The sequence below is a fragment of the Toxotes jaculatrix genome, chromosome 4, assembly GCF_017976425.1.
Source record: "Toxotes jaculatrix isolate fToxJac2 chromosome 4, fToxJac2.pri, whole genome shotgun sequence".
NCBI lineage: Eukaryota > Metazoa > Chordata > Actinopteri > Toxotidae > Toxotes > Toxotes jaculatrix.
Window position 1 is genome coordinate 21,322,148 of NC_054397.1, and position 144,179 is coordinate 21,466,326.

General features: G+C 41.8%; 6 protein-coding genes across 7 annotated transcripts; 2 read left to right on the top strand and 4 right to left on the bottom strand.

Moving 5' to 3' along the window:
* Positions 1–18,112: 18,112 nt before the first annotated feature.
* wfikkn1 (WAP, follistatin/kazal, immunoglobulin, kunitz and netrin domain containing 1) lies at positions 18,113–19,999 on the top strand. Its single transcript, XM_041035317.1, has 2 exons — positions 18,113–18,379; positions 18,485–19,999. Exons 1-2 carry the CDS (start codon positions 18,113–18,115, stop codon positions 19,997–19,999), a joined length of 1,782 nt encoding a protein of 593 aa, XP_040891251.1.
* Positions 20,000–20,026: 27 nt separating this feature from the next.
* mettl26 (methyltransferase like 26) lies at positions 20,027–22,828 on the bottom strand. Its single transcript, XM_041036242.1, has 6 exons — positions 22,502–22,828; positions 22,054–22,216; positions 21,655–21,714; positions 21,458–21,525; positions 21,103–21,181; positions 20,027–20,973 (listed from the first exon to the last, which is right to left on the bottom strand). The coding sequence occupies exons 1-6, from the start codon at positions 22,693–22,695 to the stop codon at positions 20,917–20,919; spliced, it is 621 nt and encodes a 206-aa protein (XP_040892176.1). The 5' UTR covers positions 22,696–22,828; the 3' UTR covers positions 20,027–20,916.
* A 764-nt stretch (positions 22,829–23,592) lies between these two features.
* Positions 23,593–40,998, bottom strand: LOC121180628 (girdin-like). Its single transcript, XM_041036212.1, has 29 exons — positions 40,936–40,998; positions 40,762–40,853; positions 39,093–39,198; positions 37,485–37,554; positions 36,895–36,953; positions 36,628–36,711; positions 36,296–36,436; positions 35,811–35,989; positions 34,381–34,462; positions 33,403–33,561; positions 33,031–33,177; positions 32,658–32,802; positions 31,377–32,063; positions 31,075–31,280; positions 30,786–30,980; positions 30,166–30,296; positions 29,930–30,071; positions 29,658–29,831; positions 29,307–29,468; positions 28,865–29,142; positions 28,613–28,756; positions 28,272–28,458; positions 28,001–28,146; positions 27,666–27,758; positions 26,956–27,167; positions 26,031–26,111; positions 25,209–25,445; positions 24,961–25,026; positions 23,593–24,662 (listed from the first exon to the last, which is right to left on the bottom strand). Exons 1-29 carry the CDS (start codon positions 40,996–40,998, stop codon positions 23,593–23,595), a joined length of 5,538 nt encoding a protein of 1,845 aa, XP_040892146.1.
* Positions 40,999–43,513: 2,515 nt separating this feature from the next.
* On the bottom strand, positions 43,514–56,693 carry pld5 (phospholipase D family, member 5). 2 transcript variants are annotated; one of them, XM_041036545.1, is made up of 11 exons: positions 56,671–56,693; positions 56,230–56,412; positions 49,262–49,398; positions 48,449–48,632; positions 48,100–48,208; positions 47,453–47,580; positions 46,002–46,199; positions 45,096–45,247; positions 44,723–44,888; positions 44,499–44,589; positions 43,514–44,224 (listed from the first exon to the last, which is right to left on the bottom strand). In XM_041036545.1, exons 2-11 carry the CDS (start codon positions 56,386–56,388, stop codon positions 43,962–43,964), a joined length of 1,587 nt encoding a protein of 528 aa, XP_040892479.1. In that variant the 5' UTR covers positions 56,389–56,412; positions 56,671–56,693; the 3' UTR covers positions 43,514–43,961. The 2 variants fall into 2 exon arrangements, with proteins under 2 accessions (XP_040892479.1, XP_040892480.1); XM_041036546.1 differs by lacking the exons at positions 56,230–56,412; positions 56,671–56,693 and adding an exon at positions 51,766–51,798.
* A 4,365-nt stretch (positions 56,694–61,058) lies between these two features.
* cep170ab (centrosomal protein 170Ab) lies at positions 61,059–71,753 on the bottom strand. Its single transcript, XM_041035318.1, has 18 exons — positions 71,649–71,753; positions 71,434–71,523; positions 70,591–70,669; positions 70,328–70,386; positions 69,740–69,902; positions 69,087–69,224; positions 68,400–68,852; positions 67,899–68,269; positions 67,653–67,781; positions 67,333–67,465; positions 65,010–66,485; positions 64,579–64,822; positions 64,342–64,449; positions 64,040–64,202; positions 63,509–63,597; positions 63,020–63,113; positions 61,478–61,529; positions 61,059–61,336 (listed from the first exon to the last, which is right to left on the bottom strand). The coding sequence occupies exons 1-18, from the start codon at positions 71,751–71,753 to the stop codon at positions 61,059–61,061; spliced, it is 4,224 nt and encodes a 1,407-aa protein (XP_040891252.1).
* Positions 71,754–76,358: 4,605 nt separating this feature from the next.
* On the top strand, positions 76,359–110,506 carry LOC121181408 (B-cell lymphoma/leukemia 11A-like). The gene is made up of 3 exons (XM_041037363.1): positions 76,359–76,573; positions 79,368–79,760; positions 107,242–110,506. The coding sequence occupies exons 1-3, from the start codon at positions 76,519–76,521 to the stop codon at positions 109,221–109,223; spliced, it is 2,430 nt and encodes an 809-aa protein (XP_040893297.1). The 5' UTR covers positions 76,359–76,518; the 3' UTR covers positions 109,224–110,506.
* The last annotated feature ends 33,673 nt before the right edge of the window (positions 110,507–144,179 follow it).

Sequence of the window (144,179 nt, forward strand, 5' to 3'; positions counted from 1 at the left end):
ATTTTGAGGTCCAAAAAAATTGTGACTTTTTTTGGCCGACTTTGACGCCTTACTATACTATGATGTTTTTTATGACATTTTGAGGTCCGAAAAAATTTTGACTTTTTTTGGCCGATTTTGACGCCTTACTATACTAAGACGTTTTTTATGACATTTTGAGGTCCAAAAAAATTTTGACTTTTTTTGGCCGATTTTGACGCCTTACTATACTATGACGTTTTTTATGACATTTTAAGGTCAAAAAAAATGTTGACTTTTTTTGGCCCGAAAAAAACGCCTTACTATACTATGACGTTTTTTATGACATTTTGAGGTCAAAAACAATTTTGACTTTTTTTGGCTGAAAAAAACGCCTTACTATACTATGACGTTTTTTATGACATTTTGAGGTAAAAAAAAATTGTGACTTTTTTTGGCCGAGTTTGACGCCTTACTATACTATGACGTTTTTTATGACATTTTGAGGTCAAAAACAATTTTGACTTTTTTTGGCCGAAAAAAACGCCTTACTATACTATGACGTTTTTTATGACATTTTGAGGTCAAAAAATTTTTTGACTTTTTTTGGCCAATTTTGACGTCTTACTATACTATGATGTTTTTTATGACATTTTGAGGTAAAAAAAAATTGTGACTTTTTTTGGCCGAGTTTGACGCCTTACTATACTATGACGTTTTTTATGACATTTTGAGGTCAAAAAAATTTTTTACTTTTTTTGGCCGAAAAAAACGCCTTACTATACTATGACGTTTTTTATGACATTTTGAGGTCAAAAAAATTTTTTACTTTTTTTGGCCGAAAAAAACGCCTTACTATACTATGACGTTTTTTATGACATTTTGAGGTCCAAAAAAATTTGGACTTTTTTTGGCCGATTTTGACGCCTTACTATACTATGACGTTTTTTATGACATTTTGAGGTCAAAAAAATTTTTGACTTTTTTTGGCCGAAAAAAACGCCTTACTATACTATGACGTTTTTTATGACATTTTGAGGTCAAAAAATTTTTTGACTTTTTTTGGCCGATTTTGACGCCTTACTATACTATGACGTTTTTTATGACATTTTGAGGTCAAAAAAATGTTTGACTTTTTTTGGCCGAAAAAAACGCCTTACTATACTATGACGTTTTTTATGACATTTTGAGGTCAAAAAAAATTTGGACTTTTTTTGGCCGATTTTAAAGCCTTACTATACTATGACGTTTTTTATGACATTTTGAGGTCAAAAAAAATTTTGACTTTTTTTGGCCGAAAAAAACGCCTTACTATACTATGACGTTTTTTATGACATTTTGAGGTCCAAAAATTTTTTGACTTTTTTTGGCCGATTTTGACGCCTTACTATACTATGACGTTTTTTATGACATTTTGAGGTCAAAAATTTTTTTGACTTTTTTTGGCCGAAAAAAACGCCTTGCTATACTATGACGTTTTTTATGACATTTTGAGGTCAAAAAAATTTTTGACTTTTTTTGGCCGAAAAAAACGCCTTACTATACTATGACGTTTTTTATGACATTTTGAGGTCAAAAAAATTTTTGACTTTTTTTGGCCAATTTTGACGTCTTACTATACTATGATGTTTTTTATGACATTTTGAGGTCAAAAAAATTTTTGACTTTTTTTGGCCAATTTTGACGTCTTACTATACTATGACGTTTTTTATGACATTTTGAGGTAAAAAAAAATTGTGACTTTTTTTGGCCGAGTTTGACGCCTTACTATACTATGACGTTTTTTATGACATTTTGAGGTCCAAAAAAACTTGGACTTTTTTTGGCCGATTTTAAAGCCTTACTATACTATGACGTTTTTTATGACATTTTGAGGTCAAAAAAAATTTTGACTTTTTTTGGCCAATTTTGACGTCTTACTATACTATGACGTTTTTTATGACATTTTGAGGTCAAAAAATTTTTTGACTTTTTTTGGCCGATTTTGACGCCTTACTAAACTATGACGTTTTTTATGACATTTTGAGGTCAAAAAAATTTTTGACTTTTTTTGGCCGAAAAAAAACGCCTTACTATACTATGACGTTTTTTATGACATTTTGAGGTCAAAAAAATTTTTGACTTTTTTTGGCCGATTTTGACGCCTTACTATACTATGACGTTTTTTATGACATTTTGAGGTCAAAAAAAATTTTGACTTTTTTTGGCCGATTTTAAAGCCTTACTATACTATGACGTTTTTTATGACATTTTGAGGTCCAAAAAAATTTGGACTTTTTTTGGCCGATTTTGACGCCTTACTATACTATGACGTTTTTTATGACATTTTGAGGTCAAAAACAATTGTGGCTTTTTTTGGCCGAGTTTGACGCCTTACTATACTATGACGTTTTTTATGACATTTTGAGGTCAAAAAAATTTTTGACTTTTTTTGGCCGATTTTGACGCCTTACTATACTATGACGTTTTTTATGACATTTTGAGGTCCAAAAAAATTGTGACTTTTTTTGGCCGACTTTGACGCCTTACTATACTATGATGTTTTTTATGACATTTTGAGGTCCGAAAAAATTTTGACTTTTTTTGGCCGATTTTGACGCCTTACTATACTAAGACGTTTTTTATGACATTTTGAGGTCCAAAAAAATTTTGACTTTTTTTGGCCGATTTTGACGCCTTACTATACTATGACGTTTTTTATGACATTTTAAGGTCAAAAAAAATGTTGACTTTTTTTGGCCCGAAAAAAACGCCTTACTATACTATGACGTTTTTTATGACATTTTGAGGTCAAAAACAATTTTGACTTTTTTTGGCTGAAAAAAACGCCTTACTATACTATGACGTTTTTTATGACATTTTGAGGTAAAAAAAAATTGTGACTTTTTTTGGCCGAGTTTGACGCCTTACTATACTATGACGTTTTTTATGACATTTTGAGGTCAAAAACAATTTTGACTTTTTTTGGCCGAAAAAAACGCCTTACTATACTATGACGTTTTTTATGACATTTTGAGGTCAAAAAATTTTTTGACTTTTTTTGGCCAATTTTGACGTCTTACTATACTATGATGTTTTTTATGACATTTTGAGGTAAAAAAAAATTGTGACTTTTTTTGGCCGAGTTTGACGCCTTACTATACTATGACGTTTTTTATGACATTTTGAGGTCAAAAAAATTTTTTACTTTTTTTGGCCGAAAAAAACGCCTTACTATACTATGACGTTTTTTATGACATTTTGAGGTCAAAAAAATTTTTTACTTTTTTTGGCCGAAAAAAACGCCTTACTATACTATGACGTTTTTTATGACATTTTGAGGTCCAAAAAAATTTGGACTTTTTTTGGCCGATTTTGACGCCTTACTATACTATGACGTTTTTTATGACATTTTGAGGTCAAAAAAATTTTTGACTTTTTTTGGCCGAAAAAAACGCCTTACTATACTATGACGTTTTTTATGACATTTTGAGGTCAAAAAATTTTTTGACTTTTTTTGGCCGATTTTGACGCCTTACTATACTATGACGTTTTTTATGACATTTTGAGGTCAAAAAAATGTTTGACTTTTTTTGGCCGAAAAAAACGCCTTACTATACTATGACGTTTTTTATGACATTTTGAGGTCAAAAAAAATTTGGACTTTTTTTGGCCGATTTTAAAGCCTTACTATACTATGACGTTTTTTATGACATTTTGAGGTCAAAAAAAATTTTGACTTTTTTTGGCCGAAAAAAACGCCTTACTATACTATGACGTTTTTTATGACATTTTGAGGTCCAAAAATTTTTTGACTTTTTTTGGCCGATTTTGACGCCTTACTATACTATGACGTTTTTTATGACATTTTGAGGTCAAAAATTTTTTTGACTTTTTTTGGCCGAAAAAAACGCCTTGCTATACTATGACGTTTTTTATGACATTTTGAGGTCAAAAAAATTTTTGACTTTTTTTGGCCGAAAAAAACGCCTTACTATACTATGACGTTTTTTATGACATTTTGAGGTCAAAAAAATTTTTGACTTTTTTTGGCCAATTTTGACGTCTTACTATACTATGATGTTTTTTATGACATTTTGAGGTCAAAAAAATTTTTGACTTTTTTTGGCCAATTTTGACGTCTTACTATACTATGACGTTTTTTATGACATTTTGAGGTCAAAAAAAATTGTGACTTTTTTTGGCCGAGTTTGACGCCTTACTATACTATGACGTTTTTTATGACATTTTGAGGTCCAAAAAAACTTGGACTTTTTTTGGCCGATTTTAAAGCCTTACTATACTATGACGTTTTTTATGACATTTTGAGGTCAAAAAAAATTTTGACTTTTTTTGGCCAATTTTGACGTCTTACTATACTATGACGTTTTTTATGACATTTTGAGGTCAAAAAATTTTTTGACTTTTTTTGGCCGATTTTGACGCCTTACTAAACTATGACGTTTTTTATGACATTTTGAGGTCAAAAAAATTTTTGACTTTTTTTGGCCGAAAAAAACGCCTTACTATACTATGACGTTTTTTATGACATTTTGAGGTCAAAAAAATTTTTGACTTTTTTTGGCCGATTTTGACGCCTTACTATACTATGACGTTTTTTATGACATTTTGAGGTCAAAAAAAATTTTGACTTTTTTTGGCCGAAAAAAACGCCTTACTATACTATGACGTTTTTTATGACATTTTGAGGTCAAAAAAATTGTGACTTTTTTTGGCCGAAAAAAACGCCTTACTATACTATGACATTTTTTATGACATTTTGAGGTCCGAAAAAATTTTGACTTTTTTTGGCCGATTTTGACGCCTTACTATACTATGACGTGTTTTATGACATTTTGAGGTCAAAAAAAATTTGGACTTTTTTTGGCCGATTTTGACGCCTTACTATACTATGACGTTTTTTATGACATTTTGAGGTCCAAAAAAATTTTGACTTTTTTTGGCCGAAAAAAACGCCTTACTATACTATGACGTTTTTTATGACATTTTGAGGTTAAAAAAAATTGTGACTTTTTTTGGCCGATTTTGACGCCTTACTATACTATGACGTGTTTTATGACATTTTGAGGTCAAAAAAAATTTGGACTTTTTTTGGCCGAAAAAAACGCCTTACTATACTATGACGTTTTTTATGACATTTTGAGGTCAAAAACAATTTTGACTTTTTTTGGCCGAAAAAAACGCCTTACTATACTATGACGTTTTTTATGACATTTTGAGATCAAAAAAATTTTTGACTTTTTTTGGCCGAAAAAAACGCCTTACTATACTATGAGGTTTTTTATGACATTTTGAGGTCAAAAAAATTTTTGACTTTTTTTGGCCGAAAAAAACGCCTTACTATACTATGACGTTTTTTATGACATTTTGAGGTCAAAAACAATTTTGACTTTTTTTGGCCGAAAAAAAACGCCTTACTATACTATGACGTTTTTTATGACATTTTGAGATCAAAAAATTTTTTGACTTTTTTTGGCCGAAAAAAACGCCTTACTATACTATGAGGTTTTTTATGACATTTTGAGGTCAAAAAATTTTTTGACTTTTTTTGGCCGAAAAAAACGCCTTACTATACTATGACGTTTTTTATGACATTTTGAGGTCAAAAAAATTTTTGACTTTTTTTGGCCGAAAAAAACGCCTTACTATACTATGACGTTTTTTATGACATTTTGAGGTCCAAAAAAATTTTGACTTTTTTTGGCCGATTTTGACGCCTTACTATACTATGACGTTTTTTATGACATTTTGAGGTCAAAAAAATTTTTGACTTTTTTTGGCCGAAAAAAACGCCTTACTATACTATGACGTTTTTTATGACATTTTGAGGTCAAAAAATTTTTTGACTTTTTTTGGCCGATTTTGACGCCTTACTATACTATGACGTTTTTTATGACATTTTAAGGTCAAAAAAAATGTTGACTTTTTTTGGCCGAAAAAAACGCCTTACTATACTATGACGTTTTTTATGACATTTTGAGGTCAAAAAAAATTTGGACTTTTTTTGGCCGATTTTGACGCCTTACTATACTATGACGTTTTTTATGACATTTTGAGGTCAAAAAAATTTTTGACTTTTTTTGGCCGAAAAAAACGCCTTACTATACTATGACGTTTTTTATGACATTTTGAGGTCAAAAAAATTTTTGACTTTTTTTGGCCGAAAAAAACGCCTTACTATACTATGACGTTTTTTATGACATTTTGAGGTCCAAAAAAATTTGGACTTTTTTTGGCCGATTTTGAAGCCTTACTATACTATGACGTTTTTTATGACATTTTGAGGTCAAAAAAATTTTTGACTTTTTTTGGCCAATTTTGACGTCTTACTATACTATGACGTTTTTTATGACATTTTGAGGTCAAAAAATTTTTTGACTTTTTTTGGCCGATTTTGACGCCTTACTATACTATGACGTTTTTTATGACATTTTGAGGTCAAAAAAAATTTTGACTTTTTTTGGCCGATTTTAAAGCCTTACTATACTATGACGTTTTTTATGACATTTTGAGGTCCAAAAAAATTTGGACTTTTTTTGGCCGATTTTGACGCCTTACTATACTATGACGTTTTTTATGACATTTTGAGGTCAAAAACAATTGTGGCTTTTTTTGGCCGAGTTTGACGCCTTACTATACTATGATGTTTTTTATGACATTTTGAGGTCAAAAAAATTTTTGACTTTTTTTGGCCGATTTTGACGCCTTACTATACTATGACGTTTTTTATGACATTTTGAGTTCCAAAAAAATTGTGACTTTTTTTGGCCGACTTTGACGCCTTACTATACTATGATGTTTTTTATGACATTTTGAGGTCCGAAAAAATTTTGACTTTTTTTGGCCGATTTTGACGCCTTACTATACTAAGACGTTTTTTATGACATTTTGAGGTCCAAAAAAATTTTGACTTTTTTTGGCCGATTTTGACGCCTTACTATACTATGACGTTTTTTATGACATTTTAAGGTCAAAAAAAATGTTGACTTTTTTTGGCCCGAAAAAAACGCCTTACTATACTATGACGTTTTTTATGACATTTTGAGGTCAAAAACAATTTTGACTTTTTTTGGCTGAAAAAAACGCCTTACTATACTATGACGTTTTTTATGACATTTTGAGGTAAAAAAAAATTGTGACTTTTTTTGGCCGAGTTTAACGCCTTACTATACTATGACGTTTTTTATGACATTTTGAGGTCAAAAACAATTTTGACTTTTTTTGGCCGAAAAAAACGCCTTACTATACTATGACGTTTTTTATGACATTTTGAGGTCAAAAAATTTTTTGACTTTTTTTGGCCAATTTTGACGTCTTACTATACTATGATGTTTTTTATGACATTTTGAGGTAAAAAAAAATTGTGACTTTTTTTGGCCGAGTTTGACGCCTTACTATACTATGACGTTTTTTATGACATTTTGAGGTCAAAAAATTTTTTTACTTTTTTTGGCCGAAAAAAACGCCTTACTATACTATGACGTTTTTTATGACATTTTGAGGTCAAAAAAATTTTTTACTTTTTTTGGCCGAAAAAAACGCCTTACTATACTATGACGTTTTTTATGACATTTTGAGGTCCAAAAAAATTTGGACTTTTTTTGGCCGATTTTGACGCCTTACTATACTATGACGTTTTTTATGACATTTTGAGGTCAAAAAAATTTTTGACTTTTTTTGGCCGAAAAAAACGCCTTACTATACTATGACGTTTTTTATGACATTTTGAGGTCAAAAAATTTTTTGACTTTTTTTGGCCGATTTTGACGCCTTACTATACTATGACGTTTTTTATGACATTTTGAGGTCAAAAAAATGTTTGACTTTTTTTGGCCGAAAAAAACGCCTTACTATACTATGACGTTTTTTATGACATTTTGAGGTCAAAAAAAATTTGGACTTTTTTTGGCCGATTTTAAAGCCTTACTATACTATGACGTTTTTTATGACATTTTGAGGTCAAAAAAAATTTTGACTTTTTTTGGCCGAAAAAAACGCCTTACTATACTATGACGTTTTTTATGACATTTTGAGGTCCAAAAATTTTTTGACTTTTTTTGGCCGATTTTGACGCCTTACTATACTATGACGTTTTTTATGACATTTTGAGGTCAAAAATTTTTTTGACTTTTTTTGGCCGAAAAAAACGCCTTGCTATACTATGACGTTTTTTTATGACATTTTGAGGTCAAAAAAAATTTTGACTTTTTTTGGCCGAAAAAAACGCCTTACTATACTATGACGTTTTTTATGACATTTTGAGGTCCAAAAATTTTTTGACTTTTTTTGGCCGATTTTGACGCCTTACTATACTATGACGTTTTTTATGACATTTTGAGGTCAAAAAAAATTTTGACTTTTTTTGGCCGAAAAAAACGCCTTACTATACTATGACGTTTTTTATGACATTTTGAGGTCAAAAAAAATTTTGACTTTTTTTGGCCGATTTTAAAGCCTTACTATACTATGACGTTTTTTATGACATTTTGAGGTCAAAAAAAATTTGGACTTTTTTTGGCCGAAAAAAACGCCTTACTATACTATGACGTTTTTTATGAAATTTTGAGGTCAAAAAAATTTTTGACTTTTTTTGGCCAATTTTGACGTCTTACTATACTATGACGTTTTTTATGACATTTTGAGGTCAAAAAAAATTGTGACTTTTTTTGGCCGATTTTGACGCCTTACTATACTATGACGTTTTTTATGACATTTTGAGGTCCAAAAAAATTGTGACTTTTTTTGGCCGAAAAAAACGCCTTACTATACTATGACGTTTTTTATGACATTTTGAGGTCAAAAAATTTTTTGACTTTTTTTGGCCGATAAAAACGCCTTACTATACTATGACGTTTTTTATGACATTTTGAGGTCAAAAAATTTTTTGACTTTTTTTGGCCGAAAAAAACGCCTTACTATACTATGACGTTTTTTATGACATTTTGAGGTCAAAAAAAATTTTGACTTTTTTTGGCCGATTTTAAAGCCTTACTATACTATGACGTTTTTTATGACATTTTGAGGTCAAAAAAATGTTTGACTTTTTTTGGCCGAAAAAAACGCCTTACTATACTATGACGTTTTTTATGACATTTTGAGGTCAAAAAATTTTTTGACTTTTTTTGGCCGAAAAAAACGCCTTACTATACTATGACGTTTTTTATGACATTTTGAGGTCAAAAAATTTTTGACTTTTTTTGGCCGATTTTGACGCCTTACTATACTATGACGTTTTTTATGACATTTTGAGGTCCAAAAAAATTGTGACTTTTTTTGGCCGATTTTGACGCCTTACTATACTATGACGTTTTTTATGACATTTTGAGGTCCAAAAAAATTGTGACTTTTTTTGGCCGAAAAAAACGCCTTACTATACTATGACGTTTTTTATGACATTTTGAGGTCAAAAAAATTTTTGACTTTTTTTGGCCAATTTTGACGTCTTACTATACTATGACGTTTTTTATGACATTTTGAGGTCAAAAAATTTTTTGACTTTTTTTGGCCGATTTTGACGCCTTACTATACTATGACGTTTTTTATGACATTTTGAGGTCAAAAAAAATTTTGACTTTTTTTGGCCGATTTTAAAGCCTTACTATACTATGACGTTTTTTATGACATTTTGAGGTCCAAAAAAATTTGGACTTTTTTTGGCCGATTTTGACGCCTTACTATACTATGACGTTTTTTATGACATTTTGAGGTCAAAAACAATTGTGGCTTTTTTTGGCCGAGTTTGACGCCTTACTATACTATGACGTTTTTTATGACATTTTGAGGTCAAAAAAATTTTTGACTTTTTTTGGCCGATTTTGACGCCTTACTATACTATGACGTTTTTTATGACATTTTGAGGTCCAAAAAAATTGTGACTTTTTTTGGCCGACTTTGACGCCTTACTATACTATGATGTTTTTTATGACATTTTGAGGTCCGAAAAAATTTTGACTTTTTTTGGCCGATTTTGACGCCTTACTATACTAAGACGTTTTTTATGACATTTTGAGGTCCAAAAAAATTTTGACTTTTTTTGGCCGATTTTGACGCCTTACTATACTATGACGTTTTTTATGACATTTTAAGGTCAAAAAAAATGTTGACTTTTTTTGGCCCGAAAAAAACGCCTTACTATACTATGACGTTTTTTATGACATTTTGAGGTCAAAAACAATTTTGACTTTTTTTGGCTGAAAAAAACGCCTTACTATACTATGACGTTTTTTATGACATTTTGAGGTAAAAAAAAATTGTGACTTTTTTTGGCCGAGTTTGACGCCTTACTATACTATGACGTTTTTTATGACATTTTGAGGTCAAAAACAATTTTGACTTTTTTTGGCCGAAAAAAACGCCTTACTATACTATGACGTTTTTTATGACATTTTGAGGTCAAAAATTTTTTTGACTTTTTTTGGCCAATTTTGACGTCTTACTATACTATGATGTTTTTTATGACATTTTGAGGTAAAAAAAAATTGTGACTTTTTTTGGCCGAGTTTGACGCCTTACTATACTATGACGTTTTTTATGACATTTTGAGGTCAAAAAAATTTTTTACTTTTTTTGGCCGAAAAAAACGCCTTACTATACTATGACGTTTTTTATGACATTTTGAGGTCAAAAAATTTTTTGACTTTTTTTGGCCGAAAAAAACGCCTTACTATACTATGACGTTTTTTATGACATTTTGAGGTCCAAAAAAATTTGGACTTTTTTTGGCCGATTTTGACGCCTTACTATACTATGACGTTTTTTATGACATTTTGAGGTCAAAAATTTTTTTGACTTTTTTTGGCCGAAAAAAACGCCTTGCTATACTATGACGTTTTTTATGACATTTTGAGGTCAAAAAAATTTTTGACTTTTTTTGGCCGAAAAAAACGCCTTACTATACTATGACGTTTTTTATGACATTTTGAGGTCAAAAAAATTTTTGACTTTTTTTGGCCGAAAAAAAACGCCTTACTATACTATCACGTTTTTTATGACATTTTGAGGTCAAAAAAAATTGTGACTTTTTTTGGCCGAGTTTGACGCCTTACTATACTATGACGTTTTTTATGACATTTTGAGGTCAAAAAAAATTGTGACTTTTTTTGGCCGATTTTAAAGCCTTACTATACTATGACGTTTTTTATGACATTTTGAGGTCAAAAAAAATTTGGACTTTTTTTGGCCAATTTTAAAGCCTTACTATACTATGACGTTTTTTATGACATTTTGAGGTCAAAAAAATTTTTGACTTTTTTTGGCCAATTTTGACGTCTTACTATACTATGACGTTTTTTATGACATTTTGAGGTCAAAAAAATTTTTGACTTTTTTTGGCCAATTTTGACGTCTTACTATACTATGACGTTTTTTATGACATTTTGAGGTCAAAAAAAATTGTGACTTTTTTTGGCCGAGTTTGACGCCTTACTATACTATGACGTTTTTTATGACATTTTGAGGTCCAAAAAAACTTGGACTTTTTTTGGCCGATTTTAAAGCCTTACTATACTATGACGTTTTTTATGACATTTTGAGGTCAAAAAAAATTTTGACTTTTTTTGGCCAATTTTGACGTCTTACTATACTATGACGTTTTTTATGACATTTTGAGGTCAAAAAATTTTTTGACTTTTTTTGGCCGATTTTGACGCCTTACTAAACTATGACGTTTTTTATGACATTTTGAGGTCAAAAAAATTTTTGACTTTTTTTGGCCGAAAAAAACGCCTTACTATACTATGACGTTTTTTATGACATTTTGAGGTCAAAAAAATTTTTGACTTTTTTTGGCCGATTTTGACGCCTTACTATACTATGACGTTTTTTATGACATTTTGAGGTCAAAAAAAATTTTGACTTTTTTTGGCCGAAAAAAAACGCCTTACTATACTATGACGTTTTTTATGACATTTTGAGGTCAAAAAAATTGTGACTTTTTTTGGCCGAAAAAAACGCCTTACTATACTATGACGTTTTTTATGACATTTTGAGGTCCGAAAAAATTTTGACTTTTTTTGGCCGATTTTGACGCCTTACTATACTATGACGTGTTTTATGACATTTTGAGGTCAAAAAAAATTTGGACTTTTTTTGGCCGATTTTGACGCCTTACTATACTATGACGTTTTTTATGACATTTTGAGGTCCAAAAAAATTTTGACTTTTTTTGGCCGAAAAAAACGCCTTACTATACTATGACGTTTTTTATGACATTTTGAGGTTAAAAAAAATTGTGACTTTTTTTGGCCGATTTTGACGCCTTACTATACTATGACGTTTTTTATGACATTTTGAGGTCAAAAAATTTTTTGACTTTTTTTGGCCGATTTTGACGCCTTACTATACTATGACGTTTTTTATGACATTTTGAGGTCAAAAAAAATTTTGACTTTTTTTGGCCGATTTTAAAGCCTTACTATACTATGACGTTTTTTATGACATTTTGAGGTCCAAAAAAATTTGGACTTTTTTTGGCCGATTTTGACGCCTTACTATACTATGACGTTTTTTATGACATTTTGAGGTCAAAAAAATGTTTGACTTTTTTTGGCCGAAAAAAACGCCTTACTATACTATGACGTTTTTTATGACATTTTGAGGTCAAAAAATTTTTTGACTTTTTTTGGCCGATTTTGACGCCTTACTATACTATGACGTTTTTTATGACATTTTGAGGTCAAAAAAAATTTTGACTTTTTTTGGCCGAAAAAAACGCCTTACTATACTATGACGTTTTTTATGACATTTTGAGGTCCAAAAAAATTTGGACTTTTTTTGGCCGATTTTGACGCCTTACTATACTATGACGTTTTTTATGACATTTTGAGGTCCAAAAAAATTTGGACTTTTTTTGGCCGATTTTGACGCCTTACTATACTATGACGTTTTTTATGACATTTTGAGGTCAAAAACAATTTTGACTTTTTTTGGCCGAAAAAAACGCCTTACTATACTATGACGTTTTTTATGACATTTTGAGGTCAAAAAATTTTTTGACTTTTTTTGGCCGAGTTTGACGCCTTACTATACTATGACGTTTTTTATGAAATTTTGAGGTCCAAAAAAATTGTGACTTTTTTTGGCCGATTTTGACGCCTTACTATACTATGACGTTTTTTATGACATTTTGAGGTCAAAAAAAATTTTGACTTTTTTTGGCCGATTTTGACGCCTTACTATACTTTGACGTTTTTTTATGACATTTTGAGGTCCAAAAAAATGTTGACTTTTTTTGGCCGATTTTGATGCCTTACTATACTATGACGTGTTTTATGACATTTTGAGGTCAAAAAAATTTTTGACTTTTTTTGGCCGATTTTGACGCCTTACTATACTATGACGTGTTTTATGACATTTTGAGGTCAAAAAAAATTTTGACTTTTTTTGGCCGATTTTGACGCCTTACTATACTATGACGTTTTTTATGACATTTTGAGGTCCAAAAAAATTTTGCCTTTTTTTGGCCGAAAAAAACGCCTTACTATACTATGACGTTTTTATGACATTTTGAGGTAAAAAAAAATGTTGACTTTTTTTGGCCGATTTTGACGCCTTACTATACTATGACGTTTTTTATGACATTTTGAGGTCCAAAAAAATTGTGACTTTTTTTGCCCGAAAAAAATGCCTTACTATACTATGACGTTTTTTATGACATTTTGAGGTCCAAAAAAATTGTGACTTTTTTTGGCCGATTTTGACGCCTTACTATACTATGACGTTTTTTATGACATTTTGAGTTCCAAAAAAATTTTTACTTTTTTTGGCCGAAAAAAACGCCTTACTATACTATGACGTTTTTTATGACATTTTGAGGTCCAAAAAAATTGTGACTTTTTTTGGCCGATTTTGACGCCTTACTATACTATGACGTTTTTTATGACATTTTGAGGTCAAAAAATTTTTTGACTTTTTTTGGCCGATTTTGACGCCTTACTATACTATGACGTTTTTTATGACATTTTGAGGTCAAAAAAAATTTTGACTTTTTTTGGCCGATTTTGACACCTTACTATACTATGACGTGTTTTATGACATTTTGAGGTCAAAAAAATTTTGACTTTTTTTGGCCGAAAAAAACGCCTTACTATACTATGACGTGTTTTATGACATTTTGAGGTCAAAAAAAATTTGGACTTTTTTTGGCCGATTTTGACGCCTTACTATACTATGACGTTTTTATGACATTTTGAGGTCCAAAAAAATTGTGACTTTTTTTGGCCGATTTTGACGCCTTACTATACTATGACGTTTTTTATGACATTTTGAGGTCAAAAATTTTTTTGACTTTTTTTGGCCGATTTTGACGCCTTACTATACTATGACGTTTTTTATGACATTTTGAGGTCAAAAAAAATTTTGACTTTTTTTGGCCGATTTTGACACCTTACTATACTATGACGTGTTTTATGACATTTTGAGGTCAAAAAAATTTTGACTTTTTTTGGCCGAAAAAAACGCCTTACTATACTATGACGTGTTTTATGACATTTTGAGGTCAAAAAAAATTTTGACTTTTTTTGGCCGAGTTTGACGCCTTACTATACTATGACGTTTTTTATGACATTTTGAGGTCCAAAAAAATTGTGACTTTTTTTGCCCGAAAAAAATGCCTTACTATACTATGACGTTTTTTATGACATTTTGAGGTCCAAAAAAATTGTGACTTTTTTTGGCCGATTTTGACGCCTTACTATACTATGACGTTTTTTATGACATTTTGAGTTCCAAAAAAATTTTGACTTTTTTTGGCCGAAAAAAACGCCTTACTATACTATGACGTTTTTTATGACATTTTGAGGTCAAAAACAATTTTGACTTTTTTTGGCCGATTTTGACGCCTTACTATACTATGACGTTTTTTATGACATTTTGAGGTCAAAAACAATTTTGACTTTTTTTGGCCGAAAAAAACGCCTTACTATACTATGACGTTTTTTATGACATTTTGAGGTCCAAAAAAATTGTGACTTTTTTTGCCCGAAAAAAACGCCTTACTATACTATGACGTTTTTTATGACATTTTGAGGTCAAAAAATTTTTTGACTTTTTTTGGCCGATTTTGACGCCTTACTATACTATGACGTTTTTTATGACATTTTGAGGTCCAAAAAAATGTTGACTTTTTTTGGCCGATTTTGACGCCTTACTATACTATGACGTTTTTTATGATATTTTGAGGTCAAAAAAAATTTTGACTTTTTTTGGCCGATTTTGACGCCTTACTATACTATGACGTGTTTTATGACATTTTGAGGTCAAAAAAAATTTTGACTTTTTTTGGCCGAAAAAAACGCCTTACTATACTATGACGTTTTTTATGACATTTTGAGGTCCAAAAATTTTTTGACTTTTTTTGGCCGATTTTGACGCCTTACTATACTTTGACGTTTTTTTATGACATTTTGAGGTCCAAAAAAATGTTGACTTTTTTTGGCCGATTTTGACGCCTTAATATACTATGACGTTTTTTATGACATTTTGAGGTCCAAAAAAATTTGGACTTTTTTTGGCCGATTTTGACGCCTTACTATACTATGACGTTTTTTATGACATTTTAAGGTCAAAAAAAATGTTGACTTTTTTTGGCCCGAAAAAAACGCCTTACTATACTATGACGTGTTTTATGACATTTTGAGGTAAAAAAAAATTTGGACTTTTTTTGGCCGATTTTGACGCCTTACTATACTATGACGTTTTTTATGACATTTTGAGGTCAAAAAATTTTTTTGACTTTTTTGGGCATTTTTTGACGCCTTACTATACTATGACGTTTTTTATGACATTTTGAGGTCCAAAAAAATTGTGACTTTTTTTGGCCGAAAAAAACGGCTTACTATACTATGACATTTTTATGACATTTTGAGGTCCAAAAAAATTTTGACTTTTTTTGGCCGATTTTGACGCCTTACTATACTATGACGTGTTTTATGACATTTTGAGGTCAAAAAAAATTGTGACACTTTTTGGCCGATTTTGACGCCTTACTATACTATGACGTTTTTTATGACATTTTGAGGTCAAAAAATTTTTTGACTTTTTTTGGCCGATTTTGACGCCTTACCATACTATGTCGTTTTTTATGACATTTTGAGGTCAAAAAAATTTTGACTTTTTTTGGCCGATTTTGACGCCTTACTATACTATGACGTTTTTTATGACAATTTGAGGTCAAAAAATTTTTGACTTTTTTTGGCCGATTTTGACGTCTTACTATATTATGACGTTTTTTATGACATTTTGAGGTCCAAAAAAATTTTGACTTTTTTTGGCCAATTTTGACGCCTTACTATACTATGACGTTTTTTATGACATATTGAGGTCAAAATTTTTTTTTAACTTTTTTTGGCCGACTTTGACGCCTTACTATACTATGACGTTTTTTTATGATAATTTGAGGTCAAAAAAATTTTTGACTTTTTTTGGCCGATTTTGGCGCCTTACTATACTATGACCATTTTTATGACATTTTTAGGCTGTTCTGAAAAATGACTTTTTTTTAGCCGATTTTGACGCCTTACTATACTATGACCATTTTTATGACATTTTGAGGCCAAAAAAAATTTGACTTTTTTTGGCCGATTTTGATGCCTTACTATACTATGACTATTTTTATGACATTTTGAGGTCTTACTAAAATATGACTTTTTATGGCATATGTTGACGCCTTACTATACTATGACGTTTTTTATGACATTTTGAGGTCTTACTAAAATATGACTTTTTTGGCATATTTTGAAGCCTTACTAATACTGGCTCCCGCATGTCGCAAGGGGTACGAGGGCCCGCTCATCGCTGCTTGCAGCTTTAATTTTTTTCCCTTTGTCCAGTGCGGGACAGCGGGTGCCCAAGTGCAATAAAAGCCGTGGTGGTGTGGTGGGGTGGGAGTGGGGGTGAGGAGGGGTGAGGGGTGCTGAATTGATTAGCTGCTCTCTCGGTATTGGCCAGTTTTGGATAACCGGCGCATCGCTGCGGCGCCTGAATGCAACGCGGTCAAAAAGTCACCTAAAGGTTGCAAGGGTCACTTCCAATGAAAAGAGGGGGAGCTGCTTCTCATCGCCCCGGAGCTGCTCCGGGACAAAGATGAGTCCCACGCTATTGAAAAATGAGGCGCTTTTTTTTCTTTTACGTCTTCCCACCTGACCGTGGCATCTCTGAGCCCCGTGTGAATGAGGGACGGTGGTAAACTGACCCACGTCTAGACACGGAGGACGTAAACAACATGTTTTGCAAGACGTGATGCGACACGCCCCGTTTGGTTTTCACACTTTCCGCCTTGCTCCCCAGACGACACTTAAAAAACAAAAACAAAAAACTAATTGTTATGTGTTTGTTTTGCACGAAATCTAATATTTACGTTTGCATTGCGTAAAACATTTGGACACATCTAACCACAAGCGAAGGTGACATTACTGACCAACAACAACAACGAGAAAGCTTAGCGAGAAAAAATATATGTATATACATGTAATATATGTAATACATGTATATGTGAATGTCACCAAATTGCGTCTGGACACATTTAACATTGGATTTCTCACCGGAATGTTTGGCTCCGTGCGCACGGTTGTTAGGACAGCTTGCCACCGCGGCCCCGCGGTTTCTTTGATGTTTTTTTTTTTTTTTTTTTACAATGTTTGTCCAGTTGCTTAGCGCATGGTGCTGCTTCATAAAAGTTTCAGACACTGGACGACCATGGGGGCGGTCAGAGGGGCTGCCCTTTCCACCTCCATTCACGCTCTGAAAGGCTGATGTTGCGTCTTTCTCTCTCATTGTGCACTTTCGTTCGCTTATTTCGCTGTTCTGGGGAATCGACCTGAATGAGATTTCGTCCATTGTTGCAAGAGGTTTGTTTTAATTATCAATGCGAACATTTTATGCAGTCCACTTTCTTTTTTCTTTCATTCTTTTTTTTTCTTTTTTTTTTTTACTCTTTACCGGAATTTACTTTGTTGAGTAAATGTCCAGCGTATGGGAACTCGCTTTGAGTGGTGGGAATACAGCTACTTTTCTATCTCAGGACAGAAAACCGACTCTTAAGTTTACGCACAAAACGGACTACCTTTGAAACTCGATCATAGTCTTCCCCTTTTGAAGACCTAAAGTAGGAAAGTAGGAATGGAATTACTCGGTGGGCGACTCATCCAAAAGGGCAACAATGAGTAAAATCCCTCAACAGCTCTTGGAGAACAGACGTATAAGGGATACACAGTGGCATAACGCGCCCAGCTCAATTAAACTAGGATTAGGATGGATATGCGCGTATTTGCTGATGCTCCTGGTTTGCCAGATACCCGAACTTTCTTTGTGTGCAAGTGTGGCGGGATCCAAAGTTGAACACGAAGGACTTTGTCCTAACAAGCTCAACTCCAATCTCTGGGTTGATGCGCAAAGCACCTGCGAGAGGGAATGCAACGTCGATGAGGTGATTTCATTTATGTTAGAAAAGAATAACCAAACGTGTATATTATTATGTTACTTCTGTGTTTTGTTTATTTTAATCAGCTTCCATAACTGCTGCTTTTTTCAGGACTGTGCTGACTTTGAGAAATGCTGCACCAACGTGTGTGGCCTCAACAGCTGTGTGGCCGCACGTTTCTCTGATGGCACCCCAGCACAGCCTGATGGGCAGGGTGGAGGAAAAGGAGATGACGCCCCCACCTCCACAGCTACCTGTGAGGGCTTTATCTGCAGCCAGCAAGGGGCAACCTGTGACATTTGGGATGGGCAGCCCATCTGCAAGTGTCAGGACCGATGTGAGAAAGAGCCCAACTTCACCTGTGCTTCAGACGGCCTCACCTATTTCAACCGCTGCTACATGGATGCAGAGGCCTGCATCCGTGGGGTGAGTTTAACCGTGGTCACCTGTCGTTTCTACCTCGCCGGGCCCCACACCAGTCCACTGCCTCAGGACACTACGACTCATCCCACACCAACATCCTCCCAGGAGGACCCCATGCCCCCGACACTGTACTCCAACCCTCACCATCAGTCCATCTACGTAGGCGGTACGGTCAGCTTCCACTGTGACGTCACTGGAGTTCCCAGACCTGATGTAACATGGGAGAAACAGAGTGAACGGCGAGAACGGCTGGTCATGAGACCTGACCAGATGTATGGCAACGTGGTTATCACCAACATTGGACAGCTTGTTATTTACAACGCTCAGGTGTGGGATACAGGTATTTACACCTGCATCGCACGGAACGCTGCTGGAGTTCTCCGTGCAGACTACCCGCTGTCTGTCATCCGCCGGGCTGATGATGATTTCTTTGAGGATCCTGAGATGCCCATGGGGAGACCGTTCTCGCCAGCAGACTGCCTGGCTGAAGTAGACCTGAGAGTGTGCAGTGGAGAGCGTCATGTGGACTGGTATTATGATAGCAAGCTGGGCTCCTGCATGGCCTTCAGCAACGGTGGATGTGACGACAGTCGCAACCGATTTGAAACTTATGAGGAGTGCAAGGCCTCCTGTCAGAGAGAGGGAATGGGCATCTGCTCCCTGCCTGCTGTTCAAGGCCCCTGCAAATCTTGGGAGGCACGTTGGGCCTGGAATTCCCTCGTGAAGCAATGTCAAGCCTTCGTCTACGGTGGCTGCCATGGGAATGCTAACAGCTTCCGCACCAAAAAAGAGTGTGAAGCAAACTGCCCACAACCCAAAAGGAAACCTTGTAAAACCTGTAGGGTGAAGGGGAAAATGGTGCCCAGCTTATGCCGCAGTGACTTTGCCATTGTGGGGAGGCTGACAGAGCTGGTGGAGGATCTGGACTCTGGGTTAGCCCGCTTTAGTTTGGAAGAGGTCCTGAGAGATGAAAAGATGGGACTGACTTTCTTCAATACCAAACACCTGGAGGTGACTATCACCAAGATAGACTGGAGCTGCCCCTGCCCCAACATCACCATGGAGGAAAACCCTTTGCTGGTGATGGGTGTGGTGCAAGACGGCATGGCCATAATCCAATCAGACAGCTATGTCAGAGCCATAACTGAACGCAGACTCAAGAAGCTTCGAGAGGTTCTGGACAAAAAGACCTGCAAGGCATAATAAAACTCCCAAGACTGTAACTTGTTTGCCCACAGAGTGTCTGTGGTCACTTTTACTTTTAGCACTGAAGATAAACATCAGAATTGCAACAAGAAAAGCTGATATTTAATGACAACTCTTTAAATCAAAAGACAAAAATATGTTAATTGTTAATGAAGTTGTGAGATCATTTGTATGTACAATATATAGTTGTTACAACACAGGTTACACTACATTCCAGATGTGTTGTGAGCCCATTTATACCAATGCTGAGAAGCTCTTTTTAAATAAGTGTAAATACAGATATTTTCTTTTGCCATGTATTCTTTATGTCTGTGTTGCAAAAAATAAGACTCTAGCCAGGATACCATCCACACAAGCAGCCACAATTTGCAAAAAATGCCTAGCTTGTGATGCTAAAGAAACAGACACCTACAGTGTATGACCTCTATATTATGTTTTTCTGTTTTATTGTATTATGTTTACTTTGTATTGAGCTCTTTGTATTAGTAATCTAAATAGGTGTTTCACATAGATTCTCTTGTGTTATATGTACTTTCAAAATCTAATGTACAGCACATTCTGTTGCATCTCTCTGCAAAGCACTTCTGCTAACTTTGTTTTACTGACAGTCTGCAAACTGAATGAAGAAATTTAAAAAAGAGTAGCAGGCTGTCAACTTAAATGTCGTACACAAGCAACATATCTGTGAGCCTTATTCATTTTACTCATGTGTGCAATATAGTTTTTCATAGATTAGACTATAACAGTTCAGATTTAATTATTTCATCTAATGTCTATGTGTAATAGAATATGTGGAAACATGATTCATTTACAGTTCTGGAAAATTTGGCAATGTGTCTGAGCTTCAAGTTAAGGCGCTTTGACCATTCTGCTCTGAAACTGGTCCGCATCCAGTAAAGGAGCAACAGGATACTTCACACCAAACTCTCCTTCCTGAACAGAAGACACTTGTTGTTTGCTGGCATGTCCACCTTGGAAAGAAAACATGTAAATCACACATTACTAGACCAATAATCCCATAACTGCCTTGTTTATGCTCTCACTTTTCACACTTCAGAGAAGAGAATTGTGTCAGATGCTTAAATGAACTGTTTACTTACTATTTTCTCCAGGAATAAACCATTTCTTTGTGCTAAAGAGCTCAGGAGGGAGATATCCCTGAGTCCCCACTTTGGATTTCTGCAAGATACAAAGAAAAGATACAGCTTTTAAATAAATCACAGTCACATCTGCATTAATTATCATGTGGATGACATGAACCTTGATGATCAGTTACATAGTACCGCTCTCTCTTATACAAAGCAAACATGCTGCTGCATATTTGACCTCATAAGGAATTAACATCTGAACAAAAATATAAATTACTCATGTGACCACTTAATTCCATTCAAATGTCTTCATTAAACTTTATTAAATTTTTTTTTTGAAAGATTCATTCAACAAAGAGTACTTTACCTCTGCCGCAGGCTGTAGTCAAATTCAACGTTGCTTTGTGGGGTGATCTGACCATTCACTGCATAGGGCTGCGGGTACAGTTACAACAGAATACGTGACATAGTATACATTGTTATATGTTCGTGTTTACCTCTGATAGTAGCATGTGATGAATGTGCTAAGTGCATCTTTATGCCATGAAATGTTTTTTCACTCACCCCATATGTCATTAGAAGACCTTGCGGCTTCAACACTGCCCCGGCCCCTTTGAATAAACCCTAGAAGAAAACAGCAACATCTTCAGGCACTAGCTTCACATCATATGCAGTGGGGGCTGAGTGGCAGAAAGGGCAACTACTGAAGCCTTTTTATTCCTGGTCTCTTTCATAGATTGGAAGACCTGAGGCGGGTGCTGTAAACAGGCATTGCTTACAGTAATTATCTGAGGAGTTATGAGTCAAAATGGTTGTAGTGTATATACACCCTGGGAGACATAAACTACCGGATTTCTGCTTTATGCAAACATGTGCAATTTATCAAAATACCACAAATGAATAGGAGGATTCTTTGGTTAGATAAGACCAATCACAGCAGTGTGGGCATACAGGCAGTCCTACCTCTGTACAAGCTATTGGAGATATGTGCATCATGTTGATGTTGACTACCAGATCGAGGCTCTCTGGCTGGATCCCTCCCCAGTACTGATGGGGCAGAGAAGCATCCAGGTGAATGACAGGCTTCACATTGTTCAGCCGGTAGTGAGCTCTGTACGCTTCTATGCTGAGAATGGAAACAAAAGACATTATTGTTAATGCATGCAGCCTCCAACAAAACGCACACCAGCACAGTCTACCTGCATATGGTCTGCAACAGTGTTATTAATAATATTAGGCATTTAGCCGTCCTCCTTTAAATTATCTACCGTAATACGCGAGCTCAGTGGCTAATGTCAAGTTTATTACGCAGAAGTTAATTAATACCGTAAATACCCAAGTATGTAAGCAGTTCATTAGGTACACCAGAATTATAAACTGTTAACAACTGATACAAACAAACTACGTTCACCTTTCCAGAGACTGCTGGTCATACTCTGAAGGCTGCCAAGTTATATTCCGCAGGGCCTGGGCGAAGTGTATGACATGCTGCCCGGTACCGGAGGAGATCTCCAGAGCCTGCAGGGGTCTCCCGGTGTTCACGGTCTCCCGGAGCACCGCCAGGATGGGCTCCTTGTTCCTCTCCGCGGCGGCGGCGCTCAGCATCGTGCCAAACCCCGGGTATAACTGCCGAGTTATACGGTACAGCTTATGAAACCACTGCAGCAGACCTGAGAAACGCTGGTCCAGATTGAGTAACTCAACACCACCCCCGAATGTTTTGTTTTTCTACCGAAAATGGTCCACTTCCGCATTTACTCACGTGACCGATCTCGCATCCAATAGGAACAGTGGGCAGGCACAAGTGCACACAGTTATAAAGGAACGGCAACGCAAAGGCATGTTTTACGCAGAGGGTTTCTTTATTTAAGGGAAAATAGCATTCAGGAACACATCCTATTTTTTTTTTTTTTTTTTACAAGATTTACACATTTGCTCACATATTAACATCACATTTCCCCCCTGGCTTAAATTCTAGATCTAAGGGACACAGAAAGAAACTTAAAATAAGTTAAAGGTTCTGTCTCTGAGTGACAGAGGGGCATAAATAGAAACAGAATACATGAACAAAAAGATTTGCAAACACAACTACACATAACACAGGATTGTCAGCATGGTAAAGTAAAGGTAAACAGGCTTGAGTCACAACACCAATCTAATTATGCATGGACAAAACAAGATACCTCTTATTTTAATATAATATGCAGAACCTGTGCCAAATCTGAACAGAAACACATACTGTGAATTGCTGAGTTGTCTTTTATTCAGGCAGACTGTATAGAAATTAAAAGCTGGTAATGCTGTGTGACAGAAATCTGAACCAAAAGCATCTAAACATCTTTTTATTCAACACAACTTTTAGGATAACAGTATACTCAGATGGTCAGTGGAATTCAGTTACAGACACCTAAATTATGTGCTTCAGTTGATGTGATAAAACAGGACCTAGCAGCCACCTGCTGTATTTGAATGACACAATATTAAATGATATGACACCTGCTTTCATGCAATTGTGAGAGACTTGTCCTTCTCTGCATGTTCTGCATTTTGACTCTGCTCACTATCCATGTTGACCAGTGTCTGTGGTGTGTTATGCGAGGACTCCTGGCTCTCAGCCTGACAGTTTTGCACCAGAGATGGATTCAGGCAGAGGAAGGCCTGGTTGTTGCCAAGAGCATCAAGACTAGTTGTGGTTGTGACCACAGAATCACTGAAGATCGTGTTTGAGAAGACAGAGTTGAAAGTGAAGGAGGAGCCAAAAAGTGACTCCTGCACAGGGGATTTGGGGCTGTCTGTGGGAACAACAACCGTTGGGTCTCTCGGAGGTTTAACTGGAGGAACTGGCTCATGCTCAGTGTTTTTAGTGTCTGGGGCTGATTGTTGATTTTGACTCTCTGTTTCCTCCTGATTATTGGTCTCTTCTGAAACCTGGGCTTGGAGAGGTTCAGTCTTGAGTGTTACCCTGCAGTCGCTGTTGACACTGGAGCGTCGTGATGAGCCCTCTGCTGTAGAAATTACACTGCTGGCACGGGGGAGACTTTTAGGGGACCCACGCCCTTTCAGTCGTCCCTCTTTCCCAAGAGGGGTGGAGAAGCAGTTTAGGCAGCCGGACATTGAGGATGATTTCCCCTGAACATACAGCACTGTGATCGGTGAACAAGCTGAGACTCGGGTGGTGTCAGCTTTGCTTGAGCTCGATTTAGGATTAATCCCACTGAGCCCTCGGTTCATTTTGACTGTGCCCCCTGAATCTGATGAGCGACGTGTCACTTTTCCTCTTGACCCCCTCCGGATACCCTTCGTGAGCCAGAAGTCCTGAGAGAACCCAAGATCTTTCTGTTTTGGTACAGACTGGAAATCTAATTTCTGACTGTTAGTAATGGGCATGGTAGAAGCTTTCTCCTTGTGTTGGGGGGTGGAGGTGTCACTGGGTGGCTGGTAGGAGGAGGAGGAACGGCGTGATGGTGGCTGCTGGACAGGGCTGCTGCCGTTTGACCACGGCTCATTCTCCAGGCTCAGACTGAACTCACCGCTGCTCTCACTTTGCGCTCGACTCTGGACGCCATTCAGAGCTGGAAACAGATTATAATGTTTTTGAAAGAGCTACAGTCCATCATATATACACATATACACACATTTTCACTCGTCATGAAAACATCTGTCAGCTGCATCAACATAATATTCTTAATGACCAGCAGGGGGCAGCAGATTGAAGTCTTGCTATAACAGTTGTTGGCCTCTGTGGTCAGTGTAGAGATTAATATGAAACAAGGTCATGATTGCGATTTGCTGGATTTACTCTAATTCCTGAGCTGGTAATACATCTGTATGCTTGCTGAATCCTCTAAATGAGTATCCACAGGGCTGTACCGTGATTTTGCAGCTCATCATTGTCCTCAAATCCAAATGGCACAGCGGTTTCATTTGGATCTTTGTCTGTGGGGCATAAAATGTGAAATCACTTAACGGTTCCAAGTGATTGACACTTTTCAACACCAGCTTCTAAGCTTAAAACAAGAAAAGTGTGTTGCATTTGCTCTCCTCTCCTCTACACTTTATACTAACATCTAACTAATGAAGAGGACATGAACAAAACAATGGGTCGTGGATGCCTCTACCTGTCACCCACAGCTCAGAAACATCTGGAACAGCGTCTGTGGTGTCAGTGGCGGCAGTGTGGAGATGGTCAGATGGTAGAGTGGCAGGATGATGAAGATGGAGAATGGACAAGATGGACGTGGTGAGAGATGAGGTCAGTGCGTCCTTCCTGTCCTCCTCCACATCAGCCTCTGACCCTTCCAGCTGTTCTGAGCTGTCTGCCCACCGGGCCAAGGGAGAGGCCAAGCTGCTCAGGGCTGCATTGTTGGAGTGAGGAATGGAAAAAGTGGGAGGTGGATGAGGGAGGTGGTAGACAGGTGAACTGGTAATGGATGTTATGAGGTATGCCTTTTTTCGGGTTGACGACGTGGAGACGTGGGTGTCTTGTTTTCTCCACCGATCATCCAATAATCTAAAATTCTCATTTTAGACTGTCTCTATAGTGCAGCTGGCTCCTGATGGGGCTGAGCTCATGCAGCACCACTGTCCTCCTGCAATGCAGTATTTCTTTGACCTCCGTTGTTCTAATAAAATAACCCAGACTGTCTTCAAATAGAGTTACACTGCTAGAGAGTTACTGCTGTGATATTTAAATCTGTGATATAATAAAAAATATCTTAAGTTAATGTGGTGAAATGAGGTTGGCATGGATGGACACATTACTAACATACGAGCAGTGATTTTAAACCCTGCTGACAATACATCCTACTTGAGCCAGTGTGACATTAGCTTTATGGCATGTGATAGATGATAAAAAATAACAATAAAGAATAGACACTCCAGTATAATCAAGTTAGGAGTTAAATAAAAGGCTACAGACACTGGACCACAGTCCTTCTTACACATGGAACGACGAAAGATGGACTTGACTTTGTCTCTGTCCTTCAGCCTGTTCCTCATACAGGGAAACATTTTCAGTGTGGCTTTTTCACAGCAAGTAGGGCCACATGAGAGGCAGACAGAGGAGATGGGAGGGAGGTGATGGGTACAAGCAGAGGGGGAGGAAAGTAAAGGAGGATGAGGATAGGAAGGGGAGGGAAAGACAAGGGAAGGAAGGAATCAGGAGGTATGGAGGGCATGAAGAAATACATAAAGACAAGTGAAAGACAGGGAAGACATTAGGGACTGTTGAGGAAAGTTCACACACATCATGCATCACGAAGAATGACAGTTTGGACATGACTCAGAACATATGTTTGCACCGTGATTACAATGCAATACCTCCATTGTTGTATGCATAGTGTTTTGCAGACTGATTGGAGCTTCACTAGGGACATGCTAACCTTTGAATTATTTCGATCTTCTTTGTGTTCACGTTTTCACAGGTTGAATTAACAAAGAACCATTTTAAGGTGATTAATTTAATTGTTGTTAGACTGTGTAGAGGAAAAATATATTACAATGTATGACAACACTGCTGAAACATTTTTACAGTAAAATACATTTATTTGAGTTTTTTGTTCCTCCGTGAAAAACGCGGTGGCGGGGATAGTTTCGTCAAATTTTGGGAAGATGTCTGTCCTTCAAATGAAGTGACACATGTAAATGAAACTGCCATGGCTACTGGTTCACCCTTGTCTCTCTGTCTTCTGTCTGTGGGCTGGACCTTACACGAACACACTCCTTGAAAACCTTTGTGCCCTGCCTTGGATGACCTTACATCATGATCTATGGCTGAAGCAGTGAAGGGGGAACTTTGGTACCCTGATGAGGTCGGTTCTGCAAAGTCAGTAGGATGTGATCTGGTGAATTCAAGGTCATACTCACTGCTGTTACGCTGGGGTGAGATGGCATCACCTGCTGAGGTGGAGGCTGAGCCTCCAGAGCCATCTGAGCTGATGAAAGAGCTGTTGTCCTGACAGGACAGGTGTGGCTCAGTAATGCTGGAGTGTGTGGGAGTGGGGGGCCGCTCTGGTCCATGCTCACGGCTACTGGATTTCATCAGCTTCTTCAGTTTCAGAGTTATCCAGTTTCCACGTCTGTGGAAGAGCAGATACACAAGTGGACTGACAAACTATACTGACTGAGACACAAATAACACGTACAGCACAAGAGAAAAAGTTCTGGGGGACATTAGGCGATCAAGCATTACTACACAAATAACTGTGTCTGAATACAGAATTATCATCCAACAACAACAACAACAACAAAAAAAAGGTGATGTGGGTTAAAAAGGCAGTATGCTATTAGCATGTCCTGCTATACAAAGATGGAGAAGTTCAGAGCTCACTGCATTACTGTCCATGAATATTTCTTGAATTGTAGTGGAGCAATTGATATGAATTGTAATGTATGTGATCTGAAATGTTATTACTTGAGCATCAAGTAATTATAGTGCATAGTGATCAAAATGTAGAGACTGCTAAGTGTGAAAACAGCAAATTGACCTGCCACAGCCATTTGTGGTCCTGGTAAGTCATTACACAGTCATTAGTACTGGTAAAAAACTGTGGTTAACGCTATTAGAGGCAGCTTACCTGCGAGGAGGCGAGGGCTCATAAAATTTGTACTGGTCCATTATCTTTTCCTCCAGCTTCTCCTTCTGCCTCCTCAAATCATTAAGCTTGTCACTGAACAGAGACACAGAGAAAGAAAATAGATCCTCAATTATAATTTTCAGCCTGCTGTTGTGCAGTGGTATTTTTCGTGTCCTAAATAGTGTACATTTGTGCCACCAGCTTGTATCAAACACAGAGCCTTAATGCGTTAGCTCATTAAGAAAAAAGCATGACACGCTGTAAATGACAACAACAGATCAGACCCTATTTAATGCTACATTATCTTGTCATGGTGTTAGCAATATTTTCATTACATATACTGTCGCTCTTCAACATGAAACAGATCCTTGCTCTCCATGGTCTGCTCCAACAGTGTTCGATTCTGTAGCATCAAGGTCTCGATCTGGCTGAGCAGGTGGCGATTCTCTTCCTCCAGGTTACCCTTCAACTGGCTCAGCAACTAAACATCACAGAGACAAACGTGCATGAATTTAATATGCATACAAAACACAAATACTGCACTAAGGTTAAGAGATTATGAGGCCGTTTACCACACCAGCATAACCTGCCGCTACATGCCCATACCTCACACTGGTTGTTGAGTTTTGTGGAGGTGATGTCCAGCTGCTGAAACTCCTTCTTGAGCTTGGAGAAGTCGGCCTCCAGCCAGGTGTGCTCCAGCTTGGCTTCATTCAGCTGGCTCTTGAGCTGCTTATGATCTGCTGTCAGCAACTCGTTGTCGTTGAGAAGCTGGCGGTATGTCTGGTTCAGCCTTGAAAAAAGATGCACAGTGATGGAAGTATATGCATGTGCTTGTCATGGTGAAGGGGAGGATCAACAAATGTGACAGAGAAAGTATGTGTTTTGCCAAAAGACAATTGGGTGAGACGTCCATGAGCACGTTTGGGCTATGTGTGCGTCCTCACCAGTCCTTCTCATCACGGAGCCTGCAACATTCAGCGGCAGTTGTCTTGTGCTGTTCTTTCTCCAAAGCCATCCTCATCTGCTCCTCCCTCAGAGCTTTCTCCAGGTCTTCGAGCTTGGCCCGCTGCTGCAGCAGGCTATTGTATCTAAACATACAGACACAAAGATACACATGAAATGCAAGAATCTCACATCCCATGGGTTAACAACTGATTGATAGTGCCTAGGCTGTGGCTGTCTCTCCTCCTCCTCACCTGTCCTGCAGTGTGCGATGCTCCAGCTCCAGTGTCCGGTGGGCGTTTTTCAGGCAGCCATGTTTGCCCATCAGTGCCTCGTACTCCATGGCTTGCCGCTCATGCAGAGCTGCCAGCCGCTCGTGATCTCGTAATAGCTGCTCATGGACACCACGCAGCTCTTCGCGTTCCCTTATAGCGCTGTCCCGCTCACTTTCTGTTCCTGACTGCTGCTGATGCAACTGAGCATTCTGGGCCATGAGTGAGGCGCTCTGCGAGTTCAGCGTAGATTTCTCCACCTGGAGAAGAAGGAGGGGAGGATGATTAGCAGTTAATGTGCTATGTGTTTGTGTAAGCCTTTCAATGTAGAAGCTTAACAGAAAAACTTATAGGACAATATGAGAAATATTTGTGAGTTCAGGAGCTGTTCTGTTAAGTGCACAATGGAGAATAATAATGGAACCTGAAGGTTAGCGTTGTGTGTCTGCAGGGCTGTGTTGTTCTCCTGCAGTGAAGCAGCCTGCCTCTGCAGGGCGAGGATCTGAGCCTGCTGGCTGTCAGACTGACTCTCCAGCTGCTTAAGCTGGGCCTGCATAGCCTGGCGCTCTGCTTCCAGTGTTGCATTCTGTATAGGAGAGGAGAGGATACAGTGGAGGAGAGGAGTTGTGTTTGTTGTTTGGTCTATAATTAAAATTAAGCAAGTGTCAAAAGCAAATGTTAGAGTGTATAAAACCAACAGTATATTTTTATAAATCTGTGCTTCTACAGAGGCTATTCTTTGGATTATCTACGTTATTAGAGGCCTTTAACTTACATTCCTCTCCACTTCAATGAGACGATCTTTGAGTTTCAGCAGTTCTTTGGTGGCCTCCTGGCTTTCACGAAGCCATTCACTCATCGCTTTGCCGGCCTGTGTAGGAGGGGTGGAGCTTGACACTGTCCACTCCTCCTCCTGCCTCTGCTGCAAAGCCTCATAGCTCAGCTTCACCTGTGTGATAGATAGGGGTCACACTTGGATTTGCAACACATATAGGATAGATACATTTAGTTTAATCTATTTTTTTTTCGACAGGCCTGGTGACTTACAGTCTTGAGCTCCTGCCGTAGCTGCTGGTTCAGGGTGGAGGATTCCTGCAGACGAGCCTCCAGAGCGGCCATCTTGTCCTCTTTAATCTGCAGAGACTTTTTCAGAGACGACTCCAACTCTGACTCCAGCATCTTGAACCTGCTGCTCAGAGAAAAGAAGGATTTTGGCATTAAAACACTCCTCGTTTTCATATTCCCTTCCAAAGGTTACAGGGTGGAAAGCAGCATGTAAGCACCTGCTGTCTGGTGTCTCTTGTTCAGCCTGCTGTGTCCTCTCCTGGCTCAGGACCTTCATCTCCAGCTCATGGGCCAGCCTCTCCAGTTCGTTGTCTCTCTGCTGGGTCTTCAGCTTCTCGCTCACCAGCTCCTAAAGATGGACAGTACAACTTGCTATGAATAGGTTTTTATCATTTTTGAGATTTCATTTTCATTATAGCCATTTTTGGACTTTAAACATTCAGAACCAGTTTAATCTGATTGTTTAAGAGAATGATTTTTTTTTTCTCATGTTCATATTATGATATGAACTGAATGAAAGCCTGTAAAAAGAAAAATCCTTTCCATCTATATGGCAGTGATTAGGTGGAGCAAAAAAAAAAAATCCATTGTGTATGTTTCAACCTGCCTCTTATCTTTTGTCTATTTCTAAATAAATGTAGTAAGCTTGCAGTTAGTTAGTACACAGGTGAATGTGTTTGTATGTATCACAGCTAAGACCTCCAGTGATATACATGCACACTGCGGCTGTAAAAATTCCAGGGGAAACAGTGCATTAGCAGTGAAATGTCAGGCTCGGGTAAGACAGATTATTTATTCAGTCAGCGTTAGCTGGACAGCGCAGACATCCTCCCCTCACCTCTCTGAGGGTGGCCAGGGTTCTCTGGTCGATAGCAGCTTGCTTGGTCAGTTCTCTGTTGTCTCTCTCCAGGCCTTTGACCCTCTCAGCAGTCTCCCTTAACCCCTCCACCTCCTTGACTAGAGAACGCGTCTCTCTCTCCAGGCTGGCCATGCAGACATTACTGCTGTCTAAGTTGGCTTCCTGGATTTCAGCCTGAGACAGAGGAAGTAGTCAGTTTATTCAGAGGGAATGTTATTCTCCCAAACATCACTGTAACTTAGCAACATCTTGTTCCTAGTAAAACAACCTGCTGACGGAGTCGTCGATTCTCTTTCTCTAGCTGCCTCTTGTCTCTCTCTAGAGCTGTAGTTTCTTGCTCCAGGTTCTGCTTCTCTGTTTCCAGTTGCTCAAGGCGTCTTGCGGAGATCCGAAGTTCCTCTAAGGTGGCCTGCAGACCCTGATTCTCTGCCTCCAGCTCTTGAACCTCTGCCTCGAGACGCTGAAGTTTCCGGTCTACAGATTTGGAGGGTGGTAGAAGACATAAATGAATTAGTAATTGTTTAATCAAATGAATGAATCTTTAATTTTTATTTCAACTACAGATCATACCAGTGTTGTCAAGAGAAGTCTGTAGATGCTGATTAACTGTGTCCAGGGCCTTGCACTTGGCCTCCAGCCGCTGTGTGTGCTTGCTGGCATAGGAGGAGCGTGTTGGCAGACCTGTGAAGATGCTGTCGTGGCAGGGACTGCTGCTCTTCGAGCCAGGGCAGTGATCACGTGATCCCACAAAACAATGGAGCCTATTGTGAACATTTTCTAAAACTTCCAGATCAGACATCAGTTCTTTGAAATGGTCTCCGCTGTCTCCGTCCTCTAGTTGTCCCTTCTCTTGAATATGAAGGTCTGGATTATCTGTGAGGAGGATCTCACTCTGGACTCCCTCCAGGTCTTCTGTGTGTGGTTGCTGATGGGAGTTTGAATCTCCATTCAGCATCTGCCGTGGTATTGTACTAGGTGAGAATATATTAGTGTGGTTTTCTATATTTGAGCAGGAGCTCTGTAACCCTGAGGGCTCGTCTGCTGACAAGGTATAGTTTTTGGTGCTGCAGACCACCTGGCAGATGTGGTCACTCTCAAGGTGGCCACCACCATTAGTGTGTTTGGGCTGTGGGCTGTTGCTCATAGAAGCTGCTCTGAGTTCCTCTATGGTCCTCAGGAGACTTTGGTTCTCCCTCTCCAGCTTCAGCATCCGACTGCGGGTCCTCTCACTCACCTCCTCACTCAGAGTCTGTTGGCCTTTAGACAAACACATTGTAGCAATTAACTTTCTGTCCAAGGAAGGAGAGAACTGGAGATAAACAGAATGAAAAACTAGTAGTAAACATTTAAAGGTGTAGTTTGGTTTTGGGTGGAATTTTCCTTGTGGCTACATTTTTTTGATTAGGATTCTGTGTGCATATAAACAAGAAAACTATGGAACCATTGCTATACAGTAATCTAATTTCTTCAATTAGAAAACTGAATATATATTATATATAATAATATATAATAATACATTAATAAATGAGAGTGGTAAATTAGTACTATGACCAGCTATGTGTGGGAGAATGTTTGAAGTGTGTTTCCCTTGATTTGAGTATAACTCCCACGGTGGAGCTAAACTAGGCAGAGTCACCTCTCTGCATATGTACAAACTGCACTCAAAGACATTCAAAGGCAACTTTCTGACTCAGGTTCTTGGGTCTTTTAAGTAGATTAAAATATCTAAAAGATGGAAGCACTCATGCATGGACACGCTTACATAATTTACATACCCATCTTCTGATGTTTCCTACCAATCCCATTCATTAACGTAGTCTGCCGTTACCTCCTCTTAACACGAGTTCTTACCCTTGGAGTTCTCAGTGGTCTTGGAGAGCTGCTCTAACTCCCAGCCCAGATGCTGAGACTCCTCCATGCTCCTCCTCTGAGCCAAACACAGAGCCAGGTTCTCCTCCTGCAGCTCCTCAATGCGCCTCCGATCAGCCTCCCTCTCCTTAAGGGAAGACACAAAGTTATCAATACAGATTCTGTCCAAGCTGTCCAAGGTAGAAGATGATGATCAGATGATCAGTCTCAAAGAGGACTTGGGGATCAAATTTTGAGTTGTAGTTGTTTGTGAATTATATTACCACTTATCTCTGTTGTCATCTCTGGAAGAGGCTTAATACAAGGCCACACAAAGGTAACAAAGAAGACATGTCCTTGGGTGCTGATGTCTGACCTGTTCCATGTCATGGACCCGGGCCTTCAACATCAAACTGTGCTTCTCCAGCTGGTGGATTTTGTCTGAGCGTGACCTCCAACCTGCCAACTGATCCTCCAGCACCTCTTTGGTCTCCTGTAGCACCCTGTTATCCTCCTTTAACTCCTGACACAGACACACACACACACACACACAAAAGATTTATGTTTTACCTTCCACAAAGTTAAACTGTCTCCATCCTTTACTTTTCATGTCCATATCAAAAGTTAACAATGAATACGTATTTTACACCTTACATCTTATCATCCAATAAATCAATCAATAATTCATCAATAAATTATTGTTGTATGAGAATATTTTGTGTTTTCCTAGGTTCTGAGTATGTTTTACCTCCACTTTGGCCTTGTAGAACTCCATCTTGTGCAGTTGCTCCCTGTAACGTCCCACTTCACTCTCCAGCTTGTCAGCCTTAATGGCTCTTTCTCTCAGGGAGTCCAGCTCATCTCGGTAGGTGCGGGCTAGGCGGGCATCCACAAGCAGCTGGGAATTCTGGTGACGTTTCACACAGGGACATGATTTATAGCAAGTGCCTAAACCTAAAGTAAGAGATTAACATTGCTCTTGCTGGAGTTCATCCAGTGTCTCTCATCATATATTATGTCACTTTGTTTTATTGAAAGCTGCACTAATCAACATTTTTATGTTAACAGTGGATCAAATGACTAGACGTATGTGAAAAGAAGTGACACATAGTGACAAAACCACAGAGAATTATCACCCATCCGCAGTTCTCCTCAGCTCTACGCAACATTTTAGTGTCCTTGAGAGCATTGTTTTGGTTTTACAACTTTACTGTTTCGGTTCAGTCTCACAGCATTTTGAGGTGCAGCAAGTAGCTTTTTTTTAGTGAAAAGCTTTGATAAACCTGCACCAAAAAGTCTAACAGCTAAAGAGCCAGATATTTTTGCTCAAAGGCTGGTGGAGAGTAGAAAACAAGCTAAAAGCACAGTGAATATTTACTTTCATGAGGTCGCCAGAGACAAGACTACAAATAAATGCTAAAGTTGCTCTGTGCTTGCTGGATGTATAAATAGGCAGCTGACTGCTAGCACGTTTGACACATCAACTTTATAGGTGATAATAGGCTGAAAAGGCTGAAACAGAGAAACCAAACTGAGATCCCCTGTTCAGACCAATCCATGTGAGCTTTAGTTGTATATCTGAGTTAGAGTTTAGGGGTTTAAACTTGATGTCATTAAGCACAGCTCTGCAGCAAAGTGTGTTGTGCATTAATCTGTATAATCTGCAGAGGGGTCAGGAGGTTACTGCGTGTCACCGTCAGAAGGAGCTGCAATTTATTCTTCAAACCTCCTGCTGGATCCTCTTCAGCTCTGCCTCCATGTTCTCCAGTTCATGTCTGCAGTCCAGCATCTGTTCACTCTTTTCCTCGCTGGTGGGGTTAGGTATGCAATGCAGAGAGACAAGCAAGCACTACTTAATACTTTCCTGCAATAGCTTTATATCTAATTAAATACTAAAAATGGCGAGATGCAGGGGTAAACACACATGCATTTCTCATTTCAATGACTCCTGCAAGATAGCAAAACATATTTCAAATGATTAATGGTTACATCAAAATAAAAGGCAGGACCTCTTTATTGCTGTTGCTACAAACTTGCATTGCACACAACAACATATACTGAACTGCAAGATGACACTTCTCTGTAAGCCACATTTAATTTTGTTGAAAACCACAATGTTAATGAAAACCACCATGCTAATATTGCTATTGCATATTCAAAGGTGTATATGTATATTAAAGAGCTGTTTAAAGGCCAGGGCCATTCAAAAGGGCAAAGTAAACCATACTTGATGCTTTAAGTGATATTGTGTTTGCTCAGGGGCAACAGTGTGTGAAATTGAGCATCCCAACAACAGAGCACAATACAGCAGAGAAGATGGGGATGGAGGGCAAAGATGGAACAGAGATCTTGATCGGATCAGGGCTAGCGTGTGTGTGTGTGTGTATGCGGTATCTGCAGAAATGCAGACCCAATATGGGTCAATGGTAGTGCTCAGCCATGGAACCTGCCAAGCCGGCAGTAATGTGGGCCAAACTCCCCGGGGCTTCTCTTATCCTGTAGTATCTCCCTCTCTCACTCTCTGCTTCTCATTCACTCTCTACTGGCAGTTCCCCAGAGGACAGGCCACCTCTTTACTAAAAACCACCCAGAAGAGAAACTAAGAGACAGCATTTCTCCAAGCAATAGTTTACTGTGTGATTCGACAACTTCTACCAGTGAGTTGCATTATTCTATACTCTGAAAATGATGCATATTGGAAAAAAATGAACTACAGGTAAATTGTAGGACACACCAAATTCAAGCAAGAAAGATGAATCAGTCAGATCTTTGACTGGAACCTAACATAACATTGCTACCTAATTAATTCACTGTCTTGAGAAACTTAGTAATAATTTATCATAATTTCTGTGAATTTACTTTAGAAAAATCCCAAATAACACTGTTAGCCTCAAAAAAGCACATTTCAGAAAAAGCTGATCTATTGATGTACACTGATGTTGCCACTCTTTGTTGTCACTCGTTGTCTGAGCTAACGTGATCCTCCTGTACAGGTATGTTTCTTGAACTGAATCTTCTACACATCAGTCTTTCATGACAGTGAAAAACACTGGAATTATTTTTACGCTATTTTGCCCCTCACACATTCTTCTTTAACAGCATTGATTTTTTTTTTTTGGTATTGTTTCTGTTTTCTTTTGTCCACCTAGTACTCACAGTTCTTGCCTGAGTCGTCTGATTTTGGCCTTGGAATCAGCCAGCTCCACCGCCAGGTGTTGCTGGGACCCAGCCTGCTGCTGCTGAATGCTGGGAGAGTAGCTGCCGGACTGTGGGCTGGAGGGGCTACTGAGCAAGCTAACCACACATTCCTTTTCCTGCATTAACTCTGCTATGGTCTGGGGAGAGGAAGGGAAAGAGGAATGCAGCAGGTTAGAGTTTACATATAAGTCAATACCCAGTTTCCTCTAAACATCTGTGCACTCAGCGTAGAACGCTAGTTTCTTGAAAGTTCATTACTGTGCTGATGAGGCATGTTCACAGAAAATATTTTGTTTATACAAAGTCTTTTTAGCTACTTTATAGCATACATTACCCTTAATGTACACAATGTTCACAGAAAACGTACAGCTTATACTCATGCATACCCACTTAACAACTAAAATGAATCATTAAAAAAACCCCAAATCATCAGATATGAGTACCTCCAGGTGGGTGTCCCTCTGATCCAGCAGGTGTCGGAGGTGCGCGGCCATGCTCCTCACTACGACATCCACCTCATCTGGGTTCATCTCACCGGACTCCAACCACTGCAGATCCAGCACATTCTCCTGACTATGGGTCAGCTGATAAACATGAGAAGGGATAGTCAGGGAAAAGAATGATTCAATATGAACGGACACACAGCGGCACATTTCTTGTAATATATTTAGCTTACTTGCATGTCATTTGACCTTCTCTGCTGGCTGTGAAACTAGTCTACAATGCTCTTTATTTGTCCCAGAGCTCAAAGCACATGTCATAATAAGGCAGATACCTCCTGAATATGTGCAGCTATTGCAGCTTTTGTGTCAAAGTCAAGCGTCTGGATTCTCTCGATGTACTCCTCTTTCTTCTCACACTGAAAATAAACATGGAAATTTATGCAAACATTTAGATCTCCAGCAAATCAGCTCATGCAACCTGGTTCTGGATTTATCTTAAGGTGTGACACAATGTCCTACCACAAACTACCATATACTACACATATGAAGCAGGTGTTCATATACTGATTTTAAACATCAGAAAGCCAGTCGCTGTTTACCTGGACTGCACATCCCAACAGTAACAGCAAAAGCTTCTTCATTTCTTCCAGACTTTGTTCTGTGGGGAGTATAAAAAAGGTTAATTATCTGAAATAAAATATATCAGATTTAAGTACTGAGAGCTGCTGGCATGGATTTAAACTGACCAGAGCGCTGGCTGGTGAATTTGGGTCACCACAATCCAGTGTGGCTATCAGACTGATAGTGTGCAATTGAATTAAAACTGTATCAGATATAGCTCCAGCAGTCTGTCTGTGAGGAAATAGTAAAACCATTCTCTGTTTAAAGTGCTAGGAAGCCAATGTCTGGCTTTGCTCTATATTTAGAAACATAAATTATCACTTGTTCATTACATTAATACTAGCAGTTTGATTTTGTTTCTCTGCCAGGGTTGTTTTCATATTTTATTCAGTTATGGATATATCATTTTCAATTTAGCACCTAAATGTGGGTAAATAACGGGAAATCAATGCATGGTATATTGATTATCAGCAAACAGACTAATCAGGCTTCCAACTATATACTGACTTATGCTCCTCCAATAGTGAGGAGAGATAAGAAACACTGAGTTTTCTTTTAAAGAGCATACCACAGTAAGGAGTCCTGCCAAGCAGCAACACATTTGGCAAAGGAATCATGATTAATTGTCTCAGATTATCCTGCAAAAAAAGAGAAACAGAAAGGGACAAGGGAGACGGGTTGAGAAAAAGGAAAATAAGCACATTTTGGCCAAACTGAAGTAAATTTCCTGGGGTTGAGCCAAACTGCTTGAAAGGACAGGAGCGTATGTATGTACAGCACATAGCAGCTGCTTAAACACATGTATAGAAACACAGCCAACAAATGGACGAGTGGTCTGAAAGGGTAGAGGACAGAGCCAGTTTCCTTGGTGCAGTGGTGAAATCCACCAAAACTGTTTGCTGCCCTGTTTTAAGCTATAAGCAGCTCATTGTGTTAATACGTGTGTTTACATCAGGTTTGAGGGCTGGCGTCATCATTTAGCCTTTGATGTGGTACAGCTATCCTGAACTAGCAGTCACACTTTCTGGTGACTGCCACTCTCCACCGGAGGGTTTAACTGACTGGCCGTGGAGCTTCAATCATCCTCTCCTTTCCCAGGCTCATGTGTGATTAGGGGTTGTAGTACTGAAAGCAAGTCTCTGATCTTTAGAGGTATAATAAAATACAATAATTGTATTTGGTAAATTTTGGTGATTAATTTTGGTGATTAATACCAAAATACCACCAAAAGGGAAAGACATTCAATTTTACCAGCCTCAGCTGTGCTTTGTTTTCAGTGCTGATTAGTGAATGCTAGCATGATAGCATGCTAAACTAAGATGGTGAACATGATAAACATTATACCTGCTAAACATCAGCACATCAGCATGTTTGCCAAAGCTGGATGGGGCGGGATGTGATTTTCACATAAAACAGCAGTTCAAGAGCTGCCTTACATCTACAGCACTTTTTCTTGCAACAGACTTGATTAAGAATCATTTTAATATGTGCAGGCAAGATGCAATCAGGTCACTGAGAGTTGTGTTTAATGAGATCAGAGTAAATTTATGACAGTGACCTAAAAGCAACCAACATTTCTGACTGCTATGAGTAATTGCAGAAGAAAACAATGACTAGATCTGCTGTTGATAGCATCAGTCAATCTATGGTAACAAACATAATAAAAGCCATTATTCCTTGACTGTGCTAATCTATAGAACTTCATCTTCCCATCCTCAGTGAAATTACTTTTCCTGTGATCTTAACAGATCTGAAAGCTTAACAGCCGCAGTGTCTGCTCCTGAATCTCGTGACTTTATGTGTCACTCTAAAGCTCTGTCTCTGTGGGGGTGTGTGGGTGGCTCTGACTGCAGTTTTACTGTGTCTCTCTGCTGCGCTCTAACCTCACTCCCGAGCTGATTACACAGATGTTTACATGGCAGATATTTAGGCCACGCATGTTAAGAAGAACTAGCCGAACTGCTAAGACACAAGTGCTATGAACTATCTGATGTGTGCATGTGTGATCTAGTGTGTGCGTGATGGAAATCTGAGATAGAAAATCTAAATCAAATGTTCCGATACGATACTATAATCCTATGCAGACAGAGATGGAAAGCTTTGCAGCCTGTAGCTTGGATACATTAAATAATATTATATGAGTGAGAAACCAGAGGAGGGAACATCCAAAACTCACCAGATAATATGTCTTGATTTGCTGGACAAGAAAGTTCAGGTTCTGGATCCTCTGACTCGGATCCCTGCTCACTTTGTTTGCACCCTGAGGTGTCGCTGAGGGATTTCTGAAGATGGAAAACAACATAAAGGCATTTTACTTGATATTTGTGCTGTTTGCAAACACAGAAATGGCTGTCAGTGGAATGGGGTGAGAGGAAGCTGCAAGCTGGCAAATGTCTTAGCTCCTAGATCGCCATGAAAACATGTATGAGGCCTCTATTCATTCCTAACTTTAGCCTGTGTGACATCATTCCTTTCAGACACCAAACCAGGGTGTTTTTGAGCCAAATGGGGTGGCATTAGACTTTCCACTCCAATGAAATCCTTTAGCTGGATTCTTGGGATGTTGGCTAGATCGTAATCTGGGGTTGAAATGTCACATATTGTGAAGCTAAAATGCTATAATTCACGGGCAGTTATGTAGGTCAGACTTCAGCTTGTTGATCAGGAGATGAGACCTATGTGAAATAAAAGCCTGGAGACAGAGAGATGCCACCTAGCTGCCCATCTACTTTTTAGTCTTACTTTTAGTTTCTCCATCTCTGTGCTGTCTGTCCTGTTATTGTCCCTCCTCCTCCTCCTTCCCATCTGTGTCCCAGTGCCACTAAACAGCAGCACCAAGGCCCTAATCCCAAAGGGTCTCCCAATCCAGGAGATTATACCACTTCTGCCCCTCCCCTCGGCGCAGCATTGTTTTGCATTTAGAGCTGGTTATTGTGACCCTGGGGGATAAGTGGGATGAATGGATACTGTGGACTTGGGGTGGCTAGACAGTGTTATCCACAAGTGCGTTGGGTCATCAGTTTTTGGGTTGTTTTTTTTTTAACCCTTTCTTCACAGCAAATTCAGTTAGGCTTTTACTGGCAGTGTCTGACATGTCCTTCCATCCTGACATGAAGGCTAAAGCCATGGGCTCTCCACGTATCTCACATCTCTGACACAACTGCAAACTGCCAGATGCCCTCTGGGTTAGTGTTTGTTAGGGGTGAGGGTAGTTCCCTCAGAACATAAGGCATCCAAATCATAATCTCTTAAGTAGCATCTTGACGGTATCTATGATGTCCCCCCAAGAACTGGAAGATTTAGTCCTTTTCCCAAGCTGACATTCCTCAGTGTGGACTGTGTTTCTGTAACTTTTATGCAAATTCTATGATTTTTTGAGAAACCCTAACCTGTAAGTCATGAGGAAAATGCATTTAAAGACGGCTGCAGACAACAAAGATTCTCTTTATTACCGCAGAGTGACAAAGCCAGTACTGTTGGTGCCTGGATGAGAATGTTAGCAGACGCCTGATACTGTATCAGTAGCTGCCACAGATGGCACAAGGATAAGATTATTTATCAATTATCAAGAAGAGACTTTGTTTGATGATGCTGATTTCTATTTGAAACTGTTACAACAACTGACATTTCATGCACACATTTGTCCCTGTAAACCTCACTGTAAACCATAACTTAGTGACAGATGTCACGTCAAGTCTATAACAGTCAGCGGCTTCAAAACACTAATCTGAATATCCATCTGGACACTGCTTACAATGTAGATTGGAAATGTGACAAATGAAATATAAGATGTCAGAACAAAGCTGGCATGAAGGGACTCAATAAAAATCAAAGCAACAACTTACATTTGAGTCATTATGTCATTCAAAAAGACTCCATCCAGTAATTCAGAAAAGTCCAAATGCGTGCCCCCATCATTTGGCACAAAGGTCTTCACCTACATTAACACAGAGAACACACATCAATAGGCTGATATCAGGGTCTGTGGCAGGAAATCAGAGCTTTCTGCATTTACTTACCCAAGTGACAAGTGGGCTCAGCATGAACTGATCCAGACAGGGCAGAAAAACGCCACTTTCCATTGTTGTGGTTGTGGGTGGTAAAATCTCAACACAACATCCGAGCTGTTTGAATCAGGAAAAGACCGACAGCAGCCTAGGAACTACATTTTCCTCAGAAGGGAGCCAGTCTTGCAGGAGTGCACCTTTCAAGTCGTCCCATGATGCATCTCCTGTAAACTAGTTGAGAATTTCCTCCTGGCACTGCGGCTTAGATCGTTTTCACTCCTCTCGCAACTACATCCACGAGATCTAGCAGTTTACACGGCGACATGTCAGTGCTCAGACCAAATCCCATCCGCATTTTGTCCACACACACACACACACACACAGACACAGACAGACACCACACTCACATCCTCCTTGGTCCTCTGCTGCAAAGGCATCTGCCGTCAGTGCGCCCCCACAACCCCTCCTCCTCCTCCTCCTCCTCCTCCTCCTCCCAACAGCCTCCCTGCTCGTCACACAGAAAGAGTTAGCGCTGATGTTTAAGTGATTTTTAAGAATATAAAACAACCAAAAGTGAGAATTTAGCCACATATACATACAACCTCCTTACTAAAATCTAGACGTTATAAAATGAAATCCTCCCTTCCTTTGGATCCGAAGTTTGAAGCCACTGCAGCAGAAACGCTAATAGAGCAAACTGAAAATATCTTCGCCTGTAATCTGTTACCATGACGACGGCGCACCCCGCCCGTCCCCATCAGCAGCAGCAACAGCAGCGCGCACACACACGCACACACACACACACACACACACACACGCACACGCACACGCACACACACACACACACACACACACACACACTTCACCCACTTAGCCGGAGAGGACACTTTGTTGTTGAAGAAACTTTTACAAAAACAGGATAAACGATGCACCATGAGCTACGACAACTTTCTGTCAAGTTCTGAATCCTGATGAACTCGTTTAAAACTACAACCACAAGCATTCACTCAGTATAATTTCACTTAATTCTGGTCCAAGTCACTTTCCTCAACATAAATCTCTTTTTCCTACGCAAAAAGAGATTTTTGTTAGGTTTTAAGAAAATGGAATTTAAAACGAATTTTAAATTTAAATTTCTTTTAAACATTTAAATGCCCCATTATCCCCGACAGATGTCCATGAATGTGTTGAGGTTCTTCCCTCTGAATACAAAACCTCCAGACTCATCAATGCCCAACCTGGTGCCAAAGGTAGCCAGTGATGGTGCTACAACACCACCCTGTGTTAAAGACTGGAATGATGTTTGACACAAATACTGTGACTTTACAGTGTACTATCATAATATACATCATCACGAGTAATAGGTAAACATGATATTTTCTGATAAATTCGGATGAAGTGGATAAAACGATGATGCAGAAAACTTAAATGACTGTTTTCTTTGGGCAAATGATTGAACTAGGTTACCAATGTTTCCATTTTATGTTACTTTATACTTTCACTCCACAATATTTCAGAAACTCTGAACTCTCTTATCGAAACGTGATCAGTTTATAATATATGATGCCTGTTGGTTATACAGATATAACCAACAGAATAAAAAGGAGTTATAATTGGCTTCAGTAAAATCTTTTTTTTTTTGGCAGAAAAGTTTTGCTACTTTTACTAAAGTAAAACACATTTTAGTATTTCTTCTACCACTGGTATTATTTGTGAGAATAAAATCAAATCCAGGTTTTCCATTTGAATGTATTGATTAGAACACTGGATTTCGACACACCTTGTCAGGTACTTGTCTGCCCAGCCAGCTGGTAAAATTCATTCATGCAGCCACAATCTGAGTTCATCATGAAGCATAGTTGCAGTTATCACACAAACTTCAAATCAAACTGAGTTTATATTTTGGACTATTTCTAGTGCAGCAGTTATTTCTGGGACACGTCTGAGTTGCTGTGTTTCACCACAAGGTGGCTTCACTTTTGCAGTAATGCCTGCCTGAATACATGCACACGTCTTCCTCTAATTACCTAAAAACTGTGAAGGCCTTTATTTAAATCCTGCAACAGGAGCAGATACTATGATCCAAGAGGCCTCCTTATGTTTCAAATAAACACTTCTTTCATTTTCATCTACATTTCAATCACAACACAAAGGAGCACTGTGAGTAGCTTATTTAAAGCTTGTTAGTGGCTCAGACAGGAGGAAATATGAACAGCGGTTGAACAGAGGTGCATTAGTCAATGTTAATTTAATTATGTAGAGCAGGAATTAAGAAGAAGAAAGTATTAATATCTGTTGAGAAGCACCTGACCTAGTTTTGTTGGAATTTGCACGTAAATGTTGGTCCCTCTATGATTCTATGCTTCCCAGCACAGTGATGAGAAAATAAACAATTAGGCAAAAAGGTAAATTTTATAAAGACAGATGAAAGCTTTCAATCAGATGATAAACAGCTGTTGTATCTTTAAAGTTACTGCATAACCCTGTGTGCATGTCTCATTCAAGAAATTCAATCATTATAAGTGCAGGCAATATGATGTAACATCAAAACCCCTTAATGCTCTGCAAATCCAAAAGCATTAAAAAGTTTATAAAATACAGATTAAAACTGTAAACAAAAACAGTGCGTTATCAATAAATACTAAATGTGATTTGTTTTGGTGAGTTTGATGGGATATTTCTATGGATTTCACATACTGAGTCTATTTTATTTTATCATATTGCTTGTCCTAGTATATCGTTTGTATTTGAATAGTGCTTTCAATATTCATGCAACAGTACATGCTGATATGATATATAACAGTCTACATTTAATTAAGTAGTTAGATGTTACTGTAACTTGCAGCTGTTACTGAGTCAAAATGTTACTTCAGCGTTTCCTTTGGTGATTGTACGTGAATCTATTAAATCAATGTTACAAAATTAAAGTCAAGTCTTAATAGTGTAGGTCTACATTCTTATATTGTGTTCATGTTTGTAAAATCTAGTTCTAGTATTCAGGCTTACAAGGCTTTAGGGTTTAGAAAGACATTCTGTGCTTAGAATAATAAAGGGCTGTTCCACTCATTTTCCTCCTTAGGTGCCTTATGAATTTCTGCTTGCTGCGGTTTTCTGTATTTGCCCTGTTGGTCTTTGCTTCCTTGTAGGCTCTTTGCGTAACGTGACCTCCAGTCTCTTTCAAAAGCAGCCTTGACATGGTCCAGGATTGTAACTCCGCTGTCTTTAAGACTACTTGTCTCCTTGATCACCAGCCCAACTCCCGCATTAATGGCAAAGTCACTACCAACCCAGTCATGGTTCCCTGTGGACAAAAAGCAAACCTCAGACATTGTGTCTACCAGGTATTATTGAAAGACAAAAATGGCTCAATCATCTCATTTAAGAAAGCTAAACAGTGTATTTCCCAACATGTCAAACTATTCCTTTAAGAAAAGTAGATGGTTTAAAACTAGTATTCACAATGTAATTAAAACCTAATGAAATACCTTGAAAACATGCTATGTAAAAAAACAAACAAACATTAAAACTGATTTAAATTCAAACTGGATTGGTTGCAAACACAACACATTGCCTACCTATGTAGACAGCATTGTCGGTCACCATGTACTTGTTGTGGTTGAGTCCATGTTGAACGTCGTCCTTGTGCTCTCTGTAACTGAAAAACCTCTGCAAAAAATTTTCATTGAACAACATAAGTATATAAAAATACCACAACAATTTAATATTTGTATAATAAACTGAGAAGAATATCCAGTTAACCACAACTACTAAACTACCAGTCTAGTTAAAATTCACATACCACCTCTAGCGAACAGTTGTGCAGGTGCACGCAGAGTGACTTGAGGGAGGTGACAAAGTTAAAGGTGAGGGGGTGAGTCTTCTTCCAGAAGCTTATCAGTAGGCGAACTTTGACTCCTCTCAGCACCACAGCCTCTCTGATCACTTCATCAATGGGTGACCAATACCTTTTGATGAAACAATCATTGTGCTTAGCAATCTAAAGGACCCATACACATTCAATGACCTCCTCAATTTCAAATCACTGGAATATGGGCAGATTACATTTTTGCCTCCATAGACAAACAACAAAAATGCAATCGGTACTGTTGCAAGGCACACATATGAAAGTCAAAGTTCCTTCACATACAGTGTTTTGATGTCAGAGTCTGTACCTTGTGACTGAGGTTCCTCTGAAACTCCTGCTCACCAGAGGGAGATAGTCTGTCACAGATATGAAGATAAATTTCTTGGCACTCTGGATGACTTGATAAATGGCATCGACATTACTGGTGCGATCTTTCGGGCAGAAGAGGTCAGGAGAGGTCTGGAGAGAGGATACATCACAGAGACAAGTCTGTGGCCAAAATTGTGTAAAGATCACAAAAAAAAAAAAAAACTTAAAGGTTTAGATAGTGGACAAAAATATTATTTAGACAGCTTTTAATATTCTGTTTGCTTCAATTTAAGGAACAAGAAACTGAAACAGTATTTGTTATTTTACTCCTCACTGAAATATGTCCCACTGAAAGTGATAACATCAGAGGCAGTGTTTAACTTTCCAAAATGTCTAAAACTTCCAGCGTAACATTTTGAGAAAGGGCAGGAAAAACAACAAAGCACATTTCCACAGCCATGTATCATCACTAGAAGAGGTGAAGCACAAGAGCAGGTTGGAGTTGCCAGCAGCCAATGACAGTGTGGCTCCATTAGTTCCTATAGGATGATAAATGCCCTAAATGCAACTGGTAAGCATCATGTCGCTTAGAGGGTAGCAAGATTCATTACTGTCAAATTAGGTTGAGGTACAGAGATATTCAGGCCCAAGATGCTCCTCAGCGTGATATTAACATGATTAATCACCCACTGTGTGCATCTGTTATTAGTTGGTAATGAAACTTTTATTAAGATGTTCACCATCTAATGCAGAGGCAGGAAATTGTTGCCTTAAGAGGAATATAAATCAGTCCTAGAAATTACAGCAGAAATTACAGGTATAACCTCTAGTCTGTGCATTTTGTAGAGTCAGTTTTTGTGTTGGCATGCAGTAAACACTGTAACATGACAAAGTCGTTCCTCACAGACACATAAGCAGTGGCATCGGTAGCATTGAGCTGCAGCTCCAGGGCGTCATCCTTTCCATAGAGGGCTGTAACTCTCTTTGACCAGATGGAGGGGATGTAGTCCCTCTCATGGAGCTGCCAGTAAAATGAAAAGACTCGGTGGAAGTCCAGAGCCAGACAGCTGCAGTTATACACCACCACCCCCAATTCTTTCCTCTGTGGGGTGTCAGAAAGGAGCACACAGGAAGAGGTGATGCAGCAGAAAAGTTGCAGTCTTGAGTGTATGCTTAGCATGGTAAATATTATACATTCTAGTTGAGAGTTTTAGCATGTTAGCACATGCTAATTAGAGCTAAACACAACAGCTGAGGCTGATGGAATTGTTAGTTATGCAGGTATGGAAATGGAATTAGCTAATGGCTGAGTCCGGTACATCTTTTCTCTTTGTATAAGATAACACATTTGTCTACACGGCCCCTGACAAATAAATGCAATAAACTGAATAGATTTCAGTGGACAAACTGAAATTCTGACTTGATGATGATGATGATGCTGAATGGACAGTGTGGGGATCAAGCAAAGCAATGGTCTTTATCCTCTGGGCACCATGCATCTATGTTCCAAATTTCATGGCAATTTATCCAACAGTCAAATTGAGACATTTCAGTCTGGACCAAAGTGGTGGAGCAGTGACCAACCACAGAGCCACTAGCATGGCTAAAAACAGCAAAAAGACAATCATTCTAAATATATTCTCGCCTGGTCATTAACTACACAGCACAAAGTTGTTGTGTTTATTCTGATTTAGTGATAAAGGAAGAACACAGAGGTTTCAGTCTACCGTATTACAATGAAGGGGGAATTTCTGGCGATTTCTGCCTTGCTTCCTTTTTGTCTCTCCTCTTTCCAGCCTGCCTGTGATTTGCTCTCTACATGTATAAATGTTCACACACATTCATACATGTGTCCATTCCCTTCTTCCCTCTGGTTCTTTAGTTAATTACACTCAACAGTAGTTCTACCTCTAGCCAGCACTGAAGCATGAAAAGTGCCAGGTAATCACTTCAAGTTACAGTATGCTAATGCTCCCTGGTTCCTCATACATAGTGAATTACATACTAAATGTAAAGTGAAATGCTACTTGTCTTCCTGACCCACCTCAGACAGCAATCTTAAATCATCCCTGATGCCCATTAAGAGATGCTGAAGATGCTGCACAGAAAGGTACAGGTGTACAGTGGAGCTAATCTAGACTGTGTGTTATGTTTTAGGTCCCCGTGGAGTGCAAAGGTTATCATTTAATTAAATGTGTGTCTGTCTGTCTTTTATTTCCAAGAGACCAAAAGATACTGTAGCCATCTTGAGGTTGGAAATGAACTGCAGACCTGACCACAGCTGACTGCAGAGGCTCATCTATCCTCGGCTCTGATTTTACCCTGCATGCTCATGCTGTTGATGCTCGTTGTTACCTTGGACAGCGACCTCCAGTCCATATCAGCGCTCCCGATGTAAATGTGCTTCCGATCCACTATCATGAATGAGGAATGGAGTCCTCCTCTGGTAAGAGCTGTCATATTGACAAAATGAACCTCTGCATCTAGACAGCGTGAGAAACAGAGACTGGTGAGAGTGTGAAAAAGTAGAAAGAATAAGACAGGGAGAATCGTGGAAGTCTGCCAATCGGCCTTGGACTGTCTCATGGACAAGCGGGCAAAGTGGGCAGTCAGCCTGAGAAGCAAAGGCTTTGACAGAAAACCAGTCAGGTACATTTGCACATTCATGATTTTTGACCTTGATTGTGCAGTCTTTGGCAGACGTGAAGGTTGTATGATATGTGCTGTGGAGCTGCTGGATGAGGCTGCATGGCGTTAATGAGCCCGCATCTGTTTTCCTTGCTGCATGCAATATGTACAGTATTGTGCTGCTGGAATATAACAGGCTACAAAAAGATTTAGCAATCTTGTCACAAAATACAGGAACATCTTTTCTAAAATAAGGTTTGTGCACAGGAAATGTTGTTAGGTGGATGGTGTTAGGGGATTTAAGTCTTCATTCTGGTTTGCTACAGTGGCATAACAAACTGCTTTTATAAAATAAAAATATGACAGCCACTCACTGTGTGCTGCCAAGGTCTTCAGTTCAGCAGAGTTAGTCAGACCGCTGGCAATCTTCAGTTTAACCCCACGAGATTTCAGGCTGAGCAGTCTCTGGAACAACAGCTGACCCTAAGGAGGAGAGTGATGTTCTGTATTACTGTAGTTGAGCATTTGAGCAGCGTTTCCAGATGTCTCTTAAAAGGGCAATGCTTATATCTCAGCAGGGCTAACCTCATTAAGAGACGACATACAGATTTACTTGAAAATAATTGCATTTCCTCTCACAGGACACTTGGGAAATGCAGTCAGTTCATGTTCTTCAGGAATGTAGGGGGATATATATTCAGACTGTCTGCCATGACTGTGTACCTGTTTGGCAGTGCTTGGCGTTGTTTCCAGGTCCCAGGAGTTTAGGTCCCAGACAGGCGACACCACCTCAACTGAGTGCTTTGCCTGGTCCAAAAGTATGTGAAAGCCGACAGAGAGAGGGAGGTGGGGTCTGCCATCCGTGGAGAGAGAGAGGTCGTCTGGAATATTCTCCACAAGCACGATGCTGTAGAGTAACCCGTGTTCATGTGAGTGCATTTGAGCCTTAAAGGAGAGTTCCACCTATTTTGCACATCAAAGTCTGTTTACAGATCTAAGGAATTACTACTGCACATTTGAAAAATGTTGTAGAACTTTTTTTGGCTACAGAGGCAGCAAATCTTATAAACCGCCTCAAGTGATGTCAGTTGAGACTAGTGATGCCAGGCTATATTAGCCGCTACAAGCATTAACACATGAATCTCCAACTGAACCATCAACTGTCAGACTGCATCATGGGTAATGTAGGTACCAGATTTTGACAAAGAAGAATGTGGAATAAAAAAACACAACATCTGTGGTTCTGAGTCTGACAATGTCACAGGAGTGCAATGCTGAATCAGTGAAGTACTCTTTAAGAGAGTACAAAATATGGTGCACAAAACGCTGTGTAGTCATCAAGGAGCCAATAACTAATACAATTAAGAAGGTCTGGAAAAACTCTGACATGACGACTATGTAGCATTAATGATAAAACACTCAAGAACAGAGTTAGAGAAACTAAATTCATGGATCCTGTTGATGTATTCATAGATAGGTTACACTATATATGAATACAACCCCCTTTTTTTTTACCACTCTTGTGGAACATCTTACCGGCAGTTCCTGCTGCAGTTCTCCTCTGTGATACCGTCCTCATCGTCCCCCCAGATGTCCACTGATGAGAAGATCAGCACCAGCAGCACAGCACAGCAGCAGAGAAGGGCAAAGATGGCAATGCACTTCTGCTGGGTCTGGAAGATGATTGAAATGGACACAAACACACACACACACTCATAAAAGACAGATGTCATTTGTGAGTGGTGCGTATTCAGCAGCACTGTAGAGTTGGACTCTTCCTGTGTAGTTAAACTGCAGGTTAACACCTTAAAGTGATGACACTGGCAGCTGGTTTGGGGTGGTGTACAAAAGGAAATTACTGGTCTTTAGATGCTAATGTCCTCAGTCAATTTCATTGATTAGAAGTTAGGATTCATGATCAATACAACAACAACTGCACGTCTTCTTTAGACACTGGAAACCTTTGATTTGACAACCAGGCTGCTGAGGAATTCAATGCTCTGGAGCCAAAAATCCCCCCACATTCACAAATCCCACTTTATGCCACAGAACAGAGGACAAGTGGAGTGGAACGCTCTCCAGCTGAAGGCAAATTGATACACACTAAAGCCTAACTATAAGAAATATTGGAAAGCTCTGGTTTATGCTTTTCTTTACACTGCCTGCTCTGTTGTTCAAGCAAATCCCAGCTGAAAGAAATTTTATGACCTCTGTGCCAGGATGGATACACCCAGTGGTGCATATATGACACGCAATATTAAAGGCTATTTTTGAGTGCATGAATGTGTGTGTGGTATATGGTATATACTTGTTGTAATAAGGGTGGAGTGACAGTTAGTGTGGTCAGAGGTTATAATGCAGCAGCCCTGATCTAGCCTGAGGAGTCTTGATTTTCACTGTTTTAAAAGTGCAGTTAGGCACTTCTGTTTCGCTTACGACGACAGATTTTCACCATCTCATTCCCTGGCCTGTTTAACTTTGTTGGTTTTGTGAGCCGTCAACACCGCATTACATATTCTCTTTTGTTGTGTTCGATCAATCAAATGAAATGCACCCCGCTGATGAATTTGGTGGTGTAAGCACTAGTTTCTCTCAGAAAGATGACTCCCAGCTACAATTTTCATGAAATTTTTACCATTAAACAAAATAAAAAGCTGATTGAGCACCACACAGAAAAAGAGGGGGGTTGGAGGATGTTTGTCGACTCCGTCCTCCACTCTTCCCTACGATGTCTCAGTCAATGAGGCTGAAAGACTGGTGCCAGTCGAATGCACCTTACACCCCCCTGCTGTCCACTGAGACCAGCGAGCTCTTCATTACATTTAGCAGAGTCAAGGACCATGCTTGACTTGTGGATGTGTACATGGCCGCAAGGAAATAAAACCTCGACATGACTGACAGTGTGAGACAGATCAGTCGACCTACATCACACAAGCCACTGATGCAGCAAGATACAATATTTCCTTCCCTTCAAAATCACAATAACACATTTTGGTGCACACATAAAAATAACCTGACATAGTTAGCACTTAATTTGTAGCTGAGACAATTAGGTGATTAGTTCATGGAAAGACGTTTAGTCAGCAACCGTGTTGATAAGTCTGGAAGTTTTTCTTGATAAAGCCAAACTGACAAACATTAACTGATTATTTCTTTTCTCTGTCTCAACTCATTGTAAATTTTGTCTTTGGTCTTTGAACTGCTGATTGGACAAAATAAGAGATTTGAAGGCGTCCCCTTGGGCTCTGGGAAATTGGCAGAGTTATTTTTTTCACTATTTTATAGACTAAGAGGTTACTCGAAAATTACCTGGCAAGAGTTTCGATAATCAGCATAATTGTCTAAGTCTTTGATCAAGCCAAACTAACAAACATTTGCTGGTTTGAGCTCTTCAAATTAGAAATGTTCATTTTCCATTTTATATAAAAGTAAATTGAATATGTGATGATTTTGTACTGTTGCTTGGACAAAACAAGCAATCTGAAGATGTCCCCTTTTACTCTGGGAAAATTTTCTGACATTTTATAGACAAAAGATTAAACCAAAATTGACAACAGTATCATTGATAATCAATAGAATTGTCTAACTCAGGCGAAAATGCTAAACACCACTCGGTTCCTGCTCCTTAAATGTGAGAATTTTTTTATTTGCCTGTCTTTTAATTACATGAATATCTTTTTGAAGTTGACAAAGTAAGCAGTTTGAATGTGTCTCATTGGAATAGTGGATATTGAAACAGTCATTTTTTTATAGCCTTTTTTTTTTTTTTTTTACATTTTAGTGATAGTGAACAGAAGAAAAAAATCAGTAAATGAATGGATTATTATCTGTGTTTTCACTGAATAACTGAAGGACAGTCTTAAGACATTCATTGAATTCATTTAAGGCTTCATCCCAATCAATCAGTGAAACAAAGTTGAAACAAAGCCAGCAAGAAAAGCCTAAAGCAAACATGCACTACAGGTCCACTAACACAGAAGGTGAGATAATTATCATATGAAATGAATGCAGAGTGAAGCAAGTGTAGTTGTAAACATCACCTTCACGGGCTCCTGCGTGGCTGGTCCCGCCATGAGAGCAGCACTTCAAGCTTCTCTGACAGGTGGGGAACAGCAGCTCAGTCACACATCTTCTAATCTGTCTCTGCCTTCCTCAGCCACCCCTCACTACCCTGCAAGCCTGTCTGATGTCTTCACTGTCTGCCACTATCTTCATCTTGCTGGTTCCTCACTGTCCCGGGAGGTATGTGTGTGCACCTCAGCTCCTGGTCCATCCCCTGTCCTGACGTGGTTCTTTCTGTGTTTGTGTGAGCTGTGTGTGTGTGTGCTGCTCACTCTCTGCTTCTCAGTAGAGGAGGTGAGAGATGGAGAAAGACCAACCCCTCTCGTTCAAATGGCCAATACAGAGCTGCAGCTCAGAGCCCCACCAACACCCCCCTCCTCTTCTCCCTCTGTATCTTCCTGTTTTATCTGCTTTGTGAACAAAACTCATTTGGAAGAAAGCAGTAGGTCTTGGCTTAGAGAGGAGGGATGCTGAAACATGCCATTGGTGATCCACTGTGTGTGACAGCTCCAGCAAAACTCTCAAATTGTTCTGCTCTCTGTATGTACACACACACACACAGCGCATGGACACAGTTCTGCCAAGAAAAGACAAAGGAATTTAAAATAGCCCTATAGCTCCCATTAATATTAAGGGATAATCAATGTTAATACGTATTAACATCTAATCCTAAATAACAGATGAACTGATGACATATCTGTAAGTCAGCAGTACTGTCTGCTTTAGCTCCCACTGTGTTTAAATCATTGTTATAAATGTGCGTTTCAGTAATGCACCAGATTCTCGTGCACTCATTGATATTTCACTTCTGCTGTTTACAGCTTCAAATCAAAAGCTTTGCCTCCTCCGATTGCACAGAAGTACATTAAAGGGCCTTGGTGAGTTAAAATGAAATATGCAAATACTTTCATACCTTCAATACTTCCACCCTTTTATTCGCCTCCAACCCTTCTCTCATAGATGAATAGAGTGTCGCCTAATAGCAGAAAACAACATATGCTGCTGACTGCAGGCAAGTTGTGGCTGTGTTTATGAGTCCAGAGTTGTACTGGGGGCTTTTATAAGGACCTAATGGGGGAAGAGAGAAAAATGGGTGAATAGTAGGACTCACTAGGCAGAACAAACACAACAGGCAGCAGGCTGCTATATTATGTCAAAAAAAAAAAAAAAAAAAAGTTTGTTAGATGATAAAGATGTTATTCTTAGCCACACTAGTGGTACAGATATATGTGGATTTAAGTGAATTATCTTCATTCGAAGGATTGCCATTAAATTTGGTACATTAAATTCCCTAAGGAAGAACTGTTATAACTAAAAAAAAAAAGTAATTAATAACGTTGCTATTTTAATTTCACAGTGAAAAGATCCCAGTCTGATTCAATATCTTAATCTATCTCATCTAAATAATCATAAACAAACTACGAATATTATCAGTGAAACAGCTGATGACTGGATATGGTAATTCCCAAAGTGTATGAGATCACAGTGATAGTGTGTTGGTTAATTATAAAACTTGTGGAGCTCTGTGTGAGATGCCAGGGGGATACTGGTAGCAGTGAATCAAAGTCATAGCAGTGAAACCTGCTGTGTCTGTCTGGGTCGGGTGCCCTCTGCCCGTCACCCTGTCTGTGAGAGAAAAAAAAACCCACAGAGACAAAGGGGACAGAAATGTTTGAGTCACTTCCCAGGAGAGGTGAATGTTCCTAAAGCTGCACATACGGGGTCACACAAACACACTTTCACACAGGGAGAGGAACAAAGTGACAAACAGGACTGGGTTCTGACGATCTGATGATCATCAGCACAGAACTTCAGCTGAGACACAACCACAGGTCAGTTTTTAAGCTGAGCAACAACATGAACAAGATCCTCAGTTCATGTTGAGTGACGGTCATGCCGGGAAACTGTTGACATAAACAATTTGCCAACTGCACAGTCACTGCAATGATGCAACACTGAATATTAATGCAATGCCAACCAGTTCATTTCCTTTTCCCTTATGTTAAACAGCTTTAGAATCTCTCTTTGCTCTGTATGTTTGTCAAACGGTGCTGACTGCAGGCGAGCAGGTCAGAGGTGACAGCAGCTGTTATAGTCCATCCCCACTCCCCTGTGGCTCTTTGGACGGAGACATCATTGTCTCATAACCTACAGCACAGTTCTCCAACACAAGAGACCAATTATAAACAGTCCTCATTTTTAAGAGCTACACTGCAAGGCACATTCAGACTTTACACACAAATTAACCAAATCATTATAAACCAGTAGATCTGCACCAGGCTTGAATGCACTGTGTGCGTGTGTGTGTGTGTGTGTGTGTATGTGTGTGTGTGTGTGTGTGTGTGTGTGTGTGTGTGTGTGTGTGCGCGCGTTTCAGATGCATTTCGATGACGATACAGTTGAAATATACTCTGAAATGCTGTTGAAACAATTGTTCTGTGCAAACAAAAGCATCTCAAAAACTTTCATTTTTCAACCCTTTTAGGTCAGTTTTAGACAGCGAAGATGTTTTTGACCTGCACACTATCCTCACTGGCACACATTTGTCATGATTCAGCACGACATTCCATTGCTGAATTATGCCGTCCTCTCCTCCCCGCCTCGATGTAGGTGTTTCACCTTCACACCAAAAGATCAACAGCAGGTTTCCATTCGAGAACAGGATGCCTTTTTTTTTTTTTTTCTGCCATAACGTCATTGTCAGGGTGATATGTGCTGAATGAAGGCTGACTGGGTGCAACGCCATTGGAGACAGCTGGGCTACACGCCAAAGCAACTGTGGAAGGGGTGCAGATAGGGATCCAGCAGTGAAAAAACGATCCTGTTAGGCTGTCTCGTTAAGAAAGCTCCATCAGTGAGCAAAGCACTGGAGCTACTAGTTCAGCCTCTAGAACCACCAGGTCACATGGTTAAAAGAGAAAACCACAGCAAATAATAGAGATTGTTTTTCATTACTAAGAACTTCCTAGATAGGGGGAAAAAAACAAGGAAAAAAGGCTTGAAAGTCTTCAGTGGTTCAAATTATTGAAAATCTGTCCCCCTTTCCTTTTTTAATGTAACAGGAGTTAAAAGTGGGCAACGAGGGAGAAATGAGAGGGAATGGGTTTCCTACATTCTGCTGTTTATATGCTGTTCAAACACATGATGGAGGAAGGTATGTATGTTTGAAAGATGGAAAAAAGAAAACACAACTCAGCGAATGCATACATTCACCACTCCTGCATAGTCTTCTAACTGTATTAGCTAACTGTATTGTTGTATTAGCTGAAAACAAAACGTAAAAGGAAAATCAAATTTGTATCTAATTTACTGATGAGAGCTATGACTGTTGGAGAACACCTGAGTCCTGCCTGGGAACTAGGGCTTTGTACAAGGACGAACAGTGCAAAGTTTTAAAATGAGCCAGATTTATGAAAGTTACAATATATATAGAAAAGTAAAATGATATTAAATCTTGTGGGAATGGACACATGATATGTCAGTTTGGTTATAATTGCCAGGGCATTTAAGAGTTATGGCAGTTCCTGTCAAACAGATCTCACCTAGAAAAATTTGATAATCAATTATGGGAAAACTGTATGGCATAGCATTTCAAAAAATCTAAGTACAAAGCTTTATCAGGCTCATTCATAAATATGATGTTACACGTTGATTTAAACATGGTTAAAGACGGTTTAAAACCTCGATTCAAAATGGTGGAACCTGTTTTCAGGCAGATGTGTCTAATTTCTGCTTTGACTTGCTTTGGTAGTGGGTAAAGAAGAGCATTTCCAGATTCAGTTAAAGGAGAAATATTACTCTGAAGCTCAAGAAAATAATTGATCTGTAACCAAAATAATAATGTCCATACATATAAGACATCTGCACTGTTAAAATGGACAGGCTTACAGGTTTCCAAAACACACGGACATTCAGAAATTAAAGCATACAAATAACAAAATAATATAAATAATAAATAAATAAATAATAATAAAAGAAACTGTTCAGTTCTGGTACTTAACATTGCAGGATCCTTGGTTTGCATCTTTTTTGTGTTAGTGCGAGTGTACTGGGTGTGTGGCAGCAGTGTAAAAAAAAAAAGTGGTAATCAATTCTCATTGGAGGCTCCAGAGCTCAGCCACACACTTATCCAGCAGCAATTCTCCTGTGCTGAGGCTGATGCACCACAGGCATGCAGAATGAATGGGTTTCCAGTGGATGAAACTGATGCCTCTCCTGGGCTCACAGTCTGCCATACTGGACAAAGTGGCTGGTAGGTTGTGTATAGTTTTATACACTTAAGTTACTGCTGGATATACTTTTAAAATAATTATGTCGGCTCATTCTAATGAGTGGCTGACCCTTTCCAAGTTTTAACTTCACCTCTTCACTTTCCAAAAACCAGATGTACAGCTAAATAAATCACGACATGATGTTTGAGAGACAGTTGACAGTCGGCTCACCTGTTCGAGCTTGTCTTTGCGTCGGAGGAAGATGGATGCAGAGTAGCCCTGCTGTTGGACAGCACTGTAGCTGCTGCTTTTCATCTGGGACACACAGGGCAGGAACGCTGGGGGAGCCTCGTCTTGCCCCCTCGACCTTGGAACATCTGACAGTTCCATTGATGACCCGTGTGCTGCTGTCTGCTGGGTCACAGAACACAAACTGATGCACACACACACCCACAGACTTACAGCCAGGCACACACAGAGATGCTGTCACTTGTGTCTTCCCTCTTTTCTTTTCTATCTATCATTCAGTAGCTGAATCAGCCACTGCTGGTCTCTGTGCCATCTGAGATGCAGCATGCACCCTGACTGTTTGTGGCCAGAGCACCAGTGCGTCCTTACACTCCTACACACTTGTTGGGGAGGGTGTGTGTATGTGTCTTTGTGTGTGCGTACATAGTACAGTCTCCCAGGCGGGATGGGAGGGGCAGGCTATGGGCTTCTGTAGGCATCTGGACAGGGCGGACGTGCAACAGGAGCTGCCGCACTGGACAAGACTGAGAGAAGCAGACAGGGAAGGAGAGTAATCTGATTGAGAAAAGTGTGAGGAGACAATCAGACATGAAGACACGTACACACTCTCACACACACAACTATATGAAATCTAATTTCTTCCATTTGCACCTCACATACAGAATACTGATACGCAGAGGCACACTATCCTGAGCTACAGTAGCTTCACCTCAAGAAACCTTTTGTACAGGTCGAGAAAGCTGCCATATGCCTGCTGTGAAAGGAGAGCACACAAACAAGGTGACTGGAGACTTTTATAGCCTGCACAATTTTCGTTATGGATACAAAAAGGTGCTGGTGTAGGAAAAACTGACTTCACACTTACCTAATTCAAAACACAGATCCCCTGTGGCCACTGTGTCAATACTAGAAGAGCTACTGTAAGTAGGCATTTTAAAAGAAGACCGTGATCGTGAAATACCACCATAGATATTGTGGATAGTATCTATGGTGATAGATCCATTACATAGCAGATGAAGCTTTATGTAAAAGGAAACCAGAAACAGATTCACACACCGCCCTAATGAAAGCAAGATAGTTGAACACTCTTAACACGTAACAGTAAATGTGTCAAGTGTCAATCTTCTCATCTAACTCTTGGAAAGAAGGCAAATAACTGTATTAACCAAAATGTTTAATTATTGCTTTAATAATTATTACGATAATTATTTTTTACAGTGAGTTGGCTATACTGTACCTATCTGACAATTCTGGATGTGTTCCACCCTATAGTGTGAGTACCCAATTTGCTGACAGAGCATTTTCAGCCTTTTCCTGTTGTTCTCCACTCCAAACGCCCATAGCAATGATGGTCCATCAATGAGGAGATGCAGCATATGTAAATGCCCCCAGGATCCTGCACACACACACACACACACACACACACACACACACACACACACACACACACACACACATACACAGCGTAGCATCATACATCTTATTCACTCTGAGACCGCATAGGTGCTAAATCATCAGTGGCAGCTCAAATTACACTGAATAGCACATGAGGCACATGCCGTGCATCACCTGGCAAATATTTTATGTTCATATTCATTTTTAATATGTCTATATGAGAAAATAAAACACATCGTTTGTATTTTAAGGAGGTCAGGACTCACATGTCAGAGGTAAAAAAGCAGTAGTGATATGAATATTTTATTCATATGCAATAAATTCAAGAACTGTGAGTGGGGTAAGAAAGCTTACAGGTAACCTGAACTTAATAAAAGTGAGTGGGAACAATTCAGCCAAAATGTTCCCACTTAGGTGAACACCTGCAGAAGCACTGATGTGCACCAGCAAGGCTCTGCGCTAAATGTTGTTCGCAAGGGAGAAAAACCCTGACACAGCTTTAAGGATTAAGGAAGTGGAGCAGAATATCTGGAGACATACAATTAGTAGTGCAGTGGCTCCAGCAGTGTGGCCTCTAAAACCTAATTTGTCGTGTGTACTTGCTGCTGCATAGAGTGAGAGAGAGGCCAGAGCAATGGGCTGATGGCAGCCCAGAGGAGATTCTGGGGGGTGAAGCTGAAGAAGTGGAAACATTTACTAGAGCGAGACAAATCAGGTTTGCAGGTTTGATCTCCTATCTGATCTCATACTGTCATGCTGTATTTAATATTTTTTCTTTTCAGTATGTAGTCACAAATCAATTGAACTGAAATACTTGTACACCACAATACCAGTACCAATACCCAAATGTGAAAATACAAGCAATTCAGGTAATTCCTGCATTCAAAAAAATTCCTTTAACCTAGAATAACTGATCTTTTGCATTCTTGGGAATCATATTACTATGACATTTTAAATGGAGGAACACTAACATTAATTTAGGGTCGTGTGTCTCTCCAAGTGGTGAAGTTTCGTATTCACTCACCTTTTAACTCAGATTTTGCTTTCCACCTACTCCTGAGGATAATATTTGGCTCTTCTGCTGTTAAATGCTCCACTATGTTCACCAGCTGGTCGCTAACGTTGTCTGTCTGAAGTTCGGTGCTGAGCAGGTGTCGTACAGTGGGAATTTATCAACTTAAACAGCTCCCTGTGGAGTTTTTCACCACTATTAGCGACAGAGAGCATGGTTAACATGTGAGACTCCCAGTTTAGTTTAGCTTTCCCGCAAGCGCAATACACGCACGTAGTCACGTGGGTGACGCAATGACACAAATCCCAGCCAATGATTTCACACCATCGCACTGATTCACCTGGGGCGGCAACATATCACGAAAAACAATAATACGTCAACACAGGTAAAGAAGAAACCGTGAACATGGGTGCAAGAGATGCTGCAGATGGCTGCTGAGGACTGAAAAGCATTCAACACATTTGTAAAACGCACAAAATGAGTTTAAGTGAGGAACTGAATGTAAACAGAAACTATGTTTACGATAAAACTCCACCGGACACCTTTAATAATACTTCAGATTTTATAAACTGGTGTGTTTTGCATATAAAACGTGATTATTGACTGCAGCCAGTTATTACAGCTGTGGGGGAAAAATAAAATATTTTACTCTGAAATGTAACGGAGTAGAAGTATGAAATGGCATAAAGTGGAAATACTACTCTACTACTAACAGCATTACTTTCTGCAAATAAATAGATTATAGATTCCTTTTCAAAACGGTGAACTTGCTCTGCGTTGTAACTTATATAAAGTAACAAACCAGTAGCTCATGATTATCATGCATTTTATTGGAAATAACACACAGGTATTGCAAGGTCAACATTTAACCTAACATCATTACAAAGAAAAAAGAAAAACAAACAAAAAAAAAACTTCATACAAAACATCCAAACAAAAAATCTCCAAATGCTCAAACAGAATTAAAGACAAAGTACAATAGGTGCTGAGCACAAAATGCAGTTATTAATCTTTATTAAAGTTATTTTGGCTAATTTTTTTTTTTCAACAGTTCTGATCAGGTTACATTCATGTGTAAACATTGGTATGAGGCAAGACACTGGAAAACCTACAGTCGTTACACCATCCCTCCCTCCATTGCATCGTTAATGATAAAATGCAGCTGCAGGACTTGGAGGTAGCCCCTGTCTATGCTGGTTCAAACACTACATTTTGTTTGTGATCAGAAAGGAATTTGACAAACTGCTCATTGACAGACAGCTGGCTTTAAACCCTGCTTTGTTTTTGGTCGAGGACATCAACATGATAAAGGAGCGTCATGGAGCACATCATGTCCTGGTACCTCAGAGATGAGTATTAACATATATCTGCTTTGTAATGTGCAAAGAAATAAAATTCCCCTCTCTCTCTCCATCTCCTATAGACTGTTGCATCTCTTAACTCCAACTATAATGATTGTTTGATCCAGGGCACTTGTGACAAAATACATTTGGAAGAGGAAAACCTTTTCTGGGAGCTACATTTGATTTCATAGCATCTATTAACACACAGGGTCTATCTTTGATACAATGGTTTCAAATGACATCGCCACAAGAAAAAAAAAGGCATGATGGGAGTTTTTAATTTAACTATAATAAACATTTACACAGGTACATACTGTACATACCCAGTTCTTTTCCCAGCAAAGAAGCACTGTGGCCTTTTCAAAACCATAACATAGACAGGCTCGGGGATTGCAACTGCAACAGGCCAACCATATATATATTTTTAAATAAATAAAGATATGGCAGGATAAAAGAAACCTTTTCACACACACATCTGCTGATTTCTTTTTTGACACCATTGCACTTTCCTAATTTGGGCTTCTTCATTGGCCTTAAGTCGGCTGACTCGACAAGCTTATGATTCGTACGCAAAGATTTCAAGGCTTGTAATTAAATGGCAGGATTTAGTTTTACTTCTTGCAAAAGTCAGAGATGCTCTGATTTAAGCATAAAACGCAGTAAAAGAATCTAGGCAAGAATTTGGGCAGTTTACCTTCAACAATGTGTCCTTTCGTCTTTCACATCTGTTCTTTGTCAAATGCTTTTAAGAATAATAAGAATGAGCTGCAACACAAAAACACAGATGGGTTACTGTATGTTATGTCATAGCTTCTTCATAAGTCCACCAAGTAATACTGTAATGTTTTCATATTGTATATCATCCCAAGAGCTGCTATTTGAGAGTGTAGGACTTTTACAGTCCCAACCTGACTCAGTTTGACAGACAACTAGGACAGTCAGTCTTTCCCATGGAACAGGCATCACCCTCCTTCCTTCATCTCATCTGCAAACAACTGCTGAAAAATAAGGTCTGCTCCTAGGGCTTTAGGATATGTCTAAAATAACAGATTCCTTCTGAATTATTTCCATGGTGTGTCAGTTGTTGGATCTGAACTCTGTTTAGACCCTGGGTCTCGCTTTGCCACCTCTGCACGGTCTGAGGATCCATGGGATTCAGAGGTCAGTCCTCCAGGCCTGGAGGCTGAGAGCGTGCAGGAGGAAGCTTCAGCTCCAGGGTGTGAAACCTGCACCCCCTGCTGAGTCCCGGGGCTGATCTTCTGGTCAGCCAGGGGACTGGTGAGGCCCAGGCTGGACAGGGCATCCAGGGTGCCGTCTGGGTCCACCATCATGTCAATGACTGTAAGATTGGAACAAGATAAAAAATATGAAAAATATTAAAATGCGTATGTTTCATGAAAAAATGCCTCCTGATTGGTGAAGACTTTTTCATTTTGGGAAAGTGTCTTTGATCTGAATAATAAAGAGCAGCATCAGATACCTAACAGTTGTCGTTCCACTCTCTTCAGGTCTTGAATAATGGTTGAAATCTCCTGTTAAAAGAACATAAATTAAAAATTAAGGCTAGTCTGGGATGTGATTAAGTTCATATACCAAATAAATCAAAACGATTCTGTTCTTCGTTGCTGCAGGAATAAGTTTGGAGACGTGCCGTGTACACTCAGTAATGCTTTATGAGCCCTGTGACTTGTGCCGTGGATAGACATATCTCTTCAGGGGTTCAAATGAGGCCAGACTGGGTTAAAGGCAGAATTTATGTCCCTGCCCTTGGGAGAGGCAGGAGTTTTGTGGACTCTAACTTTTTGCACCCACAACAACAGCACATAAGTCTTGTGTCTCCATCAAAACAACCATATCTGGTGTGCTCTGCTCTCCAAAAAAGAAATATGCCGGATAATCTAAATGGCATGCACAAGACTGAAGTGTCTTGGATTTGATCCCCTAGACAGCTATAACGCTGTCAGCACTCACTGTGATTGCTTCAGTAAGCAATCAGATATTGTCTGGTTTGTAGAGAAGGATTTGATACGGTGTGGCATTATTCCAGCCCAATGAAAAGCTAATGCATTAAGGACATAAATAAATTCTTATGCAAATATGTAACTACATATCAAAGGCATATCAAATTGCCTTTCAGTCTTTGTCTTTTTGGATTCATTTATGCCAAACTAATGCCAAAAAGCAAAGATTAAGCTGATTAGACTTCCCTGAAATTCCAGTATGTGATGACTGTATTAAAATGCCCCACAACAACCACGTTGCACTTCTTCACACTTGTAGAAATTATGGCCATGCAGATTCAGTTTTAAAAGAGTCAATACCTTGTGCTGTCCTTTGGTGTTCTTCCAAAACTTTGAGCACATTATAGTCAAATATATAGTAGTTGTAAAATACAGACAATAATCATTCATTAACACACACTCATGCACATCCACAGTCACACATTTACAGTTTTTCCTATGACCTTTCATTAGAGTTACTGCCAGTCATGGTTAATGCCACAAGATTATTCAGGCATGGCTGAAAATGAATAGTGTTTTTTTTTTTTTCAAATGAAATATATTTAGCCTGTATAGAAATTTTCACCACAAACATCCTGAAACAAGACTAAAAGAGTTGACAGCCCTGCTAAAGAAGCTCTGTGCGGCTGTACCTCAGCACAGCAGGGCTCTGAGCTACATGCCAACATCAGCATAGATTCTCAAATTCTAGAGGAATTGTTAAGGGATCATTAAAGTGATTAGCTGTTAAGACATTTCATTTAAAAACACATCTGACAATCTCACAGGGATGCAATAGAAAAACACTTGGAACCAAGCATATAAATTTTACATTGCTATCTGTCAAGTAGTTGAGATATTTCAGTCTCGAACAAAGTTGAACCAACCATCCAAATGACACACTAACACTGCCATCCTTTGACCCACGCTGCTACTGTGGTTAAAAATGCAACTATCTTGTCTATTCCACAAGGCTTTAGCAGACAGACAGACAGAGCATAAGAAGTGGACATGTCCTTCACCTTGTTGGAGCTATTCAGTAGTAAGGAGTCGTGCTCTGCCTGCAGTTTGTTCTCGATCTCTTCCCATTTCCGTTCTCTATCCTTGAAGAGGATCCTGGAGGCCAGGTCATTATAAAAATAGATGAAAGTAAAATACACAAAAATATGTTTAAAATAGCTCTCGACAGAAGTAGCAGTCAACTGTTAAAGCGATTTAATTCAGGCATTGTCTGAAGATTGTAGGAATGAAAAAAAAAGCCCTCTGAGTTGTCATCCTGTGAGACAGGTAGCTGGTTGTCAGTGAAAACCTTTGTGATGTGCCACTCATATTGTGCTAGTTCACCTAGTTCCAACATAAAACACAGGAATCTTCAAACAATATACAGTATATTCCTGTTTTGGCAATCCTACTTTGCATTTGCCCTTTTCTCAGTATAGTATGTATTACATTTACACCAGATTACAATAACAGTACATCTTCCCTGTTCAGAGATGTAGCGTGAAGCTCACCTGATTTTGCAGCTTGTTTTTTCAACAGACTGACGTATCCTGGTTGACAGCTGAGTCACAGATGCGAGGAGTAAACTGTCCAGTACCGCCTGATGGATGATATAAAAAAACACATCAGTGTCGCTCTTATTAAACAGTGGCATGTAATGACTGGGTAATGCAGATGGTGGATTTCTAGTGAGAAACAAGAAACGCTAACACAAGCAGAAGCACTGTTTGTCTATTGAGGAGTGACTGTTGCTGGCATGTAGGGAGCTCCCTCTTGTGGCACTCTGTGGTGCAGACTGACATGTTCATCATTGCTACAGTTCAACAAATTGTTCAACAGACTTCTTTAGTTTCAGAGAAGCTTTAAATACACTGCACATATCAGATTGTGTATACTGAGTTCACAGGGTCACTCTTTACTCGAAATAACGAATTGATAGAGAAAAAAAATTGGAAATTCAAACTGTAGAACAACTCGATGTTTGTAGAATACCTGTATATTTTAAGGTTGGAGTATTGTTTAATATTGAAGCACAGACTCACGTCATCTCTGTTCCATGTCTGTCGGCGGATGGAGCGGGAACCCTGTCCACTAGAGCCCCGGGGTCGGAGCTCCACTGCCCGCCCGTTGGTTCCCAGGACGCTGCTGTGCTCTGCGGAGGGACCACCTAGGTCCAAGCTGTCATCAAATACACTCTCCTCCAGCGAAAACAAAATTAAAACACATCAAAGAATGTTAATTCAACATACCCTATTTTTTTTCTCTGGCACTTCTTAATAATTTGACTGTATCAAGATTCTTTGTATCATTAATTTCTGGTTTTGCATAATGTGTTGAGTATACCAGAGCTCCAGGATCAGTGGCTGCAGGGCTAACGGAGTCGATCTCTCCTGCCACATCATGAATTTCTCTGGCAAGCATGGCTAGGTCTTTGGCAAGGTCTTGGCTAATCCTGATGAAAGAATACAAATCATTAATGATATACGTGTAAGAAATCTTTCTTTGTTTTTTTAAGTTATATTTTTTCATACACTTCATACAGGATCTTACATCTCTATAGTATAAACTCTTGCTTACGTACCTGGCTATTTCCTCGCTGTGTGCTGTCCAGTCTCTCATATACTCATCCTGTTCCCTGGAGTGCTGCTTCAGGGCAGCCAGGCCTGCAGGATTCGGAGTTGCAGGGGCTGAACCTCCTAGCTGAGCTACTCGAGTAGACAGAAACGGCTGTGCGTGGCTCTGCTTGGACATGTGGCGGTTTGAGCCATACTCGTCCTCCGAGGTGGACGCATAGTCCACAGGCACACGGCGCCATCGAGTGCCAGCTAAGAAAAGAATAGCAGCAGAATTTAGATGGTGCTTAAAATGCAACTTGATGTTTCCTGCTGAAATAAATGTTGATCAGTTAGTCGTCCAAACAGGTAATTGTGGATGATTACATGATGTTTAGGTAGTGAAAGCATCGGTTGGAAGATTGAGTGAACAGAATTTGTGATAAAAAAAAATACTTACATGCAGGTGTGACATGTCCATATGTAGAGGTACCTTTGCCCTTATCAGGCAGCTTGGAGGCGCTGTTAGCCCTGGCTCTGGGTCCAGACACTGAGGTTGCACTGGACCCTCTGAGTCCTTGTCTGATGCTGTAATCTCCTGCAACACTTCGGGCCCCCAGGCCTCTACTCCTTGTTACAGTGGCCTCTGAGTCACTCTGGGCTGACGGGGATCCCACCCTCGGCCTCCTCGGCTGTGCCAAAGCCTCTATCCTGGACATCCCCCTTCTTGCCATCCCTGTCCTGGATGTGGAACTAGCAGTGGAGGCCTCAGATGCTACTGACATCCGGTCAAGATCAGCAGGCTCCGTGTCAGATGAATCTCCCAGCCGTGCTCGTCTCAGCAAGGATGCCCTGGTGGGCCTGGGCTTGGGGACACTGGTGGTTTTACTAGCTGCAGAGGAGGCAGGGGGCTGGGTGATCTTAGCCCGACTAGACTTGGTGCTTGTCCCCACTGTTGTGGCACCTGTTTGGGCTCTGGTATGTGAGCTTCTAGAGCCCTGTGTCGAGGTGGGCTGCGAGTCTGAAAGGAGAGAGTTGGAGTTGACGTCATCATCTGTGAGGTCCAGAGAAGTCCAGGGGCGGCTGGGCTGTGGAGGACCAGATGTTTTTGTCTTGACCCTCCTGTCCTGGGTCTCTCGGCCCCCAGCAGGTCCCTTGCTGGATGAGCATACTACTGTTCTCTCCTTCTGCTGTCCTGCAAGGGTCCTGCGTTTCTGGACAACTTTCCTCGCTCCGTCAGCCTGGCTTACTGTGCTTGTTGTGTCCACATCTGACTCAGGTGACATGGAGCCTTCGATGGACTGACTTGGTGGGTCACCTTGGTCTGAAACAGTGGTTTCTAAAAAGGCTGCCACGGCCTCAGAATCTTTCTGTAGCATGACACTGTCGATGCCGGTCTCCCTACTCTGAGTTCTGCTGCCTGTGAGCCCATCAATACGAGGTATGAGCTCAATGGGCACGTTGGCGCTGGGTTTCTCCACAGTAAAACTCTCCTGCCGCAACAAAGGCTTCCCACTACTTTCCCTCGCCTTCTCCTCCTCCTTTTTCCTCCTCCGTGCCTCCTCCATTCTCTTTTCCCCACTGGTCAGTGGACGAGGGGGGAGCTTAGTCAACACACCTGACTGACCTGATCTCCCGCCACCGCTGTCTTGTGACTTGGCTGGTGAGGAACGACTGGGGCTTCCACCATGACTGCCCACAGCTCCTGTCCCATGACCAGGCCGGTTCTTCCCCCTGGCCACCTTCTCCTCCTGGTGCTCCTTCTCCTGTAACTCTGTGTCCTGTTTCTCCCCCATATCTGTACGCAGGCCTGAGCCCGGGGTCCTCCTTCCCAGGGCGAGCTCCTCACCAGGCAGCTGGGGTAGGGTTCTCCTCTTACGCTCTGTGTAGCCCGAGGAGGCAAAGGAGGCTGAGTGGCTGGACTCACTTACTTCAGCTGAAAGCCAGAGAAAATCTATTATTAGTGAAGAGAGTCCACAGATGCATGCATCACACATCAGTGGTGGGTGGTAGGCTAGTAGAACAGATGAACTGGCAGCAATCTGTGCAACAATTCTCTTTCTAACAGATGAACCATGAGATGTTACTTTATTCTTTGTACTCTACTATTTGTTCATTTGTTCACAAACACAGGTGTACCCTTGAAAGTCTGAGAAAAGAAAAGCCAGCTGACCAAAGATAAAGAAATGGCTTTCTAATAAAAAGGGGATATCAAATGTTGTTAGAAAAAAGAAAATTATCATTTATAAGCTTTGAATGAAAATGGCCTCAGGTGTAGAAAAATGTTTGCATGGTCCTCGTATACTATGCTACAGTACTTTAAAGTAAAACCTATGCTGAAAGCGAGACTATGTAACTTTTGCTGTATGGCGTCCACTGTGGTCACAGGCCATAAGGTCAGCAAACTGACAGTAGGTTACATGTTAATTAATCTGTTTGCTAACATTAGCCACTTCATGCAAATGGTCGTCCCAGTAGTGACGCCATGGTAACAAAGTTCCTGAGAGCACTGAAATGAGCAAGGATGCGTTTTACTTCTCACAAATTCAACTTTTCATTTGTAAAAGAAAGTTGTGTTATTTCGTCTTTTAAATGTTACATAGTGTTGCTTTAAAGCCACAATATGTTCCACTATCAGTAAAATGAAAGGTTGACTTCATAATCAGTAAAACGCATCACTGGAAAGTTTAGTCATTATACTGGCTAATTTTAATTACTGCAACTGAGCTGACCAACCAAAAACTTTGTGTGTTTCATGTTCAGATGAGATTTTCTTTAAGTACCTCTGTCCTCTGTGACCATGATGTGACTCTCCCCTCCTGATCCCTCAGGGTCTGTCCTAATGTGACTGGCAGCCAGAGTAGCCCACTGTGAGACCCAGCGAGGACCACCCACCACCAATTCCTCAGACAGCACCTGGACAAAGAAAGCGTGAAAGATACGAGAGAAGAAATATAGTGTTTAAACAGAGTAGTACTAGTTTGTTTGTTTTACACTAATTCAACTTATAGTGAAAGACAGAGGACGGGCCTTTTCAGACTGCTGTTTTTTGGCTGTCAGTTTAGAGAGCAGACAACTCTATGACTTGAATTTAGAACTGCACCTCTGTTTCCATGCGTCCAGGTTTTCCTCTGTCTCCGGTTCCAGACCTCTGGGAGGTGAGCCTTTCTCTTTGGTCAGCACCCCCCAACCTTGACACACACACGGCCTCCTGCTCATCCACACCAAACACCTGAAACACACACAAGTGCACAAACGTACACATTCCCATATGAAAACTGTTTTGTGATATGATCAGAAGTTAACTAGATATAGAAAATAGGTATATTATAACTTCCTTCTTCCTCACCTTGTCAATCATTTTCCTAGCCTCTTCTTCTTCATGATCTCCATTCTCCAGTTCAATGGTATAGGTCCCTCTGTCACTATAATCATCTCCATGGTGATGACACTCGTCATGTCCGCCCTGCTGGTGTGGTGCTGAGCCACGCCGCCTCTCCACGAATCCACTTGCCACTTTTGAAGTGGAAGACTTGCGACGGCGCGCAGGACTGTCCTCCTCTGCGAAGAGCCCCTCAGGTACGTTAGCTCGACCCTCTCTGATCTTCATCCCTGCACCGCCCCAAAGGCCCCATGAGCGCTCCTCAAGTGCCGCAGCCCTGCGCTGCTCTCCAAGTGCGTTCTCTGAATCACTCTGTGTGCCGTCCTCATGTTTACTGCCTGCATGGGAGGGGCACAGAGGGAGGTAATGGGTCGAAGAGTAGAGAAAGAGAAATAAACTAAACAAAATAAGCATGAAAATATGCACCTTACAGTGACGTAAGGTAGGTGCTGCTGCATATACACATACCTTTAAGACTCCTCAGCTGTACAGGAATATCACTCTTCACACTTTCCCCATCATCTTCTGCAACCGTCTCTTTGAGAGCCAACGGCAGCTCATTCTGGGCCAGCCAATCAGCAACTTTGACCTCCGCTGCTACCATGGCTGTCTGAAGTGGACTCAGCTCCTCCCCGACAGGTCGTTTAGGACGTGGCCTGGTCTCCGGGCCTGCCTTTGCCACTCGATCTTTTACAGTGACTTTACCTGACGCCCCGGGGTCAAACTCAATCGTGAAGGAAGCGTGGCCATGAATCGGCTCTGCAGCAGCAGAAGAACCAGCCTCTTGTTCTCGTGCGGGGGCCTCACCACTCACTTTACCTGCTGAGGGAGTATCCTTGGTTGGGATCTCGAAGTAGCTAGGCTCCTGATTGGAGGTGCTTTGTGGGGAGTACTTTGGGACCTCTGCACTTTTCTTGGTGTCTGTCAGAATTAATGCAGAGATTAATGCAATTAGTACCACAAAGTCTACTAAATGTAAGACAAGTAAAAAATGATATATGTAAAAACAGAACCTATGCAAATCTGCTAATTGCCAAGTTCTGAAAACTGAAACATTTTTAATAACACAATCCACACTAATTACTGCTACAACTACATCCTGAGATCAAATACAGTTGTATATTTCTTGTAATCTCGACCCAGTATTGTTAATACCTGTTTCAGTTTTTTCTCGATTCCGGTCTGAGCTCTTTTCCTCAGGTCTCCCTGGCTGCTGGTCATCAGTGTCTCCATCACCCCACCAGGCAGGCTGACCATAAAGGGGGGTACCCCTGTGCAAAACTGCTACATCCACTGGCAAAAAAAAAACAAAACAGTCAGTTAGTTTTAAAAGGAAATGCCATGCCTGGATCTACCTCAGCTAAAAGGTCTGAAACACCCTGAAAAGCCCTTGTGGCCTTGGAAGAAAACCACTTACGATGGACTGCAACATCCCCAGTATACATCCAGCTGGGGACCTTTGTTGAATGTCATTAATCATCACTCTACGGTCTGTTGTGTAACACAGACATAAAATGCCCAAAGAAATGACTTAAAAGAAAAAAAAAACAGCTCAGAATGGGGTCTTAAAGTTGTTTGGGCTGTTTGACCAACAAATACATGACGTTTAAGCTCAAGAACCAGTAAATGTTTGACAATAAATCAGCTATCAAAATTGTTGTTGATGACATCAATATGTTATCCTAAGACTGAGATCTACATTGCGTAGCTGTGGCATGAAGATCAAAAGTTCATGCCACTCATATGCTCATGTAGTACTGTAACCAGCGTCCTGTGCACTTCCCATATCTTTGGGTGTTTAGGCTCACCTGTTGTCTTGTCGTCTGCCCTGCTGACCTCATTGGGCTTAGCGGCGGCCCCCTCGCACACAGGTGCTGCTGTTGCCTCAGAGGGTTTCGCCTCTGATTTAAATAGCTCCACCTCTGGAGGCTTCTTCTGGTTCAGCTGAAGCTGGCTGCTGAATTTCTCATGCTAATAGATGAGACAAGAGGAAGGAGAGTTCACAGGGATGGAAGCAAGCCATATACAGAACATGTTTTCTTTCTTTTTTTGATCTCTGTCATAGCATACAGTGGAAGAGACAATCTGAATATTAACGCAGAAATTTCATGTTGCTCATTAAGATGAAATCCCGTCCTCTCTGCAGGTACCTGGGCACTTTAATGTGGGGAAACAGCAGATTCATCAATCTTGAAAAGTAGTTTTTCACAGTTCAGCAGAAACTCTTTGCTCTCTTGGACTAAAATCCACCTCTCTAAGGTATTTCTACAAACTGATGAATAAATACAAGAGATTTCTGGCTGCCCTGTTTTTGCACAGGCACATCAACCCTGTCTGTTAACGTACTCACTACATGTAATAAGTTTTCGCACTACATGCACAATGCAGTATCTCACCTTGAGGGCCTCCTCAGGAATATGCAGCTCGCCTCGAACCACAGTGAACAGGTTGGTATGTGAGGCAGGTTAAGGGAGAAGACAGTCAGCTCTTTGCAAGGGTGAGAAACATGCACTGATAGTCTTATGTATTATGCAGCAGGCAGAGTGTAATGAGCATTCACAGCTATTCAAAAACAGATAAAGTTACACTGCTGTCCATGTTCACTGACCTTGTGCTGTGTGTCACTGGGTTCAACAGAAAGAGCATATTCAAAGGATATCGTATCCAAACCTCAATTTGTCATCAATTTTCAGCGTGACATAGATTTGCTCCTGTATTCTCACGTCATTGACAAACGTCTGCAAACAAAAGCAGGATTGAGATTAGGGCCTGATGCTGAATCTCACTAACACTGAAAACAATCAATTACCAAACCTTTGGACTGGATGCTTGGTCAGAATCCTTGTTTAGTTTAAAAAAGATTTTTCCTGATTTGACATGTTGTTGTGGCAAAAGTTTTGTCTGTTTGTGTTATGACAGCATTAAACACTGATGGGTAGGAAACATTTACGTCTATTTATTCCTTCAGTAAAGCAGAAAAGAGTTTTGCAGAGTCATCCTACTATCATTTTGTGATTGGAACCAAAACACAAGCATTGCTCTGGCTCCAGTTGTTATATAAGCTGTGGTCATTTTCACTCGCAAAATGATTGAACGCCAACAAAATTAGACAAATTGTTTTTTAACAGAACAGCATAGCTAAATTCTTGCTGATGATTACACTGAGAACATAATCCATAGTGACGTCATGAACTTCAGCAAATTATTATTTAAATATGGTTCTATCCAGCTATAGAATTAAAAGAGTTTTACGAGGCTGGCTTAAACTCGCAGGAGATATTATTTCAACAAATAAATCTATCTCCATGTACATATGGGCATGTGAATATATTGTTTTTAAACAAACTTAAAAAAATCTGAACCTGTTTTTTTTTTATGATCATTTTATTTCTGGAAACTGTCTGATGACATGTGTGACATGGCATCAGAGATAACCACTGTTCTAAGCCGTAAGCAGATAAAGAGGTAGAGACAAAGAATCATAGAAAGACAACACACTCACCCCATTTAAGCTGCCCAGATCCTTAACTTTGTGTTCGTCTGTATTCGGCTCATAGTTGATGACAGCGTGTTGTTTGTCCACACTGCGGGACTAAATCACACAAAATCCGGTCAATCACTGTAATCCAGGCTAATCTGTAGTGCTTCAGATAATAATCCAGCCAGATGAAGAATGACAGCTACGAGCTTGTGTCCAGTGGAGTTACAGCACTGTACCTGCAGCATGAGCTCACAGTCGTCCCTCCCCACGAAGATCATCTCCCTGGGGAGACGATGACGCGTCCCCCCGCCGCTCACCAGGAACCAGGAAGTCAGACTCATCTCTGCCCCTCTAGCTCACCTTTGACCCTTAACACATCCTGCTGAAAACAGGAACAGTGTTAGACAGCACAGTTTTCTGTATCTATGTATCGATCTATCTTTTTGGTTGTTTATTTTTATTAATCAAAGTTTGAGACGTTAAAAAGATAAGTTCCTACAGTGCTAACAGGCATGAATAACGCCTGCAGCTTCATACAATTACAGCAAACACATTACTTCAGCATCTGTGCATGTGCATGCATGTGTATCACATGCACAGTAGATATTTCAGGTATCACCTGAGGACACTGACGTGCTTATCTCTGCCTGTAGTGCAGCTAACAAGATGAAAAAGAACCGTGAGTGTAAAAACTGACTAACAGCTTACAGAATTCCAGGCATCCTGCTAAACTCCCAAATTGAATTGCTCAGCAGAGTCACCCGGTCACCAAATCCAGTGTCACACACTGAAAAAAAGAAGAGGAGTCAGATATTTTACAAGAAGGAGGAGGAGGAGGGGAGAATGACTTGGGTTAAATTATGAGAAACACATCAGAAAGCCAGAGATAATGATACATGTGCATTAGGACAGCTAATTAGATTGGGTGCTGTGCAGAAAGTCAGACAGAGCACACACACACACACACACACACACACACACACACATTTACACACACACACACACACACAGGCCAGAAACAGGCCAGGAGATAGAGAGAGCAATAATGTTTCTCCTTGAAAACACACATCTCTGCTCGCCACGATCCTCTCATATGATTTCCATGCAGTTGTCAGTGTTTCCATGCACATGCAACAGCACAACAGCTCCTTTCACCGAGGGGGGGCATGGCCGCGGGAGCATCATCAGCACACAGGCTTTGCTGACTCACGCTCTGAAGAAGCCATAGGTGAAATAGTTGGATTTAATTACGCACACTTTGTCATATCTGGGGCTCCTGTTTGAGCATCAGCTCATCCCCAATGGGACTTGACAGCCTCCCTTCTCTCCCTATGTAGGGACGGACGTGGTTAACCCTTTCTGTGGCCTGGCTTCTAGTGGCCCAGATTTCCTCTTGACCACACACACGGCCCCATCCACTCTCTGATATGAATCTCCTCTGCAAATGACAGCACATTAACTGTGCTCGCAAGCGGCGGCGGATGATGGGTCGTGGTGGGCCAATGACAGAGCCTGAAAATTAGCCCGGTTAGGCCATGTCTCGGTGCAGCGTTTATCGTGGAGCCATTTCATAAAGGCACCGTTGTCCTAAGGAACATTCACTTAATTTAACCTAATATTACAGAGGAAAAAAATGCACATTATTGTATGCATGCATTCCTAGCTACAGCTTATCTGCCGTGGATGCTGATCACCGACTTGTCATCTGAAGCGTATTGATCCTTGGCGTTCAGGATAGCCCCTCTTCGTCTGTGCACGCTCTTTTAAGCCAAATACAGGCTCATTTGGACGGATTCCCTTTAACACTTCTCACGTGTTATTGTAAATAAGGTTATGGGGGATGTCTGCTGATGTGCAGCCAACGCTCCGTGTTATGGACGACATATAGGTTTGTCGCACAGACACAGCGATGCTCGTTTTCAGCACCGTCTCCATTCTCGGGGCGGCAAAAGACACCATTTGTTATCAACAGTTAAACGGAGGAACATAAATGTCACTCACCAGACGCTCTACGGTCAATCAGCATCCGATATGTGGAGGATTATGAACGGCGCTCCTGCTGCAAGCCCGCTGCCCAGCCCTGTTCCTTATACATTATATGCGTCTTGGTCTCACGGTGGCGCTATGCGCTCATGTAGGAAGAGCACATGAGGTTATGTAATAGAATAGTGACACCAACACATATTAGGTGGTGAGTGAGTGAGTGAGTGAGTGGCCCATGTGAGATGAGTGATTGTTGTTTTTGGACAGTGATCTTACATGAGGAGTGTACAGGATTGTATATCACACATAAAGATCCGCTTGGAAACGAGATGATACGTCTCAAGGGGTTAATTTAAAATTAAATCTCCTCCTCCTCCTTCATTTAAAAATCCAGATTCATTGATATATTTAGTTTCAAAAGTTTTACTTCTCTCTATAACTTAACTGAAATAAGTGTATGTATCCAGGAAGGTTCAAGTTTATATGTTACACTTGCATTAGTTGCATACTGTATCACAATTAGCCGAGCTCAATGCTCTGTATGAGCACATGACTACATGCTGTACTTGGCTTTTTTTAGAGTCCATCTCAAATTAAAACACTAGATGGCGCCAAAGCACTGAGCTGCGAGTGAGGGCTTAGCTGTAGTAGCTGAGCGTGATCAATTATGATGAAGCTGAGGCCATACACTGAAGCAACACACACGTACAGCAAGGGGGGGGGGGGGGGGAAGAAAATGAATCAACGCAAAGGTCAATGAAACCAAAGCAAACTAAACCATTAGTTACTGTGATCAGAATATCAGCATTTAGACAACGCCCTTCTAGGTTTATAGTTTTTGTGAATTCTCTCTGATGCAGGTAACAGCTGATTGTTGATTATGAGCCTTCATCCATATTAAATTAAGCTTTTATAGCCTACATCCTACCGTATGTGACTAATCTGGCTCAGGCTTAAAATGCTGTAACTTAACATTATCGTGACATAAAACCTAATAGTAATTAAAAAAGGGAAAAAAAGCAAATCCCTTTGTTTTGATTACTTTCGACATTTATGTAAATCATAAAATTACAACAATGGGGCCCAAGCGAGATAGTGTAAAAAGCTTTAAAGCTTTAGACTACCTTTATAGCTGACTTTCATTGTTTTCTCTGGATAGACTAACTAACCCTCAGCGGTTCCATTAGACAGCCTATCATTTAAAGTGCCGACACACTTCATTGGTGCATCAATCCTCAGTGGTGTTCCCTCAACGATGGAAACATTTAGGTTTTTTTTCTCAGGCTTTTATGGAAAATAAACATTATGCTTTGTAGCGTCAGCCAAAAACGCAGTCCGACAGTGAGGGTGAAATGCAACTGTTTCTCAAATTCGTTCAAATGACTTTGTCATAATTAGTTTAAAAAATTGTTTCCCATTTTCAAATATCAAATTATTTGCCTGGCTGTATGTGCTTGTAAATCTGGAGGACCTCACTGTCTGTGCTCCTGCACAGTAAAGGCTACATACATTACAATGCAGCTATAAAAAAAAAAAAAAACTCAACAGAGACGCTGTAAATTACATTAATAACTTAGATATATCCTATAAATATCACAATAATAAAATATAACAGTATAGTAACTTTTCAGCTGTGTGTTTTCTACAGCCTGCATATATGGCTTTGAGTGGGAATTTTTGGCTTTCATTTTTATTATAAGTGTTTGACTGACTTGTAGTTTGTTATATAAATCATTGCTCTTATCTATCACAGAGACTACCTGTTTGACTGATGAAAACATTCAGATAAGACGAGGAGACAAATCACAGTCTGAGTTCATAGTTTTTATGTAGCCAACACTGAATATAGACTGAGGCGCATTGTTCACACAGGGCTTATCACCTGTAACGCACTGTTTAATCATAACAAATCAAATTATATTGTAGCCTATAAATCAAAACGATAGGCTATCAGATTCTAAACATAGGCTCAAATCTGATTTAGTATTGTTTTTTTCCCTCATTTTTTCCTTTATCAGTATAATCTGGCGTGCTTATATATTACATTAATATTAATCTAATCTTTTTTACTCCACTTGCATTTAGGCCTCGATATTTAATATTTGCATTCTGGTGAACCTCTCCAGAAGGTGGACAAAAAACAAAGTGAGTAGATCCACTCTGTAGCTCACATGTAGAAATGAGGAAACGGTCCCCGATCATGTTCAGAAGGCTTTAACATCACTAATACGACAAGTTTAACAAAGTACGAGGAAAATAAACAAGGAAAATTCATTGTCTCCTCATGTCACCATTGCAATGGAGTAATATTTAGTAACAAGTAATAATTAAAACAGCGAATTTGGTCATCGTGTGAAAATACAGCCTCCAGTCAGGACTGTACATTTGCATAATCACTGCATATTCATATCAGCCTGTAAATAAACTGTAATAAATATGAATGAAACTGAACGTTAGATTTATCCTCCACCACGTCCCTGCTACATAACGCTCTTTGGCTCGTGCGCTTTTTACTGCTCCTCTACTTCCTTGGATAACTGATAACTCAACTGCTCTCTCTCTCTCTCTCTCTCTCTCTCTCTCTCTCTCTCCCTCTCTCGTTCACTCCTTTAGCCCAGCCCCCTTGATCTTCTCTGTCCATTGGTGTCTTCGGTGTGCCCCCCCACCACTACCACCACCACCACCCCACCCCACTTCCATAGGTAGTCCATAATGAGTGTCCATTGGTTTTTATTATGGCCTGTCCCCCCTCCCACTGGCCGGCTTCGCCCTGCCCATGTTTTGTATGTCTCAGTCCGTCCATCTCCTGACGTTCAAGTTCGCAGGAACGTCACGTCCGCACTTGAACTTGCAGCTCAGGGGGGCTTCGCCGTACCCCCATCACTCTGTCTTTGCGAAAAAGTCATGAAGAGCTCCGCACAGCCCGTAGCGCTCCACGCCTCTCTCTCTGTATGATCTGCAGTTCATTTTGTTGTTTTTTATTTTTTTCTTTTCTTTTTTTTCTTTTTTTTTTATTCCTGTTTGGATGTCAGACGCATCAATGAAGATATTTCATTTGGAGTCTACCTTATAGGAACGGATTTCCCAATGTGAACTCAGCTGAACAGCCGCCACTAAACCGACATGTCTCGCCGCAAGCAAGGCAAACCCCAGCACTTGAGCAAAAGGGAGTTTTCGCGTAAGTGGAGATAATTTTGCTCTAATTTTGCAGTTTTTCCCCCCTCTCCTCTCAGAGAGCCACCTCTGGTCCTCTTTTTTCCGTTTAGATCAACTTCCTTGGGAGAATTTTAATAGGTAGGATACGGCCACGTACGGACCCACCGCTGTCCTGAGTGAAATGACAAAACGCCAAAAAAAAAAAAAAAAATCAAAGACTAAAGGTTATTTAAAGAAATGATTGTGGAAGTTTTGAAACAACGTGACAAAGAGCTTCAACTTGTGTTGGTTAAGGTGTTGTATAACGCAGCCTTCAAGGTTTCTTTCGCCATTAAAGGGCATGCATGGGCTTTATGGCCAGAGACCTTTGCCTGTATGAAGGCAGCCCAAGACTGCTACTCCTGCTGCCGTCTGCTGAGAAGTTTTCAGGTGTCGCCTGTAAAGCTGTTCCACCACAACAACCTAGTTCTTTTTTCGTTGTAAGAATGTATTTACAGAGGTTTGGGGCTGGTTTGGACACAGGGAAGTGGTGTTTACATACCCACTTGTCCACAGCGCAGAGACCTCGTGTGCGTTACCTACAAGGAATATTGTTTCCGTGCCGCAAATTCCTCACAGCTGATGTTTAAAGACGGTGTATTTAAAGTGCAGTGTGTTATCTTGTGTCATTAAAAGAGATATATGTTGCATAAATCCACAGGAATCTCCGTGAGCGACCCTGTTTTACCAGCACGGGAGAGAAAACCAGGAAAGTCGTTTTACGCGCGTGTGTGTGATAAAATTGCTGGACACCTACTGAGATTGCATGATAGGGTCTTTTTTTTTCGCCATGTCGAGATACATTTATGTTTGCAGGAGAACTGTTTCCCACCGTTTGTCTGATGCCAGCGGGAAACTGCTTTATCAATTCACTCTCACGCGCATCAGTGAATGTGGAGGCGTCTCCAAATATACAGATTGTTTTAATTTAAATTTCTGTCGGCGATTAGCAGCCCGTGTATTTCCTTTGTCCTTAATTACTTTTGTCGTAAATGTATCTCTGCATGCTGTTCCCTTTTCGGTTGAAACCAATTATGCTCTCGCAACATGTATGCTTTCACTTGCCGGATAATTGTCAGAAGGTTTGCCAGTGGGGGGCGCAATGTGATTGTAGTCCTGTGGACCACTTCTGAACTTGAACTTGATCCACTTTATCCCTGTGCTGCTTGACCAAGCGCATGCAGAGGATCGTTTTAGTAGAAATAAGAGATTGTATATTTTATGTTCCTTGCATTACTCATGCATTTTTTTTTCTCCAAGGGAAGAAAAAAATAAAGTAATACATTCAAAATATCCAGAGAGTATGCAGAAAGAAAGTGTTTAAAGACAGGAAGCTCTACGCCTGTTTTCATGGAACAATTCACAAAATTATTTTTAAAATACTTTTTTTTTCTACTCTTGCAGAGATTCCTTTTAGCCTGTATAATTTCTGTGTTTGGCTCTGACCCAGATTCTTTGAGTTCAGCTTCACTTAGTTTGGCATAATACTTGTGTTTTTATATATTCACGTTATTAATTTGAACTACAGAATACTTGAGACTGCACAAGTTTGCATAATTTTATTTTGTGGCCAGTGGTGAGCTGTCATGTGGCAAAGGGACACTTTATCACATATTTATACATGCAGAGAGGAAATGAATGTACTGTTCATGCTTACTGCATTTATTTATTTGTTTATTTTTGTTATTTAATTTGAAAATAGAAAAAAAATCTCCCTTTTTACATTTTTCTATGAGCGAGTTGGATGGAATTATTGATCCACAGGAAGTCGTAATAGTCTAAAATGGCAAACGAAGAGGCCTAATGATTTTCCTGATAGTGGAACAGACCTACTCCTGCATCCCAGTGGGAAACATTGGCCTAAACTACTTTAAATTCTGGCACAGTCAGACGTCTGAAAAAAGGATTATATTTTAGTTTTCAAAGTTATTCACATCACTCTTGCTTGGCATCAAAATGAGATTATTTGGTTTGAAGAAAATCTTTCCACCTAACCCTGCCTCACACACCTCGTCTATGTCCATGGCATAAGCTGGTTAAGATAAGCGGCCTGTAAAATAGGAGCGAATTCCCTCATCTTTAATGCAGTTGAACATACAAGTAACAGGGCCTATCTTGCATAGTCCCTCACCACCTTCTCGTCTGACCCGACACAGAATTAAAGGTTGAACCAGCGGCAAGAATTCATCACATCTTATCTCAACATCCCAGTCGGAGCGCCCAGTGTCGTTTACCGTGTGGCTAGATTACTTCTTTTAAAATGCTCTCTCTCTCTCTCTCTCTTGTCTCTCCTCTTTCTCTCTCTCTCTCTCTCTCCGTCGGTACTTCAGGGACCTACTCCACATCCAACCCCTCAATGTCTAACCTTGGTTCACGAGATCCCAGCACTTTTAACGAAATGGGGTCCAATCATCTTGAACTCAAATTAGAATCTATTTTTTGATTCTCAGAGGTGTTAGGTTCATTAAAAAAGCGAGATTGGCAGCACAATAAAGAGGGTCAAGCAACTTAATCATTTGGCTGCTGCCTGCAAGCTGAACATGTCAGTCCTTATCGAAGTAGTCTGTGCTTTCTTTCTTTTTTTTTCTTTCTTCTTTCTTTTCTAAAAATATTGTATATACATTTTAAAACCTGACCTTATTCCTGTAGGTGTATTCAAATGTTGTAGTACTGCAGAGACCAGTGCTTCTCCTGACACATTTGTTTACAGGCACTACAGAATCACTACCTCTCTCTGTACCATATCTCACATTTCTCTTTCTTTCCTGCCCATCCAGCTGAGCCGCTGTCAGGTGTTTTACCAGAAGAAGACTCTCAGGACTCCCCCAGGCTGGGAGTGGCTCAGGGCGATCCCCTAAAAGGGGACCAGGACCTGCTGACCTGTGGCCAGTGCCACTCCCGCTTCCCCCTGGCTGACATCCTGCTGTTCATTGAACACAAACGGAGGCAGTGCCACGGGAGCCTCTGTACGGACAAACCCCTGGACAGGCCACCGTCCTCCCCGCTCGCCTCTCCTCTCTCAACATCCTCTTCGCACTCGCGGACCCACCATCAGCACCCGCGGAGGGTTTGTCACCCCGTGGAGGTGGCTGTTCAGGTGTCACCGCAGGATGAGGATTGTTTATCTGCTCCCTTGCAAGGAATAATCCCCAAGCTGGAGAATATCACAGGTAAACACACAGGGAGCTTAAAATGGCTGCCATGCAAGAGCAAACAAATGAGCAAGATAAAAATGTGGGATGTAAGTCTTTAAGGTCTAAAGTTGTGTGGAGTGGGTCACACGTACCAAGGTTCATAGAGAGTTTATTTCAAATGAGAACAATTTTCTTGGTTTTGCTCCTGGTAGTGAGGATGTCTCCAATCTGCATAAACAGGGTGTGAAATATCTGCCGCTGCATTTAGGAGCTGTGAATCTCGCTCAGCTGAGCCATGAACCCACATGAAGACAAGCCTGAAAATGATTGTGAGAAAAGGAAACATTTGCAGACAGTGAAAAAGACACACACGGAGACAGACAAAGACACAGATTATGAAAGAAAGAGAGAGAGAGAGAGAGAGAGAGAGAAATGGATTTCTTTTGGTTTGTTGCTGCATCACAGATGTGCTCAGATCCTGTGGCCTCCACATTCTCTCTCATGTGGTGGTGAGAGATGTATCTCTATCCCTCCCTGGCTTATTACACTGTCATATCTCTCTCTCCCTCAAATATGCGCCTGCAAAGGCTCACTATGATGCTAAAATTAAAAAGAGACAGAAAAGAATGTAATTATGCTGATCTGTCAAGGAAGAAGCATTTATTTGAGGAACCCTACAGCCACTAATTGTCAGTGTTTTTTCTTGATTTGAGTAATTAAGGACTTCTTAAGGCAGCTGTTCGGTTTGTTGGTTGTCCACCGGGTCTAAATGAGGCTGTAGTGAAAACATGAGTCGCTGTGCAAACAAGCATAAGTCCCTCATGACTGGTTTTACAGAGTGGGGTTTGATTTTGACCGGCCTATTTGAATGTTTATTCATTTCCTTTAACAGATCCGATATCGTGTGCCAGATTGAGCTGATTGTCTGGGCAGTTATGATTTAATTTGAAGCCAATTCAGGCTAAATGCATGGAGAGTACTACTCAACAATGTGCACCACTGTACTGCATTAGTCAGTGTTTCAGCTTCGCAGATGGCATTGTGAAGGGACTACTGTTATCTGTTGTTAGCCAGTTAGCCCTCTGTCATACAGAATGACCACTGTTCATTAGTGTGCAGTTTGTTAAACATCTGCGCGCACTCGCGCACATGCACATGTACACACACATCCTCACACAGGCATACACATCTGACATGCCTCTTGGCCTTGTCAGCTGTTTGAACATGTTTTTCTTTGCTCATTTAGTTCATCGTGCAGTGGAGTTCACATGATATCATAAGGTCACTAACATTGTGAGCAGAGCTTTATTTATAGGACTCCTGTCTCCGAACATTGTGTAACAGTCAGGATTTACTTGGGTTAATAATGAATAGATTAACTTAGTTGTATGTGGAGTGAGGTTGTGTCCTGTTGTGACACCTCATCTGATTGTGTTATAACCTTGTTACAACAGTTCCTTGTGTTTCAACCCTCAATGTGTGAGGTGAGGAAAAGATCAACATTTCAGATAAGGAAAAGGACAAACCAGCAAGACGTTTCGGGTCAAACGGGAGATGCAGCCACTGTGCAAGACACACCATACATCAGTCGCATACGTATAAGAGTCAGCCTCCCCCCACCTCTGTTTTCTGCGTCCAAGATTGATGTATCCAGGCTGGCAGTGCCAGCGCGCCACCCCACACTCCATATGCTAGCTGCCATGTTCTCTCACCCTGCTCAGTTAGAGGCTGACACTGAGCTGAGGCATCTCAATACATACTGTCTGCACACACCGTATCTCTGCTGTACTGGCTTCATGTCCAGTTCGTTCCACTGGAGCGTATTACATGTTACACCCTTAAAGATTTACTATATGCTGCTGCAGTGCACACACTCAAATGAATGTGACCCGTCCTCCTGAAATGTCAATTGACGCAGATAGATTTCAGTATGGACAGCAGCTTAAAAAGGCAGGGTTAGGTGTAGGAAAGAAGCCGCTGGACTTAAAGGGAGATGACACCCAGGATGGTTGAACTATGAGGTGGGGGCAGTTGTCTGTGATACGCCAAGAGCCAGAGACGAAGCTTTTGCCTCTCAGTCTCTGTCTACGGGACAGCTGAGGCCGTCTGGGAGTCTCATGGCTGCAGCTGGGGCTGGGGTCTGCAGTCTGGAGCTGTGGGCCGTTAGAAGAGGGCAGAGCAGCCTGCGTGCCATCATTTGCATGATAAACAATTTAAGATATGCATAGGGCACACCATAGCTTGTCTCCAGATTATGGATGGCCCAGAAAAAGAGCAGATGACAGTTTCTCACACAAACTATGTGACTGCAGTGTAGTATAAAACTAGATTTATTTCACAGGATATAATTACTATTATACTGGTGAAGTAGATTCATAGTTTTTATTTACATTCATTATTCCAAGGACTAAAAGAGAGTGTTATCAGCGCGATAAATGTTTGTTTGGTCTTCCAACATTGAGTAATTGGAGCAAGATGCTTTTCATTGTTATGATTTAGGGTGCGCAACTGCACTACTGTGTATAGGCCTCATCATGTCCTACATACCATAATTAGTATTTTTACAAATCGTTTCTCCTCACTACATTTTATGAGTGCGGTGCCACATTCTTGTGCTTGTATTGCTCCATTACTGTGGCCTGTATTTATCCATCCCAGCATTAGCACCTCTTGCATTCTCACCAGTGTAGCAGTGTGTGGTAATGAGGCCATTGTAGCCGCTCAAATCGACCACCATCTCACACTTCTGCCTCTTTCCAGCGCGCTGCCTCCATTGTAACCTGGACTCTGAATCAATACTGAGTTAATTATGGCAGCCACCTTTCCCCCTTTTTCCTCTATGAGAAGGAAAACATTCTAACAATGGAGTGATATTTCTTGTAACACCTTTCTGGCACTGTAGTGTGTCTTCTTGCAGCAGCTTTCCTGTCCTGTTTGTCCCTGCGTGTTGTGGAGACAAAGGTATTTAGTAGGCTCCATATTGGCACTGTGCCACCTTTCTCCAAACCACCAGCCCCTCCATCCCCTCCTTCATAAGCACACATGTACACACTGGGTATCTGTCAGGCAGAACTAGGGGGCTGGGCTGTGCATGGGGAGTGTGTGTGTGTGAGTGGTGGGGGGCGAGAGGCTCCTTGGTAGTGATATCTTTTTTTTCCTGTGTCCAGTGTGTCTGTGCGTGCATATGGGTCGCTGTGCGAGTTCACATGTGGCGTGTGCCTTTGTTTCGGTGATCACTTTAATTGATACTGAAAAGGCACAGATGCATGCTATTTTAATTATTGGATACCCGCTAATATTTTCAACATAAACTCCATTGTCTGTAAAAACTGACTCTAATTTGATCCTACAGCTGCTCGGGGCTCTGATAAAATCAGTCCTATTTTTGGCTGTGGGCTCCACTAAGTTTTAATGAAGGTGAACAGGAATGGGTTTTAGGATGAATTTTTCATAGAGGACATTTTTGTATTCCGAAGCCAAGCTCTAAACACACACAAATGTTGTCGGTGGAGATTCGTCAGCCTTTGTTGTTGGATTGAGTGTTAGTGGCTTTGGCTGCATTCAAGTGCTGAAGTCTAGTGGATGTTTACATCTCGAGTTTGGATGCAGTGTTAAACTAATGTATGTGCATATGTGTGCATGTGTGAGTGTATGAGTGTGGTTTTTGACCACTTAAACTGTTTATAGCTTTCCATGTGTGTGTGTGTGTGTGTGTGAGTGTGTGTGTGTGTCGGGCTGTTTGTTAAAGCTTTACTACCCTGGGCGTGCAGGCTGAACATGAAAGGGTCTTTGACTTGGCAAGCCTCGCCTGAGGACACCCCTCTGTGGACCATGCCAGGCCAGACTTGGCACAGAGCTCTGGGCCTGAGGGACGGGCTGGGCCTAAATATGTGTGTGTGTGTGCGTAAGAAGGAGGTAGCGGAGGTATATCTGTGTGTTAAAGCGATGTTTTGTGGGTTTAGGAAGCAGGACTTATGGTGAGGTGGCGGCTATGTGTGTGACTGACAGCGGGAATGTGTGTGTACTTAAGGGTAGGTATGCAGTAGACTGTGGGTTTGTGTGTGTGTGTGTGTGTGTGTTGTCCTTAGGGCTCCTAGCTTGGGCTTCCTGTGTCTCTGTTTGTCTCCTAACAACCCCAGTACGACAGCCTCAGGCCATTCAGGTGGAGGCTAGTTGAAGTATGCGCACACACACACACAAACACAAACACACACGTACAGGCACAAAACGAGGCTTAAACAAATGCATGCACCCACCCACAAATGTACACACACCTGTTTTATGAACACAACAATGCAGCCCCCACCGTTTACAGATCCACACACACACACACACACACACACACACACACACACAGACACACACGTACAGTGTAAACCCCCTGCTGTGAAACTGTGTTTTGTCTGTAATAAATGTGTTGTGGCAGAGGCCCCATGATGTGTTGTGAGTTGATGAGATCTGTCAGAAACATATGATCCTTATTTTAGCCCCCTCCCCTCTGCTTTATCCCACTCTCTCATTCTCTCTCTCACTCCTTCCCCTTTTACTCTGTCTCTCTATCTCTTCCTCTCTCTTCCTCACCCACGCTCTCTCTACACGCATTGCTCCAGTAGTTTGTCTCGAGGGACTGGAAACTCTAAGTTTTGGCTACGTTAGCGTGTCTACACCTCTTAAAGGCTTCCAACATCCACTCTAGACCTCATTCTCACTCGCTCAGATTTGGCTGCAGAGCAAGCCAGAAAACACGCACACAGCACACACACACACACACACACACACATACACACACACACACACATACACACACGCATACACTCCCTCTGTCTATCCCCTCTACCTACTGTCAAATGAAGCTATACGACAGAAACAGCCTTGTATGTCCACAGCCGCGTCACGCGGATGAAAAAGTATCCTCAGAAATAAGCGTGTCCTGCCGCTGTCCTGTCAATAGCGTGGCAGGCAGTCACATCACAGGGTCAGGGGTCATCTGACAGCGTCAGGGCCTGTCACGCCAGCCGCCGGCTTCACCACCTGCAGGTTAATGACTTTATTTTTAGACAGAACAGAAACAGAGAAGAAAAAGTGTCTTTGATACAGCTGTAGCTCAGGAAGTGGCAGATGAGAACATAAAGGACAGAAGTGATATTTTAGGAAGGCAGGTTGATTTGGAGTGAGAATAGGAACAGAGATTTTGACGAGGTAATTTTCATTTTCTGAAAAACTTCCCCTTTTTCCTTTAAGTCCTGATCTAGGGCACTGATTGAAACTGATCCAGATTTTATTATTTAGCATCTTGGAGAGTCTGTATCACAACCTGTATCTCTGCTCAGTATGTCACCTCAACCTCTTGTGTTCCTATTATGACTGTAGTGTTTATAGATGTGGAGCTGCAGGGCTGTTGCTTTGTCTTTCTCACACCCATGGTGATAATGCTGAGGCCATGGGAGAGCCACACTGACGAGGGCCTCATGTTAGTCTGAACCCACTGATCCTGGTCACTATCTGTCTCTCTAGTGCTTCTTCCTCCACTATCTGTCCCACTGCAGGTCCCAGTGCTGGGCTTGGCCTGTCAAGAGTGTGTGTGTCTATGGGTGTGTTCAAGTTGATTTGTACCTTTTGTATGTGGGTGGGTGGGTGGTCGTCTACAGCTGTGTCTCGCCAGCCTTATCTCCACCAGAGAGATAGGGCACAGAGAAGGGCCCCTGTCTCTGACATTACACTTGTGAAAACTCACAGCCCTCTGTTTGCGTGTGTGTGTGTGTGTGTGTGAGAGAGTCTTAAGAGTGCTTTAGCGTGTACATGTGCATGCAAACCATGTCTGCCGCAGCACTTTTTCATAAATGTATACTAATAGGTTGCTGTATTCCTCAGGGGGTTTTGTATTCAAAAGCTCATTGCCTCCTAATAGCTCAAGTTAACTGTACATTTGATCTTAGATTCAAATCCCACGTCTTTTAAATGATGATCAGAAGATAGGGCCTTCATTCATTTTTAAGAGAGTGTTAATTTGGTTATTAGAACCACTCTAGGCTATATGGTGGTTTCAATGTTCTGCAGTTTGCTTTGCACAAAATGCATGCAGGCACGATTTGGCACACCAATGAGATGGATACACACTGTCATCACGGATGCATGCACACACACACACACACACACACACCTACTTACACCTCGACTCCATCCCCCCACACCAAACTGACCCCCAGCCCTCGTCTCACGCATACACTCATACACACATTCATAAATGCACACTCCTGTCCCAGGCACCCTTTACTTTTGCAGGCTGAATCTCACTGATAACATGCTGGCGCCCTCATTTAAATTTGAAGCGCTTCTTTAATCTTCAAAGGCCTGATTGCTTTATGAATATGCATGGACTGAGCTGACTCTCAGTTCATTACCTTGTTGTAAATTCTAATGACCATTAGGGCCCTGCGCGGTAATTGCCAATTGTTTTGCATTTTTGATTAGCCCATTACCGGAGCGCATTCTGAACATGTCTGCCCTGCCTGCCTGCCAGGCCACGGCAAGAAGCAGAGGGAGGGAGAGATGAGGATGAGAGAAAAAAGGGAGAGCGTGCAAAGGAAGCTAGTGTGAGGGCATGGAAACATGGTTAAGGCAGTATAAAATTTGAGGCTTGGCTCAAAATGTTAGTTTTGTTTAGGAAGGAAAAAGGGGGATGAAAGACACAAGGCAAGAAATGTAGAATTGGATGTTCCCTAAACAAGCTCCGTCCAGGTTGTTTCTGCAGAGCTTGAGTGCAAGAGCGTGTACCTGGCTGCATTTATGTCAGCCTGTGTCTTTGTTGACTGTGTGCGTGGATTACTGTGTGTACATGTCCAAGTTTGCGTGCAGGTCGTTGAGTTGGATGGGGTGGGTGGTGTGCTGGGAGTGGTGGGGAGGTGGTGGGGAGGTTCTGGTAGTGCATCCCAATCCACGCGGTGCCTAGGACTTATGAAAGATTGATGGCTCCTAGCAGAATGGCATCACCCTGCTACAACTTGATAACATCTAATGGATAATTTAGCGCTCTGGTCCCACTCTATGGCAGGCTGGAGAGGACAGCAGCTGCTGGGCTTTTGGGGCCGCTGCTGTGGCTGTTTGTCGGAGAGAGAGAGGCATGAAAGAGGAGGAAGAGAGGGAGTGAAAAGAGGGAGGAAGAGAGATAGAAAATGTGTGTGTCTCTCTCTCTCTCTCTCTCTCTCTCACCCCTCTCTCTTGCTGTCTCACCCCTTAACTACATGCACCTTAACTTGTAAATACTCCTGCAGTAGTCCTGGTCACTGTTATGTGGCAACAGGAGCTGAAGTTGTCTCATCATGTAAGACTCTTGGCTTATTTACCTGCTCAGGACCTGGCATTATTTCTGGAAATCTTCCAGCATCGGTCTGGTGCAATCAAAAGCAATAACAACAAAAGACAAAATTACATTAAGTTTAATTAAAGGAAATATAAAGAGAGTTAAAGCATTTGTTTGTTTGCTTCATTTAGCCACCAGAGGAACCATGCGTTGCACTAAAGAACATGCTGTCTCCACAGGGAAGGTGTGTTGTGATGCCTAAAATGCCATTAAATAAATTAGTTTCAGCTGAGTGGAAGTTTTGAAATTAATCATTTAGTTAGCCTGTGTGGCACTTCACAATGCTCTTCCCCTGTGGTGTCCTTATTTTCCTACTTTCTGCCATGTTGTAGTTTTTCCATATAGCAAACCTATGCTTGAATGCTGAAAAGTGCTACAGAGATAACCAAATCTATAAATGTTGCAGGATCTCTGTGTGAATGGGGTTTCTCTCTGTTTGTTCTCTTTTTTTCTCTCTCATGCACTGTTCATAATCTCCACAATGTTTACACACGGCTCCTAGGCCTACTGTCAGTCTCTTATTCCCAGACTATTAAGCTGTTGACAGTTTGGTTAATCGTCCTGCAGTTTGACTTCGGGGGAATCAGAGAGGGGTCAGCGGAGTCCGTCTCCGAGGTGTGGAGAGAAAGTGGCCTACGTGTGCGTGCTGTTCTTCACTCTGTGGCGTGCCTTCGTGTCGTGAGCTTGTCTCGCTTTAACAGGAGAGAGGGGATGCATTGGCAGAAGGGGAGTGGAGGGGTGGGTGGGTAGTTTGGGTCTGCCTTTGCTCTGGTCTTGAAAGGGCCAGGAGGGGCCACAAACACAATGGGGAAATTGTCCAGCTCGGGATCAGCGAGAGCAAGTAGCTAGTCATGGTTTGCAGGGTGGCTGGTTGGTCTATGTCCAGCCTGTGTGTGTCCACGCTCACACACATACAGATTGAGAGAGAGAGAGATGTAGCAGCAGCAGCAGAGCCCACTATGGCCAAAGGAGTCTCAGGCAGACAGCATGATAGATGGCTTTGTTAAAGGGTCCCAGGGTGTCCCCTGAACTTGAAGCACTCTGTTTATCTTGAATAGGAGAAGCAAAGAGTGTTGGGGGGCAGCGAGGAGGAGGAGGAGGAGAAACGGAATGATATAGCTTTCAGGGGAAGGGAGAGAAAGGGAGTGGAGGAGGGAGGAGGAGGGAGAGGGAGAGTGAGGGCCTGTATCTGGGCAGGCCTGGCTGGGGGTTGGGGAGGTTAAGGGGGGGTCGTGAGCAGGCACGGCTGCTGGAGACACAGAGAGGAGGGAAAGAGGGGGATGGGGCAGCTCTCATAGTAGCTGTCCATTAACAGATGAACTTGGCAATGGTCCAGGCCTCAAAGGTCTTGGGAGACAGGCACACACACACACACACACACACACGCACATACACTCACACACACGGATGCATACTTCCCTGGTACCTGCTGACTGTGGATGGAATGCCACCATGGTTCTTTTTTGTCCAGAGGCGAAAGAAGACACGTCTCTGGTTCACCTATGTCAGAACCAGTTCAGACCGGTTAGCCACCCAGGCCGAAGGAGGCAGACGGACAGGCCTCGTTGCCCGGCCCTCTTCTCCACTCTCTATTTCTCTCTCCAGCTCGCCTCTTCTCGTCCTCCTCTGTTTTCCAGGGTTTAGAGGAGGAAACAGAGAGAACCTCTAACCTGAGGGCACAGGACAATGCAGAGGAGAGAAAAAAGAAGCAAGGGAGCGTGGGAACAAAGTGAGAGACGAATGGATCCGGTCGTAAACAGGGTGGGAAGAGGAGGGAAAAGTGTTTGGTTGTTGTTGGTGCTCTGCTCTTGATGGGGCAACATGAGCTTAACACCGCCGCTGCTATTGTGTACTGAAAACATTACAGCAAACATGAGAGTGGTGAAAACTGGGAGAGAGAATTTGATATGGAAGATGTACATAATGGACTGTTGTGCTGTGTGGGCAAGAAACCTTCTATCTGTGTCAGCTTTGCATGCATAAATACATCCACGGATGCATATATCATATATGTACACATGTGGCCGTAATGGAAATCATGTCTGTGAATGTGTTTGTGTCTGTGAACGCCATAAAATATGGACGCAGCTCCTCTCCTAATTACGACTCGGATGTGTCCCTTGAGTTTTGAGAGCAGGCTGTTCGCTATTCCACTTCAAATGCTTTCAGCTCACACACAAACCCTGCCTCAAGATGGCAGATCAGAAAGCTCTGTCACATCACGAACATCTAAGGAATTCAAGGAACCCAGAGTTTATCGCTGTAGGACTGTAGAATTTATTAATTTGAGTCCTTCTTTAGGCTACAGCTATTATTTGTCTGTCATCTTGATTAAACCGTTTCTGTGACTCATTTTAATGTTTACAGTTTTGGGTATGCACATGGTTACAAAATCAAGCAAGAATCCCAGATTTGTGGGAAAAAATGGGATTGTGTTCTGCCAGTGCATAAGTGAAAGTGAACTGCTGAGGTGAGAAAAGTGATTTCTTAAAAATTGGGAAATTTGTATGAAAGGTTGTGTGTGAAGAAGGTTTATGGAAGAATATGAGTGGGTTAGGTGTCTCTTTTCCCCCTTTTCTCTCCCCCACTCTGTCTTTTTCTGTCCTCACTCGGGGCTTTGTGGTTTTTGATTATGACGAATGGACACCAGACAAAAGCCTTCAAGTTCAAGTGCAGCCAAATAGAACTTGATTCATCTTGTACCAGATATTTTTTTTGATTCTTTAAAATTTGGTACAAGTTTATGAATGTAAATGCATTACGAATGTATAAACTTTTTCTCATTTGTACACTGGAACCAGGGCCAGACATTGGAAGGTGTCAAATATCAAAAGTTGGCACCGAGTGTTTGGTCCAATGTGATGTAGAATGTAATGACAGTTGTGTTACATCTTGCGTCAATTGACAGAGTGAGTTTTTATGTATAAATTCATCACATGCATGCTGCAGGGCAAACATGGATAATGTATGTTTACGTGCCTGTGCGTGCATGTGTTTCTGTGTGTCTCTGTGTAAATGCATGCAATCCCATTTGCATGTATTTCACACATGCTCACATTAATTTGTTATTTATAAAGAAGGTTCTTCTTTTCATCTCCCCTCTTTCGTCCAGCCTTCCAGCTCTTGCTCTATTTCTCAGAAACATGTTTTCCTTTCCAGAACTCTTGCGTGGTTACTTTGGTGCCGAAGCCAACTAAATATCTCGCTTCTCTCTCTCTCTTTCTGTGTGTGTGTGTGTGTGTGTGTGTGTGATGATGATGGCTGTTTTTATAATGCCCCCCTGCAAATTTGCATATGTATATGCGCAGATTGTATGAGAAGAGCTCTCACACTTAGAGCAGTTGGATGGGGAGGGCGATGGGGGCCATTGCAAGGGCTGTGTGTATAGTTTATGTGCGAGTGTGTGTGTGTTGAAGGGGGGTCGTGTTGGCGTTTTCACCCCCCCAGACAAAGCCGGCCACTACTTCCAGATGGTAGTCTGCTCTCTTCGGCCATGTGTCTGGTGTGTATTCGTGTGTGTGCGTGTTTATGGACAGAGACAGATACAAAGACAGTGAGAGTGAGGGAGAAATTTGCAAGCGAGAGTGTGTGTGCATGAGATGCAGGCAGAGGATGCTGATGGAGTGTGTGTGTGTGTGTGTGTGTATGCATATATGTGACAAATGTGAGACTTACACATTTTAATATATCATTGCTTAAGTGGTTAAGCATGGTGTAATTAAAAGCAAGCCAGTGTGGTGCGCCATGTTGTCTGTGCCTTGTTCTACATGCATTAGAATATATAATGAAAAGCAAATGGACAAAGAGAGAGAGATACATGAAAACGGGAAGGTGTGGAGTGAGAGACGAACTGACGGGTGGTGGGTTGGGGGGATTGGGGCAGAGGTAAGGTTTGGTGATTCTTTGTCTTAGCGGTGGTGACCTACTGTAGAGATGTCCGTGATCGTCTGGCTAATGGGGTCAGCATTAAAGACCAGGCGTCAGGATTATGTTTACATTAAGTGTCTTCTGTCCAGAGAGACGGTGAATAAGACGGTTGTCACTGGTTGTAGAGAACCCAGGATGAAATTTTGCTCGATTACATGATTGTGCAAAGAAAGTTGTATTTGAGATCAGATTTGGAAAACTATCCCTCTCTTGTGACATCATTCATGCTGTTCACTTACAAGTGTCTTTCAGATGTCAGGTGAAAGAGGTCTGCAGCTCGAGAAACAGCTCTAAGATTGTAAGGGTCTCGATATTCAATATGAAATCCTGCTTAAGGGTTCTGTCTAAATCCTGGTGTCCCCTTGGGGCTGTGTGTTAAAACAGGCCTGCAGCCCTGTTAAGAAAAGGCTATCTATTGCTTGGACAGACTCCAGCTTCCCTGACCTTGATGTTTGTTTTTCTTGTATCCCCAGACATAAACATGGCTCTTGCATCCAGACGCACTGACAGACAGGAAGTCATCCTCTCTGATGTCTTTTTCTTACATCTGGCTCCTCGGTGAACACCGGGGCAGATGTTTTGGGTTTGAAAAAGAGGGGTGTGTGCATGCAGTACATATCATGTGAACCCAAATGGTGTGTGAATTTTTCAGTGTGCATTTCTTCACCCTCACGCCTCCCTCCCTGGCCCTTCTCTTCTCTCATACCTGTCAGACTGGTTCTCTCTCTCTTTCATTAAAGCAAAGCCCTTCTCCTTTTTCTTGACCAGGTAGTATTTTGTTATCAGACGAGAAACCAGACTCCCTTATGACAACCCTTTACCCCATAGTTCAAAGTGCCAAGATAACCATTCTCTATTTATACCTTTATTGAGGCAAGCCCTTCTCTGCCAGTGAGCGGTCTGGCAAGGAGTGCTTTCCATGCTGGACATGCCCTGTTCTCCCCAGGCTCTGGTACTGCTGTGGTCTGCCAAGTTGCAGGGCCAGATTGCCTGTAATAGGCCTGCCATTTCCCTCTCATCATCTGTCAGCACTCTGGATCCAACTGCAGGGTCCAAAGAGGGCTACCACTCTCCAATTAAAAAGGTTAATTTGCCCTCGCCCATCTCTTCCGCCTTCCCCCCTCTACAGCTTGCTATGTCTTCATTAGCACTCATTTGTGCTTCTGTTTTGCTTTTCCCTTTTCTGTCTTTCTTTCTTCTTTTTAGTTTCCATTTGTAAACATTGTTTTACATGGAAAAGGTACAGGGTGAATACCCATTAGCATATTTTTTTCCGAGCCAACAAGTTTTTTTTTTTTTTTAATTATTCTCAATGGTTTCAAAGTGCTGTTTTTTATAGCCTCCTCCGAGCAGTTCAATTTCTCTGCATGCTACGCCCTAATGTCACTTTGATTAAACTGACCGGTGTCAGTGGAGGAAGCAGGAGATTACAGGAAAGGCTCAACATTTTGGGAAATATTCGCTTTCTTCGTGAGCGTTAGATGAGAGGATTGATACCACTTTCATGTCTATACTTTAAATATTAAGCTTCATCCAGCAGCCAGTTATCTTAGCTTAGCATAAAGGCTTAAAACAGCTAACCTGGAGTCCTGTCATTACTGTGAGGTTGCCAGGCAACTGGCGTCAGAGGTGCTAGTAGGTGGAAGTTTTTTTTTTTTTTTTTTAAGTTGACATCATTCAGTCGCTCACAGGAACAGAGTCACAAGTTGTAGCACTAATAATATGTAGTAAAACTCAAAGCTCCCACCACCTCTCAAAACATTTCCGCTTTGTAAAGATATCATTAAGTGACGATGCTCAACAAGTAGCAGAAACGTATTAGGCATTACTGTAATTTTAAGAACTGTGTGAATTTGACAGTGAAGAGAAAAGCCAGCCTGTCTTGTTAGATTGGGAGAAGGGTTCATAACTTTTTCCATTTATGTGGTGGCCATGCTTCGTTGTCATTATCCTCACAGTGGTGTCAGTCTCTTAAGCCTCAGCCGAACCTGAGAGGATGAGCGGTATGCAAGTGAGGCCTGCTCCTGTGGGATATAGTGTCACAAGCTTACTTTCGTCATCTGTGATCTGCTCCATTCAGACAGAAGGAGCGGAGATCTTGTCCTGACGGGCTGTTATAACTCCCTCTTCCTCTATCTCTGCTTAGGGCCTTTTCCTGTATTGTCTCAGTTCCCTCATTCTCTCCCCCATGCCTCTAGCTCTCCTCACTCCTGCCATCTTATTATCTGAGAGGTCAAAGGAAAGGGGCCTCTTGCATCTCCTCCTCCTCCTCGTCCTCTTCTTCTTCCTCCACCCCCTCTTTCTTCCTCTCGGTTTATCTGAGCAAAATGTATATGGACGTATGTGGACATGTCGCTTTGTGAACCCAAAGGCCAGGAAGGAAGCTGCCCCTAACCGCTGCCTGTACTGCTGCTTTCTGTCAGTTACCACTGCTGTCAAAGCTCCATCCTTGTGTCAAGCTAACACAGCCAGCAAACTGTTGAGGCTCTTTTACGTGTTTACTTTTGCGTGTCTGGGTCTTTAGAGGCAGGATACTGTGTGGGCAATTGAGATATAGCATTTGTTTTGAAAGGATAATGTGGGCATTTCCACTTTTTGGCTTATTTTGTTCATAGCTTGTTTAATTATGGTTCAGATCCTAATAGACTTTGGACCATTTTATAGACTTAACTTTGGCAAGCCTTCATCCAGCGTTTGCAGTGTAAAGATATTTTTCTTACCAAGAAGTTAAACAAAGTTATTGTCCACACGAATGGGAGCAAATGAATGTAAAAAGGTGTTGAATCTGCAGAAATAGATTTTTTTTTAAATTGAGGATTGTTTTGAAAACAAAAAGAAACTGAATGAGGATTGGATTTTATCTGATCACACACTGTATGTGTCAAAGTCTGAGAGTGTGGGCAACTAATTCAAATTAGCACCAAATATAGACTCAGTCATACAGTTATTTTACCTTAATAAATCAGTTGCAGCAGCTGCGTTGTCATCTGCTGTTAAGTGTTGTGGCATACTAAATGAAATTGGGGGTCACTCTTGGTAGTTTTAGTGATTAACATAGGCTAATGACTTAGAAGGATGAACAGGAGGTGGACATAAAGGGGGGAGAGAAGGAGACAAGAAGGGGGACACTGTCTGGCTCCCTCACCGGCCATTAAAGGCCAACCCCTGGACTACGAGAGCGGGCCAGTTTCCCATGCACCGGCGGCACAGGCAAGCCCTCTTCGGTTACACAAAATGTCTGCCTGTATGGTTACGGAGAGAGATATTATTAGCGTTATTTTGCCTCAGTTATCTGAGAGCATAGTGCTTTTAGGCCCCCTTGTTTGAGTGGCTGACAGACACTTGAGTTTCTGCAGCAGATTAAATGAAATTTTAGCAGCTTTTTCTTGGGGCCAGGCCATAAAACCACACAAAGGAAGCAGCTGCCACTAATGTAATCTAGAATGGGGTGCTGCAGTGTAAAGCTGTCCACCACTCTTTTGTTTTTCCCTTCTTCTCCTCTCCACAGCCTTTTACGCCATTCTTGACACCCTTCAACTACACCCCTTCCTCTTCAGATAATATCCTTGTTCTTTCACTGCCTTTAATTCCTCTTTTCATCAGCTACCCCTCTGTGTACTGCAAAGGTGATGAAACCGGACGAGAGCCATAAAGGCCATGTGTTTTAAGAGCAAACATATCTTGTTTTGTCTTTATATATCTGTATGGCAGTGTCAAAGGTACATGAGATAGCCGTTGGGCTCAGCCGTTCTAAGGCACTTTCCCCTCCCGGTATTTTCTGCAGGCCTGCACCGTATCAGCTGGACATGTATGGAATGAGCACATAGGATCTTTACAGTTTGACCTTGCGCAAATTCACAAAGTTCATTTCTCGGAATGCAACACAAGCAGTCCACTGGGGTCAATGCTCCCACGACCCCTGCGTCAGTCAGAGGTTGTCAGTCCCTCTCCAAATGACAGGGTGGATCTTGAGAACCTGAGTTCATGTTGACAGGGAGTGGAGTTACATTCCTGTCAGGGCTGTCATTGTCTAAATGACATGAGAAAGAGAGAAAGAAAGCAAACGAGAAAGGGAAAGAGAAACTGCAGGAGTGTACAAGAATTCCCAGTAATGAAAGCTGTTTATTAATTACATTCTTTAATTATCTGGAGCTGACATTTGCATCAGCACAGCAAAATCTTAGTGAACACTTTACATTGAGACTCCACTGTTGCCTTCTGTAAATGAAGTTTTATAGTCCGTTAGAGAAGCAATAGCACAAACATCTGGCCCATAAATCTCAGGTGGTACTGCAGAGTGCAGCCTGAGAAACCAGCTCTACCCATCCCCTGATCAGCCATTAATCCAAATTTCCACACTTCCACACTGACTTATTTATATACGGTTGGTTAGCTGGTAAGCTTTCCAGGAGTGTAGGCATTGCATTGGAAAGTACTGCTGTGCTATTTAATGCATATGAAAATAAACTACTGTATAGTTTAACACGTTGCTTCAGCAGCGTTCAGACCATTCACGTATTAAGTTGTAGTGAGCATAAAATGTGTGTGAATTTGCATCATGGCTGTGTATTGGTCATGCGTGCGTCTAAGTATGTCTTGCCACTGCCTGTTGTGGAATGTCTGAGTTCATGGACCCTTTCTGTGCAGAGATGTTGGCTTGGAGGTGTGCTCAGCCTGCTGTTCAACCGGTCCGCCAGTCAGTCAGTCAGTGTGTACATGTGTGTGTCCTGTCCTGCAGCTGTCTGAATAAATCCTTCTGTCGCCAAAGGAGCACAGGCTTTCTTCACATATCCTGCTCACCAACTCTTTCTCAGATCGTTCTAAAATCTCGTTCTAAAATCTCGTTGTAGAATTTCTCTCACACATTTATTGAATTAATTAATGAATTAATTCAATTTGTCTTGAGTGAAAGGAAAGGAATTTATTCTTGCTTTTTTTTGCTGATGATTTCTTGACCTTTGCTGATCCACTGGAGAAGTTTGTACCTGTTACGGCAGTCCTCCTTCTCTTAAGTCTTTATCTTGCTGTCCCTTATTAGCTCCGTCTGTCTTATTATTTTTCCTTGGTTGCCTTTGCCTTTTTACATAGCGTCCTCATAAAAACTGGAGAATATGTTGTGGTGTAGCACATATGCACATGTGCACGCTTACACACCAACACCACACATGTTTACTTAAACCTGATGACCCAATAGAAATAGCTCCTGCCCCCCTTTTGCCACCCTCCTTTTCTGCTCCTCTGCTCTGCCCTCCCTCCTTCCCTCCCCAGGGTAGGTCGCTATAGTCCCCCTTATAAACATAGTGATCTATAGGAGCCCTAGACCCAGACAGATTTTTGGCATGGCTGTGCAGGTAGCATTCCAGCACGGTTTGAGATCTTAGGGCCCTAGCCTCGTTAAAAGCCTGATTTATGCTCTACAGCTGGGCACAAAGGAACCTACAGGTTGGCTACCTTAATTAATATCACGCTCACTACTGCTTGGACCTATGCATGTTCCTGACACACCTCTAGGGAGAATAAGCGGAAGGGTCCACATGATGTATTTTTAACAGGCCAGTGACGGCATGTGTGTGTGTGCACAAGATATAACTGAAAATACACAGGTAGCTGTGTTATATATAAATTCAAATGATTCTTACAAGGACATTTAGTACCACAGAGTTAAACCTGTCGCTGATTAAGTGCTGATTTTTTCTTCTAGAGCTCTGAGTGTTAACTTTCTGAGCTCCATTGTCCACCATTTTGCCACATCTTACCCACTTCTCATGCGTTACTATGGTGGCTGATCAGACCACATGTCTTCAATTAGTAAGCAGGAATCTGGTACGGCAAGCCTCGGAGATGAAGAATTGTGTGGAGCATGGCCTGCCATTGCCAAGCATATGGCCCATCCATCTTATGGACTGTTATTGATGGTAAACGTTACATTTAGGTATTAACTGGTTGCCTTCACCCCGTTCTAACCCTATAGACTTTTCTCTGACGTGTACAATATAGTCATGTGTCACTGGGAAAAAATACTGTGCCCTGTAATGTACAATCCAACCATGACTCATTTGATCTGGCATCCATCTGTGTGGGGCATTTGTCCAAAATAACACATCATAAAGGTGTGGCATGAGTTGGTGTGGTCCTAGTAGCATTAGTGTCAAGTTCTAGTATTGAAAAGAGGAGCATGCAGGACACTTTGAATATCTGACCACTTCCTTGCTTCTGTCACGTCTCTTCCTGCTTCTGTCAGAATGTCTTGAAGGGGTTGAAATAGGGCTGAACAGGAGGCCATTTTGCAATTTTAATCAGGGTTTGGAAAGCGTCTGGGCTGAGAAGTGGCCCAGCACTGTTTTCTCCTCAATGAATTAGTAATGGAACAGGAAATGGAAGGTTGGATGAGTGGATAGCGGTTGGTCGGTTGGGGCATTGAGGTCCCAGTGTTAGTGGCCGTGTCCTTATTGCAGGATCAGTGAACTTCCTATCTACAGCTTGGCTGGTTATGACATTGCAGTGAATGTAACATGGTGAAAAGAGGTTGTGTGACACAAACATTAACAAAAAGTACACACTGAACTTGTGAGAGAATCAGTTTTCATACAAAGTCCAGACTTCTGTTCTGCGGTCACCACATGTACACGCATAACTCTCTCTACTTCCCGTTTCTACATTTCTAAGGAAAATGGATTTGCAAGTTACTTCTGACCTGAGATACCCCTTGATCTAAAGAGTCCGGCTATTGATGCTTCCATAACCACTCGACCACCGTGTGCACAGTCACACACACCAGATGGGACGCGTGTTAAACCCTCAGCCTCCACAGCTCGGGGCCACGGGACACTCCAACACACTGGCCCTCTTGTTTTAAAGTGCCATGTCCCTCCACAGTGCCTTGAGGCTCGTATGCATAACGAGCTGCTATGGTTGGCCCAAGCTCACATGCCCTGGTCCTCTCACCCTGAGGTGGTAGGACAGGGTGAAAAATAACTGCATGTTTAAAACGGCCCTTGTTCACTGGTATCTAAATGATGGCCCATGCTTAAGAGCTTCTGGGCCTACTGCGAGTGTGTTCAGTAACAAACAACTGAGGTCCACATTGGTGGTAAATTTGGGTTTCCTAACTTCCCCACTTCCGCTTCAACACCGGGGCATGAAAATGTGGTATTTTACTGGTGATCCAAGTGCATCTGGAACCTGAGGATGCACAGACAAGATAACAATGAGTACCTTTACTTGCTTTGCCTCTTCTCTTTTTCCTTTGCCCGTTCTATGTGTTTCATTTTCTCAGGAAATATTATTTACAGTGACAGAGCACCTCAGGCAAAAGGTAGGAGGAAAAAAGGCTTGTACACACTGGCCTGATGGATGGACTTTTGAGATCTGCTCGGCAGAAAATGAGTGGTTGGAGAGGATGAGCTGTGTATCGTGGCACAGGTGTTTCACGGCCAAATCTGGCTTCCCTTTGAGGTTAAGAAAAGAAAGATTTAGAGAAGCTATGTGAGTGTGTTGTATGTGTTACAGGCCAAGCATAGAGTATTTTAGAGGTAAAAGAAAAAAGGTGAGGGAAACACTGTTCTCGTGTGTGTGTGTGTGTGTGTGTGTGATTGTGAAAGACAGGCCCACTTTAACCTCTCTCAGTGCTGTCATCAGAGCGTGTTAAGGAAATAGCATGATGGAAGGAGGAGTGACGAAGGAGCATGCAGGCTGCATGAGGGACGGAGAGCAAGAGGGAGAGGGAGTGACTCTATCCCCCAGACACCAAAGTGTTTACTCAGTCCAGGGAGACTGTCTCTCTCTCTCTCTCTCTCTCTCTCTCTCTCTGTGTGTGTGTGTGTGTGTGTACATGTTTTTGTTACCTCTGTGGGACCTTTCACCAACCTTGTCGGGACCAGTAGTCCTCATGGGGGATCAAAACCTTGTCTTAATGAGGCAAAACCTGGTTAAGGTTAGGGGTAAGGTGTGAACTGGGGTTAAGTTAAGGTTAGGGTTAGGCCTGAATTGTTTATGGTTAAGGCTGGAGTTGGGCTATCCACAATGAATGGAAGTTAATGCAATGTCCTAACAAGGATAGCTGTGCAAACTTGTGTGTGTGTGTCTGGACTTACATCAGCTCAGATACCTCGACTGCAGGTCTGTGCCTGTAGATCAGGCAAAGTCTCTAACCCTCACTGCCCACTCTGCTACTTTTCTTCACTCTCTTTCTTTCTCTCTCACCCGCTCGTGCCGTTTCTCTCTCTACCCTCCACAGTTTGCCATTCAATACAGTGGGCTTAATAATGTCTTTTAGTTTCTATTTTCCTTCTGCATTTTGTTTCACTCCTACTTAATAATGTATCACTTATCTATGGCTGTGCAACTGTAATTATCGTGCATTATGTATGTAGGATTATGTGTGTCTACGTGTATGCTTCATGTGTCTGTGTACATGTTGCGTCGTGCGAGTTCATCTAAGGTGCATACCGTATGTGTGAATGGTGATTTGTCCCTCATACTGTAGTTTTTACCCTGCTGCTTGTAATTCAACTTAAGCCAGTCCTTAACATGGGACCACAGATGCAGAAGGTGGACAAAATAACAAACACCAACATTATACTGGCTAAATGTAAAACAAATGAAACCTTTGCTTTTAGAAGATTCTCAGTTTTTGTTAGAGTGTTTTATGCAGGTGGCAACAGACTGAATGAGACCGTTTTTCAGGAAGGAAAACCTCTTGTTTTTGAAGTATTAGAGAACCTGAGAATCTGTATCACACTTCACGGTCCAGAGCATCCCATAAGAAGTTCTGTCATCTTTACAAGAAGAGAAAAGAGAGGCTTAAGTGGCTTTAAACAGGATAGTTCATTTGTACTTGATACAAGGATGCTGCAGTCTCGTTAATGACATGCCCCTACCAGCGGGCAAAAAAAGAATTATTTATAAAAAACAAACCATACGTGTTCCCTGGTAGTCTGTAAATGTGAAATGTTATTAGAAAAAGGGGAATGAAACAGCAACAAAACAAACGAAACTACTTCACATTTTTTTGCTCCTTATACCAGGTTTTTGTGTGTCGGCCTTGCATACAGGTGATTCAGAAATGCCAGCCCTGGCGTATATCAGTCTTGTGAAGCTCATATGATGTTGTTTTTGTCAATTAATTTTATAAAAGTGTAAGTAAGTACGTAAACTTTATTTTTATAGCACTTTTCACAGATAAAGATCACAAAATGCGTTACAACAAAAGTGCAGAGTGCCATGAAAATAAAATATTGTTTAAGCCGCAACGCAACATGTACAGTGTGTTTAAGCCACCATTTTGTAGCATTTTGCAATTGTCTTGCTACGTTTCAGTCTCATTACTGACTGTGGGCTTTCATTTGTCTCTCCCGTTCCTTATTAATAATGAAGTTTGACATATGTTAAGATTTTTTTTTCAAACTCCTAAGCTTGTAAAATTAAACAGTGCAACAGCAGCTTAAACCACTGACATGTTGGCCTCTAGTAATTTCTGTGCATCTTGCTCAAATATTATCAACAGCAAAACTGTTGATAATCAGAGCCTTTTTTTGTAAGCTGTGTAGTAACGTGACTGTAATGTGCCCACTTCAGATCTTCGTAGTCTTTTTCCACATGGTGTTTGTGCCGCTCTGTCCATCTCCATGCATGTCTATGAAGACTGAAGAGGGGGAAAGCGAGGAGGTCAGATACGGGGCCCTGTATGCTCCGGTGAAGCCGAATCGCGTCCTGGCAAATGGTATGCAGGCTCATAACGCGCTCCACTCGTCCAATAGCCGGAGACGAAACAGTTTTGACAGTGTCGAATGCCCTGCCCTGGGGGCCTTATCATCCCTCACTGCTTGCCTGCCTCCCTCCCCTGTTTCTCTTCTCCTGATGCTATCTCTCTGGAGATTTATGCAGAAATGTGCAGCTAGTCGACCTCCCTGGTCCCCCTCCATCCTTTCTGCAGGGACGCCGGCCTGTCATAAGCTGAGCTATGCAGAGATAGTGAAGCTCAGGCTGTTGGCCTCATGTCTCACTGAGGCTATCTTGTCTGTGCACTTCAAACAGGGTTGATGCTTGTATGGAAAGACAGCAGATGCTCTCATCTGAACGCTATATTGTGAAAGTAAAAAAAAAAAAAAATCTGTTCTATTCTATTGTATTCCAATGAATTCTATTATATTGTTACATTCTTCATTAGCCTATTTTACTCTACTCTCCTCCCCCTAAGCTGCAGTTTATTGAGACATATCTTTTCTTTGACAGAACACTTTTCACATTTCCCCTCTGAAGTGCTCAGAGACTCCTTGCCCATCTGGGATATTGCCCGAGTCCAAAAATACTCCTGCTTGATTAAGTCTTCTTATGTACCTGGATATGTGTGCTTAAACTGACACTTGGCAGTTTGCAGTTTCTTTGATTCCACTCCTTTATTTAATACCTACTCCACTGAGCGTTGGCTTTTGTTGACGGCAGTTTGATCCTGTGAAGCGGATTCCAACTCAATAAATAATCTCTGCGGATGCTTACATAAGCGATGGTCCATTTAATTAGACTGGTTAAGCTTAGAAGCCCAGAGGTCTTTTCACTGTACCATTAGAGCTGGGATGAGAAACAACAGAGTGCGGCCTCCCACCGTTGCTGGTAAGCAGAGAGCAAATAATGATCTGCATCAGAGACACGGCTGGCCCAGCCTATTATAAGGTCTGCCGGACCCAGCCGCACCCAAGCACGAAGCTGTCCAGCTGAGCTTAGTGGAAATGGATGAATGGATGGATAGATGGAGGGATAGAGACATGGACGGACGGATGGGTGGGTGGATGGTCAGTTCAAATTCAGTTCAACTGAGAAAAGATCAAAGGGAGTAAGGTTACGCAGGGAATCAGACAACGTAGAGCGATTCTAATTTTAAAATGATTGTGGCAAGTGTATTACATATAAATGTCCACACACACCCACACACACACACACACGAATGAATGCATACATGGACACAGTCATGTGGTCATACTCGCTAACAATGAGCATGCATGCCCATTAAAGAAACACTCACACGCATTGCAAAAGCACATGCATATAAAAAAAACACACTGACTTCCCCAGCACACACAAACACACACACACATTTGTCTATTGTGTATGGTGCACGCATTCATTGGCCTCTGTGTGGGTGCCATCTGTCCATAATGGTTTCTTAGTGTCTCAGAGACGCCTCAGTTCCACTGTTGCTCTTATCAGCTTTCAGGAGAAGGAGAGGGGGAAAGGAAAGGTAAGAAGTGTGAAAGTCTGATTGGAGACAAAGCCACAGCCAGCAGATTACTTTATACTGGGCACAGGCCCTCAAAGACCACCATGCATCTTTATCTGGAGATCTGCTTCAACACGCCCCCCCCCCCCCCCCCCCCCCCCCGCTTGTTCATGCCAGCAAGGCTTTTCTTCTCCCAGCGTACCTCTCTCTTTCCCCATCTTTTGCTCGCTTAGTTCTTCATTCTCACTTTTTCTCATTCCCTCTGTCTATGCCTCTGATGTGGGTAGTGGATAGTAGTCAGATTCTCCCAATTGTGTAATGTGTGACTCCGACACCAGCCAGCGTTGCAGGCCCCGGTCCACATCTGACTTGTAAAAGGCTGGGATTTAGGCCTGTTCTATTCCCTGGCTGGCTTTCTGTTTAGTAAACCGTATTTCCTGCATCCGGCTTTGTCTTGGGAACAAGTGTTGGTCAAACAAGCCTTTTGTCTCTGGCCAGTGGCTCAGCGCACCACAACAAGTCTGGCCCAGGACAAAGAAGTGAGTGTGTGAGCCTGAGTGTGTGTGTGGCTGTGGCAGAGAAACACAGACAAGCAGAGTGAGATGGAAAAGTAAGGAGGAAGGTCAAGGCCAGCCAGCTGCTCCATCATGTTTTTTTTTTTTTTTTTAACAAATGCAAGTGGATCCAGAGACAGATAATTAGGGTGATAGCATGTATGAGACACCCCACACTACACCCAAATACGAAAGATGATCAATAATTATAGTTCATCTGTCAACAATTTTTTTCTACCAACGCCCACTAAGTCAGCTGAAAGTCATGTACGAGAGGTTATATTTAGAAAATGCAAGACACTGAAGAAGAGCTCTAATGGGAGCCCCTGCTACATCTCCACCATCTTCTTCAACCTCTCTTTTCCTGCTTCACCCTTCACCCCTGTCCAGTCCCTGACTGTGAATACCCTAATGACATAAACAGAGTAGTAATCACATTAACGCCAGTTACGGCTGAGGCACTCTTAAGAGGTACTGTATTGACAACCCTCTGTCTTCCCAAGGCACTCACTCCAACACCTATAAACACTTATGAATATTGGCAAAGACCTGCTATTAGCATAATCACTTTTCAGGTGTGTGTGTGAGTGCTCCCAAGCCCAGGCGGCTAACTTTGGGAAATGGCAGTGACACGCTGCGTCCCCCTCATGTCTCCTGTCTCTTTGCCTTCCTCCTCCTCCTCCTTCTCCTTTTGGAAGGCCTGCGGGCTAATCCTGTTAGCTCGTTCCTCCATTAGCTAAATGACCAATATCAGTGAGAGCTGCGTGGTCACACCAGGACGGCCTGAGCCCACTATCAGGGTTGGTCAAGGACAAAACAAAAAACTAAAAAAAAAAAAAAAAAAAAAAAAAAATTGAGGTCAAGCCATGTCTTCTAACTTTTGGATGTAAGGCTAGAAAGTTTGAGGGATCAGGTAGATGGGTGGTGGATTTGATTGACTGATTGACTGATGATAGTTTTTTCTTAGGGAGTTATTAACCTGCCAACACTGGATCAAGGTCCATGGTTGTCTTGGTGTTTGTTGTGTTCGGGCTGACAGGATAAAGGTGGAAGGGGGTGGTATGGTTACTCTCTCTCTCTCTCTCTCTCTCTCTCTCTCTCTCTGTGTGTGTGTGTGTGTGGTGATTGAGGGAGACTGAGTGCGTGTGAGACTGGGTTTGGGAGTGGGTCACTAACAATAGAGCAATCTGCATGGGCAAAATGTACAAGAAGCCTCAGCCTCTTAGATTTGCTTGTGCGTATTGCTTTGTCCAGTCAGCACTGTTGTCTGGGACACTGGTGTGAATATAGTGTCAGCAGCTAAGGCGCCATAATTTCCCCCTCTGCCCATGCGTCAGTTGGTCTTGTTCTTTTAGCATGAGCCCTGGATCATATTCTCTGCCTGATAGCTGTACACTATGTCCGTTAGATACCGTAATAGCCTCCCCCCGCTTTGTGTTGCAACGTGCTGAAATGGCTTTGAAGAAGTTGTTAAACACCCCCCCCCTTTCCTTTGACTGTTATACGTCTCTCCTCTGTGCTCTGCCTCTGTAGTTCTTACAGTATAGTAAGAACTGCCTCTTTTTTCTGATTATCGTTCTCCTGCTATTCTGCTCCTGATCCCCCTGCTCTCTCGCTTTCTGTCTTCTCTCCCACAAAGTCCCCTCTTTCAGCCCCTGCCATGAAATGGCAGCTAAGGGGTTGTCAGTGTGATTTCTCCTCTCTGCTGATCCTATTTCAAAGGGACCTGGAGATCCAGCATTAGCCCCAGCTCTCCTGCTCTCCAGCCCTAACTCGCCACAGACTTAGAGTTACTGGAAGGAGAGAAACAGACGGACAGAGCGAGAGGGAGCTCTCCTTTATTCCATTAGAGGACAGACTCGTTTATAAGATCATCCTTCCTCCCTCGCACAGTTCTCTGCTCTTCTATACGAGTGAAAAAACCTTCAAGGCCATCAAACGCCTTGTCAGAATGTTTTTTCTCCTTTTGAATAACTGTCCATCCATCCCTTTGAGGACAGCTATTAAGGACAATAGTGGACTTATTTAGGTATCTTTTCTTGTCATTGTTGTGAATCTGGGCATGCGTTGGTCTGGCTTGTTGATGCCCATCAATGTGTCCACTCCCTGCATGGGAATAACAATTATCGTCGCTGCTTGTGGCATGAGTACTGTTTGTCAAATGCCCATAGATGGGCTTGTGATTGCATAGCACAAGACACACCATTTTTGATACATAAGGAAATGAATCGACTTCTGCCTTTGAAGTGCTGTGTTGTGGCTCTCGTGTCCTTCAGAAATGTGGTGGGTTGTCATTAGGAATGTCCCCTTCACGCCACACTTCTCTCCCTCCTTCACTCCCTTCCCCTTTTTCCCTGCCTCCTTACCTTCACTCCCTCAGTGCTTTCTTTCCCTCTGACGGACGCGGCTGTGTCTCAGAGGAGAAGACGACATTCGAGCCAACCCCCCATCTCCCTGTCTTGTCCTTCACAACAACAGAAAATTCATTTTCCTCCTCATGCATATACACTGTCTGCTCACACATTAGGAGAGGGAAGTGTGTATAGGCTGCAAATCAAAGAAAAGTGAACAGGAGAAACCAGGTTATTACAACCGTTTTACGAGTGATACGGGGCTTTCTATTTAAAGCCATAAAAACACACATAATCAGGAAACATGCATATAGCCAAACCAATGTAATGGGCACATTTTATTTGTGCTTATGAGAGAGGGAGCAAAAACGTGTATGGGCAAATGGCTTTTTTATGATGGAAAAATTCCATAGTGGGTCAAAGCCCCTTGCAGGTGGCAGCAATTAACTGTAATTTTTGCAGATTGTAATGATCCATAATTTACCAGTATACCCCCCTTCCAACTCTTTTCAGTCAAGAGAAAAAGGTTTGCGTGTAGGTTTGATTGGGTGCACATTTTATGCCGTGTTCTGGTCTTTAAGTGAGATTGTTCAGAGGGGGCCACGGTGGCCGTGGACACATGAGACAGAAAGAAGAACCACAAAACACCAATCTGTTCCCTCTATTGCTCATCCACAACATCCCTCTTTTCTCTCCACAGCCGTCTTCTCTTTCTGCCCCTTCTTCACCCCATTGTCTCTCAGCCACAGCAGGCTTAAAACATGCAAGACTGTCCATCCACCATCTTAGGAATCTCTTATAGTCGCAATCACACACACACACTTGGCCTATCTTCCTTCCTCCCTCTCCCTTGTTCTCCCTCTCCGGCACAGTATGGCCATGGTTTTGGGTTCAGTGTCTGCAAATGACTTCAGAAAAATGCCCTCCAGTGAAAAAAGAAAAAAGAGAAGAAAGGATAAGAAAGCCAAAAGATGAAAGAGGGAGCACATTTGCAAGTGGCGGATGCTTCTTATTTTGCATATCTCTCACTTCTGCTTTCCCCTTCTTCTCCTTTTCTATTCACCTGAGAGGATTTAAATAAATCCATAAAGCATGAAATATCAGAAATAGAAAAGTAATGCATGAAATGCATTTTCATAGAAGCCTCCCCACCCACACACAAACACAGACACATACACGCACAATTTTCCCCTTTGCTTCTTTTTGCTGTGAATGTGTGTTTTTTGTGATAAACGCTGGTACAATTTATTAACATGTGACCTCTTATTTGTATTCGGCGTTAATATGCAGCATCAGATACATGTCCCACTTTAGCCTTGCTAATTCTGTAAACAAGGCATTGGAGGGGAGATGAGTGTGTTTAACGAGATTAGGCGTGCATTGTCAGGCAAATCTCAGGTCAGTGTGCAAGTGCTATTGAAAGTCAATTATTGTCTGAAATATTCCTATGTCTTCTCAACTATGTAAATTGTGTATTTGCTGCCTATCTCTCATTATTATTTTATTTATTCTTTTGTTAAGCATACACTCATTGGAAGTTAATGCTGGTGTGATAAAATTATGAAATGCATATTTACTCTTTTGCATACGTTATAGTTCAGGAGCTCAGATTTTGTAATAACAGTTTTAAAAATGCATCACACAGTGTCTTAACATTCAGTCCTGTTTAATCACAGCTGTAAAAAAGGGAGCTTTATTTCTCTGGGTTGAAATTATTTTTATCCAATTTTGCCAATCCATTTTAAGGTTTTTAAAATCTTTGTTAAAGCCTCCATCTAGCCATGTTCATTTCAGTTAGAAATAGCTGCTGACGTAGTTCACATCAGGGCATATTGTAACAGTGCTAGAAGATTAAAAAATAGCAGGTTTGCTGCTAAATTCTCCTGCATTCATTCAGTTTGTCAGTTTTTGATTATCATAATGGACATTTTGTTATATATTTTAAAACCTCACTTTCATCACTGAAGTGTCGTGCATCTTTTTAAATGAGTCTACAATGATGGTTTAATATCAGTTCCTTGTTCACCAGTAAGTTGTAGCCTGAGTCTTTTTTTATCATTTTTATCAGGTTGATTAAAATTTTCTCTCTGTGTGTCCCATTTTTTGTCAGATAAAGATGAACCCAGCAGTTACACCTGCACCACATGCAAGCAGCCCTTCACCAGTGCCTGGTTCCTGCTCCAGCATGCCCAGAACACCCACGGCTTCCGCATTTATCTGGAGAGCGAACCCGGCAGCCCCCTCACCCCTCGCGTGGCTGCAGCTCCTGGGATGGGGGGTGACTGTGCCTCCTCCCAGCCTCCCCTCCATGCTGTACACTTAGCTGATGGCAGTCCTTACAGTCTCCTGAGGATGCCAGGTTCTGGGTCTGGCCGGGATTCAGCATCCACACCCCGTGAGGGTCGCTACCCCCGGACACCGCCACTATTCAGCCCGCCACCACGCCACCACCTCAGCCCCGATGACCTGGCCCTGGCAACCCACCATCCCAGCGCCTTTGACAGGGTGATGAGGCTCAACTCAGTGCCACTAGAACCTCCTCCGAGCATGGACTTCTCTAGACGTCTGCGTGAGCTGGCTGGGAATGCCACCGGGGCTTCCCCACCTCTCTCCCCTAACAGGCCCAACCCTATGCAACGGCTGCTGCAGCCATTCCAGCCAGGTTCTAAGCCTCCATTTTCAGCCACACCCCCCCTCTCCACCTCTCAGTCACCTTCTGGCTCACGCTCCACGCCCAATGCCGTATCCAACGCGGCCCAGCCAGGCACACCTCTCAAGGCAAAGTCTTGTGAGTTCTGCGGGAAGACCTTCAAATTCCAGAGCAACCTAATTGTTCACAGGCGAAGCCACACAGGGGAAAAGCCATTCAAGTGTCACCTGTGTAACCATGCCTGCACCCAGGCCAGCAAACTGAAAAGACACATGAAGACGCACTGTCAGAGCAAGTCGTCGGTGCTTAATGCCAAGTCAGATGATGGCCTCTCGACTGCAAGCTCTCCTGAACCGGGCACCAGTGAGCTGATGGGCAGTGCCACGGATGCCCTGAAGTCAGTGGTGGCCAAGTTCAAGAATGAGAATAATGGCCTGATGCCCCAAAATGGAGAAGAGGAGGAGGAAGATGAGGAGGAGGAAGAAGAGGAGGAAGAGGAAGAGGAGGAAGAGGAGGAGGAAGAAGAGGAGGAGGAGGAGGAAATGGAGAGTAAGCCAGGATTGGAAGATGAAGAGGGAAGGAATGACTATCGTTTCACCCTGCGGCTAGAAGGGGCCCGCCACCACCAGAACAGTGAGGCCCTGCATCCACGCCGCCGGAGCTCGTCTCGGGAGCCTGGTGATGAGGACTCAGCCATGGAGTCGGATCGGGCGGATGATGGAACAACCACTACCATCAATGGCCTGGGACCTCTGTCCACTGACAGCCTGTCCCGGAAGCTGCTGAGTGGAGGGGTCAGCCCCGGCTCCCTCAGTCCCCTGTCCAAGCGCATCAAGGTGGAGAAGGACCTCGACCCCCCCACGCCCACCATCCCAAACACAGAGAACGTCTACTCCCAGTGGCTGGCTGGCTACGCTGCCTCACGACAACTCAAGGACCCCTTCATCAACTTTACAGGTGGGGACTCCAGACAATCGCCCTTCGCCTCCTCATCTGAGCACTCGTCTGAGAATGGCAGCCTGCGCTTCTCCACTCCACCCGGCGAGCTGGACGGGGAACGGGCTGCTTCAGGACGCAGCGGCACCGGCAGTGGGGCCAGCACTCCCCACGGCGGCAGTGGGAATGGCAGGCCGAGCTCCAAGGACGGCCGCCGCAGTGACACTTGTGAATTTTGTGGCAAGGTGTTCAAGAACTGCAGCAACTTGACAGTGCACCGACGCAGTCACACTGGAGAGCGACCCTACAAGTGTGAGCTGTGCAGCTATGCGTGCGCCCAGAGCTCAAAGCTCACCCGCCACATGAAGACCCATGGACAGATGGGCAAGGACGTGTACAAATGTGAAATCTGCCACATGCCTTTCAGTGTATACAGCACTCTGGAGAAACACATGAAGAAGTGGCACAGCGACCGCCCTCTGGCTAATGACATTAAGACTGAGTAGGCAAAGAGCAGCATGCTGGCAGCTCTCTCTCTCTCTCTCAGCTCCTCTGGCTAAAAAGCGACCCTGGCTAACTAGCCGATAAGTGAGGGGAAAGGACAACAGGGTTAGACACCAGTACGCAGTACAGCCCTGTTATAATCCCTGACTGGAAAAAGCTGAATGCATGATCCATCTTTGGGGCAATACTATTGCATCAAACGCAAAACGTTTTGAGCCTTTCTATTGTGCAATAATTTCCACGTTTTGTAATTTTTGTAACTGGACAGCATGCTCGGTGTGTTTTGGCTACTTAGAGAGAAAATTGTCCTCGGCTGGTGGGTTTGGTTGTACATGTGTTGCTGTTGATACTTTTGATTTCATCAACATGAAAAAAAAAACAAACAAAAAAAAAAACGTTAGTTATGAGAACCCATGCTGCATACAGTACATACTGTTTTACATATCATGTACAGTTTTGTGTTTGAGCATAGTGGACAGTGTCATATTATCGAAACATCAAGACAAGCAGGGTCACACTTAAAAACTGATCTTTGTGAAAGATTTTCCATGCAAGATTGAGATAAGATATATATATATAAAAATTGGGCTGCCTATGAAATGCTAGGCACTAGCGCCATTAAATATTTCTTTTACAAACAGCAATGAAATTAACAATATGGTGTGAAATGACAACAAAGAGTGCCTTGGATATTTTACCTGCATTAGTTAATCCTCCTTTTTGCTATAAGCTCGGAGTTTCAGCTATCGAAGATTACAGGACATTTTTTTGTGCACATATGAAATAAGCAGGTACTTGCATCAAGCACCTGTACGACCCCGTCGTTTTGTGACTTAGCAGAGCATAAGGAACCAGCTGAAACAAACGAATGAAAAAAAAAAGAAAAGAAAAGATTATGTGTATCTCTGGTAAATCATTCATCTGCCTGACTCATGTATATTGTTATTCTCCAGATTATGATTCCGTTTACTGGCATGTTACATGCTAAAAAGTAGTAGGAGTTTGGTGTGTAGAGTTTTGGTTTAGGTGTTTATTATTTTCTGGTACATGTGTACCGTACTGAGAGGGTACTCTGATGAGTCGTTTTAACCAACGTAAAGCTCTTAATTTTCCAGAGTGTTTATTTTCTTTGAAAATTAAAAGTTTGCAGGTTTTTTTTTTTTTTTTGGTAAGTAGCACAGAGTTATGTTTCTTCGGTGTCAGCCAGGCAGGCAGTGCAGCCAGCAGCCACTTGAAGACTACAGAGTGGGTTTTTAGTTGTTCTAAGCCAGACAGATTTTGGATGAGGGTGGGGTGGGGCTTTGGTTGGGTGTATGAGGGTAAGGGTAGGTGGAGGGTCAGAGTAGTGGGTGGGGAGTGGGTTGACCTGGTGTCTCTACAATTCAAATGTTTATGTCCTTATAATTCTTATTCTCTTTACCGCATTAGATCTTAGAAACCCTTAAGTAATCTGAAAACTTTTTTAAAAAATTAACTCACATTGGAAGTTATCTTAAATGGACGTCCAAATCAAAAGTCAAGAATCTGAATTTAGTAAAAACAAAAAAGAAAACTTTTTTTCAACAAAGTACCCCTTATACACACATTTAAGAGTAAAATTTTCACATTTTGTGTTCTTTTGAGTTAACATGCTCTAGACCTCATTGTGGTAGTTGTATCTTTATCTCCATCCCCTGTCATTGTTGATGATATAGCACTTGTCACTCTGCCTTGGATTCTGTATCTGTCTCTCTAATCGGAGGTACAGTGGTTGAGTATAAAATGAGGACCGGATTTCAGATCTGGGACTACCTACGTGCACTGTTCAATTTTCCCAGTTTACAGTTGGACGCTCAAGGGAAAACTTGCTCTTATGCTGACAGATTAGTGTGGTGTCATTGCTTTGCATTAAAAACAAAAAAGAAAAAAAAAAGAAAAAAAAAAGAAGAGTTGAACTAGAAACTGTTGCCAGCCATGTCTCCTCCTGAGAACTGAACATCAGTTCAACAGCTCTTTGGGGGTATCAATGCAGGAACCGCCATAGAAATATCCTGCTTCATACCAACTATAGAAATATACTGCTCATTACAGAAAGATTAAAAAAATTCTACAAATTTGATTTAAAAAGATAAGTAAATTGCATTGTTGATTTTTTTAAAAGTAACACTTCAGTATCTTTAGGGGAGAACCTTATTTAAATTTTAATTTTTTTTATTGTTCATTGTTGTTTCTCTTTTCTGTCTTGGTGACATCCGGCACTTGATCACTATGTAATGAATTGTGATGAACATGTCTCATCTTTTTTGCCTTTACTATACACAAGTCTTCAGGTTGAACAAAAATTTGCATTGGGGAGAGATTTATGATATATAAATATATAGAGAGAACTTAAAACACATAGGAAAATGCACACTCATGTAAGTTCCTATGTTCAAAACACATTTATGGTCTACTTTTTTCCTGTATTTAGAATGGTATTTGAAATTAATGTTCACTTAGTGTAGGCACTTATAGTATTTATGTTGGAGCCTGTATTTTTAACTGTTTTGCCTGTACTCTTTAAAGGTTTCAATGTACCCTTTTTTTCTGTAGTGAAAAAAATCCCAACAAGCTGCCACCGTATATTTTCTTAATTTGGCAGGATAATATAGTGTGAATAATTTGTATGCTTGAAAATAAGTATGTTTTTGAAAAATAAAATGTTGTGGTGTTCCCCAAGGGTGAGAGGTCATGTAATGGCCTTTTCAGGCAGTCCCGCTGGAGTGACCACAATGAGGTAAAAACAGGTGGTTGTACATATCTTTTTAGTTTGTTTTATATATTTTTCTCTCCTGCCATTTTATATGCAGTAATACAAGCTATTGTTGGGTTTTCTCGGTAGCCAACTTTTTACTGTCCTTGAACATGTACCACCTGATAACATTCCAGCCGTTTTTGAAAAAGACCTTTTTGTCATATGCAATCAATCCAACGTCAATCTGAAAAGCATCTTTTTTTTTCTTTTTTGCAAACAGGTTATTTTTTTGGTTATTTTGAATTTTGTTTTGTCATTGCCAAAAGAACCATGGTGCTTTATAATTTAAATATGGTACATGTCATATGCAAGGCATATTCTCAATATAACTGAAATGATAGAAAGAAAAAAGTTTGGTACATGTTATCATGTTATCATTTGTTGACGGTATCGAGGTACATTTAAGTTTTCAGCCTGATTTCATCCTGTGTTCTGTATTTACTCTCAAGCTATTTGTTCTGAACTGAACTTGAAGTTGACCTGCGGCATTGGTCGGCGTTATTTATTATGACTATACACACACACACACACACACACACACACACACACACACACACTCACACACGCGCTCTGTTCAGAACAGAGTCACTGCAAAACAAATCAGTTCATTTCTCTCCCTCCTGATGAATTGTGATGGCTTAATTTCTCTGTTTGATGACCAAAGGTCATTGACCAACGTTTATGAATTCTTGCTCGACTTACAGATTTTGTTGTTGTTATTTTTCAGTTATGGAGATGCCACTCTATTTTCAGCTGTTGTCTGCATTATTCTCTTCACTCAGCCATTTTGTCTTGAAAAAAATAAAAAGTATTACATACATATCTGAATTTGATGCTTTTCTTTTTTCCTTTCTGATCCACATACTCACAATATATTTGAAAATATAACACTATAAAAGACTATTCAGAGTAGAAACAACCACCAGAAAATACGCACATACATAAACATACAGGCAGTTTAACATACGCTACATTGTACTTCAGCACACTGTGAATATATTTGTTTGGATGTATGGCGCCCAGGTGTGTTTGCATGGCTCAGCTTGAGTCACCCGTCATGGGGGTGGAAGTGCACCACCATATCTCTGGTCTGTGGCCTTGTCAGGTCAGCTAAGCGTCTGTGTTATATCTCAAACAACCCTCCCATCCCCTCCTCTCTCTCTCCCCGTCTCGCTCCCATCTCCTTCCTTTCCTACAGTACCGCTCTCTCAGCACAGTGTTTGCTCTGTCTTTGTGTCCCTTTTTCTCCTTTTCTCTTTTTTACATTATGCCGTACTTTATAAATCCTTCTGCGTCCCAATCTCCCTCTTTTCTTCCGACCTCTCCCTTTCCCTGTTTCCTCCTCTCTCTCTGCTGAAGCACTGGAGGGCAACGTGACAGACTAATCGCTCTCCTTGTCCGAGCCTGGCGCTGTTTGCCTAGCAGGGCCAGATTAAAGTTCACAGATAGAGAGAGGTTCCTGCTTAGGCCAGGTGTTGACAGTTAAGATAAAGCAGAGTTGCAAGGAAGTGGGGGTGGTTGGGTGGGTGTTGGGAGTGAGAAATTGTTAGCCTGTGTGTGTGTTCTCGCACATATATGCACTAACAATGTTTAGGAGGGTGGTTACCCCCAGCCCCCCCCCCCCCCGTCTCTCCCAAGTTCAATGTCAAGAGAGCAACAATGCTCTGGCCCACAAATCCCGCCACCAAACAACCCATGCATAGCAGACATACTTTTCCCATAGCAGACTCTTGGCCCTTGCCTACCATCCCCTGCCCCCTCCTCTTCCTCCTCGTGTAGACATATGTCCTTAACTCGTAAAAGTAACAGTCATAGCTCTTTGATTGAAAGGAGAGTTTTCTAAAAGCGCATTGTAATGCATGGAATAATGGCCGTAGTCCCGTTTGAGTCGCTTTCTCCACCAAACTTGTGTTTCATTTGTAAAACAAGGAAATGAAAAGTGTTATTTTTGTTACTCTAATTTCTGGCAAGTCTTATGGGGATACACTGATTCTCTGTTGAAGGGCAAGAATTTATTAGTTCATTATGCTAATCGAAACTAGTTCACAAACACATACAGAAAGATAAAGATCCCCCCTCCTTTCTTTTGTTTTTCCGTTCCTCCCCTACTTCACCTCTCTCTCTGTCTCTGTCCTGACTTGCCTGTGTGTTTAAAGCAGGGGAGGCCTCCCAGGCATAGCTGGGGAAATCCTGTCCAGGAGAGAGTCGGCTCGTTGAATCGACTCTCTAATCCTCCTAATATGCCACTTCTCCCTGTCCGCTGCTCTCCCTCTATTCCTCTGCCTCCCTCTTTCTCTCTGTCGTTACTGTCTCCTCCTTGCGTGAACTGTCAGCGGATCATCTCTCTTTAGCTCTCTTCTCCCTCTTTTTCTTCATTACCTGTTTTACATGCATTCTTGTCCTGCTCCGTTTCTTTGTACATCCCTCTTCCGCTAGTTCTTGCCTCTATTTCAGGCTCTTTTTTTTTTGGGTCTGAGCCCGTCTCACGAGTGTCAGTGAGTAGAGGAAGGCTGAAGAGCAGAGATGGAGAGGCAGACTGCAGCTGTGCTGTTGGTGCAGTGAAGAGGGGGCCTCGTCCGGGCTCCTTGGAACAATATAAATGCACTAATCACCCAGGACAGCTGACACCCAGTGCCTCACACATATACACACTGTGCCTCTCACACACACACACACACACACACACACACACACACACACACACACACACACACACACACATACACACACACACACACACAAAGATCTGAAGATTGCCAGTATAGGATGGAAGGAGAGGAGCTCTGCCCAGACAAGACTTACAGGTCTGGCCCAGCTAGAAAACAAAGTCTGTGTTTTGTCTATGGGCAGCAACGCTTCGGGGCTGAAAGTGCTTTCTCACAAACATACACATTTGCACATACAGTGTGCCTGCACATACACACACTCATACCTACTGTACAATAGAAATGCATGTAGGCATACAAGTAAAAACTTAAAAGACCTTTCAGCACACAGGAGTATACAGGCAAAATTCCCCTAATGCGCGTTTGTACGCAGACAGAGAATCAAACACACATGCTGCAACACAAACCACATAATGGATTGGGTGCATGCACGCTCACACACGCACACACACACACACACACACACATAGACACACACGTGCGTACACAAAAGTGTCTTCGGGAATGTGACCTTTTCCCAAAAGCCTCCCTTTCCTGCCTCGGCTCCCCTCCCCCTCTGGCTGTGTGAAGACTGAAGGGGTCAAGGGTCAGGTTTTGGGGGGCTGGAGATTAGGTTTCACATGACTGAGCACCTTTGTTGGGGCAGGCCGGCAGAAAGGAAACGTCCAGGAGGGTAGCTGTGTCTGTCTGAGGAGAGAGAGAGGGAGAGAGAGAACGAGAGAGTGGGGGGAGGGAGAAAAGAGGGACAGAGGGATGGATGGAGGGACGAGGCTTAAGTTGAAGTTTGTTCAGGCAGAGGCGGCTGAAGTTGAAGTGCGAGAGCGAGGAGGAAGTTTTTAAGAAGCACGAGGGAGAGGAAGAAGAGACAGGGGCAGAGAGTGAGAAAATGTGAGAACATGAAAGAGAAAATCAGAACAACCTCACCCGCATTCCTCACCCTACAGCTCTGCTTGCCTTTCTCCTTACACCTCTCCCCCTTTTAACTCTGCCTCCTTCTCTTTCTCTCTCTGACCATGTGGCTTCTGTGTCGAGCTGTGGCCAGCCAGTGTCCTCAGTGCCTGCTGGCTGTGCCGATCTCCCCCATGACCACACAGCAAGAAGAAAGGCCCAGCCAAAATAGTAAACTGGATCACAGCAGAACCCCCCCCCCCCCCCCCCACACACACACACACACACCCCACCCTCTCCTCCTCCTTCACAACATCTGAGTCGTAGTCTGCCCGCTAGACAATATGTGCTGTAACTGGCAGTGAAAATCTTGGCAGAGACCTGGATTACCTCGCTTGTGAAGTATTGCTTTAAATGTCTGTGTGGGTGATTTTTTTTCCCCCCTTTTTCCTACTCCTCAGACATAGAAAGAAGGATTTTAACGACATGCAACAGTTTCAACTAAATGAGTCACAGAGGTGGGACTGGTACTGCTGATGGCTTCCAGATAAGGTGAAAACTTTGACCCCAGAGTGAAAAAGAAGGACAGGGGGCGAGGGGGTGAGGGGGAAAGAATGTCTTGAATACAGCATTGACCATAATTGGGTGGCCTCCTTTGATTTCATGGTGCACAATCAGACATGAGCCTGAAGGTATTGCCTTTATTACTGACCTCTTGGACGTCTGACATTCCAGAAAAACTCACTTTCCAATGGCACAAGCTTGTACAGCTTTGTGTGTGTACAGTGTGTGCACTAATAACAGTTGGCCTTGTGCAGGTCAGCACGATTTCAGTGAAAGCTGCACTGTACAGTATCAGTATGTGGTTGGCCTGACTCTGAAGGGGTTTCCTTTGGCACGCTGCAGGGGTGGCTCATTCCAGAGTATGGGTGTTGGAAGAGAGGGTTGGGGGAGGGTCAGGGGGTGAGGGAGGTGGGGCTGGGTAGGGGCAGTAGATTCCACAGACCGACTGATCTGACCTTGAACCACAGGGTGTGGAGCTCAGAGTGGCACCATGTTCTAACGGTCAAAGCTCCGGCGCTCAGCCACGGCCAAAACACTGTGTTTATGCGTGTGTGTGTCATGCTCCGTTAAATGTGGATAAACGTATGCACAGTGGCGGTGTGCACTCGCATGCATGTGTGCGGCTGGGTTAGCGTATGCTTACGGTCATATTTGAGCGTGTGTGTGTGTGTTCTCCAGGTGCAACGCCGCTGGCAGAATTTATATGACCAGTAAAACAGGGTCATATTATCAGTAGCCTCTGACTTGTGTGTGCTTTTCAGTGCACCTGCATGTGTGTCTATGTGTGCACGAACCGTGTGCTGTGTGTGCATTGGGAGACAGCAGGGCGCCTGTTTACTGTCCTGTGAATAAAGAGGCAAAGTTCATCCTCTGGCCTCTTTATGCCACTCTACAGTTTTTGTTAAAGCTGGACAGTAACTCAGCAAATGCATCATTTATAGCTTGTAAACTATGTCACCCATGACAGCTGGGCTTCTCAGAGTGATTGATTTTGGCTGACATTGTCTTTTTTCTTTGATGTCTTGCATCCAGGACTGTAGCTACTGCTGAGGACACAAAGGTCCTGTTCAGCCTTTTGGGAAACGTGTTTATTCTCCTTTTTGCTGAAAGTTAGATGAGCAAACAAAAGAGATAGATTGTGTTCATTTCTTGCTCCACAGGTGCTGGTAGTGGAATTTTTATTTCCTTCAGAAAGAGGTCTAGCTTTAGCTATAAATTTACCCTACAGATATAAGACTTGCATTAATCTTATCATATAACTCCAAGCAACAAAACAAACAAGTGTATTTCCCAAAGTGTTAAAACTATTCCTTTGAATTTTGATGTTTTTTAAGCAATAAAATGAAATTAAATGGGATTCAGTTCTTCACCATAATTATTTTCCTGGTAGTCTGGATAAACTCAAGTCGAGTGAAAGTGTTGCTCTCTGGGAAATGTAGGATCCAGTGGTTCAGAAGCTTGATCTATACTTGAGATTAAAAGTAGGAGTATCTCAGACTCATACTCTGCTACTGAAGTTATGTCGATTGTTTTAAAAATCTATTTCTTCTAAGTCCCTCAACTTCATAGAACTGCAGTACTGAATTACCAGATGGCAGTTTTAATATCCACTGCATCTCCCTACCTTTGACCAAGTATTTTAGTTGCCTAACCCTAACAATACATTAACCATTATTCATTTGTCAAAACCACAATCTTTCCCTGACTCTAACCACACTGTGGAAATGTGGTGGAAAGTGACATTTTTCAAAACACTGGCAATAGACATAAAAATGTCCTGGAATGTCCACACTGAAAAAAATGTTTCGTTGAATTTACTCAATTTTAATGTTGAAAGTGGTTGCACGCAATACATTCATCTAAATCCAGACATATTTTTTAAGTTGGCTGTACTTAATATTTTTGAGTAATTTCAATTAAATTATGTAAGTAGTTTCAGCACAACAATTCTGAGTATTTGTTACTCTGATTTCCTTAGTAATTTTAAGCCCATGTTTAATTTACTTAAATTCATTATGTAATTCATATATTGTGGTTAGCTAATTTGTTATTGTGTTTTAAATTAAATTGTTTTATTCTACATATGTAAAATCGTTTAATTCAATTCACAATTTTATTTAAAACAATCAAAATGCATATGTAGATGTGGGGGTGGCCGAGAAACCCGGTATACAACAATGAGTTGTGGCAGACTGGAGCAATTCCCTATTCCATTTTATTTGACAAAATAAGATGGAGTCTTGTTCAAAAACTCCACAGTAAAAAATGCACATTGAGCCAACCAGAAAGATAAAAGTGAGCAAAAAAGGGGGAAAAAAATCTCAAGAGCACTTCTCAAGAAGAATCAAAATAATACAGAACAAAAGAATTCGCTCTAAACTGCCTTTCTGGTTATACTCTTAAAGTTTGGGCCCATGGCAGGAGCTATAATCTGGAGCTGTGTTCATGAGCTGTGCTTCTCTCCTTTAGGCTCCGGCCACCCCAGCCTCCTCACTTTTATACTGGTGGACTGCACCAAGAAATCAAAATCAATTATCTCTTCCAGCACACTTACAATAATCCCAATACTAAATAACATATTATCAAACAGAATTTCAGTTAAACTTACTTTAAAAACACATATTTCCTTTTAAACAAGATACTTATACAGGTCATTTCACCACAAAAGACAAAACACCCCTCCCACTCTACTTGGTTTCTTCCCCTGTGAACCCCCCTATTTAACCAAATGGACCGCTCCAGCTCAGGTTTGGCTGTTCCTGGTCTGACAGAGGAAGAAGTGCAACAAAAGAGACAGGTCAACACAATTTAAATTCAATAAATCAAATACACGATCACAGTGTGACTTCTCTCCTTCACCCCCTCCTCCAAATGTTCATACCACACACATCACCACCAGCACTTCACACCAGGATCAACATTCTGATAAAATCTACCTGAGAAAGAGCACATGTAAGGCACATGTGTAGCACATGTGCCTTACTTTAGTGCACGGGGTCTCCCTGTGACAGTAGCATAAAACAATTTAATCATTTTGATTCTTCTTGAGAAGTGCTCTTGAGAATTTTTTCCCCACCTTTTTGCTTACTTTTATCTTTCTGGTTGGCCCAATGTGCATTTTTTACTGTGAAGTTTTTGAACAAGATGGAATTGGGAATTGCTCCAGACTGCCACAACTCGGCCACCGTCACATCTACATATGCATTTTGATTGTTTTAAATAAAATTGTGAATTGAATTAACATATTTTACATAATGTAGAATAAAACTAATTTAAAGCACAATAACAAATTATGTAACCACAATATATGAATTACATAATGAATTTAAGTAAATTAAACATGGGTTTAGTTAGAATTACTAAGGAAATACAAAAAAGTAACAAATACTCAGAATTTTCGTGCCGAAAGTGCTTATATAATTTATTTGAAATTACTAGTACAGCCAACTTAAAAAATATGTCTGGATTTAGATGAACGTATTGCGTGCAACCACTTTCAACATTAAAATTGAGTAAATTCAACGAAACATTTTTTTCAGTGCAGGACTGAAATCCTGGCTCCAGCCCTTATTGTATCCTGTTCACATGTAAAGTTATTTTGTGTACTTACACATGCTTACTTTCTCTACCCTCTCTTATCTATATTTACATTATATGTATTCTCTGGTGTGTGTGCCCCTTTATGTGTCTGTGTGTGTTAAAGGTGTATGTGGCGGGTACTGACCCTCCCTGTGGGGGCCGGCAGAGCTCTCTGAGCCACTCCAGCTGCTGCAGAGGTGACAGGGGCTAAGACCGGCCCGAGGTTGAGGGGTGAGAGGGCTCTGGAAGTTTCTGGAAGCTTCTGAGAACTGCTGCGCCACTCCTGGTTCACTCCTGGTTCATTCCTGAGGCCCTGGGGTCAAAGAGAGCAGGATAGGGGGGGGGGAGGGAAGAGGGACTGCAGGGCCACGGTCACATGCTTGACCTGCCGGACTGACCTTATTACACTCTGCACATACTTCCTTCTCCTTGTAGAATTAACAGTTTTTGTACATGAACTTGTATGCTTTGGAAGTTTATTTTTTCACTCACCTCTGAGTAAACAAAGTGAGTGTGAGAAGTTAAGAGTGTGTGTTTGTGTCATAAAAAGAGGGAGAGTTAGAGAGGGTGAGTTTGTGTCATGTCCATATTCAGTTTTTTCTCATGGCTCTTCCTGTTCTCTTTTTATATCTACCTCTCTCTTTCAGATGTACATAATTGTCATTATTCCAAATATGCTTTTTCCCCCTCAACCACACCTTGTCTTTCCTTTTTTGGTCTTCAATTAGCTTTTCTAGTAAACTTTTGTCCAGAGTTGTTGCCATCCTGCAGGATGGAGCTTGCAGTTGTTCAAACTACTCCAGGGGGTTGCAGGAGTGCAGTCGACTCTCTTGGACCAGGCAGCCTCTAATATTCTGGTCTTTATGGGGCCAACCGGTGGTCTTTAGTGGGGACACATTCATTGTGGGCCTCCTGTCCTACAAAGCGCTTGTCAGTCATTGTGCTGAACTTGTGTTGTTTCTATGCAGCGCTCGGCAGCACAGCTGTCGTCAAAAGACCCAAGGCTACTCTACCCTCGCTTGAAAGAAACAAACAAACAAAGCCGTAAAACAAGAAAATGAAAGACAAAAAAGGGTCACAAATAATGAGTGTACAAAAACCATCTTGTCGAATTGCACCTTGGGAGCCTGTCTTCAGGAAGAGTGAGGGGTAAGAAGCTTCTGAGCGGACCAGGGGCACAAAGGAACTTGGCCCCTCCTGTGTTACTGTTAGCCAGGCCCTTTGGATGAACTTGTCTCCTTTCAGATGGCGCTCTTATGCCCAGGTGTGTCCTTGTGTGTGTTTGTGTGTGTGAGTGTGTATCCACAGAACTGACATCTCTTTGGCCCCAAGTGCTCCATTGAAAATAAGACGAAGAGCGGAGCGAATGAAAAGAGATAAAGTGCAAAACAAGGATGAGAGGAGGAATAAAAGAAGAGTGGCTTCCTTGCTTTTCAGGGCAAGGACAATGTTCAGGCCTTTCTCCCACGCTCTGTACAACACTCTCTCTGCCCCCATGGTCTACTTAGTGTCCAAAACCATCGGTTTATATTTTAATTTATTGAAAAGTGTTCAGCAATTTCATGTTCAGTGAGCAACTTTCTTGTAAATATTTCACGTAGAGAAATACCCTTTCTAATGTGTGTGAAGTGAAAATTACAAATTGTTGGTATTACAAATGCGTACAGGTGTCCATATTAACATTAACCACCAAAATAAGTGTCAAAATAAATATGATATTTTGAAGGAAGTTTGTAATTCTGCTCGCTAAATTGATAATAGTTGTCTCTGCACCTGGTTTTCTTGCCTTAACCCATAAATTAGATCTGACACTGCATAAATACAATGAATGTAGGCATTTTTTTCTTGCCAATATTCATGACTAATATTCTGTCCATACTTTCCCAATATTGCAATCATCATGTAGACCTCCTTGGTTGGGTAGCCAGCCGGCCAAGCAGCCATCCAGACAGGCCAGTGAATGGCTCAATGCCAAGGCCAATTGAGAGGTGCTGCTGTGGTGGAGAGCCAGAGGGGAGATGGTCATCCATTATTCATCACTAAGCCAAATAATCCCCAACAGAATTGGTCTGGTCTTGTCTGGCCCAACGGTTGGGGAATGGATGGGATGGTCCGGGGGGCAAGAGGGGAGGGTTTTTTTTGGGGCTGGGGGATGGCAGGTTTGAGGGTTTTTTTGGGGGAGGTTTAGTAGGATCTTTTCGGGGGGCCAAACGGGGGGAGCAAGCTCTCTGTAAGGGGTGGGAGGGGGGTTCTTTGAGGATTAGATGCAAATATGTCTTTGATAGCTTTCACAGTCTGGGAGTCCCATTCTGTTTATGGATATTCATATTAAGTCTAATCTTTGGAAACAATCCCTGGCATGGAGGAGTGAGAGGCTGCTGGGATGAGGATGGAGCACAGAAACAGCAGGGGGTTCTGGGGGGATGGAATGGACCTGAATGGGGTCTCCCTTGACCCAGATCAGGGGCAGGACCAGTAGAAACCCTCATGGTGTATCTGAGTAAGTGCGTGCATGTGTGTGTTTGTGTGTGTATGAAGGACAACCAAGAAACAATGACCCCTGGTCCTTTCCTCCAAAGGCACTGATGTATAAATATGTAAACAGAAACACACTTACACACACATGCAAACATACAAATTCTTGCACAGACACACACTCACATAAACACACAGGCACAGACAAAGCGATGGCACTCCATCAGTGTCACGGACAAATGACAAATTCAGACACAATACAGCCTTCACCTTCTCTCCTGCTCTCGTTTTCTTTCTTTGTGACTTATCAGTGTATTTGTCCTTGACATGGGTCCGTGTTTTGTCTGTACATCTCTCCCTCCAGGCAGCTGCTCTCAAAGCTCAGATCATACTGAAGAAGAAGAAGAAGAAGAAGAAGAATTAGAAGAGGACCCCTTCTCAAGCTGAAGTCAACAACCAGCAGCTTTGTCTCTGTCAGCACATGCCCAAACCTCTGCAACAGTACTATTTTATTCACCTAGGAAAGGCGTCTTGTGCACAAGTGCTGTTTTTCATCAGCAGCCGTGACATCTGGTCCCTGGAGTTTGCTTTTACAAAACACTATTCTGCTGTTTGCCACTTCTAAAGTAGAACAGGTGAGGGTTACCTGCCTTGCTTAAGGGCCCACTGTGGGTACAAAAAGCAATGCAGTGGAGTGTGGAATTAGGTAGCTTAGTGTAACGCATCACCTGGTAACCAGTGTTACCCAACATTTTATGAAAAGTGAGAATGTTCATTGGAGCATATGGAAAAGTGAACTCCTCCAGATGAATTCTGACTTTTTTCTGATTGTCTCCTCTATGGTGGTATATTTGACAGCATAACATCCTCCATTTCACCATCTCCTGTTTGTTTTTCATCATATGTGCCTAACAGCAAAAATGATGTAATGTAATGTAAATTTCTGCTCCTTACCCATTATTATTCATCAGTGCTTCAAAATTTGACACCTTACTCATTACTGTAATTTATCTTTATTTTGAAGCCAATTGCTAACAACATGTACTGTGCAACAAGGGGAAAAAGACCAGTTTAGTTGCTGGCACAGGAAAGCAAAGGTCTGCACACACAGAATTAGGAGTACTTCAGGAGAAGACATACTTAGCTGCAGTTTTAGTATCAGTGATGCTGAAAATGAGACTGAGCAGAGGCAAAATGTTCTCATTACCCTAGTATCCTCTTTCCTTGTAATTTCAATTCAACACAATTCAACTGTTTCAAGAAATGCACCATTGCTGTATGTGTTTACATGACAGCAAACAATTCCCTGCTAGACACAGCGAAGAATGCCTAATTAAATAAATAAAGCAGTGTTACCTATTCAGCAGGTGCCAAATCAACATAAAAAAAAAAACCTAACAAAAAAAAAAACCTAGTGCAAAATGTCAGTTAGATAAAACAGTCTCATCCAAATCTTGAGTGAAGTCTGGTATTAATTGTTGGCAGTCATCCTGTCTCATAGCAGTGCTCAGTTGGAGTTTAAATAATTGCTCATAGCAGCTTTACTGTATTTGTTTTTCCAAGACTGATGATACATTCTTCCACAGAGGTATTGGATCAGGAAGGTGAACAGAATCGGGTCTATCAGAAACAGTTTTCCTGCCAATGTAAAGTATATCTGTCTCTCTGCAGCTTGCTGCTGGACGACTCATCCGCAGCCGTGTAGTGGACCAGACATGGCTAGTCCTCCTCCTCACAGCAGGTCAGAGAGCAGAGGGTGAGGTGAGGGAGAAAAGGGAGGGAGGGGAGTTTTTTATTCTCCTCCCCCACCCCAGCTGGGCCCGTGGTCTCTCCCTGGCTCCTCACAACGTTCCTTCCCCCTTCTCTCCCTCTTTCCCTCCCTATCCTGGTAGGTTGTATAGGGCTCCAGGTCAGGAGGTTCATGAAGGATACAGAGGGTTTCCCTCTCTGTATCGTAGACTACGTGTCTGCGATCGTGTGTGTGTGTGTGCGAAGGTGTGTGTGTGTGAGAGAGAGAGAGAGCGAGAGAGGGGCACTGTCTCAGGGGTATCAGGGGAAAAGGAAGAGAACCAGACAGCAGATCATCTCAATACACGCCCAAGCATGCACACACACATTCATGCAGACATGTGTGTGTGCATATAGTACTTTATTCTGTACTATTACTCCTCTATTGTATTGTAAAGATTATATCAAACATAGTAGAACAGGCACTTATCCAGAAAGCCAAAAAACATAAACTCACTGACACACGTTTTTTTTTTCTGAAAAGTAATGCTGCAAAACTATAACAAGAAGACCACGAGTCACATGACAGGTGATCTAATGACATCACTGACAGGGACTGCGTTGTTATCTAACGTTGATACAATTGCACATTTCTGTTTGCTGGCCAGTGTAGTTATTTACATCATGAGGAGACAAAACACTGGTCACAATAGGCTGTGTTTTCCATTTGAATGTGTTCACTCTCTTCTTTCACTGGGGTCGGGGGGGAAAGGAGTGGGTCGGGGTAATAGGGGGTTGCGCTGTCTGAAGGGTGGGGGGCGGGGGGGTCCGCTGATGCTGACCAGTGCACATAAATTTTTCTCAGATATTCATCTTCCCTCCCACGTCTCCCCACCAGCTCAACCGAGGGCACTTTACTGTGTGTATTTCATCTCCAAGTGTGTACTGTGTTGGTGAATTATGGTGAATTTACAAAAAAATGAATGGACAGGTCTTTTACATTTGAGTCTGTCTGTGTGTGTGTGTGTGTGTGTGTGTGTGTGTGCTTGATGTGTGTGGGATGGAGGGGTTTTGGGATCCTGGGACCCCCTTTCCCAGACATACACTGACCTTTCCAACCAGACAGGGATAAAGGGACAAGGAGGGAGGGCTGAGGGCAGGAGGGCACTGGAGTGTGTGTATATGTGTGTGCATGTGTGCGTGTGTGTGTGCTTATTTGCGAGTGTGAGTGAGTCCGTGGTTACATCCATGCATGTGTGTGTGTGTGTTAGTTGATATCGCGGACCTCTGAACCAGCCAGTTCTCTCTGTCCTGCTGAGTTTGGCCTGGTGCAACCAACCCCCACACACAAATACCCACCACCCTTACAAACCTCCCCCTCTCCCCCCCTCTCTCTCTGCCTCCCTCTCTTTCTCTGTCCTCATCCCTCTCTCCTCTCGTCTTTTGTTGGACCCAGTCATTGTGCTATCCCCGCAGCGCTCTGTATGCAAAAAAGGTGGTGCTCTGAGGGCTCGCCAGCTCCGGACCCTTGCAAATCAATTTGTCTGTGGAAGGGGTGAGGGCAAGGAGGTGGGATGGGGGACTGTGGAGCACCGAGGACGGCTCGGTGAAAAGCCTGAGGTATGCACCTCTACCTCCTGGAAACAATGTCATAGTCTCTTTTCCTTTGCATTATTTGCTACAAATGAAGAGGCTCTCAATAGGACCAATTAGGACAAACAGATGTGGCTTTGTGTTATCACGGTCAAAACAAGAGCCAGTGTCGATTTTGTGCAGGACTTGTTTTATACTTGAGAGACTTCTTTGCTGAACTCACTTGCATTTTGTCATCATTGTTTCCTCTGTTCCCTTTTCCTATATCTATTTTTTTTTTTTTTACTGAGGACACAAGGAAAAAAACATGATGTTTTTGTTATTTGGCTATTCGTTTACTGACATATCTTATTTTACCGCTGTCACTCAGGAACAAAAAAGAGAGGTAAATCCAGACTGACCCCGCCGCTCTGAGAGGAGGATCAGACATTGATTGTGGTTGTCCCTATCTCCCTCTCTCTCCCAGGATGCAGACAGGACTCTCCCCAAAGCACACAGGCTTGAGAGGGTCTTTGCTTGACTGGAACAACGATGATCAATACCTGTCACTTCTGTCTCGTCTGGCCAGAGCCCTGCCCCCCCCCTCCCGCCCCAACACACAGTAGGAAGACTTGATGATGCACACACACACATACACACGAAGACACAGACAAGCACAGAGAGACACATGCGTGTGTGCACACATGCAAATAGTTAAATATAAATAGGAGCTGCACACGGATGCACGCAGGCATTAGAGGGTGCATGCAAAAATGCACAGGAAGACATATGCGCAAATATGCGGAACTCACAAAGCATCTTGTCAGATGGACAAACACACACACACACATACACGCACGCACACACACACACAGACTGTGACAGCGAGGTCAGACAGGGCATTCAGACCCAGACACCAGTCTCTTCTCTGGGGTCAGACAACAAGGCCAAGGTCTACTCCCTAACCCCAGTGGCCCTTCAGACGCGCACACACACACACACACACACACACACACACACACACACACACACACACACACACACACACACACACACACACACACACACACACACACACACACACACACACAAACCCACTGACCAGTCAGGACAACAGAGAGTGAGACACTGAGGAGGGGTGATGGGGTGATGGGGGACGGTTTAAGGAAAAAAGAATAGGTTTGAATACAAGCACTGATTGTAAAACGTGGCTTATTATTTGTGAGTGACAAATACGCATTAACTTGACTGATTAGTTGATAAAAACAACTTTCCTATCATTTTAGTGTAAGTAAAAAAGGTTTCTCAACCTCAAACTATCATTAGTCAGTACACATGAATTAATCCATGTAATCCAGCTATTTTCTTTATCAGGCAGACAGTGTGAAAGGGTGAGAGTAAGAAGAAAATGGATTGTGCTGGCTGGCACAATACGTTTGGAAGTCAAAAGTAAAACCTGCTTCCTTTTAGCAACTTGCCCATTCATTTGCTTGAGGTCTTGTGCTTCTCTGCTAAGATTTTTTTTTCTATTTTCAACTCTCTCTCTCTCTCTTCCTCCTCCCTTATGTCCTCCCTGTCTTCTTACTCAAGAGACCCTTGCTCTGCCCAGCCAGAGAGATAAGGAAGTGGAGGGGCCAAGTTTACCACTGCAGATAAGCTGTAATTGCAGGGTAATAAAAAGAACGAAAAAAAAGAAAAGAAAGGAAACGGAGGAAGAGAGGAAGAAAGAACGGACACAAAGAGGTGAACTGAGCAGCCAGAGAAATGATTGATGTAAGTGGTGACACTCTGGTTCGCTGACAGTTATCAGCGAGGGCAACCTTTTGCTCATTACAGTCATGTACGTGCAGCAGAGGACCAGTGGCTGCACTCAAACAATAACCGCCAGCCTTGACCCCTCTGATAAACAGCCACTGCAAACTAACTAGCTGAACAATCACTTCTCTGTTCTGTGACATCGCTCAGTCAGGGCGCCTGTAAACGCTGGTTATTAACATGGACATTGTGTTCACACACATAAAACCAGCTGTTCCAGTTTTGTAGATTTTTTTTGTTGGTGTCATAAAACTAGTAAGTCATTCAAACGGCTGTTATTAGCTGTCATTCAGCAGAGCAAACAATCACAATGGTGCCCTGCAACCATCTCACCACGCTTTTCACCATATTTCACAGAAGTGTTTTTCAGTTCTAAAAACATAAAAAAACAACAGAAAACAGTAAATAGGCTGAATCGTAGAATACGTAAACAGGTTAAAGTGACAAATGAGGACTGGTTGTATGGTTGTTTGTTCTTGACAAATAACCTAATATACGATGCTAAAACCAGTTTTTCAAGACAATTAATATTATGAGATAATTAGTTTTATTTATTGTGTCATGCACATATGAGGCACCCACAAGGACTTATAAGACACCAAAAATATTGTTGTAGCGGTAAACCATTAGTCAGACAACAACTTAATTTCTTACATATAAGATTATGTTGCAAACAAATAGCTAAACTCTCTCCTGGAACAAACTCTACAAATAAAATCATGTAGCAAAAGGTTCTTCTCCTTCAAACACAACATTTTTAAAATCATCTGGCCACAAGGAATCATCTGCAATGATGATATTTTACCAAAAAGTACAGCCCTTAAATCCTCACGTAATGAGCAATTAAACTGGAAATTAGTTTTGTCTTTATTCTCATCTGAATCTCATTACAAACAAAGCATTTTCTCCTCAGGGACACCATTAAACCCACCTGTTCCTATAGCTAATGGGACTGAACCTGAACTTAACTGTGCACTGAGAAACTTTTACTTAAATTCTGCTTCGTACAAGACTGAACACTGTATCTGTTTTTCATGAGTCAACCGACCACTTTTTCTGAATCACATAAAGTCTGTTCCAAAAGCTCCATCTGTTTGTTCCATATCACCAAAGGTGGCCAAACAGCTAAGACTGTTATTATTTGACATTTGCATTATATGTAGTACTTGAAAATGTCAGTGTTACTGTTAAATCTCCAAACATGAGCCTAACGATTCACTGTCTATAGACATGCTGGCTGGCTTGCAGTGTGTCTCTGGCCTGTTTTATGTGTTTTAGATTTTCCATTTCTGACACATTCAAAAAACTGAATAGTTGTTTTCTTTTGCTGCTGACTTCTACTGCACTTCCAACAATTCCTATAATAGCAGTTAATAGTAATATTTAATCTATAGAAACCTTGTCACCTTTTACACCAAACTCTGAAATGTTTTTCCCATCCACTTTCCAACATACAAAAAATACCTTAGAATTGTATAGTTATGGTCAAAAAATGCCTTTTGGAAAGCAAAGTATTCAATGTACAGTACATTAATCGCTTGTCGCTGAAGTTTCTACATAAAGTGTGAAAAATGTCAAAAACACGCAGATGTGCATTGTTGATGTGAATATTTTTCATGATGATGAAGAGAACCAGTTCGTGCTTGATTGAAAAAAGGGATACAAATTTAATAACTCCACATATTTCATTATGATGTCTATTCATATCGGAGGTTACGCTGGTGAAAGGAGATGGCAACTTGTTGTGTGTGACAGGCAGGTTTACCGTTGGCGTGCTGTGTGACCACCAGCCCTTACTTCCTTCCTCTCTGCTGGCCTAGGGGAAGAGTGTGTGTCCTGTTGCTCTGTTCCTCTGGGGGCCTGTGCATGCATGCGTGTGTACGCGTGTGTATACATGTGTACTGTATATGTGTGTGTGTTTTCGGTCACACTCCAGCGCTCACAGGAGGTCAGGTGAGATATGGGTCTGGTTCCTGATTCCTGGAAGAGTGGACAGCTGCAACATCTCACACAAATGCCATGACATGAGACGCACACACAGTGAAACACACAAACAGAGCTCACACACATACTCGTTATCTTTTTCTCTACAGCTCTCTCTCTCTTTCTTGTCATGTGAGTAAGGCTGTGTCTTGAACCAATATACATTCTTGGTATGGTCCAAAATGTGCCTGTTGCATCGAGTGTCAAAAACTGTGTGAGAAATTGTTTTCAAATGGTTTCTTAGATTTGTAATTTTTTTTTAAATGCATTCTTTGATCACATAGCTCCAGATTTACCTTCAAACTTTTAGCCAATTTTCGAACTGTATTGAATAAAGTAACACATCATATTTGCACTTTTTTCTAAAAGTTTAAAATGATGCCCGGCATTAGTCATAAGACACTTCTCCGTATGTTTGTGCTGACTGGCAGAAATATGAAACATGTTATATTCCAGTGTCTGACCGCTTTTTAAAAAAAATCTAATCATGTGCTATCTACCCACCTCACTCTCCTGTACACAGACTTATCTGAGGGGCCATAATAGCAGCTTCTCCATATACTCCTATCTTCACCAACAGTGATAAGATACCTGGGAGCGAGGTAGACCAGAGAAGGGTCCAGGCAGGGGATCTCTCTCTCTCCTTGTCATGCAGACACACACACACACACACACACACACACACACACACACACACACACACACACACACACACACACACACACACACACACACACACACACACAAGGCCATAAAAACAGGTTGTCTGCATAGTATCAGAGATGTGGCTTTGCTGTGATGCACTGGAGGAGCCGCAGTCTCCTGCTCTCTTAGCTCTGTGTAAATACACTGCTCATTGTTTACATAGCGTGGTGTGGCTTCAGGTTCCAGGGACCATCACTCTGGGTCTGGGTCAGATCGCCAGCAACACACACACTCACACACACTCACACACACACACACACACACACACACACACACACACACACACACACACACACACACACACACACACACTCAAACTTGTAGAAGTATGGGTGCGCATGTGGCTACACACACACACACACACACACACCCACACACACACACACTCATATTCATCCTAATGCAAACCAGACTCCCTCTCTCCCTTTTTTCTTAGGGAGAGAGAGAGAGGGAGAGGGAGCGGTAGTAGGGAGACCGCACAGCGTTGGATCTCGGCCAAATGGACCAGCGGAGCTTGTTTGGAAAGCTTTCAGTCAGAAAGCCACTTTTTGGCAGGGGCCCTGTGAGTGCTGCTGAGCCCTCTGAAGCGGGCTGGAGCTGCTAAAATAAATAATGGTTAGGGCTGAGGGGGTAAGAGTGGCGTTGGAGGGTGGTGTGTCGGGGGGGGCAGCAAAAGGGAAAAAGCAGGGGAGGGGGGTGGAGTAAGGAGGGAGAGATGAGGGAGGGGGGAGGAGGGGGGGAGGTTTTAGAGACCGCTCCTGTAATTATATCTGTCAGTCGACACCAAGGCACTTGGACCGCCAACGCTCACGTTTCCCCCTGCTCCCTTGCCGTCACCAGATAGAGAGAGAAACAGCAGAGTGAGGAGGAGGGAGAGCATATGTACGTTTGTTTGTCTGAATTTGTCTGACTGCATACGCATTTTTATGTGTGCATCAGCTTGTGTCTGTGAACAGTCTTGCAAGCTCCCTGGGTGGTGTGTGAGTGTGTATGTGTGTGTGTTGGTGGGCCTGCAGGGAAACAAACCTGGTCATTCTGGGAGAGGGAGATAAGGAGGTGTTTCACACGAGAGTATGTTGGTCTTTCAGCAGGGAGCAAAGTAGTGGCCCCTCCGTACAAAATAGCCAAGAACAGCTTTTCACACATTAGCTGAGCGGAGCATGTGCACTAAGTAAGGAAGGGCACTCAAATGGACATACTGTTTATTTAACATGTTACGATCACAGGTAATTAATCTGTTGATTCTGTGGTGTATTATAGTCTGTGTGCTCAGTTTGTGAGTGCTGTCTGACCTGATCTATGCAGTCAGCTTATTTTTGGGTATGAGCTCCAGCTGTGATACCTTGACTGGAGAGAGCATCTGGTCTTTTAGGTGTCCTTTAGGCCAGATGAGGCTATTTTGACCATCAGATTAGGTTGAGCCATGATATCCTCCCAGAAGGTCTGAGAGACACATTGCCACATCAGAAATGTTTAGAAGAGCACGAATTAAGAGGAAGACATTTCCTAATAATTGCCATGTGCGCACAACTCTAACGCTGAATTCATGCAATGTCTGCAGAATGGGAAGAACAAGAAAACCTCCTGTTATTCCAACTCGAGAGACTTCACACATTATTCCAAGATGGTTGCCCCCCGCTGCTAGCTTGTCGTCACATCATTTACATAGCCAAAATTAGCTACTTTTTATGGTGGCCTCTAAGGACAAAGCACATTGGAGAGACAAAGCACAAACGTTAGGAGAAACTTGCTCCATATCCAGAAATACAACAAATACCGAAACACATGCAAACAGAGAAAACACAACAAGAAGTGTAACACCAGGGGGGAGAGCCAGAGGGAGTGATGGGCATGATTTGGACAAATAGCATCGTTACAGATAAAATTATTTCTTATTAGACTTTTCCACTGAAAAAGTCTAATTATTGACAGTGAATGTGTGAAAGACATGTTCCTATTATTCAATCTGTAATATGTAAATATGTATTTGAAAAAAGCTGAATTCAATTTAGACTGCACTGCCTCTGTTCATACAGTCCACAGAGGTAACTCTGTCGCTAAACATGTATTACGCATTCAGCTTTAACTTCAGACAAACTGCCAGCAACAAACATTATATCATAACTAAAGGCAATTATAACATGCTGTATTTCAAAACAAAGAGCATGCTGAGACAAGATTGTTCCCTGCGGAGCACAGCCCATGGGCTGCCGAGGTGACAGCCAGTCTCACCTGCCAGTTGTGTCATCACAAATTTCCAAAGAAATGCTATTTGGATAAACTGAGCACATGTTTGAGATCTGATTGGTTACTTTCTCACCTGAAAATTAAGATAAAAGGGTAACGTTAGGTACAGGTATCAGTTTGGTTATAAATTTTATAATTTGCTTTGGTTTTCTCCTCTAAATACGTTCATCCAAACTGAAGGTTTGTTCATGACTTGTGTTATCATCTTACCGTTCATGCCTTTTGAATGAATTAATTCACTTTGACAATAATATCAGCCTACATATGAGTGAGAGCACATACAGCTTCTCCCTGCTCTCTTTTCCATCTAATTCTTTCTCTTTCTTCTTCTTCTTTGTAGTGATGTGCCTCGTTCTCTGATCTCAGCCGGGATCAGGTCCAAGGATCTCACCCCTGAGACACAATTACCACACCGGGCTAAATGTGCCGCCCACAAGCTACAGTACCCATCAAAGGCCTTCCATACTCTCTCTAACCCTCTTTTCCTCTGATGCTTTCGGTCCTTCTCTCTCCATTATTAGTATATCTCATTCACACACTCTGCCTCTGTGCTCTTCTTCCATTCCTTACTTCTCTCTCACACTCTTTTTCTCCATCATGATGCTTCAAGTGATGTGAGATGAGATGTTATTGATGACTCATTGAGAAGCGACACAATCTTCGCAGGCATTAATGTCTCCCAATAACCAACGTGATTTTTTTTTTTTTAAATTTGTGCACACACTCTATGGACAACTGAAATCCCGCCAAGACAGACAGTCCGACGGAGCGGCATACAGTCCGCAGTGGTGGTCCGAATCTGCTCGGAGTGTGTGAGAGGTGTTGATTTAGCTGTAGGAAGGAGGATTAAATGGCTCATTGGTGGGGCTAGGAGGGGAGAAGGTGTGAAGCGATCAGCCCTCCCTCTCTCCTGGTTCCTCTCTCTCTCTCTTTCTCCCTCAGCCAGGAGAAAAGGCCATTGGGGCTGAACAAACAAATCACATGGCCATCAAACACTACTCACCACTGCTGCACTGGGACTTCATTCAGACAGAATTTTACTGGTCTCTGCAGTGTGCTCATATCCACATCCAAAGACGTGCATACACACACACACACACATACACACACACACACACACACACACAGAACACATGCACGCAAATGCACACACTGCTGAGTCTCCCCATCAACATGACAGTGGTTTTACAAGTCCCCATAGTGTGAGGTCTCTTATTCCCCAAGTAGCACTAGAACAACATCAGCAGTACGAGATGAGGGAAAAGGGGAAAGAGGGACAATTCAACTATTGAACTGCTGTTGCTCAGCGTTGTAGGGAGAGTTGTCAATAAAGCTCATAAAAAAGGTTGTGAAAGTTGTAACTGTTTTGTAATGGGAAGTTGGTGTCAACTCCCTTTAAAGTTATGGCCCATTTAAAGAGAAGTGTGCTTAAATGTGACGAGGATGCACCTTGCAGGACATTTGAAGATTGATGGGGAAAACTGAAAATGGTCGTTACATTTGGAACTGCATTAGAGAGAGAGAGAGAGAGAGAGAGAGAGAGAGAGAGAGAGAGAGAGAGAGAGTGAGTGTGTGTGTGTGTGTGTGCGTGCACGTATGCATGTGCGTGCGGTTTGGGAGGTTGTGTGTGGCACGACAACCTGCCTGTAACAGAAACCTTAGGCTGGCATTTTCTTTTTAAAAATGAAACTTTCACTTTCATGTTCTCTCCTTCGCCCCTCGGTTAGCCACTAAATGTCACTCTCCCCTCTTTAAAACAAACAAAGCCAGTTGAGTCTAGCATTAGCTGCTATTTGAAATGGCTCTGAGCCCTCAGATGGAGCCCCTGCAATCCCTTAAAAAGTGTATCATCCACAAAACATGCACCAACACCCCATTAGTTTTAAAAATCAGATGGAAAATATCAGAGAAAATCTCTGACTTGACTGGATAATCACAGCCGTTGGATATTAAAGGGCTACCGTGGTATTATGGAGGGATGTGGGAGCGGCTGAGGGAGACACAGATAGTGGTAGAGAGAGATAGAGACACAGAAGGAGAGAGAGAGACAGAGAGCAAAGGGCACAGACTTCGGTTTTGAGCTACGCTAAATACCAGCTACCTCCAAACTACACATGACATGGAGCTATCGCCAAAGATAAGTCTTCGGTGTCATAACTGTCATAACATAATCACAAGGAGCTTAAATGAGCTCTGTTGCCATTGGTTTATGAAAACATACTGTATCTCAGTAACTACTGTGTTTCATCAGCTGTTTTCAAATTCTCAGGAGAGAAGCTCAATGCATTAATATTAAAAAGCTTAATTTTTCATTAGGTTGTGAGATTTTTCTGTTGGTTCCCATCCAAGCCACAGTTTGTAATTTGTCTTGGGTTCGATTAAATCTTTTCCTGTTCCACAAGAGGTTGTTATGAGACTATTGTGATCTTTCCTGGTCAGTGTCCTGTAGATGTTTGAAAATATTGGCACACAGATCCTGGAAACTGAATGTTCAGCTGCTGAACCTTCTGTCCCAGCTAACGAGACATTAGCAGCAAATAAACAAATAACCAGGTGAGGACACCAGGGACTTGGAAGTGATTTAGGTTTTTAGTCGATATAGGGGCTGGTTTTCTATTTATTTACCTCCCCAAAATAAGATGTTTGCCACTTAGAAAACAGAATGTGTTAAAGGGCAGCATTTTACCACATTAAGATTACTTCACTCATCACGATGTGTAAGTTTCTGTGGCTGTGGCTCTGCAGCTGCTTTGGAAAGTCTGAGAAAATGACGTAGTGATTCAGATTCGGCTGGACGTCAAAATTTTAACAGAAAGTCCTCACAAATGCAGATGTCTGGAAGACAGAGCGTTTACCAGGCAGGGAGGGTGGAGTGGTTTCCCTTTAAAAATACTTTGCATCTATGCACTTTGATATTATTAAACGTAATATGTTGTATTATCTTGTCTGACACACAGTACAAATCCCAAGAAAACATTTGTCAAATGTTTTTTAAACATATATATATATATATATACATATTATTACAGATTTTCTGTTCATGTAGGGTTCCCTCCCTGAGCATAAGGAAGATAGAGATAATGATTAATTACTTTATGCATGGCTCATGTACAAAATATCAGGGGCAAAACTCATATTGTGGTGACAAGGGGATCTACCTGAACACTATAAAAATGAATTTTGCACTGCTGTTCTCTCAGGGTTCAAGGTGTTTGTCAAATCTCTGTCTCTATCGGGATGCAGTCTGACATCTGTAATGCATTTTTCTGTTCTTTTTGCATGATTAAGCAAACTTGGCATGCAGGTGCTACCCAGTGGACTGCACCAGTACAACAATATTCCCAGAACAAATTAAAGTAGCTGTCGTATGGATCACTCTCTCTCTCTCTCTCTCTCTCTCTCTTTCATACACATACACACACACACAGAAAAAAAACCCCACCCAGCCCAAAACAAACTAATGACACAACCGATCTCAAATCACAGGAGAATGGCAGAAATCAAACAAACAGAGATTCATGGAACAACAAATCTCTCAAACTTGAATGGATGGGCCTAGAGAGAGCCTTAGTTTCACTGAATAATGTCTGCCGTCTGCTCTGATGTTGGTACATCAGCGCCATGGGCCCACTCACTACAGTAACGGCTAAACTGAGGTGGTGCAGCAAAGCCTCTAACCCAAATCCACTGCGTCCTGCTCTAAGAGTAATGATGAAGGGGCCTCAACCGACATCACTAATGCGCTAACTAGTTTCAGTCCTCTGCAGTCTCATCACTTATTCAGATGGACCCAGAGAGAGAAGGAGAGAGATATAGAGAGAGGGAGAGAGAGAGGCGACAAGCACTTCACACTCTCAATTACGCAGTGGAGCTCATCACTTGGCAATCTGTCCCGATCGCTTTAATTGGCTTATAATATTGCCTCTGATCTTGTCGCCCAATTAACAGGCCTGTCTGGCAGTAGCACTGGGAAGCCGGCGAGCATGTGATGCTTCCCGATCTGTGCCATATGGAACAGAAGCACTGATTGGCCACAGATAAGGCACCGCTTTGCCCCTCTCACACCAAGCCACTCTGTGACAAGGGTGGGTGTGTGTCCCTGCATGTGTGTGTCCATGTGAAGGGGCAAATTATGGCAGTAAGTTTATGTGGATGAGGATGATTCAGTTTTGCAGTATTGGGATGAGAGGACTTGCCAGAAACGTTATGAGTAAGTTGATCTAAAGGGACAGCTTATGATTATCCACTTTATAGAGTCAGTCACACATGATACGACACTCACTCAGCCTGATGGTCCCAGTGACACACAATAAATATAAGCAAAACTCATTTTACAAAATTGTATACAATATAATTTCTTCAGCTTGTGCTAATCTGACTAAAAGAATTTCTTTCAGAAAAACTGTAAATAAATTTCTTTTAGAAATTTATTTAATGACTTTCTGAGTAAGAGTGTAAGTAAGTGAGTTAAAAATTCACTGGTTATTCCAGCTGCATCCATCGTTTGAAGTACTGCGCTCATCTCTTTTTCCTGTTATGCTGACAATACTCCCATTTACCTTAAAATTACATCTTTATTTATACTTATCTTATACTGACCTTGCTCGACTTTGTGCTATTCCACTAAGTGACAGCTGGTGACACTGACAACACAGATGCAAACAATGCAGGATTCAGAATATTCAAAAATACTGACTTTGCACGTTTTCTGATGAAGGAAATACATTTAACGCATTGTGTTGTCCTTCTAGAAAACATGATAAATCTTGCTGGGATATACTGAATGTAAACATTCACTGTGTTCTGTTCACCAGAAAGCTGTGCTGGGTAGCTTCAACAGCATATCACAGTGTAGGCTACTGCTCATTATTTTGAATGGATGCATCTCTGTAACCCAGCTAGCCACAGTTGTACAACCTTGCCTGTACAACTGAGAAAGACAAAGGAATCCAGTACCCTCCGTCATTAGGCATGGTGATGGCTGAGGGCCCTCAAATGGGAAGCAGATCCCTTTAAACTCTGACCCACTTCAGGCTCAAAACCCAAAGGAGGCAGACAGACAGAGATGCAGAGGGACAGAGGCTGAGAAGATGAGAAAACGAGAGATCAGTATTCACAGAAATGTTGGCATTAGGTGTTACATAAGCACTAACACACAAAAGCACCAGCAAGTTAGTCCGAAACACACACACACCTCAAAGACATTAGTGTGCCTTCACTCAGCTCTCATTTTCTTTCTGGTCAGTATTAAATGCCCTGCAGTGATCTAACTATCCTGTGGCTAAAACCATCTTTCATTCAGAAATGTACAGCAGCAGCAGAGTATAATATATCACATCGCAGAACCTCTTTCCATTTCATCCCTCTTCCCTTTCCCCTTGGACTTAGTGACATAATATTCTGCAAAGATCGCACAAGTCAAATCACTGCAATGCCTTTGATTTCACAGTCCAAGGTGTTTAACTTTCAACTGCTCTGCCAGCTGACCAGAGCACAAGCTACAGAGGCCTGGGCCCCCGCCAGTGTGCCAGTGCCAGGCTAGTATCCCTAGGACTGAGAGCTTGGCAGGGAACTCACTGAACAGTGCATGGCATGAAACTGAGTCCTGTCTCACCAAGCTCCACCTGAGAGGGGGGAGAAAGGGCAGGGGAGACGAGGTGGTAAGTGAGGAAAGAGAAGAATGAGGGAGAAACACTGTGGAAGTGGTGGAGAGGAAAGGAAAAAAAAAACAAAACAAGGAAAAAGAGAGAAAGGGAAAAGATGGGAGCATGAATGAGCCTGTCTGGCCTTGTCTTTCTGTCCATGGCTTTTTTTTTGGGGCTCTTTTCTAGTGACTGCAGGGCTATCCCACTGCTGCTATTTCCCCATTAACAGGGCCTCACATCTGTTTCTCTCATTCCAGCCGCACTTTAAGGTCCCTGAAGGTGCAGTTAAATTAGAGTCAGCACAGGTTTATAAATGTAAAATCCTCCAATAATCTGGAGCTGACATGACCCCTAATCTTCTTGCTCTAGTCAGCAGGGCGAGGAGTGCTAACTAAGGCTTTGGCAGCACCAACATGTGTTTTGGCTACCAGACTTTTAAGAGGAAGGTGCAGACAAGGAGGATTTTATGGGGGAACAAGTTCTTATTTGTGTGTCTTAAGCATGCTTGAGACATGTAGGTGGGTAAGTCAGGTATCTGTGGTGTTTTTTTTTTTTTTGTTTTTTTTTTTGCTGTTATAATTGAAACAAAAATCCTAAATATCTTATCATTCCAGGGAAATAATTATTGTCCAGGATATCTAACTACACTTAGATAAAACATATTTTATGCAGAAATAAAAAATATATATTCTCTCAAAATAATTTTCCTTGCTGCTTTTACGATATATGATTGGATCACAAAATCTTTCAAGATCGCGAGCGACTAAACCCTGTGGGGATAGAAACAGCGCATAAAGGACGGGGAGAAGAAAAGAAGGCAGAAAACCCATGTCTCTCGGCTCCAGAGGAGGGGGTTTCACTAAACTAGCCTGTCTAATGCAATTAATCTAATTGGAGCTGGCGTAAAGTGACAAATTACTACCTTTCACACTAGGGACTAAGAGGGAACCTCTAGAGATGGATGTAGGAAAGGATACCTAGGTAGTTAATGTTATATCTTTTAATTCCATCTTAAACCCTATTGTAAATGGTTAAAAAAAAAACAGTCCATTAGATAAAAATCATTTGCCATTATCCATTATGCTTTGTTCAGCACGTGTTGATTTTGATGAACATGTATTCCTATAGTTTATCTTTCTAACATCCAAATTGCTTCATATAACATGTACATATTGACAACAATTAATACAGTAATAGATTCTTGGGAGAGGCTAAATATTAAGCAATAGTGATTTTTTGATTTACATTCACTGACTGATCATCAACTAAATTCATATACCTCACTGAGCCTCCCAGTCATAGTATCAGTATCAGCAGCTCTGCCCTATTTGCTTGGATCTGCATGCATTTACACTTGACATTTGAGTTTTTGATTTAATCTCGGAACATATGCACATGAACTCTGCATATTTCAGTGAAATTGTGTTAATGCGTGCCCTTTTCTATAACCTTGATTACTTGCTGTGGTATCAAAAAACCTTTTTGCGGACATTGATTTCTGCCTGGGGCCAAACTACTGAACCTGGAGCAGCGTATCTCCGCGGATATAATGAACTTAAAGAAAGCTAGCTATTACTGAAACCTCTGACATTTTGACATTATCAAATGCCTTGGTTAAAACGCACATATGGAACAAAAAATTCAGCGTGATATACATATGATTTGCATGCCATTTCCATAAGTGATGGGAAGTTACACATCATCCCTTTTGCTTTGCAGGTGTTGATCTCAATCATTGCATAAAAGTTTTAATTGGATTTTATAGTTACCTATGTCAAGTGCTGTTGAAGTATTTATGTAAAGTGGAAACCATCCACTTTCAAGAGTGTGTTTTTTTTTTTTAGAAACATTTGTTGTGGTCCTTGAAATTCCACATTTGTGTGATTCCACTTACCGATGATAACCATGAACTCTGACCCCAATAATTGTTCTAAATTGTGACCTGTGAACCTTTGAGCTCGTGAAAAAACAGAGAAGAAGGCATCCAGAGGTGGAATGCTCATTGCCGTTTCACTCCTAGGGCAGGTAACGAAGTCCGAGTGAGAACCTCAGTGACCCAAAAATGTGTCTTATGCTCATGCGTGCTGGTCCACCTAAATCCCCCTCTCTTCATTTACCCCTTCTAGACCTTGGTTTTCCTTTCTCTCTTTCTATAGTGTGTCCCTTCACCGCGCTCTTCATCTTTCTCTTCTTTAGTCTTTCAAAGTCCATCCCCCTCTGCCACCTTCATTCCAACCTCCGCCCCCCTCCCTTTCTTTCTCTCTCTGTCTAGAGAGGAAACGGTGGCCATTAAATGTGTCTGCTGGGGTCTGGGGGTCTGGAGAACAACCGTCACATTGTGTGACCCCGCCTTGGACCCCAGACGGACTAATGAATAAGGGTACCCCCCCCCCCCACCCCAACAACCACCTCTTTCCCCATCCTCAACCCTCCACCCCCCAGTTCATGCCAGACCCCTAGTAGGTAATTCCCCCACTTCTTTCACAGGGTCCCAGACATCTCCCGCGGCCTTTGACTGAGGGCTTATCTTTTCAGAGGGAAATGTGTGTCATTTGGGGTTTAAGGAAAAAGCAAAACAAAAACATTGTCACTACTATACAGTCCGACCCCCTCCCTGAACCCCCGGTCCTTCACTTCTTTCCCTTCGCTTCCAAAACTTGCAGGGTCTGGATGCAGGCTTAAGGAAATAGTGTGAGACATCTACAGTGTCTCCAATTATCTTGAGGAATATGTAAATAGGTGAAGAGACAGTGGTGGGATTATATGCAACTGGCAACGGCTCATGACATGAGGTGGACAAAAGGCTCGGTGGAAAACAGGATTATTCTAACACAGAGGGGCCAATATATTACTGAGATGGACTAGGAACCTAATTATACAATAAAACTACTGTCCAAACTGAGCAAAAAACATCTGAAATGAAATTTGCAAAATATATCAGAATCATGTCCCCCACTACTACTAAAAAGTCCATAAAACTATTGCGTATTTTCAAAGGATAACACTGTTTCATGGCATTTTACATGTTCTACATCTGATCAGTTGCACACTGACAAACAAAATCCACAGCCATGAAAAAAGAAAATGGTCCATCTTTTTGTTCTGAGACACCCACGCTAGCAGTAGACTCTTCAATAACCACATGAATAACACAAAGCACTGGTGCTCCTCTGAAAGGCAACCATGTATCCCTTGGAGATTTAACAATGGTGACATGTGTAAGCTCAATGCATACAAAATATTTCTCCTCTGCTCTGTCTTTTTCTCTGTTCTCCTTCTCCCTTTCTTCTTCTGTCATGTTTGTCTTACATGGTGCCTGCCCACAGCAAATCTGAGCATCATTTCACAACACTCAGCAATTCAGAGTGGTCTCATTATTAGTATTTCTTCAGTAGCTTTGTAGCTAAAGTACTTGCACTTACGGCTAATGTATTCTGCGCACACCAAGACTGACTGCTGCTATCAAAGGACTTGCCTGAACGGCGGTAATAACTGGAAAATTATTTCTGATAGCCTGAAACAATCTTCCAAATCATCACAGAACTTTATTAAAATAATATCAAATCAAATTAGCCAGCGTCCCCCTGTAATGAATTAAGTAAAGGGTTATGCCAGCATTAATCCCATCATGCTCGGAGGCATGGGGGCGGTGGGAGCGTTTAATAAACCAGTCAGTCCCTTCAAGCAGCAGGGCCAGCTTCGGATCCACCATCCGCCCTGATGCCCGCTCTGGAGAGGGAAACACATCAAAAGACTTCCTCTCCCCTCACTTTCACTCTACCCTTCGTCCCCTCCCACCCTCCTCCGTCCCTCTCCCTTTATTTTCTCCATCCCGCATCTCTCACTCTGTCTTGTCTCCCCCTTTTCCTCTTTTTTCTCTGTCTCACTCCCCCTCAAAGTATCCCCAACCCTCCCTGTGTCTTTCTAAATAATCTGTCGCTTTTTCCCCCCTTCCAATGCTCCATTGTGCCTGTGGGTGAGATTATTCATAAGGGGGTGAATCTTGGTGGAATCTCAGAAGGCTGGTGATAAGTGGTGGAGCCCGTTGGGACGGCTTGGCTTGTCCTCCCAGTGCAGTCTTTCCTTCCAAGGCAGCACGCAGAGAGAGAGAGAGGATTGAGACGAAATCAAATAGGTCACTCTTTAGCCATAGAAAGGCAGAGGTATTTTGGATGTAACTGTGGCCAAATATCAGTGAATAGCTCTGAAGACAATATTTAACTACCACTCGAAGATGGGAAAAAATTACATCATATATCAGGCACTGTATCTAGCTGTAATCATCTATTTGAATTAAAATTCTCAGTGTATAAGCGCAAAATGTCAAATCTTGTACTCCAATGGAAGATATCTGTATAATGCTGTCTGTCTGACCTGTGAGCCTTGCTGCCCTCAGTAAACCAAGCTACTGTTGTTATCTTTGCTAACGCAAAACGGGGAAAACTAGAGAGCAACGCTGAACAGATAATCACAACACCAAACCATCTGAGAAGTAATGTGAGGAAGCATTTAGAATGCAATACCATGGTTAGAAAAATTAGATAATAAAGGCTGGTTGCTAACATAAGATGCACCTGCCTTAAAGTAACGTTAGCTTGTCACCTGACTGAGACAGTGGCAGTATCATGGCTGAAAGGAACAACATTAAAATGACAACGTAGTTATGATTTGGCTACATGGGTTGTGTTCAAAGAAAATAAAAAAAATCCAATTTATCATTTAACATTGTAACATTTGCATTTTTCCGCTTCCAGTTTTGTCCACCTTGGAATTATGTTCTCAAATGTGTCGTTCATTTCTGTTTGTGATAATAAGATTGTTTTCACCAAGTAGCTGAAATCTGGGCACCAGGTGTCATCACTAAACAGAATTTAGGCGTGGTACAAAACTCGAGCAGTCAGGTGATCGAGCAGGTTTTTAACAAACTCCCAGGTTAGCTAAACTTATTTGGAAGAGAAACTGAAAGTGAACTTACTATCAACATTTTTTATTGTAGAAAATAATAACTGCTGCATGTGGTAAACATTCATTGCATTTTACAGACAAGTTATCGGTTCATCTTTGACCTACACTACTTGTCATAGTTGTGTCTGTACACAGTTTCCCTGTGATTATTTCCAATATTTGGGGTGCATTTAGTTTTTACCTCTAAATAAAGCAGATTAGATAATCTGACTAAACTGCTGCTTCGTTTACAACCTACCATTGTCTGACTATTCATTTTGGGCATTGTCATGTTCTTGAAAAGTACAATTTTGTCATTACTGAAAGAAATCATGACTTAAGTTGTAAAAAAAAAAAATCCAGTGGTACTTTAAGCACATATGAAAGTGTGGCAAATTACAGTAACAGTTTCACAGCCATCACTAACATGACATGTGCCATGGGGGTGCTTTGATTAATATGGCCACTACCACGATCAACAATATGCTTCAGCTCTTCTAATTTCACCCACATTCATTCCTGAAGCTCCTATCTCATCTTTCTGTTTCTCTTTCTGTCTCTGGACAGCTCACCCATAACCACCACCACCACCACCACTCCTCATGAATGTTTTTGGACAGGATTCATGAGTCCTGTTGCTGCATGGTGGCAGAGGTCTGGGGGCGGGTCACCATGTACCATGCAGGCGGAGGTGAGATAGCATCTTCAGGTAGCAGGGCATGGATGGCAGACAAAGTGAAGGGAGCTAATGTTTGCTGTAGAGCACTGTCTGTGAGGCAGCGCAGCAGGCCCACAGGCTAGCCAGATTTTTGAAGGGCTATTCAAATTCTTTGCCTGCTTCAGAATATGTCAGAGCATGCCTTGATATCGCTGCATCTTGGGAGTTAGTCATTGCATAGCTTGCATATGTGTGTGTGTGTGTATGCTTTGATGGGCATCACTGATAACCTCAGCCCTCCCCCTCCAACACCCCCCTCTGTTTCCATGTGTCTTCAATGTGTGAGAAAGTATGGGTGTAAGAGGGAGGGGTCACCACGCTGTTTCCCCTCAGGAGGGTTTGTCCTGTGCCATCTGGCATCTCAGATGCATGGGCACAGGAGCTGGAGGGGGCCTCTGTGTGTGTCTGTGTGTGTGGTGGTGGGGTATCTTGATATTATGACACTATGTGCCTTGTACAGCCCCACTCCTTCGCACTCCCAATTTCAGCACCTCAACATCCCGTACTCGAGTTTTCTTTCATTCACTTTCTTTCTTTCTTTCTTTTCCTCCTTCTAACCCTTCAACCCATGATGGGAAAGTCCTCCTTCGTTTCCTGCCTTTCCAATCACTTTCTCACATATTATTTTCCTCAGCTTCTTTACTTCCTTTCCCTCT

Bases quoted from the DNA above. Each gene is read 5' to 3' on its own strand.
- mettl26 (XM_041036242.1), bottom strand. From the start codon at position 22,695: ATGCTGAGCGCCGCCGCCGCGGAGAGGAACAAGGAGCCCATCCTGGCG. The intron at 21,526-21,654 runs GTGAGTGAAAAA...CTGTACCCGCAG, and splicing joins GTCTTCTAATGACATATGGG to CCCTATGCAGTGAATGGTCA. The intron at 20,974-21,102 runs GTAAGTAAACAG...TTTCTTTCCAAG, and splicing joins GTTTATTCCTGGAGAAAATA to GTGGACATGCCAGCAAACAA.
- cep170ab (XM_041035318.1), bottom strand. From the start codon at position 71,753: ATGAGTCTGACTTCCTGGTTCCTGGTGAGCGGCGGGGGGACGCGTCAT. The intron at 69,903-70,327 runs GTGAGATACTGC...CTCATCTATTAG, and splicing joins TTCCTGAGGAGGCCCTCAAG to CATGAGAAATTCAGCAGCCA. The intron at 64,203-64,341 runs GGTATACTCAAC...AATTTTGTTTTC, and splicing joins GCCACTGATCCTGGAGCTCT to GCTGGAGGAGAGTGTATTTG.
- pld5 (XM_041036545.1), bottom strand. From the start codon at position 56,388: ATGGAACTGTCAGATGTTCCAAGGTCGAGGGGGCAAGACGAGGCTCCC. The intron at 47,581-48,099 runs GTGAGTGGCTGT...CACGCTGTCTAG, and splicing joins GAAGACCTTGGCAGCACACA to ATGCAGAGGTTCATTTTGTC. The intron at 44,225-44,498 runs GTAGGCAATGTG...TTTTGTCCACAG, and splicing joins CGACAATGCTGTCTACATAG to GGAACCATGACTGGGTTGGT.
- LOC121180628 (XM_041036212.1), bottom strand. From the start codon at position 40,998: ATGGAAAGTGGCGTTTTTCTGCCCTGTCTGGATCAGTTCATGCTGAGC. The intron at 36,954-37,484 runs GTATGCTCTTTA...TACTCCCCACAG, and splicing joins TGGCAGGACTCCTTACTGTG to AACAAAGTCTGGAAGAAATG. The intron at 31,281-31,376 runs GTATGATCTGTA...CCAAATCTGTAG, and splicing joins GACTTCTCTTGACAACACTG to ACCGGAAACTTCAGCGTCTC.
- wfikkn1 (XM_041035317.1), top strand. From the start codon at position 18,113: ATGAGTAAAATCCCTCAACAGCTCTTGGAGAACAGACGTATAAGGGAT. The intron at 18,380-18,484 runs GTGATTTCATTT...TGCTTTTTTCAG, and splicing joins GGGAATGCAACGTCGATGAG to GACTGTGCTGACTTTGAGAA.
- LOC121181408 (XM_041037363.1), top strand. From the start codon at position 76,519: ATGTCTCGCCGCAAGCAAGGCAAACCCCAGCACTTGAGCAAAAGGGAG. The intron at 76,574-79,367 runs GTAAGTGGAGAT...CTGCCCATCCAG, and splicing joins GAGCAAAAGGGAGTTTTCGC to CTGAGCCGCTGTCAGGTGTT. The intron at 79,761-107,241 runs GTAAACACACAG...ATTTTTTGTCAG, and splicing joins CAAGCTGGAGAATATCACAG to ATAAAGATGAACCCAGCAGT.